Source organism: Onychomys torridus, chromosome 19 (assembly GCF_903995425.1).
Source record: "Onychomys torridus chromosome 19, mOncTor1.1, whole genome shotgun sequence".
Classification (NCBI taxonomy): Eukaryota; Metazoa; Chordata; class Mammalia; order Rodentia; family Cricetidae; genus Onychomys; species Onychomys torridus.
In genome coordinates, this window is record NC_050461.1 from 61,272,842 (window position 1) to 61,417,020 (window position 144,179).

At 39.3% G+C, this 144,179-nt stretch overlaps 2 protein-coding genes and 1 non-coding gene across 4 annotated transcripts in view; 2 read left to right on the forward strand and 1 right to left on the reverse strand.

Moving 5' to 3' along the window:
* Positions 1-19,018: 19,018 nt before the first annotated feature.
* Positions 19,019-97,933, forward strand: Chd1 (chromodomain helicase DNA binding protein 1). Its single transcript, XM_036168773.1, has 36 exons — positions 19,019-19,378; positions 21,082-21,283; positions 43,097-43,298; positions 44,330-44,449; positions 47,021-47,085; positions 49,669-49,818; positions 49,978-50,246; positions 50,645-50,870; positions 51,325-51,425; positions 51,770-51,948; positions 53,037-53,164; positions 54,845-55,061; positions 56,749-56,838; positions 58,378-58,568; positions 59,752-59,940; positions 62,466-62,628; positions 63,396-63,548; positions 67,339-67,410; positions 68,160-68,309; positions 69,802-69,950; positions 70,354-70,450; positions 70,541-70,636; positions 73,240-73,416; positions 76,586-76,746; positions 78,591-78,632; positions 79,536-79,666; positions 80,281-80,419; positions 80,587-80,737; positions 82,344-82,466; positions 83,302-83,430; positions 84,270-84,410; positions 87,977-88,155; positions 92,375-92,471; positions 93,355-93,406; positions 95,040-95,232; positions 96,437-97,933. The coding sequence occupies exons 2-36, from the start codon at positions 21,231-21,233 to the stop codon at positions 96,759-96,761; spliced, it is 5,100 nt and encodes a 1,699-aa protein (XP_036024666.1). The 5' UTR covers positions 19,019-19,378; positions 21,082-21,230; the 3' UTR covers positions 96,762-97,933.
* Positions 97,934-117,056: 19,123 nt separating this feature from the next.
* Positions 117,057-117,132, forward strand: Trnak-uuu. The gene has a single exon. It is a non-coding gene; the product is annotated as a tRNA-Lys (tRNA).
* Positions 117,133-126,984: 9,852 nt separating this feature from the next.
* Positions 126,985-144,179, reverse strand: part of Rgmb (repulsive guidance molecule BMP co-receptor b) — a 23,703-nt gene continuing 6,508 nt past the window's right edge. For both annotated transcript variants that reach the window (XM_036168909.1, XM_036168910.1), the window contains 2 exons: positions 140,207-140,715; positions 126,985-127,682 (listed from right to left, as the gene is read on the reverse strand). In XM_036168909.1, the coding sequence (XP_036024802.1) occupies positions 127,023-127,682; positions 140,207-140,715 (1,169 nt within the window). In that variant the 3' untranslated portion in view covers positions 126,985-127,022. The remainder of the gene's footprint in view (positions 127,683-140,206; positions 140,716-144,179) is intronic.

The window sequence follows — 144,179 nt, forward strand, 5'->3', positions numbered from 1 at the left end:
CTTTGGGAAGTCATTAGAATTAGAAAAGGTCATAAGGTCATTTGAATAGCACCTCCATGATTAGATTCTAGTGGCTTTATAAGAAGAAAGGCAGAGTCCCTTAGGGGACTCAGGCGCATTCCCTTCTTTTCTATGCTGCTTCAGGAAGAAGGCCACCATCAGATGTGGGCCCTGGGACTTCTATCACTGGGGGCTAAATTAACCTCCTTTATAAATTATCCTGCTTCAAATTTTTTTTTTATATAAATGAAGGTCAGATAGCCAGACACCCCTCTAACTTTGTTTCCTTCTCTGTCCACCCCACGTTCCTTAAATCTACTATATGCATTCTCTACATCTTGAATGCCAAACACAATAGCTCTACTTTTAAGTTGACAATGTTAAGCCAGTAACTTAAGATAATGAGTTTTAAAATGGATGTGACTAAAATTCCAGACATCATTAGGCCTTAAAACTCTTTTAACAGTTAAAAAAAAAAAAAAAAAAAAAAAAAAAATTAAGGGATCAGATTGGTTTGAAACATTTACAGTTAAAAACAGTAGCCCTTGCCTGTCTCTTCTCTGTGGTGATATTGTGTCCCCCAATACATTGTGCACCCTAGTAAACTTATCTGGGGTCAGAGAACAGAACAGCTGCTGTATTAGACATAGAGGCCAGAATATGGTGGCACACAGACATTTAATTATAGCATTCCAGTGGCAAAGATCCATTCAGATCTCTGTGAGTTCAAAGCCACACTGGAAACAGCCAGGAATGGTGGCACACACCTTTAATCACAGGAAGTGATGGCAGGAAGCAAAAAGTTATATAAGGCGTGAGGACCAGGAACTAAGTTTGTTAAGCTTTTAGGCTTTTAGCAGCAGTTCAGCTGAGATCCACTGGGATGAGGACACAGAACCTTCCAGTTTGAGAAAACGAGATCAGCTGAGGAATTGGCGAGGTGAGGTTGGCTGTGGCTTGTTCTGTTTCTCTGATCTTTCAGCATTCACCCCATATCTGGCTCCTGAGTTTTTTTATTAACAAGACCCTTTAAGAATTGTGCTGAGGCTGGGGATTTAGCTCAGTGGCAGAGCGCTTGCCTAACAAGCACAAGGCCCTGGGTTTGGTCCTCAGCTCTGAAAAAAAATTGTGCTACACTTCTCTTCCCACTTCCCAGGTACAAACACATTTTTAAAGTTGTGCTTCTTCTGCTAGAAACTTCCATTTTTCCAAATAATATATTCTAAAAGTTATTTCTTAATTTGCATTACTCTTGACTTTTTGTAAGTAGAGAAGGGTTGTTATTAACCAGGCTGCATCAGCCTGTAGCAATCTCAGTCCCTGGGTTAATGGTTGACAACCACACTGATTTTCGCAACTAGAACCACAGAGCCCACGCTATGCTTAGGACAGGCTTCCAATGGCAGCTCAGACTCCAGTCTTTGTTGTTTCTGGGTTCTTACCATCTCTGTGCTTATACTGCTGTTAGAGCAGCTCTCTAGTGAGGGCGGAAGAGATGTGGCAGTTCTTGGATTTACAAAGACACATAGGAGATCACAGGAGAGAGGCTCACGCTCTGCTATTTTTTCTTTTCCTTTAGTTCTTTTCTCTTTCTCCCTTTTTCTTCCTTTTCTTATTTTTCTTTTCTTTTTTCTTTTTCTCTTTCTCTTTCTTTCTTTCTTTCTTTCTTTCTTTCTTTCTTTCTTTCTTTCTTTCTTTCTTTCTTTCTTTCTTTCTTTGAGAGGAGTTCTCTCTATGTTGCTGTGGCTGTCCTAGAACTCACTCTGTAGACTGGCCTTAAATTCACAGAGATCTGCCTGCCTCTGCCTCCTGAGTGTTGAGATTAAAGGCATGTACCACCACCATCCTTTTTTTCTTTCTTTATCTTATTTTAAAGATTTTAATTTATTTTTATTTTATGTGTATGATTGTCTATATATGCATACAGTTATTACAGCGGCCAAAAGAGGATGTTGGATTCCCTGGAACTGGGGCTGTGATGTGGGTTCTGGGAACTGAAGCTGGGTTCTCTGCAAGAGAGGCAAGTGCTCTTAACTGAGCTCTCCAGCCTCTGACTTTATTATGTATTAACTTATTTAGAAACAGGGTCTTAACATTGTAGGCCCAGCTGGCCTAGAACTAGCTGGCCTCAGGATCATAGAGATTTGCCTGCCCCCCCCCCGACATCTTTGATCCCAGGGTCACACCCATCACAGCTCTCTTCATTTGAAACATAGTCTAAGTTGGCCCCAGTGGCTAGTGAAATTGAACTCCTGGTCCTCTTTCATCCACTAAGTACTACACTACAGACATGAGCCACCACACCCAGACCCCTCTCCCCTCCGATTCCTTTTCTGGATTTCTAAACAGATCTCTCATAGTTAGCAACTCCAAACTGGGTTATGAGTCCATCTGTTGACTGTCATCTATGGTATGGGCAATGTCATTAATTTGTTGCTGAAGACTACCTATAAATTTATTAGAGTAAACAGGGGTATGGATTACTCCAATTGATTTAGCTCAATCAATCTGGCCTCTTAAATCTGGCCTATATGACCTCTATGCTACAGAAGGAAGGAGGGTGGAGGTTGGATTAACACCAGTTTGTGCTGTGGACATTACATTCCACATGGGACTTCCATCCTACCTGTTCTACTACATACCATTTCTGCTGCCAGACTATATGATTTATCTTATAAAGATGATAGTGTCAGAAATAACAGATAGTGCTTATAGTATAACCATGAAAAAGACAATAAGAGGGTTATCATCATTCTGTGCTGTCTAAAATTTTATGCTTCACTTTTAGCTTTATTTCTTTAAAAAAAAATGTTGCAAACTGACATTTTTCTTGAAACAAGGTCTAACTGTGTGTCCCTGGCTGGGCTGGAACTCAATGCTGGGTTGGAGAGGGAGACCTTCCCCAGACAGAAGAGGACCATTCTCTGGTCAGGGATTGCTAGAACTTCCAAACCAGCAAAACTGACTCTAAAGATAATAATTGACTTTTGTAAATGTTCACAGGACTTGTTTCTCATGGAGCACACTCATGAATGAGGCAGTAGACAATAAACAAGGGAAACACAGTAACTGTAAATCATCATCATTAATATACAGAAAATAAATGGGATGGCTAGGGAAAGTAGTAGAGGACAGGATCTCTGAGGAAGGGACATCTGGTCTGAGACCCGAAGGAACACCAAAAGCTACACATGCCAAGATCGGAGAAAAGCATTGTAAGCACAGACAGAGCCAGAGCCAAAGCCAACAGAGGAAAACAAGAAACAGGAGTGTGTGGCAGGAAGACAGCCAACTGGCTGGAATATAGTGAGCTGAGGCAAAACCCAGGGGAGAGGACTGTGGAGTCAGACCAAGGTGAGGTCATACTAGCTCCTGTAAGAACCAGTGCAAGCCGGGTGGTGGTGGTGCACGCCTTTAATCCCAGCACTCGGGAGGCAGAGCCAGGCAGATCTCTGTGAGTTCAAGGCCAGCCTGGTCTACAAAGCAAGTTCCAGAAAAGGTGCAAAGCTACACAGAGAAACCTTGTCTTGGCCCCCCCCCCCCCCCACACACACAAAAGAACCAGTGCAAAGGATGTGAGAGTATCTTAGGGTGCTAGGCAGTGAAGCCACAGGAGTTGCTTGGAGTCTTTAAATACTCCTTTTAGGCTTATAGGTTGACAGTGGGATGGGAAATAAGGAAAAATAAAAAGCAGGCAGGATACTACTACCTTCCTGCTCTTTTAGACACTGTTTTTGCTACTGGACTCCACTATTTTTTAAGATTATCTTTTTATTTATTCTTTGTGTCTGTCACATCATGCATCTCTATTCCATTCATCTCCCTGTCCCTTTCTATCTACCCTTTGGCCTTGCAGCGCCCACACACAAATAGAATAAAATTTAAGAGAAAAAAAGAAAAAAAAGGAAAAAGGGAAAAAAATCTCATCATGGGAGCTGTGGTATCACACAGTGAGTCACTCAGTAAGCCCTCTTTGGACTACACTATCTTATGGCAATAGTTTTTATTAACTGATTTTTCTTTAAATTTGTTTTGGGGGTGGGTGTTTTGAGACAGGGTTTCTCTGTGTAGCTTTGCACCTTTCCTGGAACTCACTTGGCTGGCCTCGAACTCACAGAGATCACCTGGCTCTGCCTCCCAAGTGCTGGGATTAAAGGCGTGCGCCACCACCGCCTGGCTTTAAAATATATTTAATTTAAAAATTATATATATCTGTATATCAATTCCCCCGTCTCCTCCTTCCAGGTCCCCATGTCTTCCCCACCATCTCTCAAATTCACAGTCTCTTCTTTAATTATTATCACACACATATCCCAATAAACAAAGTTTTTACATTTTAAATTGGGTGTTGATTTGCCTATGAAGGTCATACATGATTAAACTTGGTCAAAGTTATTGCATTTCCCCCCATTCCTTTCAAATATATTTCTTTTATAATTTTATAGGTGTCAATAACCTTTGAAGATCATGTAACTTCAGCTCTCATTTTCTTCGGAAACTTTGTTTTTAGCTTATATGAAATAATAATTTTGCCCAATTTTTATTTATATTGCTCTAATTAAATGACCTTAACTAGTCAGGAAAAAAAGATGACCTACAATAACAAATGAAAGGAGAACATAAAATCAAATTGCTTAAAACATTGTTTTTTCATTTTTATTTATTTGGCTTAAAATTTTAAAATAATTTTTGCATTTTAGCTATTATACAAAATCTAAACATTTCAGATACTCAAAAATTTAAGATCTACAGACTACTAAAAATACAAAGAGAAAGGAGTCTCTAGCCAAGTCGACATTCCTTCAGCCTTAGCCTCCCAAGTGGTAGACCAGGCTTCCTAATGAACAAATAAGTAAGCCTGAGTGATGTCACACACAGTTAACTTGGAAGGCAGACGCTGGTAGAGCTCTGAGTTCAAGGTCAGACGGGTCTACATAGCAAGTTCTGGACAGCCAAGGCTACATAATGGAAAGATAATGTCTTAAAAAAAATAAAATAAAACCCGGTAGTGGTGGCACACACCTTTAATCCCAGCACTCAGGAGGCAGAGGTGAGAGGATCTCTGTGAGTTCAAGGCCAGCCTGGTCTATAGAGTGAGTTCAGCACAGCCAGGGCTATACAGAAAAACCCTGTCTCAAAAAAGAAAAGAAAACCAAACCAAACCAAACCAAACCAAACCAAACCAAACCAAACCAAAACCAAACCAACACACACACACACACACACACACACACACACACACACACACGCACACACACACACGCACACACACACACACACACACACACACACACACACACACACACGCTAATACAGCAACAACAAAACAATAAAGTAAACATTAATAATACTATAGTCAGTAGGTGGGCTCTCAGCCTCTCATCAGCCGGCCCTTGCTGCTCCCCAGCTTTCGGGTCTTCACAGGAACAAGCCCCCGCCTGCCGGCATCTTTTCAATTGTACTCCTTCCTACTTTTCCTCTGCCTTCCAGGAGGGTCTACTCCATCCCAGTCCAGTCCAGAGAAGCTCTCTGTCCACCCACTGGCACTTCCCTTTTAAATGTGTTTATCTTTGCTGTGAGATAACTCTTGTCTTTTTCTTATTAAAACTATCCCAATTTCTAGTCATATTTCCTTATTTATCTTTCTGCTGTTCTTCCTTCTCCATCAAAAGAGAATGTCATTTCCAAGCAAGAAAAAACTTTTTTTTTTTTTAACATTATTTTCCTAGTATCTAGTCTGAACATGGGTATATACAGGACATCCAGGAAGTGAATAAATATTATGTTCTATTGATAAACTATACATTCAACCAGCTCAGCTGGGTATAATGGTACACTATAGTTGGTTGCCTGCCACCCAGCTCACAAATGAATACATAGAGACTTCTCCTTCTTCTTTTTTTTTTCTTTTTTTAGACACGGTTTCTTTGTGTAGTTTTGGTTCTTGCCCTGGATCTCACTCTGTAGACCAGGCTGGCCTCAGACTCACAGAGATCTGCCTGCCTCTGCCTCTCGAGTGCTGGGATTAAAGGCGTGTGTCAAAACCGCCTGCATGGAGACTTATTCTTACTTATGAATACTCAGCCTTAGCTTGGCTTGTTTCTAGGCAGCTTTTCTAATTTAAGTTATCCCATTTCTTTTTAACTACATTTTACCTCTGGGCTTTTTATCTTTCTTTATTCTATATATCTTTCTTTCCTTCTTACTCTGGGGGTGGGTGGCTGGCCCCTGGTGTCCTCATCTCCTTTTCTCACTCCTTGCTCTTTTTTTTTTTCTAGATTTCTCCTCCTATTTATTCTCTCTGCCTGGCAGCCCCGCTTATCCCTCTCCTGCCTTTCTATTGGATGTTCAGCTCTTTATTAGACCAACCAGCTGTATTAGGCAGGCAAAGTAACACAGCTTTATAAAGACAAACACATGCAACTTAAAATATGACACATCTTTGTGTAATTAAACAAATATTCCACAGCATAAATAAATGTAACCCATCTTAAACTAACATTACATAAGAGTGCCCACCTAAAAATGCCATTATTTGAGAATCAGCAATATAAGGCCAGATTTGGCTACATAGAAAATTAAAGGGCACTTTGGGTTATGAAAGACCTTGTCTCAAAAAGCCAAATGGCTACTGTTTGTGTGTGTTGTTTTATTTTAATTAATTAACTAATTAATTAATTTCTTCATTGACAATCAGTTTCTGTCTGCCTGTCAGAGGCTCATCATTTGTGGTGGTTGTTGTTTCTTTTCTTTTCTTTTCTTTTTTTTTTTTAAAAGATTTATTTATTTATTATGTACACAGAAGAGGGCGCCAGATCTCCTTACAGATGGTTGTGAGACACCATGTGGTTGCTGGAAATTGAACTCAAGACCTCTAGAAGAGCAGTCAATGCTCTTAACCTCTGAGCCATCTCTCCAGCCCTGGTTGTTTTTTAAAACTACTCCAACAAGAACATAAACTGTTTCCAGCAGAAATGGAGTAGTGTGCAAATAAACTGCTGGAGTCTTCTAAGGCATGAGCTCATTGAACTACTTCTAAAAAAATTATTAGAAAATCTGGTTATGTTTGTGTGGTGGCATGAATGAGAATAGCCCAGATAGGCTTATATATGTAAATGCTTGGTCTCCAGTTTGCTGGAACTCTTTGGGAAGGATTAGGAGGTGTGGCCTTAAAGGAGGAGGTGTGTCATTAGGGGTAGGCTTTGAGGTTTCAAAAAAGCCCATGTCATGTCCAGTTAGCTCTCTTTCTGCCTTATTCTTCTGGATAAGAATGTAAGCTCCCAGCTCCTGCTCCAGCACCATGCCTTGTCTGCCTGCTGCCATGTTCCCTACCACAGTGACCATTCTAACCCTCTGGACCTGGGTGTCCTAGCACGCTTTTTCTTCCATAAGTTGCCTTGGTCGTGGTGTCTTGCCACAGCAATAGAACAATAACTAACACAGTTTGATTTGGATTCCCTTTCAGGGTCTTTCAGGGTTACTCCTGAAAACAGATATTGCAGATCCTCATCTGGTGGAAGGTATCACTTCTGTCTGTCTGGTGAAGAATCTTCTATATTGGAGGATGGATGGGCTCTGTAGGAGGAGATAGACTGTGGCCTGAAGACTTGGAGCTTTTATGGCACACAAGCGCTCTACTGTGGGGACTGCCTGCTCATCTCCTCTTAGAAGATTCCTTCTGTGTTTGACTAATGCTTATGACCATAGTGGATCAGGGTTTCACTGTGAGTTGTCAGTTCACAGGGACTTTTGTTTCCTAGCAACAGTTGGGCCCTCTCCTTCCACATTGTTCTCTGTTTTAGCCTCAAGTCAAGTAAGAGGATAATGGGCATGGCAGCTTGACCTTCAGTGATATCTTTATACACAATGGCATGGGCATTCTGGGCATGGTGAGTACCGGCAGTGAAGGAATCATCATACTTCTGTGAGGCAGACTCAGGGAGGGACAGCAGAAGAGGCTTTGGAAGGGCCTGAGGAAGTGGGGTACCTTACATCAGCAGCACCTTGGAGACTCTGCTTCTGCCTTGAGCACTCATTTGTCAAGGGCAATATTAGAAACAGTGTGACCAAACTTCTGTTACAATTCATCATTCCCATTCTCATTTCTTATGTGGTCTTACATTCTCAGATCACAGGTGATGGGCACAAAAGAGAGCTGATGACTGTCAAATTGATCAAATCTGGAGCAAATTTGGCAACTTGCTCTATGTGATGGTGTGGTGATATTTTGTTATCCTCTAATAACATTTGCCTGAAGATCAGAGGACAGAGGCAGCCACTAAACAAAGAGGTCAGGCAGTGGTGGCACACACCTTTAATCCTAGCACTCAGGAGGCAGAGATCCATTTGGATCTCTGGGAGTTCAAGGCCACACTGGGCTACATGAGATTGAATCAGTCTAGGAGAGAAACAGAGTTGGGCAGTGGTGACACACACCTTTAACCCCAGTATTTGGGAAGCATGCATGCCATCAATCCCAGCACTAGGAAGTTTGAGATAGGAAATGAAATGGCTGGGTGGAGAAAGGCATATAAGGCGTGAGGAGACAGGAACTGGATATCCTTTAGGCTGAGGACTCAGGATTTCAGTCAGGATTTGTGGAGTTGGCAGGTGAGAAGTGGCTGTGGCTTGTTCCTTTGTCTCTCTGATCTTTCAGCATTTACTCCAATATCTGGCTCCAGGTATTTATTAAAAGACCTTTTAGGATTCGTGCAACATGATGGCTACTCTTGGTTGTCAACTTGACTACATCTGGAATCAACTAAAGCCCAAGCAGTTGGGCACATCTATGAGGGATTTTAAAAAAAAAATCATTTGAGGTGGGAAGACCTACCCTAAATCTCGGCCACACCTTCTGGTGCAGCCTATATACAGGATGGGGAGGAAGGAATCTTTTGCTTTTTGCCTGCTTGCCCTCACTATCCCTGGCAAGTTCATTCCTTCCTGGTATTAGAGCCTATTTCTTCAGAACCCTGATATATACTGAAGAACAGCTGAGACGTTCAGCCTCACGGAATGAGTAACTATTGGATTCTTGGACTTTCTGTCAGGAGATAGCCACTGTTGCCCTAGCCAGACCACAGCTTGTAAGCTACTCTAATTATATATATGTATTTATTCTATCAGTTCTGTTTTCCTAGAGAACCCTGGTTAATACACTCTACTTCCACCTGGAAACCTTATTTAGAATGTATCTCTTTCCTAGGTGCATTTTGAAACTTAGTATGTAGTAACCTATACATTTGAAGTTCTAAAAATACTTGGCTTCTATAAAATCTGAGCTCTAAGCCACTTGGGGTAAAAAAAAAAATCGCTACTGAGTAACACACTAAATTCCCACCTTGTAATGGGAAGTCTGTATAACCCTTCCTTTCTCTTGATTTGACTAGTTACTTTCTCTGTGGTTTGTATCCGAATTTCCACTCACAGCCACTTAAGTACCGGGCTTTGCTGCTGCAACCAATAGAAATGCAGTTTGCTGAACCCAAGATGTGAAATTCTCTCTCTCTCTCTCTCTCTCTCTCTCTCTCTCTCTCTCTCTCTCTCTCTCTTTCTCTCTCTCTCTTTTTTGAGCTGAGGACTGAACCCAGGGCCTTGCACTTGCTAGACTTGCTAGGCAAGCGCTCTACCACTGAGCTAAATCCCCAACCTGTGAAATTCTCTTATAAGGATGAGTTATGAAATTCAAAAATGAGAGCAGACTAACTTCTCAAAGGATGGAGATCAGGAACTGGTGTAGCTATCATATTGTGTTTGATATGTGCTTCACGACAGAAGAGACTTTAGGAGTACGGCATGGCCTGTCCTGCTCTCTTCTTCCACATAGACCCCGATTCTCCATCTGCCACATGCTATCATGTAAGGCAGCCCTGACCCAAGTTTCTAGTTCAAATGATAACAACCTGACAAACATTTCTCAGTTCTGATTTTACATTCTCAGGACAACCTGTCTGAGCCAGATAGGACCAATCGTTCATCTAGCCAAAGTTAAAGTTTGGTCTTTTAGTTCATATGTTGTGGCTGAGGTTGAACTCCAAATATGTTTAGAATTTTCTTAGTGGAAGGGTGTTAATCAAGGCTAAAATCCCCAGTGAAAAGTTTTCCATTTGTCCAAGTCACTTACACCTCTTTGTTATAATCACAAAAATTCCCCAAGTAATCGACTTGTTGACTGTCATTTAACTAATAACAAGCAAAGCTTGGCTCTAAATCCAATATTTCTTTTCTCTAAATAATTCTTTAGACATACATATTTCCTGCATGTATCTAAGCATGTAAGACAGAAGACTTGAAGTATCTTAAAACTGGCTTTTATGTTTATTTTTTAAAATATAGGAAATAATCAGTTATACTTCAGGGAAGGCTTTTGACCAAGGCAACTTATAAAAGATAAGCATTTAGTTGGGGGCTTGCTTACAGTTTCAGAGGGTTAGTCCATGGTCATCATGGTGGGAAGCATGGTGGCAGGCATGGCATGGCACTGGAGCATTTGTTAAGGGGGAAAAAAGCAGCTGACACACTGTAGGATCTCCAGAAGCGCCTTTGTCTTCAAACTACTATATATCAGTACATTAACTCACACTACTATATGAGGCTCATCTGCCATGACAACCACAGATGTTCCCAGCGTTTTGTCACTTATCCCTTATGGGGATAAAATTTGCCTTCTAACTGCTGTTAAGAACAACTGTTTGAAGCCAGGCAGTAGTGCCACAGGCCTTTAATTCCAGCACTCAGGAGGCAGAGGCAGGTGGATCTCTGTGAGTTTGAGGCCAGCCTTTGCTCCAGAAAAGGCGCAAAGCTACACAGAGAAACACTGTCTCAAAAAACTCCAAAACAAAAACAAAACAAAAAAACACTGTTTAGGCTAGGCAGCTGTGGCCCACACCTTTAATCCCAGCGCGGGAGGCAGAGGCAGAGCCAGGCGGATCTCTGTGAGTTTGAAGACAGCCTGGTCTACAGAGCGAGCTTCAGGTCAGGCACAAAAACCACACAGAAACTCTGTCTTGAAAAAAAAAAAAAAGAGAAAAGAAAAGAGCCACTGTTTGTAAGTAGTATCCTGGACTCTCCCCACTGCATCTAAACACTAAGTTATTGGAGCCAGTGCTGTTGTTATGAGAGTGACATCAGTGTTTCTCAAGACTAATTAATGGCACTCACACTCACCCTGGGGAGCTTTAAAAGAATGCACTTGCAGAGAGTTGAGGGGAGAGCTCTACCTCAGAGCAGTGGAACAGACTCCTTTGAGTTTGAGGTAGGGCTTGGACAATTTATTGCAAAGCATTTCAGGTAGCTCTAAATTTTGGCACAATTAACAAATATCGTCTAAAAATACTAGTCTTTCTGGAAGTATATGTATTAGTGGGGGACTAGAAAGCTCACAGAAACTCTTACCAGTTAAGTGAGCATCTGTATTGGTTACTTGCCTACTGAGACAAAACACCATAACCAAGGCAACGTATAGAATAAAGTGGTTATCTCAGAGGGTTAGGGTCCGTGATGGCTCAGCAAGAGGGATGCAGCAGTTGGCTGGAGCTGCCTGACAGTCAGGAGGCAGAAGGTGAGAACTGGGGGTGGCATGGGCTTTGAGACTTAGAAGTCTACCTCCAGGGACACACCTCCTTCTACAGTACCTTCCCCCCTCCTAATGCTTCCTCAACAGCCACCAACTGGGGACCAAGTATTCAAATGCCCGAGACTCATGGAGGATATTTCTTTCAGATCACCATGCCACCCATATCCTGTAACAATAAACAATGCTAGTTGTTGCTCAGTTCCTTTTTTTTTTCCAGAGCTGAGGACCGAACCCAGGGCCTTGGGCTTGCTAGGCAAGTGCTCTACCATTGAGCTAAATCCCCAACCACTCAGTTCCTTATTTTAAAAACACAGGAAACATATTTGCTTTAATCAGACTTAAAATTCATATATTTACTTTCTCCAGTGATTGATATGTTTTAGTCTTTGCAGAAAATTCTTATATCCAACTCTTCTCTCATATATTCAACCTCATCTCAAAAGATTATTATCAGCTCGAAGTAGGAATGGTTGTGTGTGCTGTAATCCCAGCACTCAGTAGGCTAAGGCAGGAGATCATGAGTTTGAGGCCAGTCTGAGTTATAGGGTGAAAAACAAAGTTATTAAAGTAAGAAAGGAAGGGGCTGGAGAGATTGCACTGTGGTTAAGATACTGGCTGTTCTTCCAGAGGACCCAGGTTCAATTCCCAGCACCCACATGGCAGCTCACAACTGTCCATAACTGTCTTTGGAACACCTTAAGTTTTTTATCAAAGCAAATAAGTCAAAATCCTCAAAGACAAAAAAGAATACCTTCCAGGTTGAAGGGGTTGCTCAGGGGTTAAGAGCATTCACTCACTACTTTCTCTGATACAAGTTCAGTGCCCAGCATCCCTGTCAGATGGTTTGCAACTGTCTGTAACTTCAGTTCCAAGTTCACAACTGCAGCTCCTGAGTGCCATTCATGAGTATATACCACACGAAAACACATACATACTTAAAATAACAAGAAAGATACATTACCTCCCAATTAAAAGTCAAATCCTGTGAGGAATTTAGATTCATTCCATTTATTTATCATCTACCACATTCCATTTCAATCTATCTTATGGCCATATTGCTCAACAAAACAGTTCTTGTTGTGGTAACCGATGACCATCACGTCACTAAACCCAATGGACATTTTCCAGGCCTTGTTTCACGTGACTTCACAATGGCATTTGACATAGTTTCACTTGTCTTGTCGAGCATAACACCCCTGGGGCTCCAGCTCTTCTAGCTCATCTTCCGCTACCTAGGACTTAAGCTATTCTAAACTCGGTTTCACGGATACTCAGGAGTTTAATCTTTCCCTACACATCCACTCACCAGTTTCATATTTGGGAAGTGATGTAACCAGCTCTCTCAAGCTTCTGCTGCTGTGACCTCCCAGTAGTAATAGACTGTAACCTGGAATGGAGCTAATATAAATCCTTTCTGCCCTAAAGAGCTTGTCCCAGATCCATACTTCTATTTAGAAGCTGCTTTGATGACTCAAAGGCATCAAAAATTCAGTAAGTACTAAATCAAATGATCTCCCAACCTCCCTAACTACTCCAAATACATGAACACTCAAGTGAATGAATGCCACTACCATTCAGCTGTAAATACACGAGTAACTTCTTCCTCCTAACGTTCAGTCCAGCTCCAGGAACTGGATTCTACTGTTCCTCCAACTCATTCTCTCTACCTTTATTACACTACCCTGGTCCAATGCGCCAGTTTTAGTTTCTTTTATCTGCAAAAACCTCTAACTAATTTGGGAGTATCTTATCTACTTTGATGCATCCTAATCTTTGTTAGGGATTTATATCTACAGTACTGTTTTCAATTTGCCAGTCTTGTTAAGTCGCCATCAAGCTAAAATCCCTTTGATGGTTTCCTAATTTCCTGCACAATCCACTTAGTCCCTGAGTAGCCTTGCCTTTGTAGACCCTCTCGCTTAGCCGCTGTTTGCTCTCTCAGTATTATGTATTCTATGGTCCTTTATTCTGATGGCTAATCTTCACTGTCAATTTGAAACACTTTTGCTTGTGTCTATGATACATTTAGAAGGGAGGAAGGGAGGAAAACTTAACTCTGAATGTGGGCAGCACTGTTCCAGGACTAAGTAAAAACAAGAAAGCAAGCTAAGTACCAGTTCATCTCTCTCTCCTTCTGACAGTAGGAACCATGTGACCGTCACATGTCCGTCACTATGTCCTTCCCCACCATGACAGACACTGCATGCAGGATAAGCCTTTGCTTCTTTGTTTTGTTTTGTTTATGTTCTTTTGAGACAGGGTTTCTCTGTGTAGCTTTGTGCCTTTCCTGGATCTCACTCTGTAGACTAGGCTGGCCTCAAACTCACAAAGATCTGCCTACCTCTGCCTCTGCCTCCCGAGTGCTGGGATTAAAGGCTTGCGCCACCACTGCCTGGCAAGCCTTTGCTTCTTGAAGTCATCTTTGTTAGGTGATTTGTCAGAGCAACTGTCTCAGTCAGTGTTCTATTGCTGTGAACAGACACCATGATCAAGGCCACTCTTACAAAAGAGCCTTTAATTAGGGGCTTGCTTACAGTTTCAGATGTTTAGTCCATTGTCACAGCAGTGTGGGGTGGGGGTATGGCTGGAACATGGTAGCACTCATGGTGTTGGAGCAGTAGCTGAGAGTTACATCCTGATCTGCAGGTAGAGAGTGAGGTGTGGGAGTGGGAGGGAGGGGAAGGAAAGAGGGGGAGATTGTACCTGGTATCGGCTTTTTGAATCCTCAGTTTCACCCCCAGTGACACCTTTTCCAGCAAGGCCACACCTCCTAATCCTTGTAATCCTTTTAAACAGTTCCACACCTTGGTGACCAAGCATTCAAATATATGAGCCTACAGAGGCCATTATCATTTAAACCACCACAGCAAGAGAAAAGTAATGAATACATTTGAAGGTGTGGTGCTGATCTATTCCTCATTGAAATGCTTCTCAAACATCCTTGAAGGACACTTTTTTAAAAAAAATGAAGCCTGTTTTAAACAAATGAGTGTGATGATTTCTCTGGCCCAAGAATGTTTTCTCACATTTATCTACAAAGAATGTCTTCAGTGGCCTCTTTTGTCTAATTCATACTAATTCCTCAGTTCTCAGGTCACTACATTTTCTTTGGAGAGATTTCTTTTCTAACTAGCATTTATTACTCTCATAGGATTACGTTTCTTCTTATATTTATATTTCTCAGTTTTGAATTCAGTGTGGTTATTTCCTGTGTTAAACCCTAAACGTATCTGGTTTCGCTCTATGACAATTCCTTGTCCCTTAGCAGAATGTCTGAGTTTATAGAATGACTTAATGTGATGTAATGTGGAAAGTTTCCATATTCAAGGGTCTCATAATGTAGCACAGAAGCAGAGTGTGTGCTGGTCTGAATAAAAATGCTCCTGCAGGCTCACAGGGAATGGCACTATTGGGAGGTGTGGCCTTGTTGGAGTAAGTGTGTTACTGGGAAGTGGGCTTTCAGATTTCAGAAGCCGGAGTCAGGCCCAGTGTCTCTCTCCTCCTGCTGCCTGCCAGTCTGGATGTAGAACTCTCAGCTACCTCTCCAGCAACATGTCTGCCTGCACACTGCCATGCTTCTCACCATAAACATCTGTACTGTAAGCCAGCCCCAATTAAATGTTTTCCTTTATAAGAGTTGCCGTGTTTGCCAGGGTGGTAGCAGCATATGCCTTTAATCCAGCACTTGGAGGCTGAGGCAGGAGGATCTCTGTGAGTTCAAGGCCAGGCCTGGTTTACAGAGGGAGTTCCAGGATAGCCAGGGCTACACAGAGAAATCCTGTCTCAAAAAGTAAATAAATAAATAAACAAAAAATAAAAAACAAACAAAAAAAAAACTGAAAAGAAGGCATAGCAACCTTGGTGAATTAATCTGATAATTTAATTATCTTTTTTTTAACTGCATATACACATGTACATTTAATTTTGAAATCAGAGGAAGTTATATCTTTATATTTACTCAATGCCTATTAGATTTTATATCTAGTAGCCTCTTAGAATCATCTTTAAGAACTTTTCATTGCAATTTTATTGACATTAAGGGACTTCAAATTTAAAGAGGTAGAATCATGCAACTCTCAGGGGGCTGACGCAGGAGGGTCACTTGAGCCCAGGAACCAAAGTCATGCTTCTTAAGATAGGGAGACTGTCTCCTACAGGTACCCATGTCTTTAAAAAAAAAAAAAAAAAAAAGAATTCATCAGGTAGTAACAACAGCAGTTGTTGCCAAGTCTAATGATCTGAATTTGACCTCTAGAACCCAAATAATGAAAGGAAGGAACTGACTCCTTTAAGTTGTCCTCTGACCTACACATATATGTGCACTGTACCATATGCATGCACACACAAAAAATAAGCATAAGAAAACACTTTTTAAAAGAAAATAATTTATCAGTCAAAATCTCCAAATATAGTAACTAAGATGTCTGAACTGAGATGGCTATCAGAATGTACTAGAGAATTCTTCCAAACACTACATAGGTTGGAAATCACCCACAGTGGATGAAGTGAAATGTAGTGCCAGGCAATTGTTCTGAGGAAAGTGTTCTGCCCAATTCTGCAAACAGTAACTCTTATAAAATTATGACTAGAAAAGTAGAAAATGTGTCACATTTACTATGACTTAAAATTTTGCAAGCCTATCAAAGAACTTTATAAATTTACACATGACATTTGGAAAGTTCTTCCTGTTTGGCAAGGCACTCAGGTTGATGTCATAGGCTAAAACTGAAAACACCCTTAGTTGAAAGTGCATTTAACACGTGACCTACACAATACAATCACTCAGTAACACTGATACTTGAGTTTGTGTTGTCTGCCTTATTATCACCAAGTCTGATGAGGCCCTGTGAGTAAGCACTGTGTCTTATAGGGCATGTCTTTAGACCGAAAAACAAAACAAAACAAAAAGACCAAAATTCAAAAGTAGTTCTTACAGCATATGCCAATTCCACATGACCATAAAATAAAAAATACTAACTGCAACAATCTTAAATCAGACTCTATTTTAATATTAAGTAGGAGAAAGAATATATTTATTCCTATATTGGCAACCCCAAAGTTAGAAGAGAAAGAGCTACTGTTTTCTAACTGGGACATATTTTTACCATTCTGGAAGTGTTTCAGTATATCTATTTAAGAATACTGTTGGAGGTCATTTTCATGTCACTATGACCAGATCTCAGAGAAAACCAACTTATAGGAAGAAAGGTTTACTTTGGTTCATTGTTTTGAGGCCAGAGCCATGATATAGTTTTCTAAGGCACACCTCCAGTGACTCACTATTTCCACTGAGGCGTGCCCACCAGAGTTCCACAACATCCCGACAGTCCATCAAAATCTGCATCCATGCAGGGATGAGGTAGGTGCTTCAATCCTTTAATTTTCTCTGGAAATGACCTCATAGACATATCCAGTTCTATATTTTACACATCATCTCTTAGATATTTCTCAATCCAATCAAGTTGATAATTAAGAGTAACCATCACAGACATCCACTGGCAAGCTTTACTCCTAGAATGTATCAGAAATAAGGATTCACAAAATAATGTGTTCGAATCTGTAAATGTTATACTCACCCAAAGGACTATGAAGTGTTCCAAATGGAAACTGAAGAGTAGCAAAACAAGCGCAATCCCCTCAGGGTTGATGCTAATTTTCTGGAATTTCTGCTATTTACATGTTTAGATAATCCCTCTGAGGCTGTCATTTGGTGTACTAACAAGAGGTGCAATTGGTTGGGTTCAGTGTTTGCAGACCCCAGCCACCACACTAAGAACCTGAGTTACATCCCTTGAATTCACATGGTGGAAGGGGAGAACCAACTCCTGAAAGTTGTCTCTGACCTCTACTTGTGTCCTATGGCACACAGGCAAGCACTAACAAGAAGTAACATGTAAGAGACTGTTTATTAAAAAACAAAACAAAACAAAACAAACAAACTGGGAATTTAACCATGCAGCTAGCAAAAATCCAAAACACATTTTTGCATTAAACCTTGACCTTTAAGACCCAAACAGGCAAGATTGTTGCAAATTTTTATACATTGTATCTCTCTATAGTCTGAAGTCACTCTAAGACATTACAGAGCAATGAAGTGTATTGTTATTTTATTCAAAACATAAAGCTTCAAAGTTAAAAATTTTATTAGAAATGTCCCAAATAGCTTAAGAATTATTTGGAGAATATTATGGCAGCCAAACTCATTTCATATCAAAGGCGGGCGGGCCTTTACAGCAAATCTAACTTCAAGTAACAAATTAGGAAGTTTTAAAAATTAGCCCCACATGGTGGGTACAATGGTAATCTTACCAATACACAGAACAGCCTGGGTTGTATCCCTAATTTAGGCTGGCCTCGAACTCACAGAGACCCGCCTGCCTCTGCCTCCCAGGTGTTGGGATTAAAGGCGTGTGCCACTACCGCATGGTGATTGTATACTGTCTTAATTTTTTTTTTTTTAAATTTGCAGACGGGAAAAATGAAGTCAAAGAATTTTTATTTAAAAACAAGTTAGCAAACAGACAAAAATCCAAACACTTGCAAAAACAGCCTTGGTCTGGTGGCACATGCCTGTAATCCCAACACTTCGAAGGCAATAGGATTATCCTGAGGTCACCTTGGGCTACATAATAAGACGCTCTTTCAGAACTAGAAAAGCATAATAAAAACAAAATTAAAAACCATACATAGATTGCTACATCACCGTGCTCGAAGAGATCTTGCTTCCGCAACACCGAGGCCCGCGGATACATTATGACAAAAACCGTCAACAAAGTTGCAGCACCTCAGACCTGGACAGTTACAACGCCCCTCCTTGTTCCAATTCCGCACGACACCCTTGCACCCGCCCTCCAGGGAGGGACCTAGCCAGGCACTGCTGTAAAAGTTCTTTTATGAACTAGGCATGGGCCACCCACACTCGCATCCAGTAGCGTCACGGGAGGTCAACAGGCAGCACTCTATTTTCTCTCTTTCACTAGAGCCCCGCCCGGGAAGAGACTTAGCCGCAGGTCGCCCAGGCGAGTAACACAGCGGGAGGCGACAAGGTTGCCCAATCGCTGGGTTTCCAGGCTGCCCCGGTGACGCAGCAGCTCAGGCCGGACTCGGGGGCACACGGTGCGCGCTACCGACACCCACCGCAGGCCGTCGCCGGCCTCTGCCCCGGGTCCCTGCGCACCGGTGCGGTGACGGGAGCGCCCAGCTCCGGGAGCCCGCACCCGACGCCCCACGCCCCACGCCCCACGCGACCGCGGAGTTAGAGACCCGCGGCGGGCCGCGCCTCCCCACCCGAGCCCCGCGGCTTCCCCCGAGGGGCGCGCGCCGCCGCGCCGCCCCGCCCCGCCCCGCGCTCGCGCGTCGGCGGAAAGGCCGGGCGTGCGCGCCGCCGCCGCCGCCGCGCGCCGGGAAGGGGAGTGAGCCCAGGCGGTGACGTCGCTCGGGAGGCGGAGGCGACGGCGACCTCGGCGGCGCCGCGCGGCGGAGACGGTTGCGCTCGCTCGCTCGCGGTCTCGGCGTCATGGCGGCTGCCGGCGGCCGATAAGCGGCGGGGCGGGAGCGCGGACGGAGGAGGCGCCCTCGGTACTTCCCGCTCGGCCTCGGCGCCCGGAGATGAACTGATCGAGGGACCCGCTCCGCAGCCCCGCGCGTCTCCGCCCGCGGCCTCCCCTCCCCCTCGGCCGTCCGCGGTGCGGGTCCCGCGGCCTGGGCGTCCAGGATCGCGGCCACCCCCCACCCCCCACCCCGCGAGGGGCATCCTTCACCCGAGGCGCCGGGCCCGCGCCGCCCTCCGCCCTGCGCCCGCCGGTAAGGACGGGTCGGCGAGGCCGGCCGGGGAAGGCCGGGAGCCGGCGGGGCCCGCGAGGCCCGGCGCGGCGCGGCGCCGGGGGCGTGGGAGAGCGGCCCGGCGCATCCTCGGCGGCCTGGCGGCGCTGCCCCGGCGCGCGGCGGGGACCAGCACGTGGGAGCGCGGGGCGGCGGGGCGGGGTGGGGGGAGAGGGGGCGGCGGCCGGGCGAGCCCGGGAGGGCGCGCGGCGGGCTGCGGGAGCGGGAGGCGGGAAGGAGGCCGCGGCGCCCGGCTGCGGGGAGAGAAGGTGCTGCGGCCCCGCGCGGCGCCGCCCGGCAAACTTAGCCGGAGTCCGGCTACTGCCAGGCCGGGGAGGGAGGCTGCAGAGCCTGGGCGACTTTCCGGGGCTCTCATTGTTGAGGCGCGGGAGCGTCCGGAGTCCCGGCACTCCGGAGCAGAACTTAGGGCAAGACGCTGAGGCGGAGAAAGGAGGTGAGGCTGGAAAGGAAGTCCAGCGGACGGGGAAAGCCATCTTGAGGGGCGAGGGGAAGGTGAAAGGGAAAGAGTGCCCAGGCGAGTGAACTTTCTTAGCGCAGACTTTCCGGAGAGGCGGAGGAGGAGGTGGAGGACTTGGACACACGGTTTAATGGTAAAGCTTCTTCACCGGGGCTGGAATTAATAGTTAACGTTAGGAGTTACTGTTGAGTGCTGTGGGTTTTAGATAACCCGTTCTTGCAGAGGTCTGAAGCTCGAGCTCTGCAGGTTCGAAATCCTGATCCAGGTGCAGGGTCGGCCCCCGGCCGAGGTGGCAGCAGCCTGTTTGACCCCGTCTGTTCTGTGGCGTGGAAATAATCAGAGTTAAGTCTCTGCTGGAGTCAGAGGACAACTCTGCCTTTCCGTGTATGTCTTGGTACTTTCTGGCTGGGGAAGGATCTGACGTCTCCTTCCCCCGCTTCTTCCTCTCCCTCCCCTGCCAGAGATCTCCTTTGTTTATTCGTGGTTGGCTTGTAGGTGACTCGAGTGCTCTGGTGAAATCTTAAGAGGTGGAAATCTGTGTCTTGGTACCCCTTCCCCCCAATCGCTTGCCTTGAAAAGAAGATACAGTGTGTATTCTTTGTATTACCCTTTTATGTTTTTCAAGGCGTCTTAAGTACAACATTGGATACATTTTTCCCCCTTTCACTCATACCTGATAAGAACCTGTATTTTGGCGTTTGCGTTTTTGCTAAGATCGTGATACCTTTTACTACACTCTTTGCCACATGGGCATTTAAAAACTTTCTTTAGCTGCAGTATGAAGTTCTTGGTAATAGAATTAGAGCTTCATTAACAACCTTTATCCTCACTTCGTTTATTTGGCGAAGTTACCAAATAAAACCACATTTTCCTTTCTTTGCGTGTAATGTATATGTTACATGGTATCACTTTGTTTCAATAATCTATATAAATAGTTGTACACAGTAGCAATTAGCCTTGAAAAGTTTGTTGCCCTACAAATCTTTAAATTCCTTCTGTCAAAACAGCACTAGCAGTGGCAGGCTAAATTCTAGTAAGTAATTAAGAATGTGTTTAATAGATGCCTAGTTATTGTAAGTAAAAGGCTTCCGCATCTTTCTTGCTACTGCTGGTCCAATGGCCTAGGTACATTCCTGTGAGTTCTAAATCGGGCTTAGTACTTTTCCTACAGGGTATATTCTTAACTGCTAATGTATTTTCCCCCCAGGTGACTCAGAGAGGAGTCCCAGGAAATCTGTGAATGTTGAAGAAAATTCGTCTTTGAAATTTTGATATTGGAGGAAGTTGACATTTATATTCATCTTTTATTAAAGTGGGAAGATTTGTGTTTTATTTTAATACTACTTGATATTTACAATGAATGGACACAGTGATGAAGAAAGTGTTAGAAATGGCAGTGGAGAATCAAGGTAAGCAAGCACTTTAAATCAGTGTGTTACTTGAGACTCGAAAATGTGTTTGAGTGTTTTTTATAAACTTGTCTTACTAGGCAGAAGTTGGAAGGTCCTCCTATTGGCAGTTGTGTTGATGTTACAGGTGGTGTGTGTGTGTGTGTGTGTGTGTGTGTGTGTGTGTGTGTGTGTACCAGAAAACAACTGTAGTAGAAGACTTTGATCTATTTAAATTTATTGGAAGTTGATATGTTTTAAGTTAATTGGAGCTGAGACAGTAAAGACATATATTAATTGATTTGACTGTTAATGCAGTAAGGATTTCTGCACTCCATGTCTTTTTCTGGCATTTTATGTTTTACACCTGTGTTATCCAGTGTGGTAGCTGTAGCTACTAGCTACATGCAACTATTTAGATTACAAAATGTTCCAAATTCTGTTAGTCACACCAGACATTTCAGATGGTAAGTAAATGACATATGACCTGTGTCAACTTTGGACAGCACTAATAGGAACATTTCTACCACTGCAGAAAACTTTAGACAAGATTGACAAGAATTTAGTCTATTTTATTTGTATATTGGAATTTTAGAGTTTTTAACTCAGACCATATTATTTCTTAGAAGTAAAGTTTATGGAAATTAAGTGTTAAGCCATTTTAGTAATGTGTAAGACAATCTCTTTGCTCTTCTCTCGCTCTCTCTCTCTCTCCCTCTCTCTCTCTCTCTCTCTCAAGGCAGGGTCTTATAGCTCATGCTGGCCTCAACAAGAATGCCCATTCTTTTACCAAATGGAGCACTGAGATTATAGGCATATATCAATGTCATAGTCCAACACGATTACATTCTTTTTGGCCCCGTTCATTTTTAATAGTGTTCACATTACTGTTACAATCCATATATTTATATATACTTACATAGTAGATGTTGGAATCTGACTGTACAGTTAATCCCAACTATCAGTTACTCAATGTGAATTGAGGTAAATTACTCTGCTCTGATTTTTGCTCTTGTAAAACAGGAATTACACTATTTACTAAAAATTAAGACTTAGGTGAGATGCGGTGTATCAGCTTAACCTGGTTTCTGCTACAGTGGACATTGAGTATTTGCTTATTATTAGTCAGCTTTATGTTTTGTGTCAGGTAGGACACTTAACTGAAGTAATTACAGTGGCAGAGAAATGGGAGGGATGGTTTATGAGAAGAGAGTAACAAGAATAACATACAGAATCAAATACACAGCTATGGAAGAAACACTTTAGTTAAATCAAGTATGAATCTAGAAGTTTAAAACCTGGGTTGAACCATGCAGTGGTGGCACATACCTTTAATCCCAGCACTCGGGAGGCAAAGGCAAGTGGATCTCTGTAAGTTCAAGGCTAGCCTGGTCCATAGAGTGAGTTCCAGGATAGTCAAGGCTCCACAGAGAAACCCTGTCTTGAAAAACAAAAACAAAACAAACAAAAAACCTCAAAAACTGCGTTGAGGGTGGGTGAGAAGGCTCTGTAAAGACACTTGCTGCCAAAACTTGTTGACTTGAATTTGATCCCTGGGACCCACGTTATGGGAAGAGATAATTAGTTTTTTTTCCAAATTGTCTTCTTTACTTGCATGCCATGGCTTTCTGATGTCCATATATAAATAAATAAACATTTAAAACAAGCAAAACAAACAAAAAGAAAACCCACAAAAACCCAAACAAACAATCAAACAAAAAAAAAACACCAAAGCCTGAATTAATACCATCTTTGCGTGAAATTGCTGTTTTAGAATATCCCCAAGCCAGGTGGTGGTGGCGCACACCTTTAATCCCAGCATTTGGGAGGCAGAGGCAGGTGGATCTCTGAGTTCAAGGCTGGCCTGGACTACAGAGTGAGTTCCAGGAAAGACACCAAAACTACAGAAACCCTGTCTAGGAAAACTTAAAAAAAAAAAGAATATTCCCAAGTTAACATGGGAAGGATTGAAAGAATTCTATGAAAGTTGTAGGGATCAGTGTTATGGTGCACACCTTTTATCCCAGTCTTCGGAGACAGAAGCAGGTGGCTTTGTGAGTTCAAGGCCATCCTGATCTACATAGGAGGTCCAGGAGAGTCAGGACTACATCGGCCCTGCCTCAAAAAGCCAAGGGGAAAGTCAAAAGGTGGTGGTAAAGATACATGGAGTGTGGTGTAGAGGTTATAGAATCAGTGGGGTTGAAGTTAGGAGTGTGTGTGAGAAAGAGAGAGACAGATTTTTATTTTGAGACAGTTTGACTATGTACTCCTAGTTCACTTGATTCTCAGAGACAGGCTAGCTGTGCATTCACTGAGATCCTCCTGTCTTTGGCCTCCCTAGTGCTGGTATTAAAGGTGTATGCCATATTAGAGGGTATTTATGCCTCAGTTTTGAGTCATATATCTGTAGATACATTGTAGTAAGTGAATAGAAGAATTACATTGTTTAAGATTCATTCATTAGGAGCAAAGAAATGGTTAATAAGTAGCTGTACGGGGAGCAAACATAGGAACCAGGTTACTCACATAATAGGAAGTCAGACTCTTGACTGCTTATCTACTTGTTTAGCCAGGGGATCACCTGCTGGAACATTCTCAACCTATTCCAGTGTTTGCTACCATATCTAAAGCTAGGAGAAGTAATAAAGCCAATTTGGTAGTACAGGTGAAAACAAACAAAATCTTTGAAATTATCTAGTGATTTCCTTTCCAACTGGGCATAGGGCTGCACACCTATAATCCCAGGAAGTGGAGGCAAGAGGATCAGGAGTACACGGTTATATTCTTTCACAATTCATACTCATTTTAAGTGATTGCAAAGCTTATTTCTCTAATTATTCCGAGTCACTAATTCTGCCATACAGACTTAGGTGCTTCTGAGGAGCATTACTATACAAGTATCTGATTTTATGAGTGCTTTGGAATTTCTCAGAAATAGGAGGGGTTAGCTTTTTCTTTATCATGCCTTCCTCTTGCTGTTTTGTCTTTTATTTTCTCTGTACCCTGTCACTGATACTTCTACCCTTTCTCCCAAACGCTTTCATTGTAAGGCAGTACAAAGAAAAGGGATTGTGCCTTGGTAGCTGAGGAGGTAAACTTTACAGATAGGATTCTCTTGGAAAAAAGAACCAAAAGGTATCCCAACTGAAACTAGTAATTTAGGTCCACCTTTGAAGTTAGTATACATTGTAAACATTGAAGCAAATTGTGTGGGCTAAGAAATGTAAGATATGTTGTTCCACAGAATTTCATTTTTATTTTGTGGAAGCTTCTGAAATGAGGTTGCCATTTGCTATTTTGGGTTGGATTTAACTTTTTACAGAAAAAGAAATGTGGAGGTGAAGGGGTTGATTCCTGTATAGAGCAGTCTCTAATTATTGATGGAAAGAAAGGATTCTTGAGAAGTAGTTCCTTTGGCTATACTATAACTGATAGTTTTGAAACTTTCTTGCTTAGAAATGTACATTATCACTGAGGAGGGAATGTGGACACAGGCAAGAAGCTATCTGTAATTGATACTTGTTGGCAAAGAATAATTAGTTTTTTGCCAATAGAATCTTACTTGGTATATTAACTATACTTCTGGGTAGACTTCATCCCCATGGGTAGTTGGCAACACAAATTAATTCAGTGGTAATTTCATAGGGGAAACATTTTTTTTGCTTTTGCTTGTATATTATGGTTTCTGATTTGTGTTTTTGTGAGCTTTTTGTGTGTGTGTGTATCTTTTTTTTTTTTTTTTAGAGAGAGCATGGAGCTGAGTGGGCGGGGAGGATCTGGGAGGAGGAGAGGGGGAAAGCTGTATCAGAATAGATTGTATGAAGGTAATAGTTTTCATGACACATGCCTTATGATCCCAGCACTCAGGTGGCAGAGGCAGATTCTGTATTCAAGGCCATCCTGGTCTATACAGTGAGTTCTAGGCCAGCTAGGGTTAAAAAAATAAGTAAATAAAAGCAAAATTGCCATGTGTTTGTGTTTCTAGCAAGTCTTTATTTTGTTAGATGCAGACCAGGTTGCACCTGTCTAATAGTTAATGGTTTCATGTAACTGAAGCCATGCTCTCTAAAGATAGTGCTAGGAGGTTTCAAGACATCACTTCCACCTGTATGGACTCAAGGGTTGTGAACAGGTTCTTCAAACCATACTTAAACATTTTTAAAAGATTCCATTCACTTATTATTTTTGTAGTCTTGGACATTAAGCCCAAGGACTCATGTGTTAGACAAAATATTCTAAACACTCCCCAACCCCTTCCACATCTGAACCCCACAGATTTTCATCCTAAGGTTATTTTGAAGACTGATTTAGTTCAGTTTAAGGGCAAATATTTGAAACGTGATCATATTTGCTTAATTTTTGGATAACTGATAGTTGCTTGTTAGTTTTAACTTTTAGAAAGTTTGTTAGGTGGATTACTAATTTGATACCATAGTCTCTAAATCAGTGGTTCTCAACCTTCTTAATTCTATGACCCTTGAATACAGCTCCTCGTGCCATGGTGACCCCAACCATAAAGTTATTTTCCTTCACAACTGTAATTTTACCCGTTATGAACCGTCATGTAAACATCTGATATGTGACTTCTGTGAAATTGTCCTTTGACCTCCAAAGGGGCCATGACTCAAAAGGTTGCGAACCACTGCTCTAAATATATATTATGCTCTTGAATAATTCTTGAAGATTGGGAGATGTTGGTAATATGCTTTAATAGTCTGACCTAGTCTGTAGTTGTTAATGGAATTTAGTTGTCCTGAATCCTAGAATAAACTCTTTTGTATGTGTATGTGTATGTGCACATAATGTTCCAGGACACGGGATAGAACCTAGAACCTTGTACTGTGTATGTATATACTAGGCACATTTTCTTTTTCTTTTTTTTGGTTTTTCAAGACAGGGTTTCTCTGTAGTGTTGGAACCTGTCCTGGACTAGCTCTGTAGACCAGGCTGGCCTCAAACTCATAGAGATCCACCTGCCTCTGCCTCCTGAGTGCTGGGATTATAGGCATGCGCCACCACCGCCTGGCGCAAATTTTCTATACTGAGTTCAATCCCCAAACTAAAATCTTATTTTACTTTATTTTTAAACAATGTCAATAATGTTTAATATATTAACACACATTTTGAAGATTATTTTTACTTTATGTGTATGAGCATTTTGTCTGCCTGTATGTCTGGGGGCCAGAAGAGGTGTCAGCTCCTGGACCACAGTTACAGGTCATTGTTAGTTGCAGTGTAGGTGCTGAGAATTGAACCCAGGGCTTCTGGAAGAGCAGCCAGTGCTCTTATCCAGTGAACCATCTCTCCACCCTAATGCATATATTTTAAATATGTGTATAAACTTTATATTTATATAGAGGAGCCTTATGTGTTGTACTAAACTTCCTTGTTTCATAGAGAATTCTTTACCTTGTTTATCCTTGAAGAACCTTTTTAGGATCTCAGTGTTTAGTAGTGGTAGGTAGAGAAATAGGAATTAGGATCAATGGAGGTCTGATGAGTGAAAACCAACTTTCATGGTAATTGCTCTGAACTCTGATCATCATAATATATCTTTTTAATTGGCATGTGCACACAAACACACCTCAAAGATTAAAAAGAAAATCTCTAACTTATAAGTAGGATTTATGAAATTATAATTTCTTTTGGTTAAAACATGTAGCTCTGTAGTTGAGAGCTCATGTAGAATGCAGTCTGAGATTTGATTCCCAGCACTATAGAGACAGGTAGAGCCTTAAGGCTCAGTCTAATCTGTTAAACCAAATCAGAGCTAAAGGTACCCCTCCCTTTTTTCACTGCAGGAAGTCTAACCCAGGGCTTCGTACAAGTTAGGTAAGTGCTCTAGCACTGAGCCATCTCCCTGCACTCAAGATTGTTCTGCTGGATAACCCAGGTTGGCCTTAGCTTGGGATTATCTCTGCCTTTGCATCTCAAGAGCTTGACTGGATCATAAGTGTATTTGGTCAGTGTCTATCTGGAACAGATCAGTTTTTCCTGTTGGTGACCAGTTGAATATTGCTTGCTACACCATTTGTAAAAGATGGTCTTTTGTTGTTTGTCTTTGAAATTGGATTTTGTTTTGTAGCCTACACTCACTCAGATCACAGTATGGCTCAGGATGGCCTCAGACTCCTGAGTGTTGATTAGAAGCATTCAGTACAATACCTGCCTGACTTTGGACTCGTGTGTGGGTTAGGCTGGGTAGCCAGCCTTAGCCACCTTAATGCAAGGATTATATTAATGTGCATATACTTTATACACATAAAAATAGTTTTTTGCTGGGCAGTGGTGGTACCGGCCCTTAATCTTAGCACTCTGAAGGCAGAGGCAGGTAGGTCTCTGAGTTGGAGGCCAGCCTGGTCCACACAAATAAACACTGTTTTGAAAGAAAAACAAACAAAAACGACAACAAAAAAATCGTGGTTGTTTTTTTTTTTTTTTTTTTTTTTTTTACATTAAATCTGAATGCTTTTTGAAAAGCATTGTAAAAAATGCCGTTTTTTGGTCTTCATTCTACAATCACTTTTTTTTTTTTTCTAAAAGATTTATTTATTTATTATGTATACAGTATTCTGTCTGCATGTGTCCCTGCCGACCAGAAGAGAGCACCAGATCTCATTTCAGGTGGTTCTCAGCCACCATGTAGTTGCTGGGAATTGAACTCAGGACCTTTGGAAGAGCAGACAGTGCTCTTGACTGCTGAACCATCTCTCCAGCCCTACAATCACTTTTTAAAAAGTCAATTCAGGTTTGTGAATTAATGCTAACTGGAAAGTAATGCTAAGCCAAGGGCAGGAGAGATGGCTCAGTGGTTAAGAGCACTGGCTGCTCTTCCAGAGGACCCAGGTTCATTTCTCAGCACCCACATGGCAGCTCACAACTGTCTGTAACTCCAGTTCCAGGGGAATCTGATACTGTTACCCATGTACATAAAGTAAAATAATTTTATGTACTTTAAAATTTTATTTTTTACTTTTTCTCTATCTATCTGTCTGTCTGTCTATTTTATGCACTTTTCAGGAACACAGGAGATTGTACTTTCTTTGTCTTTTTTTTTTTCTTCTCATATCCTATACATGCTTTTGAAGCTAAGATGCCTGTTTGGAAAACTCAATACCCTTCGTACTAGCAGCTTTATTTTAGCAACAGGTTATTCTCTATTTGAGTGGAATTAACCCAGTTACAGTTTTCATAGAGTTCCTGAGGTTGTGGTAAATAGAAGTTACTATTAGCAGTACAATTATTAGCAGTACAATTCTTTTTGTTTTTTGTTTTTTTTTAGCTGAGTATCAAACCCAGGGCCTAGCGCTTGCCCTACACACTACCACTGAGCTAAATCCCAAACTGGTAGTACGATTCTTTTTCTTTCTTTTTTTCTATTCTTTCTTTCTTTTTTTTTTTTTTTTTTTTTTTGAGACATAGTTTCTCAGTGTAGCCCTGGCTGTCCTGGAACTTCTCTGTAGACCAGGCTGGCCTTGAACTCACAGAGATCTGCCTGCCTCTACCTCCCAAGTTCTTGGGTTATAGGTGTGTGCCACCACAGCCCACCTCTGGCATTATAATTTTTAACTGGTGAATTTTAAGAGAATATATGTGATGTTTGAGTGCAGTACTCTTCTGTAGCTAGGGTTTTTTCCTCCGGGTCCCTCCAAGCCCCGGAAGTCCCATAGCCCACTTATAAAATAAACATACATGGGCTGGAGAGATGGCTCAGAGGTTAAGAGCACTGACTGCTCTTCCAGAGGTCCTGAGTTCAATTCCCAGCAACCACATGGTGGCTCACAACCAACCATCTGTAATGAGATCTGGCGCCCTCTTCTGACCTGTAGTCATACATGCTGTATACAAAATAAACAAATCTTTAAAAACAAAACAAAACATACAGATGCTTATATTATTTAAACTGCTTGGCTTTTAGCTTAGGCCTACCACTGTCTAGCTCTTACTCTGATACTCAACCCATTTCTGTTAATCTATATGTCGACACGTGTTCCATGGCTTTACCTGCTGCCTCTACATGATATTCCCTGGACCGCAGGCTGGCATCTCCTCCTTCCGGCCTTCCTGTTCTCTCAATTCTCCTCTCTGCTAGTCCCACCTATACTTCCTGCCTGGCTACTGCCAATCAGTGTTTTATTTATCAATCAATTACCCACAGCACTGTTCTGTATGTAAGGGTAAGATAATGCACAGGCAGTGAACAGATGAAGTTGCTTCTTTGTTCCTGTGCTTAACTGGATCATATCTGTTGTAGTTCTATATTTAAAAATAAGTGTTTCTGTCAGAAAGAGATGGTTGAAAGATAAATTTTTCTTTAACTTTTTATTTTTTATTTTTGGTGTATGTGACAAGGTCTTGTTGCCCAGGCTGGCTTGGAGCTTTTGGGAGCTCCACCTCACAAGTTGGGGAGTGCTGGGATTAAAGGTGTGTTATCATGCCTGGCAGTAACTTTTTTTTTTTCTTGTTTTAAATGGAAACTTTTAAAATGTACAGAAAGAGAAATGTTAGAACTCAGTTGTGATTCTTCTGCTTGTAGCTTGTTGGGAATGTAGAGTTGGGTATCATCTTGGAGTCTTCATATTTTACCAGATTCCTGAGTGATTTGTTTATGTGTTAAATTCAAGGGTACATATATGTGTATGTATATAATGCATAAAATACAATGACCCTGTCTACATAAAGTCATTGAACCACTCAGTCATCCCTGCAGCTTTTTATTAATGAGGTTGTTATTTATATAGGTTCTATTTTCTGTGAATTTCTGAGGAACAGTGTCACAAGCCATGCCTCAAAGAGGCTAGGTAAATTTTATTTTGCTAGAAAGAGTTAATAGTGGCAAACAGTGTGATTGTTGATTTTTCTGACTGAACCAAGCAAAATGCACATAGGGGTGGAAATTTCAAAACACAGTCCCACAGAACTCCTTTGCTATGTACAGTGTTACAATTTCTGCTTTCTAGGTAGGAAAATAAGGATTATAAACAGTTTTAAAATACTTTAAAATTTTATTTGTGTGTGTGTGTGTGTGTGTGCTTGTATGCCACATTGTATGTATGACTAAGGAGGCCAGAATTAGGGTGTTAGGTCTCCAGATTCTGTGGAGATGGAGTTATAGACAGTTGTGAGCTACACGGCATGGGTGCTGGGAACTAAACTTGGGTCTCTTGTAAGAGACCCTCATTTCAGTTCCTATAACAGGTTTAACTATCAGTGCTTTAAAGCCATTAATATGAGGCCTGGGAGCTGATTCAGTGGATACATGCTTGCTTGCTACTTAACATTGGATGTGAGTTTGGATCCCAAACCCCACATAAAAAGCCACGCATGGGACATTTCTCTGTAATACCAGCATTGGGAGCTGGAGATCAGGACACCAATGGGTGTGTTACAATGAGAGGTCCTGACTCTGAAAGAATGTGGAGGGCTGGGAAGATGGCTGAGCAGGAGGGGGACTAACCTGAGCAGCAAACTTTGGTTTTGATTGAGGAAATACATGTATGCATAAACTGTACGTATTTTTGTTTGTAGTTATTTGCATATCTGTCCATTTAGGACTTTTTCTTTCTCTTTTGAGACTGGGTCTTGGAACTTGCTATGTAGACCACCAGGCTGGCCTCAGACTCACTGAGGTCTGTCTGCTTCTGCCTCCCAGAGAGCTCTTATTTTCTCTATTACATTTGCCCTGGCTTCCTTCTTCTTTCCTCTCTAGTTCATCTCTCAGGAATTTTAGCTGATTTTTAGACATACACAAGGTTTTTGTTCCTAGTAGAAACCCCTGCTCAGTAATTCTTAGTTGAGGAAGTAAACAAGTGAAATCGAATTAATTGTACCAAACCTTTAAAATAAATGTTTATGCCAGGTGGTGGTGGTACACACCTTTAATCCCAGCACTTGGGAGGCAGAGGCAGGCAGATCTCTGTGAGAGTTCCAGGAAAGACTCCAAAGCTACACAGAGAAACCCTGTCTTGAAAAACTAAAAAAAAAAAAAAAAAAAAAAAAAAAAGTTTGTGCACACAAAAAACAGTTAGGTATATTGGAGACCACCCGAGCACAGGCCTCAAATGCAAATCTTTTCACTGTCAGGTGGGCTGTGCTACTCTTGGATGTTATGAGTTCCCTTAGCATGGATACCTGCTCTTAATTTGTCCTGGCTAGTAAGACAGCTCTCTAAATTATCCAGTGGTGGGTACTGGTCATTTCCTTTCAGTAGGAAGGGGATGTGGGAAGTGATGGAGAAGAGGAGAGAAGATAAATACTTCATATTAGGGTGATAATGCAAAATATCACATTCCTTCTTTGACGTGTATAAGTATGGCTACTTATCAGGTGCATATCCTTTCTGTAATTCTGTGGAATGAGGGCTTTCTACCAGGTGTCTAAGAGCATGCTCCCTCTGTCAGTGAACCTAAGAACTACTAAGTTTTGTTTTTTGAAAGAAAAATAGGAAAATAGACCTATAAGAAAACAAAACAAAACAAAACAACTTTTGTTTTTGAGACTTGATCTCCTTTTGCAATTCAGGGTCACCTGGTTTTGTGGTCTTCCTCTGCAGCCTCTGAATCCCGAAACTGCTTGGCTGTACGAAAGCCTTTATGTGCAAAGGATGACAGCAAATAAATGATGTGTTTTAATTTTATTGAATAACTTAATAGAAACCATCGAATTGAGGCATGACTGGTAGTCTGATACAATGCTTAAATATGAGATGTGGCCACTCCTTAGTGCTGTTTAGGATGCTCGTCTCACACCTCTTCACCACCTTCATGGTCATCTTAAATCTACTCCAGAGTTTCTTATGAGATTTTTCTTTTTTTTCTGTTGGTTGGCAATCTAATAGCTGTCATTACTGTCTGTCCGTGTCTGTCTGTCTCTGTCTCTTTTTTTCCAAGACAGGGTGTCTTTCTCTGTGTAGCTTTGGCTGTCCTGGAACTCACTCTGTATACCAAGCTGGCCTCGAACTTACAACAGAGATCTGCCTGCCTCTGTGATCACTGGTCAGTGCTAACTGTTTTTAAAGAGGTCACTATTTTTTCATGTGCTAAAGATGAAATCTTTTTTTTTTTTATTTCAAAGGAATGATTTGAATGTAAAGTGTAGAGAAGGGTAATCATTCTGTCATGGTGGGCTGAACTAATGTGGACTTTGACTCTTGGGGTACTCCCCTTTAATATGTGAAATAAAATAGATCAAAGAAAAAATGTTGTATACTTGAACTTGAAAGAACTCAGGTGTGCCAGAAACACAGGGGAATGCAAAGCTGGAGCAGTAAAGACAGTGCTCTGAGCAAACCTGGCAGCCTGTAGTGAATAGCAAGCAGCTCACCTCCTCTCCTTGCTTGTGTCCTCCAAGAAGCCCTTGTGCTTCTCCTCACCCCTCCTTACAAACCCTTTCTCACCTGGCTCCTCCCCACCACTTCCTGTCAGCTAGTTACTACACAGCCTCCTGACCGCAGGTGAATTTTATTTACTCAAACATATCTTTGCATCATTAAACAAACGTTCCAGAGCATAAACAAAATAACACACCTTGAAATATCCTACAACATTTCCCCCTTTTTGTCTAAACCAAAAAAAAAGGTTTTAACTTTAACAGAATAAGACTGTACACAGTAAGAACAATTATCAAGTAAAGATTGTATTCACAATGTAATGAATTCCAGTTTATTTGTGTTGGCAGCTTAAAAGGAAATACTCCCCTATCTATCTTAATGACCTTAAAGTTTTATACCTAATTTACTCTCTATCATAACTAAGGAAAGCTGCAGCTGTAACTATCTAGTCTTCAACTCCATCAAAGGCCCCAGAAGGATAATATTTGAGTAAACAAAAGGTGCATTACAAACAACTTCCAAAACTCTAGAATGACAGACATCTGACTGCCTGGTCAGTCACCCAAAGTTCCTCTGCAATGTTGGGGCCTCCATCTTCAGCCCTCAGACCCAAAGTATCTGACAGACTTTTCTATGGAGCAGGAATTTTGGACTGTCATGTCTTGTTTTGACAAAGTTTGTCAGTCACTTTCCTGTGTGTCCTACAGAATATCTGGCAGACTCTTCTGTGAAGCAGGAATTTTGAAGGACTGTCCTGCCTTGTTTTGGCCAAGTTCAACAGTCTTTCCTGTGTGTCTTTCATGTCCAGAGTCTGCACAGTACATTGTCAGCAGTCAAAGGCAAGAATAGTTTCTTCGCCTAGTGGCTAACATTGCCACAATGAAAGCAAACTCCATAAGGAGTTTCTTGAAAGCCTTCTCCTGAAGTTAATTAATTAGTATTACCAGGAGCAGATGTATCTCATTTTCATTAAAAGCCCTAAGTTAACAAAACATTTTAGGTGTCATATTCTGTATGTCTTTGAAAGGTTTGAAGACCATCTGTCTGTCTGTCTGTCTGTCTATCTATCTATCTAATCTATCTAGAATATATCTGTATGATCTGGAAAGCATACCTAACATATCTACAAATTTGATTATTATAAATGATTAACCATTAACCTATATTTCCTGATTGTCCTATATAGTTTATAATAACAACTTTTCAAAAACTAGAAGTTTTACCTTACATTTTAAAATGAACTGCCTAGATACTATACCTTAAACAAGAGTAGAAACATGTGTACAGTATTTGGTAACAAAAACTATCTTAAATATGCATCAATATACAAAACCATTAAACAAGAGTAGAAACATATAGTGTAACAAAAATAACTAAGTTTTTATCAATATTATGTATTCCCCCAAATAACAAACATCCATAACTCACCAAATAACCAAAAACCATCCATACTTCCCAACTCTTAGGAATGTGGGTGTAGTTTTCTCTATACTTCTTCCTGCTGTCTATGGACGAAGTATATTTAGGGTCCCAGAGAGAAAATTGAGATAATGACTAAGTTCTGAGAAGACCAGCAGTAACCTTTGCTGATAGATATCACCTGTCAAGTCTCAGGAGGTCTTGCCTGATCAAAACTGATTCATATTAACCCTGAAGGAATCCACAGCCTCTCAGCTCCTGGGGGAACAAAACCCCAAAGCATTTTTGACTTTTATTTGACAAATACATTTTTTGACTTATTTTTTAAAGTTAAGGCATTCCTAAAATATCTAGATTGGTTCGATTTAGCAGTCCAGTTCACAGTTCCATGTGTCCTAGCAGCTGTCCTTTGCTTCTCAACAGTCAAAAAATTCAAAATCAACACATACAGGATCCCAACTATCTGTGTTTCCCATCTTACATTTTTTAAAAAATTTTTTTAATTACTTTTACTCTAAAGACCATTTTTGAACATTTTATTTCTATGACTGTCTATACCCTTTTTCTTTCTTTCTTAAGCCTACACACATTGTTAAACACAACCTGTTTAGAGGTTTTTCCATTTGGATCTCTTTTACTTCGTATCTCTAGGCTTTTTTGACCGTAGGAGCAAACCTTAGACCTATAAGGTAGACCTGGATTCTCCACACACTTGGCTGCCTCCGCCCGGTTCTCGGGTTGTGAAAGCCAAGCAGAAACTTGCGGCTGGTCAGAGGTTTGTCTGAGCAGGAACTGCAGTCAACCTTCCTCGAGCTCTAGATGCTGATGCTGGTGCTATGGCAGGTGTTTTTACTTGGTTTTTGCTCCTACTTCATGGACTGGCTGCTCAAGAGCTCACTGACCCGCAGAAACTCTTAAAGGAGCTCCTTCTCCCTTTCCCCAGCTTTCTTAAACTCTACGTGGAAATAAGGGCCCACGTTGGAACGCCATTTTGTTGTTGTTGTTGTTTTTTTTGCCTCTTTTGGGGGGCCCACCACCCAGCTCCCAAATAAATCATACATGGAGGCTTATTCTTAATTATGAATGCCTAGCCTTAACTTGGCTTAGTTTCTAGCCAGCTTTCTTTCAGTTAACCATTCTATCTTTTGCCTCTGAGCTTTTCCTGTTCTTTAACTTCTGTAAATCTCACTCTTACTCTGTGGCTTGCTGTGTAGCTGGAATGGCTGCCCCCTGAAGTCCTCCTCCTTCTCTAGCTGCTAGCTCTTAGATCCCTCTTCCCAGAGTTCTCCTTCTATTTATACTCTCTACCTGCCAGCCCCATCTATCCTTTCTCCTGCCTTGCTATTTGTCAGCTCTTTATTAGACCAACAGGTGTTTTACACAGGCACCGTAACAGAGCTTCACAAACAAATGCAACATAAACAAAAGTAGCACACCTTGAAATAATATTCTACGGCACTATAGGATATTTGGAGGGTCACAGAACCTTAGAATAAGACTGGATTTAGGTTAGAACTGAGAATTTGGCTGTATTAAAAATTAAAGGAAACAGAAAGGATTGTCTCCTATCAAAAGGGTCTAAGAAAACTTGTGTGTGCCTTCAAGAAATTTTGTTGTTGTTTTTGTAGAAGTAAAACATAGCATGAAAATATTTTTAAGTTTGTGGAAGTGTCATATCTTAAATTTTATCTTACTGAAAAAGTGTGAGAAAGAAGGACCTTAAGACCAACCAGACAACACAAGACATTTTCAGTTATTAGATGTTTGGGGAATTGATTCCTAAGGTAGAGTATCAGCATCATCCACAGTCAGTGTTATGTACATGTAGACATTATGATTGTATGGGAAGTGGACTCTGTAGCAGGAATATTAAAAGGTCTTATTAATAAGATCAAACCTGAGCCAGGTATTGGGGTGAATGCTGGAAGATCAGAGAAGCAGAACAAGCTACAGCTACCTCACCTTGCCAATTCCTCAGTTGATCCTGTTTCCTCAGACTGGAAGCCTCTGAGTCCTCATCCAGAATGAGTCTCAGCTGAACTGCTGCTCAAAAGCCTAAGAGCTTAACCAACTCTAGTTCCTGGTCCTCATGCCTTATATACCTTTCTGCTTCCTGCCATCACTTCCTGGGATTAAAGGCGTGAGCCACCATGATTGGCTGTTTCTAGTGTGGCCTTGAATTTACAGAGATCCGGATGGATCTCTGCCTCCCAGGTGATAGGATTAAAGGCTTGGGTGCCACCATTTTCTGGCCTCTATATCTACTGGCTGTTCTGTTCTCTGACCCTAGATAAATTTATTAGGGTGCACAATATTTTGGGGAACACAATATCACCACAGGACTCAGTGTATCAAAATTTTTTGATTATTCCAAAAAGTTATGGTTTTAATTAAATGACTTCGAGGAAGAGTAAAATGAAGTAATGTAGAGGCAAAGAGAATGAGAAGGTATGCAGAAGTTTAGACTTATATTATTGTAGAATAGGAAGGAAAGGGAATGTGGTATCAATAGTTCATTAACTCATAAAATATCCTGAGTCTGGGAGGTAGAATGCTAGAAAATGGAATGTATTTGCTAAGTCAACACTGTGCGACTGTGTGTTGTTGGCTTCTGTTAGTTGTTTGTGGAGTACTGAATGGAAAAGCCAGCTTGAAGTGCAGGCTGACTGGAGTAAGATTCTGGGGCAATAAGGTGGTGTTTAACTGCTTTCTAGGAAGGGTAAGAGCTTGCATCAAGACTGGCTAAAAGGTAGGGAAAGGAATGTGAATTCAAGGGCTGCAAAGCAGAGAGAAACTAATTTTAGATTAAGTGGGATAAATAGGGCACCAGAGTTCACATTTTAGGCTTTTCAGTCAAGCAGTAAACATAAGCCTTTAACACCATCAAAATAAGTTGTGGTCATAGCTTTGCCATGAGGTGTTTAGTAAGTATGAGATGGATCCAGGCGTCCACAGTTTAGATCTAGGGTGGACTGGCCATTTGATACAGGTTAGAATTTGAAAAAACATTTCTGTCAGGTAATTCATAGATATAGAATCATAACATTTTAGTTATTGAATTCATGAGAATTTAACCAGGAAGTATAGCTGCACAGAATTCTTTGACAAATTAATAATAAAGTAAAAATGATTTTAGTGTCTTAACAGAATGTTAATATTTTTCTGAGCACTCAAGCTGACAACATTGACTATGTCAGTACCTTAGGGGATGCTGGAAGAGAGTTGGTTTTTAAGTTATTGCAGACATGAATGCTAAGCATGTTTCTCTTTTCTGCTTTGGCTACAAACTTTAAAATTTTATTTATTTAAGATTTACTTTGGCTTTTATTTCTGAAAAATCATACTACTTTTTTTACAGTGAGATTTATTTTTAATTAACAAAGTAATAGAGTTTTTTAAAGTCATATTTTTTATACATTGTTTTTGCTGACTACACCTTGCTTCTACCTCCACCCATATAATATAGTTTCCATCTATTTTCATGTCACATGTATACTATTATACTTTTTTTCTCCCTCCCCGTTTCCTTAAGACCTTTTCCCTCTCTCATGGTTCCCTTTTTAGGTTCACAGTTTACTCTCATACCTACCCACATACATTTGTACATACAAAAATTAAAGTGTGTGGTATTTGTCTTTTTAGTCTGTGTTATTTGACAGTATAATTTCCAGTTCTATTTCCCTGCAGATGTCATTCTGTATGTATGCACCGTATCTATCCATTTGTAAGTTGATTAACATTTAGGCTACTTTCATTCATTACCATTGTTACTATAGTGCAGCAATGTGAATGTACAGGCTTCTTTGCGGACTAGAGCCTGGGCGTGGGATACCTGAGTTGTATAGTACTTTTAGTTTTGGACAGCTCTCTTTTCTAATTTCCACAGTAGCTTCACCTACATACTTTGAAGGGAAATCATAAAATCCCAAGTGTGAGCATTTCTTAGTTGAGTCGCCTACCATTGGGCGGTCTCCGGGGAAGAAAGCCTAACTTTCCTGCCGTCTTACGTTTATACTTCGCTCCGGGGACTTTGTGCTGTGGTGTCTGTCTGTCTAGTATACCTTTCTACGAATAAGGTCCTTGACCTAAGCCCTGTGCCTTAGCATGTTCAGGAATTTGGGTTTCTGTTTCATTTTGGTCAGTCAGCTCGGTCTTTGATCAGTACCCAGACTAAGATCAGACACGACAATTGGCTGTTGTTTCTCTTTTCTGCATTGGTGTGTGACAGCTCTGCCTTCTGTTAAGCTGTCCTTGAGGACTACACACCTTCACTTTATATATATTTCAGTGTGTGTTTGTCTGATGTGCGCTTACAACTAAGTTCAAGTTACTCATCCTTCAAATGATACATCTTAAATCTGCTCCTGTTAGTGTCATGACCTTTTTTATTTTTTAATTATTATTGTAGCATGTATTTATTTTATAAAGTAAGGTTTCATTTAAACTAGTGGTTCTCAACCTTCCTAATGCTGTGACCCTGTAATATGTTCCTCATATTGTGGTGATCCCCAGCCATAAATTATTTTTGTTGTTACTTCATAACTGTAATTTTACTACTTTGTTACGAATCATAATGTAAATATCTGTGTTTCCTGATAGTCTTAGATGACCCCTGTGAAAGGGTTAGTGACCCACATATTGAGAACTGCTGATTGATACATTTCTACACACGAGATAATGGGCTTTGCTCTTCTTTACCCCTCTGTCCCTCTTTCTTGTCCTTCCCAACTACCCATGCCTTTCCTCCTTGCATATCTCTGATTACTCACTTTTTACCCTCATGCCTTTGCAAAGACTGCCTGACTCACTGGTGTTAACTTTGTATCACACGTGAGTTTCCGATGCCTCCCAGAGGCCAGAATAGCGCACTCTGTGCCTTAGAGCTGGAGTTAGTGATGGTTGTGAGTCCTGCTGTGGATGGAATCTGAGCTCAGGTCCTCTAGAAAATATGTATATGCTCTAACTACTGGGCCACCACTCCAGCCCCAGTGAAAAGATGTTTTAAAGCTATATAAATATTGCCATATGTGGTGGCACACCTTATTCCCAGCATTTAGGAGGCAGAGGCAGGTGGATCTCTTTAGTTCAAGGCCAGCCTGGTTTACATAGTGAGTTCCAGGCCAGCCAGGACTACATACTGAGACCCTGTTTTAAAGAGTCTAAAGATACTGTGTGTGGCAGTGCACACCTTTAATCCCAGCACTTGAGTTTGAGACCATCCTGGTCTAAAACTATAGGACAGCTAGGACTGTTACCAGAGAAACCCTGTCTCGGAAACAAACCAAGTCTAAAGCTGTGTAAATACTCATCAGACTCTTCTGCCCTTAGTGCCCCCTAATAATTCTGATCTGTACTAGTATTTTCTGTGATGACTGTGATATGACTTTTCTTCTTTTTCCAAAATACTAATATTTTAATAGCAAGCTAATCTTTGCTAAAAATACATGACTTTCCAAAATAATGACTATACATAATTATTTATGCACGTTATATAAAATGTCAGATATATTTGGGAATATCAGACCAAAATTAGCATCAACTTAGTGATAAGATTTTGGAGTCCTGTGCAAAGTTTTCCAAATTCTGATAAAATACAGATGGTGGTTAGAGAAGGAAAAGAGCTTGTACATTTACAGAAAGGAATAGACATGAGGAAAGAGACTGAAAAATGAAGGAGTTGGATTAGTTATCCATGGGTATTTACCTTATTGCAACATATTTTAACAGTCAGCTTTGTGAGAATAACTAAATTATGAGTGACTGATTTAGTTATTATTAAAGTAAATGATTAAATTTAATTGGCTTTCATTATGTTGTAAATATCTATTCTGTACATCCCTATATACATGTCTGTTTACACATTCATGGTAGTATTAGATGGCAATATGTGTTATATTCTCCAGTGAATCTATAGATTTATTTATAAATGGGGTCTTTCACTGAATCTGTGCATCACTGAATTGACTAGAGTAGTCAGTCACTGCGATTAGGGATTGTCCCTGTTTAGTTCTCTCCGGTGAGGCAAACTCAGGACTCCATTGCTTGTCCTGTGATCATTTTAGTGGATGAGCCATCCTCCCAGCCGTGATGAATAATTTTAGTAGGAATTTGTGCTCATCTTTGCATTTACTATGAAAGGCAGCATGGCCTAGTAAGGGTTAAATTTAATTTTGCCTAATCCTTTCTGTTAATGAACGAACATCTCTGTATTAATGGTCCACATACTCAAAGAGATTAAAGCCAACGTTTGCTTATGTTCATCCTATTAAGTTTTTTCTTACACAACTATCACCTTGCTCTCAGGCTAGCCTACTTACAAGCCTTGTTCTAACTTTACAAATCCACAGCATATACATTCATTTTAGGGGTGGATATACTTTAGTTCTTAACAGCTAAATGCTTGAACAAGAATGGAGATTGTTTGGACTTAGGAGGATGATGCTGCCCATGAAGTGTTTCAGTTATCTGTTTGAGGAACCTGAGTTTGACACTGAGGTTGGCCCATATTAGTTATCCCAGTTCTGTGGAGAAATACGACTTTTCTAAACTACCACTCTGTTCATGTCAGACCCTCCCACTGTCAGAGCCAATCGGCAGGAACTTGAGTTCCTATTTTATTTACTGGACAATAATAATCTTAGTGCTAGTGATCAAAAGATCCTTAAGTCAAATTAGACCAGTGAAAGCCTCTTCATACCAGCTCTTATGTCTTTATTTTCTGTGCCCCTCCCCTCTAAATTTGTTTTAAAGTATTTTCTTTTTGACATATCCAGATTGTTTAGGGTTAGCTTTTACTTTCTGTGTCACAGTAGTACAATTTTCCATTTCTTAGGAGAGTTGCCATTTAGGTGTGCAGTAGTATTTAGGAATCAAGATCTGTGTGGAAGGCAATTATAAAATGTTAAAATCATAGTTTAGTTTTAACTGATCAAACTTTGTCTAAACTATTGGATTCCAGTTAATAATAATGCAATATGAAATCAAAACAAAAAGAAGTCTTTAAAAATAAAGACTGATTCTATTAAGTTGCTGGCCACACAGAATTACTTCATTTGACTTTAAGGCAGTTCTTTAACTATGGGGATTAGTTTTGAAAATGAAAAGAAGGCAAAGAAAATACATTAGTTATCATTAACAATAGTGTTATTCATCTGAAATTGATTAATAGGATGTGTATGTGTATATGTGCATGCATATATATCTTCCCCTGAGATAAAACAAGTTATTATTGTCATTTAGAATCAGGAAACTCAACTGAAATGATATAAAACCAAAGGCGTTAAAAGCCCTGTAAGTTTGAATTAGAGGTGCTAGCACAAATTAGTTTATTTCCCCTGAAGCTATACATGCTGTCGTCCATTCTGTTAAATATACAGTGACAAGTACATAGTTGTAGGCTTACCTCATGCTTGAATTCTACTTAATTTTTGATGAAATAACTCAGTTATAGCTTGAGGCAAGAAATATACAAAGGGAGCCTGATATGATACATTTTGCCCTATCAGAAAACAAGTCAGCTGCAATAATTTTGTTTGTATAATGTTCAAGTTAGGGTAAACATTTATACCATGAAATATTTACCATTTATGTTGAATCATTGAAAACATCTTTTTTTCCTTGCTTTTTGAAAAAAAAGTATATTATTGTCACCCTATTATATGCAGTTGGACACCAGAATTTATTTCTGCTAAAACTTTCCCCTTCTTTCCCATCTTGGGATATTCTTTATTCCACTAGAGAACAATTCAATAAGCTACTTTGGATTTTGATACCAAAGTTAAATACTTCCTAATAATAAGTATGCTCTATTACTGAAGCAGGAACAGGAATCTGTAATAGAGCCTCTGCCCTAAATTCCATCATTTTGGAGACAGTATATTAGGTCTCAAATCGTAACCAAGGATGTCACTGAACTTCTGCTTTGGCAAAAATAAGCACCCCAAAAGTAGCAATCTAAGACCTTCCATCTTCTTAATTTTTAACAGTACTTTGTATTACGTGTCCTTTACCGCACCTGGTCATGTTGAGATCAGCTCTTATAAACATATAAGCAGAGCACAGGAAATTGCTTATCGATACAGAGCTACCTCAAGGTAGAAGAAATTCAGTCCCTCCAGGCCTGATATATGAGTGGTTCTCAGTAAAGTTATTTGAATTAATGATTTTCTTATCTGGTGAATTAATAGAGAAATAAAATGGTCAGGAAAAAAAAAAAAAAAAACAACTTCTCTGATGGCATTGCTACAGTTTGTCTCCAGGGGTTCAAGTACAAGGACATTTCCTCCTTTTTATTAAAAAGACACTTAATGATATCTGGGGGCCTCAACTATATTTTGGGGAGGGAAATAATGGTAGGAAAGGTGGGGAATGGAGAGAAAAGAAGACAGCAATATTGGTGGAAACATCATTGAAACCATAACTCTCACTAGAGACAAAGTTTTGCTTTGTGTTTCTGGGAAAAAAATTCTACTACATTTTCAGAACAGATATATTTGTTAATTTTAGCATATATTTAATTTGTAGAAAAATCCATTTGGCAACTTGTATTACTCTGTTTTACAAATCTGGGGAAAGATAGCTTCTAGTGTAGGCTGTCAGTAAGTTGTGCCACCTGGTGGAATTCTTGAGAATTACCGAAGGCAGCCTCAGCCTCCCAAGTGCTGGAATTGCAGGCTTGCATTACAAAATTGCTGGAAATAATCTTGAAAAGAAGTAGGAACCAGAAATGGGCACATTTTCTACCCACTGCAGTAAGAATTCCCAACATGTTAATTTCTTTACATAGTTCCTAACTTAAACTGTTAGAGCTAGTCTCTTAAAGGGCTTTTGTACTATGACTTAAACATCTTGTCTTCCCAGTTTCTAGCCCAGGATCCTGTACTTGGTAGGCTTGGCACATTATATTTGAGGGAGATTATAATCTTACATGTATGTATGTATGTATGTATATCCATTACTATAAATTAACATTTCTCTTTGTATTTGGCCACAGATAATTGCAATGTTAAACTGTATGTCTGGCTTTCTGCTGAAAAAGTTAAATTCCTGTTGAATTTTGCTTCAAGTCTTTCATTTTTAAATTGTAGCCAGTCAGAAGATGACTCTGGGTCAGCATCAGGCTCTGGATCTGGCTCAAGTTCCGGCAGCAGCAGTGGTGGAAGTAGCAGCCAGTCTGGGAGCAGCGACTCTGATTCTGGGTCTGACTCAGGAAGTCAGTCAGAGTCTGAATCAGACACATCCCGAGACAACAAAGTCCACGGAAAACCACCAAAAGTTGACGGAGCCGAGGTAATTCAGTTTAAAGCAGGATTTTATTTTTTTATTGCTTTGGAAAAACATATGCAGTTGACATTACTTGTATTATAGTTTTTAGGAAAAAAATACATTTATTTTTCATGGATCAGAAGCTGTCGCCATATATCTTAACTAACAGGATTAAAAGAAGTAAATGGCTATAAAATACCTACATACACAAGGGAAACATTTTCTGCCTCTTTAAGACAGAATTTGAATTTTGTGACTGAGCTGTCATAGGCTGGGAGTCCAGCAGTACAGTACAGCCCTTGCCTAACGTACATGAAACTCAGAGTTAGTTTCTGGCACCACAAACACCAAATGATAGAATGGAATTTCTTGGGTAGAAGTAAATTACGACTGCTTGAGGTAGTCTTGTCAGGCTTGCGTGGTCTGCCCTCAAGGTCTACAGAAAGGGTGCTGATGGCTAATAATAGCAGGAGGACTTGACAGAACTGTTCACTGGAAGTTACTGGTAGGATAGACCAAGGTTGGAAATCAGCAGATTACTCACTGCAAGATAACTAAACTTGCCATACTTGATGGCAGTGCATGCTGCATCACTCAGAGTACCAGTATCTGGTGAACTAAGATGCTTGGGTCAAAAGTATAAAACATGTGCAGCTTTGTTAATGGAGAGCCGCCCCCCCACCCCATTGCCTTCCAAAAAGGGTCAGAGTGCATGCATGAGCAAAAACTGCTTAGTGACATGGTTTATATTTTGACCCTGGCTTTTCACCTTAACATAACACAGGAGAAAATAGGTAACCACACTGTGAATAGGAATATCACATTACCACTTTGTTTTGTAATATAATATTTGAAGCACCAAGAGCATGATGGTTATTACATACAAAATCCAACATGCCGTAAGTTTCACTTGAAACTCTGCATTATATTTCATTGTATTGTAGGGACTAGCATTTATATAATAAATGAGAATAATTTACTTTGAGGGGTGTAAATGTTAGAACTATAGTTTTTAACCACATTTCAGCTCTCCCTGGTTTATGTTTCTGGCACAGTTTTGGAAATCTAACCCTAGTATTCTGGCCGTTCAGAGATCTGCAGTGCTTAGTAAGAAGCAGCCACAACAGCAACAGCAGCAGCGCCCAGCTTCATCTAACAGCGGGTCGTCAGAAGAGGTGAGTTCATTGCTGACTCCTCACTAGATACGGTTGCTCTGAATGAACGGAGTCCCTGTGTTTACATACATGCATCAAGAGTCTTGGCATATAGACATCTTTTTCTTTTTCACCAATATTCCTACTTTCAAAGGTTAATAACAAACAGTTAGTGGAGAGTTTCTGTGCATTTGCTTATCACAGCCAAACAAATAAAATAGCTAGGTTTGGTGGTGCCTGCCTGCTGTGCCAGCTCTCAAGAGGCCGAAGCAAGATGGATTATAGATTAGGAGCTTGAGACCAACCTACCATACCTAGGAAAACATTCTTTCAGGATAGGAACTAGAAAAGCCAAAGGTGAAATTTCAACAAATATAAATTATTTGAAATAAATTTATTTCAAGAAATAAAATTAAATAGGCTGAATTGTCGTGATAGTGTGTGTCTATAATTTTAGAACTTGTGAGACTGAGGTACAAAGTTTGTGACATGGAGGCCTTTTCTCAGTGCCCCACCTCCAATATTTTGTGTCCATACGTAGAGGCACACATATTTCAGTGGATAAAGACATGCTAGTTTTGTACAGTGAGTCTGGACTTGTTACTTAGAATACTTGTGTGTTTTCTTGGTTTAGTTTCTGTTGTAATAAACACTGAGCAAGAGCAGCATGGGGAGAGAGGGTTTATCACACCTCACAGTCGTCATGAAAGGAAGTTAGGGCAGGAACCTGGAGGCAGGGATTGAAACAGGCTGTGGAAGAGTGCTGCTGCTTAGTGGCTTGCTCTTCAGGCTGACAGTTCAGCTACTATTTTTTTTATACCTCCTAGGACCTGCCATGGTGACACCACATGTGTCTAGGCTAGGCCCTCCCATATCAGTCCTTACTCAAGATGTTCCTCAGACTTGCATGTAGCAATCTGATGGAAGTGTTTTCTCAACTGAGGTTCCTCTTTCCAATTGACTCTAGCTTGTGTTAAGTTGGCAAAAAGTAACCAGCACACATGTGTACTCATTCTTCACATGGTACCTTAATCTGAAGTATTCCCAGTTGTCATGTGTTGTTGGAATTTATTAATATTTAGTCCATATACAATATAGTACTATAGACATATCCTACTATGGATTCCTTTACTCTCTGTCAGTGTACATATTGTATTTATTTGTGTATTCTAGTGTCAATATACTTAAAGGAATTTTATTTTATTTTATTTTTTTTTACAAGATTACTGGCATGCATGCCACTTATTTGGGCAAGATTTATTTTTTATTTATGTGTACATGTCTTAGTTAGGTTTCTGTTGCTGTGATAAAACACCAAGACCAAGGCAACCTATAGAAGGCTTATTTGGGGCTTACAGTTGCAGAGGGACAAGATCCCATCACCATTACAGTGGAGGAGCATGACAGTAAGCAGGCGTGGCACTGTGTGTGTCTGTGTCTGTCTGGGGATGCACAAAGAGGCTATGGAAGGTTGCCAGGTCTCCTTGTGCTGGAATTACAGGCGGGTGTGAACAACCTCATATGGCTGCTGGGAACCAAGCTCTGGTCATCTGCAAGAGCAGCCAGCACTCTCAACTTGTCTGTCCAGTTCCAGAATTTTTATTTTTAATTACTACATAGAAATTGTACATGTTTTGGGGGAGACACCATGACTACCAGTATCATACTATAGTACCTGGCCTTGTGCTTAGGGAAGCACTCTATCTATTATACCTCACTGCAGTCTGTCCTCTGACATTTCAGTGCATGTACACACTGTAGTAGACAAAGGTTCTTGGAATGCCTGTTACCTCACACATGCATTGTTTTTTTGCATTGGGAACCTTCAGAATCTTCTCTACTGGCTACTTTAAAATGATTAGTTGTCATGAACTGTAGCTATCCTGCGTAGCATCAGACTCTTATTCAGCCATACCCTGTACCCATTTAACCATCTTCTTTCTAGCCCTTGGTTGATCCTCGGCACTGAAAACCACTGTTTTCTTTTTTTACTTCTCTGGAAGCAGCTTTTTAGCTTTGACTATACATGAGAACATGCAGTATTTGTTTTTTGTATCTGAGACATTTCACTTAAGCTAATGCACTACACTTCCATGTATGTTGGCCACATAGGACTGCATTTCCTTACTTTGTATGGCCGAATAGTATTACCTTGTGTGTACATAACCAGTTGTTTCATTCGTTTATCAATGGATACATTTCATTTCATGTATTGGCTATTGAATTACCCCAAATTATTGAAATCTTATGAGAATAAAATTTAAAAGAATAAACATGTTTCTATGTGTTGACAAGAATACCTGGATGTTTCTACAAATACAGTTAAAAAAATACCAATTCAAGATGTTTTTGAATCTGTAATGTGCAACAGTAATTAATGATATCTACGTGTGAATTTTTACAAAATGCTGATGTTGTCATACTCAATTCCATTGTCTTAATTTGTAATAAGGATGCTTTTAACATGAAACAAAAAAGAGAAGGCTTAACAGGTATTGCTACAAAATGAATGTTAACTAGCATAGCAAGTGAAACTTTGCTAACTTGGTTAGATTCGACAGTGGTGACTGTCCCTGTCCTTGTTCTTTGTAGGACTCCTCTAGCAGCGAAGACTCAGAGGACTCCTCCAGTGAGGTCAAGAGGAAAAGGCATAACGAGTATGTATTGTATTCAGCTGATGGTTTTAATGCTGGGGAAATACTATCGTTTTGTATTTCTTCTTTTGTGAATTTCCTATCCAAAAGTCGTTTTTGAAGTTCTTAGTTCATGGTGTTTTCAAAGTTAATTTAAGCCACTGTTGTAACATTTGTCCTTTTATGACCAGCTGAGGTCTGTTTTATGCCAGCTCTTATCTGTTGTGACCTCTCCATCCCTATATATTTGTGAAGTAAAGATCAACTTTAAATGATATCAAAATATTGCTTTCCAGATATTTTTATAGCTTGGGAGAAAAGCATGTAAGATCGTAGGATAATTGATTGACTTGGTTGTTGTGTTAATTACTCATACAGTTCATCTACACATGAAGTTCACTTCTTCTGTAGAACTCATTTAGAAACTCATTATAACTTCCACAAAATCTGACCCAGAAAGCAGTAACAATACTTTTTCACTTTAGATCCATTTTTACTGGTTTGGTTTTTCATTCTGATGTTTTGACCGAGAATTTTCTATTTGTCTTGGGTATTCTGAATATTTACTTTGTTCTATGCATGTTTTGATTTATTATTTTTATCACAGGCTTTATATGTTTATCATCTTAAGATTCATACTTTTTAGTTTATGAAAATTCTGTTTTTGTATCTTTGGATATCTCTGTTTCTCTTTGACCTGTCTCATAGTGTGCCCATTACTAGGTGTGTTTTGGATAATCTAGTTCTACTCTATAAGCCTTACTATGTTATGTTTTGTCTTTGTCTTGATGTGTTGCATTGTGTCTAATTTCTTCAGATCGGTTTTATAGATTTGTATGATCAAACATAAGGCTATACACATGCCACAAAAGCACTGACAATTGAACTACCCTGTATTCTAGTTTCAGTGAAAACTCTATGTTGTATTTTCAACTATGGTGCTTCTGAGCTATTGAAATCTTCTTTCGAGCTGTTAATTTCTCAATTAGCGTAGACATGCACATATAATAAGAAACAAGTAATTTGATGTGTAGACTTGATTGGGTATAAAAATTAAAAATTACATTGAAAATTTTATTTGGAAGACTTTTTTCCATGTGTCCTACATAATACTCCTTTGAGTGTCCATGCTCTAAAAAGACCTCAAGATAAAAATAATTGGCTTCTTCTATGTGTTTTCATAATCTGTTAACTTCATCATAGTCACAGTTGATGTAGCATATATCAAGCAGTGGGACAAAAACATGACCTGACTTAGGATAGAGTGCAGGTTGTATATTGTTACCATATGCTTGTGGCTGGAAGTGTTTCAGGTTTTAGAATTTAGCAAATTTAAGGATATTTGCATATGCATTACCTCTTGGGTACCCGTAACCTTAGCTCCAAATCTCCAAAATCTCAAATCTGAAACTTTTCAAAAGTTTCAAGATTTTAGATTTTCATATTAGGGATACTCAAGTATAATAATGTAATATGTATTTTCATCTGAACTTTATATAATAATTGTAAAATATTAACATGTAGACCCAATATTTTTCTGTACATGTTGATTGAAAAGAAACTAAGTAGACTAAAACAGGGAAGATAAAGGTCATAAAGGTCATTATTCATTGAATGTTGGTTGAGTTGATACTGTTGGGAGTGATTTAGTGTCTGTTTTACATTCTTCTATAATTAAGTTTTTTTCTTACAGAACATGTACTTTTATTTAAAAATCAGTTTAGGGGTTGGAAAGATGGCTCAGCAATTAAGAGCACTGGCTGCTTTTACAGAGGACAGTGGTTTAGTTCCCAATACCCATCCACATGGTAGCTAACAACTATCTGTAATTCCAGACTCAGGGAATCTGAGACCCCATTCTGGCCTCTGTGGGCACCAGGAATCCAAGTGGTGTACAGACATACACACATGTGCACAAAACACCCGTACACAGAAAAGGATGTGATTTTTTTTTTTTTTTTCTAGCCCATAAGTTGTTTGTTGTGTTTTCAGTACACTACAATGCAGAGTCCTCTTCCAGAGAAGGGTCTTCCAGAGGCAGGAATCTGTCATCCAGATGTGCAGGTGCTCACTTGTTTACATGCTTGGTTGGAATCTTGCCCTTGGGCTGCTCAAAGTCCTGATTCCCCAATGTGTAGACAAAACAAAACACTGCCAGTGGCTGCACCACTGTGCAGTATGCACTTGATGAATGCAGCTCGGTGTGGCCGGGTCACCTAGACTTCATCAGCCACGCCACGCCACTTCTATACCAAAAGGATGTGGTTTTTAGAAATTACAGTCTTAAAAAAAAATGAGAGGGGTTGGTCAGAATCCCTTTTGTTTTTTAAAGAGCAGTGTAGCATACAAACCTGTAACTATTTGTTCATATAGTATTCTTTCATTTGAGGTTTAAATAATCAGTGAAACACCGTGGTATTATAGAGAAATATTTACGAAGTACTTCTCATTGTTATTCTGCTGACATTTAGTATTTTCAGTGTGGTTCAAAGCAGTAGTTTTCTTTATAGTCAATGGAATAATAGAATTTAGTTAGTTTTGATCATGCGTGTATTTTAGTAATGTAATTTACTTATTAATATCTAAATAAAAATATTTTATGTACAGTGAAGATTGGCAAATGTCTGGGTCAGGATCTCCATCTCAGTCTGGTTCAGATTCAGAATCTGAGGAAGAGAGAGATAAAAGTAGCTGTGATGAGACAGAATCTGACTATGAGCCAAAAAACAAAGTCAAAAGCAGAAAACCTCAAAGTAGGTGAGTATACTAGTCTGTGTTTTGAAGCTAAAAAAATCATCCTTTAGGGAAGGGTTTTTTTTTCTTTCTTTCTTTCTTTTTTTTGGGTATAGTTTCTTAAAAAAAATTTATGTCAGTGTTTCTGTAAACACTTGTTATTATTTCTCCTTCTCTCTCCAGATCTAAGTCAAAAAGTGGGAAAAAAATTCTTGGACAGAAAAAGAGGCAGATTGATTCATCTGAAGATGAGGATGATGAAGATTATGATAATGATAAACGAAGCTCTCGCCGCCAGGCCACAGTCAATGTGAGCTACAAGGAGGATGAGGACATGAAGACAGACTCCGATGACCTCCTGGAAGTCTGCGGAGAGGATGTTCCTCAGCCTGAGGAAGAGGAATTTGAAACAATAGAAAGGTTTATGGATTGCAGAGTTGGGAGAAGAGGAGGTATGTTTGCAAAAAAACATTGTATGGTTTGTTTATTCAAATATTTATCAGAGTAAAGGACAGTATTTCTTAAAGACTTTGCAGGTTTGAAAGCAAAGAAAGTGAATTTTCTTCTAGAACTCAGGTTGTTACCTTAGTAGCCAGGTTTCTGCCTGCAGAGCCGTCCATCATCACTGCCTCTTTCCTGTTTTGAAAGGGATTGAAGAGGGATTGAAGTAGATAGTTTTCACTTCAAAATTTTGAATGTCCTTTATTTATAAGTGACATTTTTCCATACTTTTTTGTATTTAATAGTTTGCTTATCTAATGCGTGGTTTTGTACACATACTCTTGAAACTTTATATTTGGAAGAAAATAACCCTGTAACCATATTACGTGGATTTTTGTTTTGTCTTTAGCTACTGGTGCTACGACAACCATTTATGCAGTTGAAGCAGATGGTGACCCAAATGCAGGATTTGAAAAAAACAAAGAGCCAGGAGACATACAGTATTTAATAAAATGGAAAGGATGGTCCCACATCCACAACACTTGGGAGACAGAAGAAACTCTCAAGCAGCAGAATGTTAGAGGGATGAAAAAATTGGATAATTATAAGAAAAAAGATCAGGAAACAAAACGATGGTAAAAAAATGCCTTTTTTTTTTCTAGTAGTTGAAGATTACAGTTAACTAAGCTTTTTGGTATTAAGAAATACATAACTAAGAATAAAATGGTAGCCTCAAATATTTATAGTCTATATTACCTCTCTTATGGTGAAATTCATGTCTGAACTTTCGTAAGAATCACAGACTGTTTTGTACTCCCAGAAATTTGTAAATTTAAAAATTCATGATGTTGGTCTGGGTGTATAGCTTACTATTAGAATGCTTGCCTAGAATGTGCAAGGCCTGGGTTCAGTCTCTAATTTGCCAAAGAGAAGGAAAAATTACTAGTAATGTTTATAGTTTCTTCATTGTTCAGACTTGGTTTACTCCATTAATGGGTACAATGGGAGCTTGTCTAAGAGATAATTATCAGTGCGATAAAGTTATTTAGAGGAACATCTGAAGTCTGTTGTTGCCTTAAAATTTTTCAGGCTGAAAAATGCTTCTCCAGAAGATGTGGAATATTATAATTGTCAGCAAGAACTTACAGATGATCTACACAAACAGTATCAGATAGTGGAGCGTATAATTGGTTAGTAGTAAATAAATTTGATAAACCGTTATCTGTTTGGTGTTTTTTTGAGAGGGGTCCCATTATGTTGCCAGGGATGATCTCCATCTCAGAATCCTTGTACCTCAGCTTCCTGAGTCTCTGGGATTGCAAGTGTATACTCCCAAGGCTGCCTTCAGACTTTTTATCTTGCTTGAAGTCATGTAAGCAAACATCAGAAGTTTACTGTTTACACATAAAATAGAGTAGCTTGGTTTTATCAAGATAAAATATTGTAATGTAGATGATCTGTTTTCACTTGTGTAGCCTTTCTTGGGTATTCCTCTCATGTAATTAATAAAATGAATGCCTGATTCATCTCACAGCTCATTCCAATCAGAAGTCAGCGGCTGGTCTTCCTGATTATTACTGCAAATGGCAGGGGCTTCCGTACTCAGAGTGCAGCTGGGAGGACGGGGCTCTCATTTCCAAAAAGTTTCAGACATGCATCGATGAGTACTTTAGCAGGAATCAGTCAAAAACGACTCCTTTTAAAGACTGCAAAGTGAGTACGGCATTTTAAATTAATGCAAATGTGTTAAGTTATAAGCCTTTATAGAGACTTGAATCCTGATGTCAGATAGGCTGAAAGAGTACTTAGTTGGGTATGCCTTTTAGAGAAACAGATTCCTCTAGTGGCACTATGTTTAAAATATGGCAGATTGGTGGTAATGATGATGGTGTGGGGAAACTGAATAGAGGACATATCCCTTGAAGTTGGAAGTGTATGTTGTGTTAAAAGCAGCAGATATTGTTGCTGAAAGTAAGAGCAGAGTCATAACATACTCATGAGAAGCTAGGACTACCTTCCCCAGCAGTTTTGAAACTTAAGTAGTTTACATAAAAATATTAGTGTTAGTTTTAAAGTCTGGATACTACTCACTTTATTACATTGGAGCAATGGTTATGAATGAATTTGTGTTTCCTTCCTTATGAATGAAGTACTTGACCTGTGTATACTGTTGGGAACTGACTGAATTTCCTTAGTAATTTTTTTTGTTTAAAAAAAGACAAAACATTTTACTCTACATTCTTGCTGGAATCATAGAAAGTAGCCATGTACAAATGCATCATCAGATACATATGTATCTCTGGGAGATGTGGAATATTATTACCAGCAAGAACTTAGAGGTGATCTACAGAAACAGTATCAGATAGTGAGTGTATAATTGGTTAGTAGTAAATAATTTTGATGAAACTTAACTATTTTTGAGCTAGGATTCTATTATCTTGCCCATGCTATTGTAGAGCTCAGGATCCTCATGCCTCATGTTTTTAGAAATAGTCTTCTCTGTCTTATCTATTGAGTTGGGGGATTATGGGTGTATACCATTGGACTTGACTTCTCAGACATTTTGAATCAGAGAACTGTGAAATGAATGATTTGAAATAAATGTTAATTTTTATGGTGAAAGATAGGCTAAAGGAGGGTTGGGGATTTAGCTCAGTGGTAGAGCGCTTGCCTAGCAAGCACAAGGCCCTGGGTTCGATCCTCAGCTCAAAAAAAAAAAAAAAGATAGCTAAAGGACATACATTGTTTTTGATGATTGTATATTAAGTAATTCTACATATTGATATTTATTCTGATCAAAGGTATTGAAACAAAGACCAAGATTTGTAGCTCTGAAGAAGCAACCATCCTACATTGGAGGACATGAGGGTTTAGAGTTGAGAGACTATCAGTTGAATGGTTTAAATTGGCTTGCTCACTCTTGGTGCAAGTAAGTGTCTTCTGAGTTATTTACATACATTAAAAGAATGAGACTTCCCTATCCTCACAGGTTACTAAGTCCTTTCTTTAAATGTTAAACCAATTATCAGTTTTCTCTAATGACTACTTAGGGGAATCAGATTTCCACAAGCTGAAACACTGTAGCAAAAATGTTTGCTTGAGGTTTGGTGTGTAGGGAGCAGCACAGGTCTGGTTTGGGGTCTGCGGCAGCATCATAGGAACATGATTTCACTTCATTGTGTTCATGAAGGCATGTCAGACTTAGTCTTTCAGTGGAGCCGGTGAACTGATGACAACCAAAATTCTCAGTGGAAAGTGTTTTGAGAGTTTTTAGGATCTTTTCACATCCTTTAGATTCACAGCCCTGACTCCAGGATGTTAATGGTTTCTTGACGGCGAGACTCAGAGCTAAGTTTATTACAGTCCCTTAGATTGGCTGCATAGACAGTGCCCTAAAAATTGGTCAGAGAGGTAAGAGGTTTACAATATATTGCCCTGATTGTTGATAAGTTACTTTCTTTTTAAAATTTTCAGTCTGCTCAAGGATGTGCTTTAGTTTTTGTTGTTGTTGTTGTTTTTCTGTTGGTTTTGAGGCAGGGTCTCATATGGTCCAGCTGACCTCAAACCCACTCTGCAGCCAAGGATGACCTTGGCTGATACTCCCCTTTCACCTCAGGTGCTAGGATTATAGGTGTACACCACCATGCCTACCTAGGGTAGAGATGGTTTCTGCACAGTATCATCATGCTTCCTTCACAAGGTACAGAGAGCTGCAGCTGGTAAAGGCAGGGGATGCCAGGTCCCTTACTGCTGTCTCATTGTCTGTCCATAGTGTACATAATGAGGAAGGACATGGATGGGATTAATGGTAACACCAGACAAGCTATAGGTGTAAGAATAGATTTTATAAATACATAATTTAGGGATGATTTCTGTTAATAAAGTTTGAGTTTAACTTATTTGATGATTACAATTTTTAAATGTTTTTATTCAACTGGAAAAATTGTTTATGTTGCCATCCATGCTATTCCTGCAATATTTCTCTGTTCCCTAGTTTTTTCTAATAACCACTCAGTCTTCCACCTTTCCCTGCTCCCTGTGGTCCCTATTCTTGAGTCCACAACTTTTTTGTGTGTGGTTTTTTGAGACAGGGTTTCTCTGTAGCTTTGGAGGCTGTCCTAGAACTCACTTTGTAGACCAGGCTGGCCTCGAACTCACGGAGATCCACCTGCCTCTGCCTCCTGAGTGCTGGGATTACAGGCGTGCGCCACCATGGCCCGGCTGAGTCCACAACTTTTTAGGTTGTAGTTTAGCTAAATTTTTTCACTTTTTTTCTTCCTAGATACTTTTTACTTGCTAACATATCTATGGTCTACTACTGGTAGATGAATTGCAATATTGGCTTTGTAATTAACGAAGAATAATAATATTTAATATTAAAACAAAATCTAGCCTTATATGTTAGTTATTCATTTTATGTTTCCTGTAATGTTACTGACACATGTATTAATATATATTGCTGATAAAATTAGTATATTGCATAAAACGCCTCTTAGAGTTTCAGTCTACACAACTTCATGTAGAGGGGGGCATATGGTATGAAAACAGTTCTTCATGAATTTAGATCCTTATTTATTGCATACACGGGTTTTTGTTTTTAACTTTGCAGAGGAAATAGTTGCATACTTGCTGATGAGATGGGCCTTGGGAAAACAATACAGACGATTTCGTTCCTGAACTACTTGTTTCATGAACATCAACTGTATGGACCTTTTCTGTTAGTTGTACCACTCTCCACGCTCACTTCCTGGCAAAGGGAGATTCAGACGTGGGCATCACAGATGAATGCGGTGGTTTATTTAGGTGACATTAACAGCAGAAACATGGTAAGCTGTTTTTCTATAAATTTAGAAGGGTAGACAAATTTATCTTAGTGTAAATGTTTTATCTTTTTTGTTTTATCTCCATACTTTCAATTCTAACATGTAATTAGCAACAAATAAGTGCCTACCACATGCTTAATTGGTTATAATAAAAATAAGGGTTGGTAGAGTGCTTGCCTAGGAAGTGCAAGGCCCTGGGTTCAATCCTCAGTTCAAAAAAAAAAAAAAACAAAGTTGTGGGGCTAGTGAGGTGAGTCAGTGGGTAAAGGTGACTGCCACCAAGCCTGATAACCTGAGTTTGATTCCTGGCACTCACAGGGGAAAAGGAGAAAGCTGACTCCCTTAAATTGTCCTCTGACCACTTGCTGCATACATACAGATATACAAAAACACAATAAATAAATATAATAAATTTGAAAATCATACCTGGTTCAAGTATAGTTGGATATATATATATATGTTATATGTGCTATATGTATATATATATGATATATATGTATGTTTACATGTATGCTATATATATAAACAAACACACACACACACACACACACACACACACACACACACACACACACACAAATACCCCTATACCTTTTTTTTGCCCAGGCTAGCTTTGAATTTAGAATCCTTTTGTCTCAGCTTCTCGTGAACTAGCATTATAGACATGTGCCACACACACATATCCAAGCACAATCACACATGGACATATTATGAATATATATGGATTATATTTTTCTTTTGTTGAAAATTTCAAATATTCATGAATAGTTTGCAGAGTGTAGTGAATATTCATATATACCCCTCTCAAGGTTTACCATTTTAACTGGTTGCTTATCTGTTTTCCATCTGTACTTCTATATATTATTCTCTTTGCAGTTATGTGAGGTAAACCTTAGATGCTATATTTCATCCATAAATGTTACTTGTAGTTGGTTGTTTTTTACTCTTTGCTCTTTGACTCTTTTGAGGAGGGGGGCGCCACTCAGCTCCAAATAAATTACACACAGAGACTTTTTCTTACTTATAAATGCCCAGCCTTAGCTTGGCTTGTTTCTAGCCAGCTTTTCTTAAATTATCCTGTCTATCTTTTGCCTCTGGGCGTTTACCTTCCTCTATTTCTGTATACCTTTCTATACTTCTTATTCCGTGGCTTGCTGTGTAGCTGGGTGGCTAGCCCCTGGAGTCCTCCTCCTTATCCTGCTCTGTATCTTTTCTTCCTAGATTTCTCCTCCTATTTTGTCTCTGTCTGCCAGCTCTGCCGATCCTCACTATTGGCTGTTCAGCTCTTTATTAGACCATCAGGTGTTTTAGACAGGCAAAGTAACACAGCTTTACAGAATTAAACAAATGTAACATAAAAGAATGCAACACACCTTTGCATCATTAGAACAAGTATTCTACAGCATAAACAAATGTAATACATCTTAAAATATTTCACAACAGTTACTAAGTTTCTCCAAATGTGGGGAACTTTACTTTAGTGAAAGGAATGTAAAAAAATTAGGTTTGCTCCCTTCTTTTAATAAAAGGTTTTAGTTCAGCATACCTAATGTTGGATTTTATAAAGAGTTGCTAACTTTTATCTTTTTGTGTGTATATTTTAAATGATTTTAATTCATTTTAGATATTTAAGTAGAAATATAATTTACTTGGTGGCTCTCTTATATTTGTCCTTAAAATTTCATAATAGATAAGAACTCATGAATGGATGCATCCCCAGACCAAACGGTTAAAATTTAATATACTTTTAACAACTTATGAAATTTTATTGAAGGATAAGGTATGTATTACTTATGTTAGTGTTTTCTGTTTAGTGTCAGTTTTTCTGTATCATGTGTTGTCAGAATGAAAGGATATTTAAGTCATAGAATAAGTCTGCAAACTGTAACCTTGGGGATTCTAATTTTTAAATGGCCATTGAGCTGAGAATGAATTTTATATTTTAAGAAGATTTTAGAGGAGTTCCTTAAAGGGTTGTATTGAAATGATGTAACCACGCACATTGGTCTTCAAAGTCTAAAATATTTCTTATGTCTTATTTTTAGAAAAAGTTTATCAATTCTTACTTAGGTGGAATTTGTTAGTGTAGTTTCATTTCTGTGACTTTGTACTGTGATAAAACACTGACCAATGACAATGTCCATTACCTTATGTCATCACAGTCATCCTAAAGGAAATCAGGGCAGAAGTTCATGCAGAGACGCTTGGGTGAAAGCATGGCAAAGTCCATTTGCTGGCTTGCTCTCAAGTTCATACACAGCGCAGGATCACCTACCTAGAGATGGTGCCACCTATGGTGGCCTGAGCACTCCTGTAGTAATTAGCAGCCAAGGCAAGCCAATAGGCCAGTCTGATCCAAACACTTCCTCAGATGACTCTAGATTGTATCATGTTAATCAGGACATTACCTAACAGTGTTAGTAAAACTTACATCAAATCTTTATAACTGTTGTCTCATTTAATTCTTGCCTGTTTGTATTTGCTATTTCTACTTTATTGAAAAGTCAGTTCTCAAAGAGTATCACGAACTTGTCTAAACACAGCTTTTAATAGCAGAATCAGGCTTGTCTCTGTTTCAAGTCTCAAGAGACCTAAATTCATGTATTAGAAAGCTGCTGTTTATAGAAGTCATATGATTAATTACACTCACTGGACCATGACACTGTTTGAAGTTGGCATTTATAGAGACCTTTGTTGGACTTAGGCTAAAAATTGTGAATAAAATTTGAGGTGATAGTATCAGCTTCCTTCCTTTTTGCTCATGTACAAGCTAATACAGACTGATAGTCTCCGTTTTCTATTGGTTAAGTTAGTCATGAGGAAATTTTATTTTGAATGGTAAGTTACTTGATCTGAGGATTATAGTTAAGTCTTGAAACATTCATTCATTCATCCATCCATCCATTCATTTAGGTTTTTTAAGAGACGGTTTCTCTTGTATAGCCCTGGCTGTCCTGGAACTCACTCAGAGATCCGCCTGCCTCTGCCTCCTGAGTGCTAAGATTAAAGACATGTTCTACAACACAACAGAAATATTTAAATGATAATTTCTAATTTTATTTATGCACTTTCTTATTTATTTTTTGGTTTTTTCGAGACAGGCTTTCTCTGTGTAACAGCCCTGTCTGTCCTGGAACTCTGTAGACCAGGCTGGCCTCAACCTCACAGGTTGGATTAAAGGCGTGTGTCACCACAGCCAGGTTTAGTTTCTAATTTTAATTTGCCTTGTTTAGTAATCTTGAGTTCAAATCAAATGAGAAAGTTAAGTTTGAATTCTTATTTCTCTAAATATATTAACTATTCTTTTGTTCATTTTAAGGCATTCCTTGGTGGTCTAAATTGGGCATTTATAGGTGTTGATGAAGCACATCGATTAAAAAATGATGATTCCCTTCTGTATAAAACTTTAATTGATTTTAAATCTAATCATCGCCTCCTTATCACTGGAACTCCTCTACAAAACTCCCTGAAAGAGCTCTGGTCATTGCTACATTTCATTATGCCAGAAAAGTAAGACAACCTGGGATATACATAGTTTTATATGCTTAGATTCAGTTGGGAAAAAATTTAGGTCATCAGGTTAATGATTTAAATGATGATGGGTCACAGATCATTAAAATTGAAAAAAAATGGGGTGGAATAATTTTTGGACTTGTAATTTGAATTTTTAAATTCTTAGACATAAATTGCAGTGTATACACTAAAAAGATGTTATGTGTTTGAGTGTTTTGTCTGTATATATATATGTGTGTGTGTGTGTGTGTGTATGTGTGTGTGTGTGTATACATATATATATGTGTGTGTGTATACACACACACACACACACACATATATATATATATGTATACCATGTGCATTCAGTGCCCAAGGAAGCCAGAAGAGGGCTTGATTTTTTTCCTGGAAGTAGAGTTACAGAACTGGAATGAGCTGCCATTTGGGCTCTGGGAATGGAACCCAGTTCCCATGAAGAACCAGCAAATTCTCTGACCTGCCGTGTCATCTCTTTAGCCCAATTAACTTTTAATTGAGTTTGCACATGTGCAAAATATACCTTGCTTGGAAAACTAGAATAATACTATTCTTTATATTTAATAATATCAGTTACACCCACAGAGTGTGCTGGGAATCTTACTTTGTAAATGAAAACTGGACCAGAAAAGGTTAAATAACTTGTCACAGGTCACATACACATTCTTTTCTCAGTATGTCTTGAACTTTACATGGTATTTTTGAGAAATATTTTAGTGACAACTATTTGTGTCCTTGAATTTAATTCAAGAATAGTAATTACAACTTTATTCATATGTATGTATATATGAATATATATGTAAGATATAAATTATTTATTCATTTCATCTTTTTGGTGGAATTCTGCAAGATGAGCCTCATACATCACACATGCTGTGGAAGCAGTCTATATGAGCTTTATCTCCAGCCCTTGTTTTGCTTTTTGTTTTGAGCTAGGGACTCCCTAAGTTGCTCAGGCTAGCCTTGAAGGCACTCTGTATCTCAGGTTGGATCATACATACTCACTCATATCTGCATATGTATACATACATACTCACATAAATATTTATATTTGTGTGTGCATATATAGAGGGACTTCTTGGGTGGGAAACTTTTAGAGGTGACTAATTTTAGCTCTAATACACAATTTTGCTAATTTTCAGTACCTGTTCTTTAAACTTTTTAGGTTCTCTTCTTGGGAAGATTTTGAAGAAGAACATGGCAAAGGCAGAGAATATGGTTATGCAAGCCTCCACAAGGAGCTTGAGCCATTTCTGTTACGCAGAGTTAAGAAAGATGTGGAAAAATCTCTTCCGGCCAAAGTTGAGCAGATTTTAAGAATGGAAATGAGCGCTTTACAGAAACAATATTACAAGTAAGCTGAATACAGAACATTTAATTCAGAGTCACCTGTCTTTGTCCTTATGGTGTCCCACTCCCTCACAGCCAGGGTCTTAGGGTAGTAGCAACTCAGACAATTTCAGAATAATTAGAATAATGGTTAATTAGTAGGTAGCTTTAATGCTGGGTCCAAGATTAAAACATTGTCTTAGAAGATTTATTTTTATGTATCTGAGTCTTTGCTTGCATGTATGTATGTGTATCATTTACATCTTGGGGCCTACAGAGGCCAGAGTAGGTGCATAGGGTGCTCTGGAACTTGAGTCACAGAGAGTTGTGAAGTGCTGTGTGGGTACTGGGAACTGAACTCAGGTCCTCTGCAAGGGCAGCAAGTGTTCTTAACCACTGAGCCGTCTCTCCAGCCCCCAGGTTGTGTTTTTAACACATCATGGTGTGCTTTCTCAGGTTGCATACTTTTTTACCTTTCAACAAGCCCAGTGTGTTCAGTAATTGAGACAATGGACAGAAATGAGACAAAATTTTAACCTCTCTGTTTTGAAGAACATGAACAAGTCATGTTTTGTGTAAGTTCTTTGTCAAATTTATTTAGTGACTTTTCAAAGAATAAAAACAAAAATATGTCCTAACATCTATTCAAATATTTAATTGTACAAGGAAGTATTGCGACTATTGGGAATCTTTAACAGTTAAAATTTTTATGGTGAGAATTTGTATATATCATGCCCTTAAAAGTGGCTTTATTGAAGGTGTTATGGTGCACACTGATCAGACGTGGGAGGTTATCAGAGTCAGATTGATATTGCATGTCCATCCAGGTACGTAGAGAGTCCCAGGCAAGCCTGGGCTATTGCGCATGACCTATATTGAGAAGTACTCCCAGGTACCTACAACTTAGTTTGAGTTAATTAGCACTCTGGTTTCTTCTGTTTCTCCAATTACTTGTTCTTTTCACACATGTCAGAGGTAGGTTTTTTTAGCCATATTTTTTTATGTCTCTAATAATTTTTTAAAATAGTATTACCCCACTTGAAAATTTTAAAAGTTTTTGATGTCAGTGTTCAATCAGATTTTCCTGTGTTACTTCAGACTGTAAATTGTGCTTCATTCAGAAATGAATATTATCTTTCTGTGGCAGTTCAGTGCTGCATTTGTGGGCTCTCCTTCCTCTCTCTCTCTCTCTTTTTTTTCCCCCTTAAATTCCTTTGATTGAGGAAAACAGGTTTCTGGGTAAGCTTTTGTACAGTGTGGATTTAGCATAGTATATACTTCTGGAATGTTTAAAAATATTTCCTTTATTTCCTGTAGAGGTGCTTGTTTAGATTTGGGTGTTTGTTTATGGAGGGAATACTTTGTAATGGAAAAGGTAATATTCTTATTAAGTATTGTTTGTGGTTGTTGTTGTGTTTGGAAAAAATGGGAAAATTTAAAAAGTGAATTTGTAGAAGTTAAAAGGAGAAAGATATATAACCCCTGTAATTCTTTCAGTACCCATTGTTTATTATAAACTTATTCATCTTCTGGGTAGTTTCTTGTTATTATAGTAATAAAATATGGTTGTAAATTTTATATGTGCCTCCTGCTGGGGTGGTGGTGTGGTGGTGAAGACAGTTCTATCAGATGCCTGAATTAGCCTTGAACCTAGGTGAAAGATTGCCACAAATTTCTGTAAAAAGTTTTAGAGTATCTTAGCCGGGTGGTGGCGACGCACGCCTTTAATCCCAGCACTCAGGAGACAGAGGCAGGTGGATCTCTGTGAGTTCGAGGCCAGCCTGGGCTACCCAGTGAGTTCCAGGAAAGGCGCAAAGCTACACAGAGAAACCCTGTCTCGAAAAACAAAACAAAACAAAAAAAAGTTTTAGAGTATCTTCTCCAGAAAAGCACAGGGGAACTTGTAAATATAGTAAAGTAAGTTTTGAGCCTTTAAGACCTCTTACAGAATCAAGCTTTGCACATGGACTCTTCTTTGCTTCATAAGTTCAGGCAAATGCTGAGTAACCAGTAGAAAAGAAAGATAATAAAAGAATATCTAGATATTTAGGGGCTTGAAGTCTCTTTGAAAGCTAAATTTACAAGAAAGGAAGTTAATAATAGGTAACTAAAGTAGGTTTTGGTGAGCATTGTATGTAGTTTGAAGTATTTCCCCCTAAGTTGCATGTGCATTACATAATTACCATTTAGAGAGGGCAGTATGACAAAATGAAAAGATGTAGTTCTAAAAACTTGTCAGATGAAATGAAATTTGTAAGAAGATTGATACAGTGGACCATTCACTGCTCCAGAAAACTCAAGAAAAAAGAATTAATGTGTTTACTATGTAAAGCCTTTGTGTGTAGTTTATGGATCAGACAAGTTATGTGTTTTTTTGTTTTGTTTTGTTTTGTTTTTTAAGTCTTTTACATGAGGTTCAGTCCATCCTGTATCTAATCACGGGCGTCAGAATGGTGAAGTTTTGATTTGGTTCTAGTGTTGTTTTTTAAGCTTTCAGAATTTGTCTCGGTGATCTGCTGAACATTGTTTGTGTGACTTTTGTTTTTGAAGATGGATTTTAACTAGGAATTACAAAGCCCTCAGCAAAGGTTCCAAGGGCAGTACCTCAGGCTTTTTGAACATTATGATGGAGCTAAAGAAATGTTGTAACCATTGCTACCTCATTAAACCACCAGATAATAACGAGTTCTATAATAAACAGGAGGCCTTGCAAGTAAGAATTTTTAACTATTACTTTTGGTAAAGCAGAATTCTAAGAATATTTATTTCAGTTTTAGCTTAAAATGGCACAGTGATTTAATGTATTCATCAGAAGTTCTCTTTGACTAATGTTTCTTTTAAATAATAGTCTTGGTTATTTTTATATTTATGAAAGCTTTAAAGTTATGCTTTCTAAGCATAGTCTTCCAAGCCAGTGGGTTGTAGTGATTTATCAGACAAAAATCATTTAGTATGTCCTGGACTGATGTGGCTAAGTAGGACTGCAGATGGTACTCTAAAGGAGGGCTCATCTCCATAGATCCTACCCATCCATGACTGTTGGAAGACGTTTGTAATTCACAATAGTGCATTGAGGGGTGAGAATCCTTGAATTAAAAAGAATATGTTTGCTTGCTCTTTAAAGTATTGTTTGTTTAATTGCTTCTTTTTTTTTTTTTAATGTATGCTTGTTTTGTTAATATTTGGAGAAATAGTGAAGTGCCAGCAAATAGAACAAGGCAGTACCATTTTCCTGCTGAACAATAAAAGTGTAGTGCTGCATGGCTAGGTTGGTTTTAATTATGTAATAGAGTAAAATGGGAAAAGTCCTAGAAATTTTTGAGAGCTAAACTAAGTTTCTCTTCAGCATTTTGAAAAACTTAAGTTCTCAATTGGAAATAATTGGAGGAACTACATTATTAAGTACATGGTTAGGTGGAGCACTATACTGTTTATTTCTTTATCACATGTTGTAATAGTTTTAATTTATTGTTTCTTTAGCACTTAATCCGTAGTAGCGGAAAATTAATTCTTCTAGACAAGCTGTTAATTCGCCTAAGAGAAAGAGGCAACCGAGTACTCATTTTTTCTCAGATGGTGCGGATGTTAGATATACTTGCAGAATATTTGAAGTATCGTCAATTCCCCTTTCAAGTAAGCATTTCATTGTCTTTAAGTTTTGTCATGTTCTTGAGCTTATTTTGTAGAATTACTTTGGAGATTATTTTGCATATAAATTATATTTCTCTTAAACATATCTACTTTGCCACTGTTCTTTAAGAGTTTCATTTTTTTCACTAATTTTTATTTTAATTCTGTCTTATGTTGTATATTGTTAAAAGCTGGACTGAGGCAGTGTTTCTAGGTTAAGAAGCTTTGTGAATTAACATGAAGTCTGAGGAAGGAGAAGCCATCCTTGGATACACTGCCAGGATGGTGCAGGTTCTGATGATCTGTGTACTTGTGGTTAGTCTGATCCATAGTTTGCTGAATAAAACTAGAGAAGGGATCAGATCAAAGTAGGCTTACATCCTGTATGTCTGCTTAGAATTCATGTTGACATTTATTCAGTGGAATTAAAGCCTACATTGATGAGTGTTTTAATATTACAGTCAGGTCCTGTTTTCAGTACTTTATCTCTAATGATTTCATCAATTGTGTTTGAATGTGTGCTCAGGGGTGCTCTCATGGAGGCCAGATTCATTTCTTCTTCCACATTCATGTGGGCTTCAGTGGTTGGACTCAGGCCCCAGGCTTGCTTTGCAAACACCTGTACCTACCAAGTCATCTTACTACTTGGAATAGTACCACTAATATAGCAGATGTTCAGTATACACAGCTACTAAGTGGTATATATTTAATGTAGGCAGAAGAATCAAATGGTAACATGTACACAGTCTATGTGCTGTTGAAGCTTATGCTGTGGTATGTTACCAATTTTAAAGTGGAAATACTACATCTGTTATGTGTTGTGAAAGACAGTTACTGGGAGATATTAGTGCATAAAAAAAGTAGTAATTTAAGGGGAACAACAGTACCACCATTTGTAATTAAACAACTGTTTCGTGCTGTACCAAGTGGGAAAATGTACAGAAATTCATCTAAAAGCTCCTCCAGTCCTCTGCCCAGATTTCCTCTCATTCCTAGATTACTTCCCAGATGGAAATTTTGTTTTTGTTTTTGTTTGTTTTGTTTGTTTGTTTTTTTTGAGATAAGGTTTCTTTGTGTAGTTTTGGTGTCTGTCCTGGATCACAGAGATCTGCCTGCCTCTGCCTCCTGAGTGCTGGGATTTAAAGGCATGTGCCACCACTGCCTGGCTGGAAATATTTTTTAATTTTTTAAGCCATGTCAAAATAAATGATACATAAGCGTTCTAAGTTTTACAAATTGTAATTTTTATTTTAATAGAAAAGAAATGTGATTCTTATTTCAGGTTTGGATCTCTTCATTTGGGAGAAGGTTTAGACCACTTCTCACAAAACCACTGAGAATCAGTTCCTGAAATGTTTTTCTGGGGGCTGGAGAGATAGAAAAACAGAAGCCAATGAGGACACCTCCTGCTCTTTCAGAGGACCCAAGTTCAGTTCTTAGTACTCATTTTGGGTGGTTCACAATAAGTTGTATCTCCAGCCTTGTGGGATTCCACACCCTCTCTGCCTCTGAGGGAATTTCCTGCATGTATACATATACATAGTAAAAAGTAAAAGTGAAACAGTTTTTAAGAGTTAAAGTTACATTTATAATATAAAAACATTAGTAAAGTTCTCATAATCCTCTTGTTCTGTATTCAGGCTTGCCTTGCACTCACTGTGTGGTCGTGAATGACATTGCTTGTGTCTCCCTCAAGCACTAGGCATGTGCAGTCATGCTTGTTTTATGTGGTGCTGTGGAATGAACCCAGGGCCTTGTGCGTGCTAGCTACATGACCACCATGCTTTCTACTTTTTTTCTTTGGCCTTGAGCAAGATCCTCCCACTTCAGCATCCTAAGATGCTCCAGTGGTCCCAGGCATCTTCAAAAATCAGTGCTGGGGGCTGGAGAGTGCTCAACAGTTCAGAGCACTTGCTGCTCCCGGAAGACCTGAGTTGGTGCTAGCACACAGACAAGCGACTCCTCACCACAGGAAGCCCCCACTGATTTAGCATCTTCTGGCACACAGACCTACACACTCACACACAACTAAAAATAAAAGTAATCTTTAAAAATTGTAGCTTTAACATACATTATCTTTTCATTTTCCAAGAAAGTCTAACATCAGGAAAGTGCTGAGGTCTGGGAACAAAAAGGCAGTGCTACAGGGCTCAGTGCCAGGAGGTGGGAAAGTAGAATCTGAGTGCTCAGTAGCTTTGGTAACAAATGGAAGGAAGCAGATAGTAAGTTGTCAGTGTGAGAAGCAGAGACTATAGGAGTGGAGGAATGGAATATATGTAAAATTAAATATGGTTGAAAACTCTGTTTTGAAAGGACCTGTTTTGCTGGGCATGTTATTGCACACCTTTAATTTCAGTACTAGGGAGGCAGAGGCAGTCAGATAGATGTGAGTTTAAGGTCAGCCAGGGACAAACAAACAAGCAAACAAAACACCAAACTTCTTCTTACCTCTACTCTGTTTGAAACTTAACTAAGTCATACCCTAGATTTCAGTTTGATTGGTTTTTGTTTAACAGATTAAACCCTCAAAAAGTAAAGCTTATCAAGCAACCAAAAAATGTACTGCTACTGTGTTTGCGCTTTGTGACACTGGGGTCAAAGTCAGTGTCTTGTACATACTAGGAAAGTGCACTTCCACAGAGCCACACTCCCAGAAACCTAAAACATTTTTGTATGTATTTTGTATTATAATATCTTAACAAATTTTTGTCTTTACTGTCATAGATAGTCTTAATTTTTTGTTGTTGGTTTTGTTGCTGGTTTACTTGGTTATTCATCTTGATTTTAAGGAGAATTTCTTTAGACTCCCCCCTAACTCCATTCCCCCCAGCTGAGGACTGAACCCAGGGCTTTCTCTGCTACTGAGCTAATTCTCCAACCCAGCTTTTCATTTCTTAAGCAGTCATTATCTCTGAATAATGTTTTACATTTGTGCCAATCCTTAGAGCTATTTTTTTCCTGACAGTACTGAAAATTATAATGGTCCAACAATGATTGTAACACTGGTTATGAGTAAATTTCAGCATATTAATTTTTTTCTTGTTATCAATGGAGAGTTAGTACCAAAATGATTATTACATGTTATCAGCGGTTAAAAAGGTAAATGCCAGCAAAGCAGAGCTTGGCATCTTGCTTCCCAAAATGGTACTTAATGTGCCACTTGTAAGCATGGCTCATGGGCAGCAGCAGATGGAGCTCAGATGATAAAGTGCTCGCCATACACTTGTGAGGCTCTGCACTTACTCTTCAGTGTTGCAAAAACAGAAAAGAAAATGGATGGATTGGAGTAGCAAGTTAGTTCTAGTGTACGACCAATGGGTACTTAGGTAACAACCCCCTTCCCCATGCCAGGGATTGACCCAGAAGCCTCATATGCATTAGACAAATGCTCTCTGCTATGAAGTCACACCCAAGCTCAGTAGTAGCTGATGTTTAGTAAATGCTTCACTGACTGCTGTGCTGTGTTCTCTCTGGCCCTGCTGTGCTGCCAAAGAAACAGGGAAGGGGGAATTGAATCACTTGCCTGAGCTGAAGAAGCCACTCCTGGAGGCTGCCTGACCAGATTCCACCAGGCCTGTGAAACTGGAGCACTTGTCAGAATTAGCTAGATAGTGTTTGCTGAACTCTAGCTGTAGGGTTTCTGGTTCAGAAGATCTGGGTTGGGATCTGTAACTACAATTTCTTTGTTCTCAGGTGGTTCTAATGCTCTACCTAGTAAGCACACTGGACTTAGTGATTTTAGTTGTTTAACATTTGACTGGTTTATGAAGTATTTTAATTTGTTTTGTTCTAGAGATTAGATGGATCAATAAAAGGGGAGCTGAGGAAACAAGCTCTAGATCATTTTAATGCTGAGGGATCAGAGGTATGAATGCTTTTAAAATTATACATTTTGTTTTAATTATTTTATTTTGCTTAGTCATCATATGTCCTTTATTTAAATTTTTATTTTGTGTGCATTGGTGTTTTGCCATGGGTGTCAGATCTTCAGGAACTGGAATTACAGACAGTTGTGAGCTGCCATGTGGGGCTGGGAATCGAACCTGGTTCCTCTGCTTCTAACCACTGAACCATCTCTCCAGTCCATGTCCTTTGTTTTTGAAAGAGTTGGTGCTGGCCTGCTTTCACTAGTTTTTAAGTTTGTAGTTTATGCTAAATCTGACCTGTCACTAATATTTTAACATAGTTAATTTACTTCAGTAAAAATTAGCCTTCTATCATTAGAATTTGTTATGTGACTTGTATTTTTTAAGAAAAAAATTACTCCTATTTTAACCTCTCCTGTTTGTTGGAAGTAATAAGCACTATGTTGAATTTTGTGTTTGTTATTATTACATGGGTTTGTGTTTTGAAATCTTGTTGGCTGATCCTCATAAAGGTTTACACATCAGTTACTATCATTGTTGTTGTTGTTTACACTGTTGGAGATCAATCCCAGGGCCTTGTGCTGCTAGGCAAGTGCTCTACCACCTGAGCATTAGTGCTGCCTTTCAGTTTAGTAGTGTCATTGGTAAAACACTTTCAATTCAGAAAATCAGTTGTAAAGTTACTTTGAGTCTGATATTGATAACGCTTAAAAGATCTAAAATTTCGTATATTTAAAATTTCTTGTAGGATTTCTGCTTTTTGCTTTCTACAAGAGCTGGGGGTTTAGGCATTAACCTAGCCTCTGCTGACACTGTTGTTATATTTGATTCTGATTGGAATCCGCAAAATGATCTTCAGGCTCAAGCAAGAGCTCATCGAATTGGGCAGAAGAAACAGGTATTTTAATTTGTTATTTGACTGTTTTGAGTATTTTTCTTTTTCAAAACTTCTGTGTAGATTTGACTAAGGCAATGGGAAGATCATTGAGACCCAGTCATGTAGCTTTTGATGAGCTGCAGGAAACCCAGAGTCTGATAGAACTGAGAGAACTTTATGTCAGGGTCTGCATTCTGTTTAGATTGTAACTAGAATGAATGTGACCTATTCAGTATAAAAATTTAGTTTGTTGGCTTGCTTATTAACCTTTGATGGTTCAAGTAGTAGGTATACAAGGTTCTCCACACTCAATTGCCAGCCCCAGTAGACAGATTCTGTATAGCCATCTGCTGTTGCTTGAACAGAACAAGGTGGTCCTAATTCTTTGACCAGGATGAATTTATCCAAGCATCAGCCTTGTTGATTTGGTTAAAGCTTGTTCATAGTGGAACTTCTTTCAGGGAGTAGTTCACACAGCTTTATCATCTATGTAGTGTTCTAGAATGCACTTAAATATATAATAAAACTTAAATATATAAATATATATTTATAATACAAAACATTATAATCAAAGAAGCCGTATAAAGACAGTTGTTTTTTTTTTTTTCCCACTTGATAAATCATAATTTAAAAACAAATCACTCCTGGGGGGTAGAGAAATGGCTCTGTGGTTAAGAGCACTGGCTGCTCTTCCAGAGGAACCTGGAGAACAGAGTACTAGAACAGAGACACACAGCACCTTCAAGAACACAGTGATCAGTTTACAGCTGAGGTGGAGTTTGATGAGACAACAGCAGATCACAGGAAAGTCAAGTCACTTGAATATGCTTGTGTGGGAGCTAAGTGATGGGAAGCACCCTGACTCACCCACGGCAGTGTGGACAGAAGGAGGTGTGACCTCACTGAACTGCTTCTCTGACAACCAGACTACCCAACTCAGTACCACGTTGTCTAACCCCCCCCCCCCCCACGCCCACACACACTTTGTACAAAAACACCAGTTGGGAGTATGGAGTCAAGTGGCACCAGCCTGGATCCAGTTCCCATTGTGTGTATGGTTTGTTTTTTAAAACTATTTAAAGGTCAGTAAAGCAGAGCTAAGGCCAAAAAAAAAAAGGTTTGAAGGAAGGATGCATTCAAATAGTTTTTTTTTATTATTTCATGTGCACTCATGTTTTGCCTGCACACATGTCTGTGTGAAGGTGTCAGATACCCTGAAACTGGAGTTATAGGTAGTTATGAGCTGCCATGTGGGTGCTGGGAATTGAACCCAGGTCCTCTAGAAGAGCAACTGGTGTTAACTGCTGAACCATCTCTCCTGGTCCTCAAATAGTTTTATAAATGGCAGAACTTTAGCTTTAGACATGACACAGTGTTAGAAAATGTAAAATTTTTGGTTTACATTTGAGAATTTGGAAATTAGTAGAGGATGAACTATCTATTTACTGCCATTGGGGCATCGAGTCAGAGAAAGGTCCTTTGACTGTCGCTGCTTCCCATGCTTGCTCTATAGGTGAATATATATCGTCTAGTTACAAAGGGATCAGTTGAAGAAGATATTCTTGAAAGGGCCAAAAAGAAGATGGTTCTAGATCATCTTGTGATTCAAAGGATGGACACCACTGGGAAGACAGTACTGCACACGGGTTCTGCTCCATCCAGGTAGGCACTTTACTACAGAGAAGCCATGTTAGGAGTCACCCTAAACTCATGTTTTCTGACTATATCACTGTGAGTAGATTACAGTGTCATGTATTTAGTGCGGTTAATTTATATTACACTTATACAATTTTATACTTACTTTTATATTACACTTATACAATTTTATACTTACTTTTTAAAGATGTTTAGACTGATTTGTGTTAGAGGCATACATACAGACACCTGGCTTTACCATTGCAGATTGATGATCCAGAGGCATTCTCCTAATTTCTGTGTCTCAAGTTTCTTAGTTTTAAAATAACTTTACCCATGTGACTTCCTCATCACTTACAAAAATGACTATTCTGAATATGCTCTGAAAATATTGCTGTTAAGATGGAGTTTTGTTTTTTCCTGTTTTCAGTTCTACCCCCTTCAATAAAGAGGAGTTATCAGCCATTTTAAAATTTGGTGCTGAGGAGCTTTTTAAGGAGCCTGAAGGAGAAGAGCAAGAGCCCCAGGTTAACAACAGTTGTATCAGAATATGTGCTGTCTGTTAGATAAGGGAAAGACTCCAGTTCATTTACAATAAATATTCTCTTTTAATACAGGAAATGGATATAGATGAAATCTTGAAGAGAGCTGAAACTCATGAAAATGAGCCAGGTCCCCTGACTGTAGGGGATGAGCTGCTTTCCCAGTTCAAGGTAGGTCTTTCTTTCTCTTCTTCATCACTGCTGATTGCTATGGGGTTGAGTTAATATTTTGATATCTTTAAACAGAACTAACAAGATAGTTTTTATGTTAATACAAAAGTTTGTGCTCAAACTGTCAGCACTTGATGAGGCCAAGTTGTTTATGGATGATGAAATTCATTGTGTGAGATGGGTTCCTAATTCAGAGCCAGAATTATGCTCAGCAGATTGCATGTTCCCACATATTTAAGATAATACATGAATGAATGTGATTTTTATTCAGGTTTTCATGACTGAAGGCTCTCAGCTGATTTTTTGTTGTTGTTGTTGTTGTTGTTGGAGCTTGTCCTGGAACTCACTCTGTAGACCAGGCTGGCCTTGAACTTCTCAGCTGATTTTTTTAGATAGTATTTTTTTGTTTTTGTTTTTGTTTTGTTTTTCGAGACGGGGTTTCTCTGTGTAGCTTTGCGCCTTTCCTGGAACTCACTTTGGAGACCAGGCTGGCCTCAGACTCACAGAGATCCGCCTGCTTCTGTCTCCCGAGTGCTGGGATTGAAGGCTTGCGCCACCACCACCCGGCAACAGTATTTTATTTGTTGAAAATTTTATGCATTTATGCAGTGTGTTTGATCATATTGTATTGCTAAAACTCAAATCTCCCTGAGTGCCCTCGCTGCCTCCTTCACACCTTGCATTTTTACTGGAGCATATCTCAACAAAAATTAATTGAAAAATTATCAAAACTAAGAACACTGCAGCAAATCAGACAGAGTAAGTAACTGTCGTATCACTTGTAAATGCCCCTGGCTTGCTGAGGGCTGACAAATCACCTGACTTCAGGGAGGAAGTTGATCAGTGTTCAGTTTGTTATTGTTGTTGTTTTTAAAGAAGTTCCTTGGGGTTGGGGATTTAGCTCAGTGGTAGAATACTCGCCTAGCAAGCACAAGGCCCTGGGTTTGGTCTTCAGCTCTGGGGGGGAAAAAAAAAAAAGTTCCTTGCTCAAGCGCAAAACCAGAAATGACAAACAGATTCCCCTGCATCTTAGCCAGTCTCTGAGTGGGAGTTCTTAGGAATCAGCTGGCATTTGTTCATTCAGCAGGTACTAATTGTAGTATCTGAATACCAGGGACTAAGAAGTCAGTCACTCAATACTTTGGAGGATAGAGGATGGATGTACTGGGGGTGGGGCAATAAAGTGGAAGACAAAATGAAATAAAAGGTTTTGAAACTGAGCTGGCAGTGGTGGCTCACACCTTTAATCCCAGCACTCAGGAGGCAGAGCCAGGCGGATCTCCATGAGTTTGAGGCCAGCTTGGACTACGGAGTGAGTTCCAGGAAAGGCACAAAGCTACACAGAGAAACCCTGTCTCGAAAAAACAAACAAACAAACAACAACAACAAAAAGATTTCGAAACTGTCACTCTGGACTTGATCTTACAAATTGATTTTTCTGTAATTACATTCCTCTATTTGCCTTTGGTTAACTGCTTGTGGGGGAGAGGCAAAAAAGGGGGAAAACTCACAGCTCAATAATAACTGGAATAAAAGCAGATGATTTATATACCAGTGAATTGTACTCTTATATGGCTACCTACCTATTAAAGCTGCCTATTTGTTTTATTTATTTGATTTAATTGTTTTGGATTTTTTGTTGTTGTTTTTTGAGGTAAGGACTTACAGAGTGCATGCGTTCTTGTCTGGAACTTACCTTCTGACAACAACTTTTTCAGTACTTTGATTACATATATGTACTGGCATGCCTGAGCACATTTTAATATTGGATAATAAATACCTTCAGGCTCTTCATCTGTATGAATAGTAGGCATACGTTTTCTTATCTTCATGCAGTTATGTGTGAGTTTTCATATATTAGCTTTGATGAATGTTGGCAGAATATCTTCTTAGAACTTTAAATGTTTAAATTATCCTCACAAAAGTTAGTTTCTATCCATTACTTTAGAAATGGGCTGGAAGCAAAGGTCTAGAAACCTCGTTATTTACCTAATGCTTTAGGAATCTGTCAGCTACTCTTCATGTTCTGTTTTTATGAAAGGGGAGGGTCATTCTTTGGCACTTAGTAGTTCATAGACTAGTCTCAGGATTCCTTCAGAAGATCATACAGCATCTGACTAATATACATCACTGTTTTCTTGTTATTCTGTTAACTACTAATTTGTTGTCTGCCCTGAGTTCTGTTATTAATTACTAGTAATGCTGAATAACAGCACAGAGAATCATTGCAGGAAGGAGGAGTCACAGAGGTCAGTTGGTTTGGTTTGATCTACTTTGCTCTAATGAAGAAATAACTAGATAATTAGCAGTGATAGTTTAATTTATTGTCATTGTCTTGAGATAGTTAGGTTTTTTGTTTTGTTGTTCAGATAGTGGGGAGGGGGTTTGAGCTTGGCCTCAAACACTTGGCATTAATGGTTCTTGTACTTCATCTGCGGATCCTAGTGAGGGTCGATCACGCCAGGTGCAGTGGTGGTGGCTTGATACTTCGGTTTTAGCTCTGTCTTCTGGCATTGTGTTTCTCATTTAAAAGAATAAATATGTGACTTAGGGTTAAATATTGTCTGTTATACTTACTCTGTTAAAATTCTGGAATTTATCAGGTTGCCAACTTTTCAAATATGGATGAAGATGACATTGAATTGGAACCTGAAAGAAATTCAAAGAACTGGGAGGAAATCATTCCAGAAGATCAAAGAAGACGCCTAGAGGAGGAAGAAAGACAAAAGGAACTTGAAGAAATTTATATGCTCCCAAGAATGAGAAACTGTGCAAAGCAGGTGACTTTGTAGTTTAGAATATTGTTATAATGTCAGTATCACATATTTATAGTGAAATGCTCTTTTTCTTTGGTTTATGAACAGTAATGGTTCATAATTTTGTTTCTCTCTCTCCCTCTCTCTCTCTCTCTTTCTGGAGACAGGGTTTCTCTGTGTAGTTTTGCACCTTTCCTGGAACTCACTCTGTAGACCATGCTGGCCTCAAACTCACAGAGATCCGCCTGCCTGTGTCTCCCGAGTGCTGGGATTAAAGGAGTGCGCCACCACTGCCTGGCAATTTTGTTTCTCTTAATGTCTTTGATAATTTGCCTTATAAAATGAGTTGGAAAGTGTTTCCTTCTATTTTGGCAAATTATTTAGATCTGGGATTTTTTTTTTTTTTTTTTTTTAATTAAATGATGGGATTATTGTCAGGGAAAATATCTGGGCCTGTGATTTTTGTTGTTGGAAGATTTTATCTGACTTCCATTTCTTTTATGGATAGGAACTGTTATGAGATCTTTCTTATTGAGTGAGTTTGATAGTTTCTTCGGAGGAATTTGCCCTTTTTCTCCATGTTGTTGAATTTGTAGGTATGAACTTAGCAACATTCCCTGTTATTTTTATGTCTTTAAGGTATTTAGTCATGAATGCTCTTTCATTCCTAATGTTGGTAACTTTTTCTTGATCATTCTAGGTACAGATTAATGAGCTTTATTTTTCACTGAACTAGTTTTTTGTTTCACTATTTTATGTTCTGTATCATTTCTTTTGATTTTAATTTGTTTTTTTTTTAACTTTAGAAACTAATTTGAGATTATTCTTCACTATTACATCTAGTGCTATAATTTTCTTTTAAACACAGCCTTTTTTGAATCTTCCAAATTTGATCATCTGTTGGTGTTTCCCTTTGTTCACAATACTGTATTATTTCTCACTTTGGCTTCTTTGATTCATAATTTAATTGGGAGATTTTCCCAGAATGTTTTTTAATATCTTTAGGAAAAGAAAAACACCCAGTACTATGTTTCTTTTTTCTTTCATTGGGATAATACATTTTAAGATTGTCTTGATTGCTTAGTGTTTCGGCATTTTACTACATTTTGAATAAGTGAGAAACTTCTGTTCCTTGTTGTTCACCCAAGGATAGAATCGAGTCAGTAAGAGTAAAGTGTCTTGAGGCTTGCTACCCATCCTGGAAAAGTCGACTCCTGCCTTTCCTTAGGCTTACTCTGAAAGTCAGTTTCACAGTCCTTCACCCTGCTGGTCTTTATTAAATGCCCAGCATAGGTGTTGGGATTTTGCTGCAGCCCTTGCACACAGGTGTCCTGTGTTCTTGTGTTTGCTAATTCTCATCTTTAGTAAATTGCAGCTGGCTTTGTTCTCGTACCTGCCTTTATAGTCCTCGATTTCCACCACCTGTGTCCTCACAAATGAGCCATGGTTCAAATTTCTTCTGTTCTTGGAAATACTTTGATTTAGATGTTGAAGTTGTTCTGGGACTTAGTTTTGCTGTATGTTTAAAGTTGTATCTTTATAAATTAGGTTTTCAGTTTGGGTGGAAACAGTGTCCCTACCAACCTCTTACACAACAGGCAGAAGTAAGATTACTATAAGTGGTATTTCATATTTGTGCTTGTTTCTGCAGACTCCAAAGTGACATTTTTTAAAATAGTGAACAGGAAGCATAGCAAGACATTAGTTCTTTTGAAAGGGTAAGATGAAATTAGCCTTTAGCACATAAGGCTTTGGAAAACCTCCAGAGACACAGTTTATGTTTTGGCATATTCCTTTAAACATAAAATGTTACAAATAGGTATTCATGTGCTCTGTGTGTGGGTTTTTTTTTTTTCCCGTTGAAAATATTTGATCAGCTCATTTAGAAAAGCAATGGAGGATGATATTTAGATGGAAAAAACTTAAAAGGGAGAAGAATCTGTCTCCCCAGATATATCCTTAACAATGCTGCTGTAACATGCATCACCGCAGTATTTCAAATTGCCCTTACTTGGCAAATGAGCTTGGATTCATGCAAATTTTGAACTTCTTTTCTTCCCTTTACAATGCACATTTGAGTAGCTTCTCAGCATTCCATCCTGTGGATTACTGTCTACTTCCTCTTTAGTAAATGCCTGAATTCCTTTATTGTTCCTTATGTAAAAAATTTTACTGGTCAATTTCCTTCATATTTCTGAAGAAAAATGCCTAGAAGTGATGTGTTTGGATCAGCAGAATGATGACTTTTGATGTTTATGATAGAATATTGACAAATTATCCTGTTTTAAATGAACAGCAGACATACAAGAATTGTACCCATTTCTAGCATTGCAGATTATTGTTTATTTAGTGTTTATACACTAAATAACAAGTAGATACATTTAAGAAGAAATTACATTCCATTATTTTTCTTTTAAGTATAATTGAGCTCATAGAATTTTGTAACTGCTTGCCAATTAATAGCCATTATCATATTTTTTCAGAAAGCTGGTTATTTTCTTGTTGCTTTATAAGAATGCCTTAGACACTGAATTCCGTGACCCTTCATCATCACGTGTCATACAATTCTCTGTTTGATTACAGTTCTTGGCTTTGAATATATTCCATATGTGGATTAATTGTTTTAAATTTTTCAACATTAAATTTTTTAAAATTTATTTTTTACATTCATGATATTATGTCCTGATACTACTGTCCATTTGTGGGTTTTTTCCCATCACACAAAACAGAAATTCTATACTTAGGAAATCATTGCTCTATATTCCTTTCTTTCTGTCTCTATGAATTTGTATATTCTATGTATTTCATGTAATACAATTCTATAGTATTTGTCCTTTTTTTTTAAATGTAAAAACATTTTATGAAAAACTGCAGGTGAAATAATACTCAGATAGCCTGAACATAAAAACAGGTTATAATTTAAAAGTCCAGGGTTATTTTAAACAGTAAAATACTTTCTCTGTAGAAAATAGTATACATGATAACATTTCCCAAAAAGCCCTTTTAAGCCAAATGATAGCTGAATTATTCATATAAATATTGATTAGATTCTGGGATACAGAAGAAATTAGTATATGTGCTGTCAAAGCAAGCACTGTTTTTCAAGTTTTTAAGTTTTGTTCACTGTGTTTGTCCATAAGATACAAGACTTCTTTACTCTCTATTTGGGGATATTCATGTTTTTGTTTTCCAGATAAGTTTCAATGGAAGTGAAGGGAGGCGGAGCAGAAGCAGACGGTACTCTGGGTCTGATAGTGATTCAATCTCAGAAAGGAAACGGCCGAAGAAACGTGGGAGACCACGCACCATCCCTCGGGAGAATATTAAAGGATTTAGTGATGCAGAAATTAGGCGGTAAGAGGACATAAGACCATTTTGTTAACTTGATGTTTTTAGAGCATGAAACTACATATAAAAACAAGATTAAAGAGTTATAGATGGTAAAAATAAATATTTGGGAGTTCTGCTTTTACATACTGATTATAACTTTGAAAAAAAGGTGTAACTTCTAATGTTTGCATGTTATTTATTGTTACACCACTTGAATATTAAAATTGTTTCCTCTTACTGTGGTTTACAATGATCCATTTGAAGAAAAAAAATTTTATTTTAGCACAGTTCATACTACATTTATGTTTCCCAGCATTGCTAAATTTGCAGGTGATTAATTTAGCTCTGTATTTTTCTTGTTTAACTTTGAAAGTAGCCATGCATTTCTGGGGCTGGAAGGAACTCAGCAGTAATACTCAGGCTTTACCTGTCTAAGAACCTGGGTTGCATCCTCAGCGCCACAAAACAAAACAAATACAAACAAACAAAAAACAAAAAGAAAAGAAAGAGGAAACATAACAAACAAAAATGCTGTCGCTGATATGGGCAAGTAAAAACGGAAGTCAATTCAGGCTGGCTGTGAGGATTAGCCTGCCTCTGTTCAGAGGACACTTGTCTGCACATGCCTTCAAGGGAAGTGAGAACAGCTTACTTAGCTCATGGAGTAGCTTCACCTGTAAAGTTTGATAAAAGCTTGTTCATTTTTGTGTTTTAGAAGTTTGTTTCTTTCAAGTTATTTTTAACTCTTTTCCTTTAAATCATAGACCTGACAAAGTCCTTCCTCATTGTTCCTACAAGAAAACTAAATGCATTGTTAGTTTTCGTTAAGGGAACTTTTATGACCATCTGATTTGCTGGACTTTCTGTCTTTAGTTGAAGAAGCATTTCATCTTCTACTTTCTGGATGTTTCCCTCATCTCTCAACCACTTAAGTTGCTTTGTTGTGACATAATTTTTTGTTTTCCATTGTTGGTATAAGGATCACCTGAATTAACCCTTTGAGTAAATCTTGATCAGCTTTAGGAGTGTGATGAGGCATAGTGGTTGGTGAGCACTCTGGAGACACTCCACTTGCGGTAGCTTTGAACCTTTTTTTTTTGTCTTATGAAAATAATAAAGTAATTTCTAAAATAAAAATTAGCTTCTATTGTTTTATTTATATTGCTATCTTAGCTGCTTCTTGGGTGTTACAATGTTTTATTTGGTATAACTTAATGTCCTAAAAATTTATAGCTTAGTTTCTACATTTCTTTCTTTCTTTCTTTTTTTTAAATCAGGGAACAGTCTTTTAAGTTTTTACCACAACGTGTTTTGGTTTGGTTTGATTTGGTTTTTATTTTTTTGACACAGGGTCTCAAGCTTCCCTTGAACTCCTTATCCCCATGCCTCCACCTCCCGAGTGCTAGTGCTGTAGAAGGGCAGGCACTACCATGCCTGACTCAAGTAGTTTCTATTTTTATATGCGTTGTGAATACAGAGGGGTGTGTGTGTCTGTGTCTGTGGTTATTGTTTTTATTTTTTACAGTGCAGGGAATCAAATCCAGGGTCTTTGTACATTCTCGGCTAGCTCTATACCAATGAGCTACATCCCCAGTCCACTTAAATATATATATATATATATATATATATATATATATATATATATACACACATACATACACACACACACACACACATATACATATATATACATACATATATATGTATGTATATATATATAAAACACACACACATATATATGCACCCACACACGCATATATATATATACACATATATACACATACACACACACATATATATACATACATATACATATATAAATATTTTTTTATAAAACACATTTGAACCAAACATTTATTTTCTGTTAGGTTTATCAAGAGCTATAAGAAATTTGGTGGCCCTCTGGAAAGGTAAATACATTTGTCATTCTCACAAGGTTATGAAATGTTTAATATATTGGCATGTTTATTTGCTTAGTTGCCATTCAGTTTAGCTACTTGATTGAATTTGCTTTAATGAGAATTTTTAAAAAATTGGTAGAGACCAAGGTGCAGGTTAATTATTAAATATGTTTGTATGACTTTGAGTCTCCAGAATTTTCTTTTCTTTAAATAAATGTCTGCAAAATACACCTTTATTTGTAATTTGGCAACTGTAATGAATTTTACTTTATCTTATTTTCTTTTTCCTTAACTACTTAAGAAAGTACAGATTTACTACAGAGGGACTAAGTTACTGACCTAACCTGACTTTTGTATTTTGTAGTAGTAAACTCTCTGAATACAGAGCATCAAAGACTCAAATTAGTTTGTTCATTTCTTTCTCATAAAAATTCACAAAATAGAGATAAATTCTATTTTATTTCGAGCTGGATTGCTTAAAATGCGACAATATTTGCATGGTTATTTTAGGTGATGGAAATAGTGTTGAATGTTAATCTTTATCAGTTCAGTTAATTGACAATACAAATTTCTGGACCTTTTCATTTATAATTTTCATAAAATTTTACCAATCCTTTTTCTATCAGATCTTAAGATTTTTTCATGGTTGGTGTATACAATCTCCAGGAGCCTACCATTGTTCTGTAATGAGTTGTTCACCATTATTAATGCTCATGAACATGTAATGAATTAGTTCTCTGCTAAGTTGTTCCAGTTTTCTGTCTTCTGTACCTGTTATATGAACTGGAATTTAAAGGGTAGACAATAGAGTAATACTTAGAATTTGAAATAAAATAAGCTTAGGCTTGTTTTATTTTAATTGTATCATTTCATTTAGCATATTTACCTGGAAATTGTATCATCTTAATACAGATTAGATGCAATTGCTCGAGATGCTGAATTGGTCGACAAGTCAGAAACAGACCTCAGAAGACTAGGAGAATTGGTGCATAATGGTTGTGTTAAAGCTTTAAAGGACAGTTCTTCGGGAACAGAGCGAACAGGTAGATCCCCTCAGTTAACCTGCTCGTCAGTCTCGGAAGATACTGAGCCATTCTTAGCGATCGGAAGTTCAGAGTGGGGAGGAGAGTGGGAGTTTGATGGCAGTGAGTCTGTGCTTTAGTCTCTGATGTGGTGTTCTCTTGGAACGTAATTTCAGGAATTACTGTTATGCTGTCTTGAGTACGTGAGTGGATGAAGAGAATTTAAATATCCACAGGCGGCATTAGTTTGGAACATGCATAGTTACTTCATTATGCTTATTTTCTCTTTCATCTACCTAACGGAAAGTATCTACATAAGATTTAGTTATCTGATGCACTGGAGAAATCATTGTGAAATTCTTGTCTAGGGGCTGCTGGTGTTAACCTATCTCTTGCACTTACTGACACAGTCTCATGAGGGACTTTCTGTGAATTCATACATACTGGTCTAGTTAGTAGTATGAATAGTTAAATTGATAAGATTTTATTTTTAGCAAAAAAAGTAGTACATATTAACATAAGTAATAGTGTATGCTGTTTTGTTTTGTGAATTACATAATTATATATAGACATGTGTAGATATCCATATAGATATATGTATAGATATGTTTTTCTATACTCTTGTTTAAAATAAGGTGGCAGACTTGGAAAAGTGAAGGGGCCAACATTCCGAATATCGGGAGTACAAGTGAATGCAAAGCTTGTCATTGCTCATGAAGATGAATTGATACCTTTGCATAAATCCATTCCTTCAGATCCAGAGGAAAGGAAGCAGTGAGTGACCCGCCTTACAGATCTGTTACTCAGTAATTGTGTTATGAACATAGGTTACATTTTTGTAACATTGACTCTTTTTCAATGAAAAGTTTTAGTTACTTAAATATAAAAATTTATATTTTAGGGAGTTACTAAGTTGCGGTCATTTCTTCCTTTAATGTTAGATATACAATCCCATGCCATACAAAGGCAGCTCACTTTGATATAGACTGGGGCAGAGAAGATGACTCCAATTTGTTAATTGGCATCTATGAGTATGGCTATGGAAGCTGGGAAATGATTAAAATGGATCCTGACCTCAGTTTAACACACAAGGTACTTAAGTATTTATTCTTTTACTCTGTTGATTATTAATATTGGCCTTGAGTTATTTTAATTTCTTAAAATTATTTTGAAAATAAGATTAATTGAGAATAAGGAAATAAAGGTTCTAATTATGTGATTTCTACGTTACAGCTTGGTTCTAATGAAATAATTGAATTTAAATTTGAAGATTTTGCTTTTATTTCTGAATTATGTTTTTGTTATTAAGACAGGTATAATTTTCCTCCACATTACTTGGTTAAAATTTTTCCATTATTAAAGGAAACAAAAAGGAACCTTAAAGTCTTAAAATGCCTTTTTTTTAAAAGTTAATAATTTTAAGTAATGCTCTCACTATGTCGGAACCCTGATTCTCCCGTCATGGTCCCTTGAATTCTGGGATCATCATGTCTTAGAAAATCATATATTTTAAGGAAATATCAACTAATGTTAGTAATTTGGGTGATTTATTTTGTTGTACTAGGTAACACCTTTTCCTTCCGCCCTCCCTCTTCCCTCCCTCCCTTTCTCTTCCTTTTCTTTCTATTCTTGTCTTCATAAAATGGAAATGTTGGAAACATTTCTTTGTGCAGTCTTTTTCCAGCTTATATGTATATGTGTTTGTGGGAGCATGTGTGCGTGTTTGTGGAGATCAGAGAGCAACCTGGGTGTCATCCTCAGAAAGTTCATCTGGGTCCTTCTAGACAGTTTTCTCATTGTCCTGAAGTTAGGTTAGACTGGCTGGCCAGTTAGCCCCAGGTACCCTCCCATCTCTTCCTCTTCAGTGCTCAGGGCACACATCATACATTTTCCTTTTGTAGCATGAGAGCATTTGTTGCTTTGGTTTGTTTGTTTGGACTTTGTGTGTGTTTTGAGGCTGGGTGCGTGCGTGCAGTGTGATGACACAGGTTCTCACTAGCCTGTTCTTCCAGTCTGGCCTTGAGCTTGTGATCATCTTTCTCCTGAATGCTGGGATTTCATGTGTTTGCCATTACAATGGCTAAACTGAGAGGTTTCTTCTTAGGTATACTTACAGAATTTATTTCCAAGAAACAGATGGTAGCGAATACTGGTAATAACCCTAGTGCTCAGAGACAGGAGAGTTGCCACAAGTTTGAGGCCAGCCAAGGCTAAATAAGTAAGACTGGATCTCAATAAAGAAGAGAAGAATGTCTGGGCAGTGGTGGCACACACCTTGAATTCCAGCATTTAGGAGGCAGAGGCATGTGGATCTCTCTTGAGTTTGAGGCCAGCCTGGTCCATAAAGCAGGTTCCAAGACAGCCAGGACTACACAGAGAAATGCTGTCTTAGAAAAACAACAACCAGAGAGAGAGAGAGAGAGAGAGAGAGAAGAATGAATTTGTTTCCAAGGAAATTAAATCTGTTTATGATACAGGTTTAAAAACTATATTTTGTAGCCAGACGCAGTACTGTTATTACTACCCAGCGTTCTGCCCTCTTGTAGTCTACTACAAACTTTATTCTTCCAATAATATTATGAATATTAAAAACTTTAGTGTGTGAGATATATTTATATTTATTAAATTGTATTTTTTTTTCAGTAAAATTATCATGTTATTTACAAAAGACAGCCTGAAAAATGCTTTGCTCTTTCAGATTCTTCCAGATGATCCTGATAAAAAACCACAAGCAAAACAGTTACAGACACGTGCAGACTACCTCATCAAATTACTTAGCAGAGATCTTGCAAAAAAAGAGGCTCAGAGACTCTCTGGTGCAGTAAGTTAAAAATGTGGATGTTTAAAATCAGTTTTACTCTTTGAGACTTATTTGACCATGCTAGATGTTTGTAGTTAATATTAAGAACTACATTGTTCTTTAATAGTTTTATTTGGTTATGACAGTAGAGGGAATGCTTTTTGAGAGGCCAGGCCTATATATTATTTCAAAGTATTATAAAGTTGAATGGAGAGTGTCAAGGGTTGTAGATTTTATTAGGCATTCAAAAAAGATTTTTAAAAAGACTTTATAAAAATGTATTTCATTGTATGTGTGTGAATATTTTTCGTGCATATTTGTTTGTACTATGTGTGTTGCCTGGTGCACATGGAGTCCAAAGGAGGGTATCAGATTCCTGGAACTGGAGATAATGCATGGTTGTAAGCTACCATGTGAGTTCTGTCCTTTGCAAGAGCAGCAAATGCTCTTAACCATTTAGTTATCTCTACAGGCCCAAGAGTGGTTGATTCCTCACTCCCGAATCTTCTCAAACCTTTTAAAGTTTGCCTGTAATCATGATGTCAACAACTACCTGTGTGGTATCAAAAAATACTTCTAACACTCTCCTGGTACCACTGAATTTAGTTGTAGGTGATAATCTTGAGAGTGAAAACTTCACTTCTGTTTCTCTCTTTGAGGGAATAATTACAGTGGTTAGTACCTTTGACTTTAATATACTTGGTGTAATAAGTTGTGTTTCCTCTATTGACTCTAAACTTGGTGCAGCTCATTACCTACATGCTCAGTATTATGTGTCTAAGCTTCATAATAGTTTTTTGATGTTTTTAAAACAGGAAATCAGTGACATTGATTAAATACAAATAATTACTTTTAGGGAGGTTCAAAGAGGAGAAAAACAAGAACTAAAAAGAATAAAGCAGTGAAGTCCATAAAAATAAAAGAAGAAATAAAGAGTGACTCATCTCCTCTGCCTTCAGAGAAGTCTGACGAAGATGATGATAAAGTAGGTACACTTTTGCAACAGCAGCTGTTAGTGTGGAAGGAAAGTTGAACTTTAAAAATGGAATTTTTCCATTTTTTGGTGGTTTATAATGTAGATTTATTTATAAATCATAGCTGCAATAGATACATGGGTGAGACAGATCAAAGGCCGTTTCCTTTCAAACTCTTGCCAATTAAATGAGCCATCTCTTTTAATTTTATTCTGAACTTGAATGCGATTGGCTTACTTTAGAGGAAGGTAAATATTGCATGTATCATTAGTAAAAGGATTCTTAGTTATATTTTTCAGAACCCACATACATGTGGAAAGAGTTAAAAGGAAGGTAAAAGATAAAGAGGATACGGAAGATAGGGAAATAATTTAAAGGAAAAGAAAACAAAGAAGCTATGTAGAAAGAAAAAGACATAAAGAAAAGGTATGCAAATCATAGTATAAAACTCAGAAAGTAAAAAGTTGTATATTTACATCTTGGAAGATAATAGCATTAGCCCGAACTATTTTCAGTAACTGAGTTCTTCAGAAGTTTATTTGGTGTTTAGTTGAGGGTAGCAATTGGTTTAAACACTATGCCTTCTTTACAAGATCACATTACTAGGAGACATTTATTCTTTGTTGTTGATGTTTAGCAAATTAGCAAGGAAATTTTATTGGCAAACCTAGCAATAGTAAAGTGGGCCATGTTCAAGGGCTAAGAGATCTCCAATGAAGCTGGGCGAAAGTGAAATAGATGACTATTCACTGAAAATAAGTACTTGTAGAAGAAAACAAGAGTAATTATTCTGAAAGAGCTAATCATGTTGTCTTCATGGTTGGGCTTTTGTTTTGTTCTCTTTTTCCAGTTGAATGAATCCAAGCCTGAAAGTAAAGACCGGTCTAAAAAGTCTGTGGTGTCAGATGCTCCGGTTCATATCACTGCCAGTGGGGAGCCAGTTCCCATAGCTGAGGAGTCTGAGGAGCTGGATCAGAAGACATTCAGTATTGTAAGCTCCAGAGCTTCTCATGAGAACTGTTCAGTCTCATGAGAGGAGCTGAAAAAACTCAGGCAGCTTTTATATTGAGGATTTTAAACTTTTCAGTTCCTGATCCAGTACTAGTGTGCAAAGGTTGTTCTTACTAAATTCAGCCTTCTGTAGAACAGTTAAAAAAAATTACTGTAGATCAATAAAGACTTAAAATTCCACTTATAAAGGAAATTAAGATGAAATAATGGAGAAGTGCCCCTAGTGATACAACAAGAAGGTGTGAAATTTCCAAAGTTTAAACTAAGAATAGAAAATGTGTTGTTACAGGCTGCCAAGAAGGAAATAGTATAAATATACAAATAGTTTTACTGTGTACAAATGCATACCTTGTTCATGTGTCTCCTCTTGGAGAGTTCTAGAATTTGGAGCTTTTCCTAGTTGGAGTCATTAGCTTCTTTTAGTTCCTTGTTGTTAGACTTGAATTTCATCTTAAGTCAGTTGTATCACTGTTAACCAGTTGCAACACTTGAGACACTCACTTCAACAGCAACTGTGTTCATGTTTAACGTACTGTTTCATCGTGGTGCCCAACTCTGGCTTTTGTCCCTGTGTTTAGACTCCAAAGTATGAAATAATAAGTGCTTATTCATTATCTGATTATGAGATGTGCTCTAATATAGGTTCAATCATTTTTTTCACGTTCTTTTTTTTTGAGCTGAGGACCGAACCCAGGGCCTTGCGCTTGCTAGGCAAGCGCCCTACCGCTGAGCTAAATCTCCAACCCTCATGTTCTTTTAAATATAATGGGTTGTACTAGTTTTTGTAGGCTTCCATTTTCTTTGCGTAAACATATGTGCTATGTCTGGACTGTGTCTTCTTTGGGTTTATGAACTCTGGGATTCCTTTTCTTTTTCAGGATAGCCTTTTTGCTTGTGACCTAGATCTAATTTCCTTGTCCATTTTTAAAATTGATTGCCTTTAACTATTCTACCTTGGATGAGAATGGTGGAGGGGAGATAGTGTGTTGTGTTTTGAGGCAGAAACATTGAATTCTTTACTTGAACTTCTTCCCCTATTCTATCTGCTTCTTTACTGAGTAAGGGGAGATCATACCTCTAACTTTCCTCACATGTCTTCTGATTTTCATGGAATTGTTAAAATAGAACGTTTCCTACTATGCCCAATGCATGAATTTCTTTATTCTTTTGTATATCCTAGAGAAAAAGAATGTAGTAACTTTAAGCATATATTCTTGAGCCAAACGTCCACTGGATTTTACTAGCAAGCAAGTTGTGTTGACTCTACTTCAGAAAGTCTTAGCTACTATAGCATTAGGTCATAGCTAGCTATGTCTTGTGTCCTTCAGAGGCTTTTACTGCTGTGGTCTTCTCCATCCTACACCATACTATTTCCATATGGAAATTTGTGCTCTAGATAGTCCCCACAGTAGTTACAATGCTAAGGAAGGCAAATCACATCCTGGCACCTCTGTACATAGAGTTCTCAAAGTTTTTTCCATCTCTTTCAGGATTAAAAATTCCTCTCAAACTTGTAAAAGGCTTAGTGCCTGGTTAGTTCTTACCGTCTGCCACCTCGCACATGGTTCCAGTCAACTAACCCTGTTGTCAGAAATGCTTTCAGTATCTTCACAAACATCACTGTTTTCTAAGCTCTGATTATGTAGAAGGCTCCCTGGTTTCTCTTTTTTTGTCATCACTATGTTTCTTACCATCTGTCTTATCATAGTCTTGATTCCATAAAGTCACTATCTGTTTTGTTTACTTCTCTGTTTTCCAGGTTTATTTATAACCCTAAGAAAACAGTGTATATACACTGTGTACATATTTTATCTCTTTAAATTTAAAATTTTATATTTCTTGTGTGAGTATATTAATGTGTGTGTGTGTCAGTGCTGATACCTGCAGCAGGATATACACACATGGAAGTCAGAGGACAACTTTTGAGCCTTGATTCTCCTGCTGTGGGTTCTGGGAATCAAATTCAGGTCGCCAGGCTTGATCAGTAAGTGCTCAGTGACTCATGTCTCCAGTCCACTTGGGTTTTTGAGGCATGGTCTCACCTGTTGCTCAGGTTGACCCTGAACTCATGCTCCTGCCGTAGCCTCTGAAGTACTGGGATACTAATTTTGAAAATCACCATACCTGCCTGGCTTACAAAGTTTTTAGTAGTAGTTGGCAGAGAGCAACTATGAATAAAACTAAAATTGGGTAGGAAATAAAGGATTCTTTCACATAGCCCCAGACCCCCTTTTTTTTCCAGTGTGGTTGGCTTTTTAAAATTTTTTGTTTCGTTTATTTTTTGAGGAAGTATGTCATGTAGCTCAGGCCGGCCTCAAATATAGCCAAGGAAGATCTAGAATTTGTGATCCTCCTGTCTCTGCCTCCTGAGTTCTTAGATTATAGGCACAGACCACCACACCCAGTATTATATCTGCTGCAGATCTAGCCCAATCCCTCATGCATTCTAGACATGCATTCTACTGACTGAGCTACAGACCTGTCTTCATGGGTGGGGCTGTGTGTGTCTTGTACACAGTCTGGCCATTTGTGTAGCTCAGGACGTCCTTCAATTCAGGTCCTCCTGCCTTCTCTTGTTGCAGGACTGTAATTTTTCAGTTGAAAAAACTAAAATTCATAGATTTGATTTCAAATTATCCCTGACAAATAATGGAGAACTGTCTACCAACTTCTACCAATAGGTAGTAAAACAGAGTGAATTATTCATGAATAAATATTCAACTAAGTAGATAATTCATAATGGCCCTTTCAGGGCAAAAGTACAAACATTTTTTTTTTTTAAACCAAGTAGCATTATGTTCGTTAAATATATTATCTGATGCAGACTTAGCTATATATTCTACTAAACCAATTTCCTTGTCATCAATATAAACTTAAATTTGTACTTAACAGTCATTTTCATAAATTTATCTAAACTCTTGGGCTTTTTTTAGTGTTACTTCAGTAAAACTGAGTCAGAAAATTTGGATGTCATTTTATAATTGTGTAAGGTATTTATTCAGAAAAGTGGTTTCTGTTGGCCATGCCATATTCTCCAGTCATTTGTAGAAGTCATTTGTAGCCACAGTGTTCTGCCCTAAAGGTTTTAAAGAATAGATGATTTATACCAGTTCCTTAATTCATTTTAATATTTTTTTTTGCTTGCTTGTTGGTTTTTTGCTAGTTTGCTAGTGAGCTCATTATGTGGAGCCCTCTTTAACACTTCCCGTCTATTATAACGTATGCAGCCTGGAATGTACTTGTTCTACTTGTAGTCACTGATGTTGAATACTCCTTAGAATGGTACACTGTAGTATTAAAAGTGGCCAAAGCTCTATAAAATCAAAGGCTTTACTTCCACAAAAGCTGGTCTCAGGTGATAACAGAGAGCATCCTTTGCCTGGAGAAATGCCAAAGAAGAAAACGCCGAATGTATAGAATGTTTGAGGTGATGTGTAATTGCTTATTTTGAAACTAGGCAATGCTGTGTTCATTCATGTAAATATCATGAACAATACAGTTTACTTGAATTGGGTTTTTAATACATGTATTTCTGTTGTTTTCAAGTGTAAAGAAAGAATGAGGCCAGTGAAAGCAGCTTTGAAACAACTTGATAGGCCTGAGAAAGGCCTTTCGGAAAGAGAGCAACTAGAACATACTAGACAGTGTTTAATCAAGATCGGAGACCATATCACAGAATGTCTGAAGGAGTATTCTAATCCTGAGCAAATTAAGCAGTGGAGAAAGTAAGTGGGGCACCTTGGGGAGATTTTGAATTTATGATTTTAAGTGTAACTGTGTTTCTTCACTTATTTTTCTGCTTCCAAACATGAAGTGAGAAACAGTGCTTAGAGAGGAGTAAATGTGAATGGTTTTATTTTTGTGTATGTCTGTGTGTGTATGTAGTTGCCTATGAAAGCCAGAAGAGAGTTTTTCATCTCCTTGATCTGGAATTGTAGGTGACTGTGCGCTGCCTGACATGGATGCTGGGACTGACCCCAGCTCTTCTAGAAGAGTAGCACGTGTTTTTAACCTCTGAGCTGTCTTTCAACACCTGGTTTCAATTTTTTCTTTTATAGTTTTTTGTTCATGAGTATTTAATTTTGCTTCGTAAGCTTCAGGTGGCATCTCTGCCTTTAGAAAATAGTGAGAAGTAAAAAGTAATTTCACTAAAGTTCAGATTACATTCTACTTTAAAATGTGTTTATATTCACAAAATGAAATCAGCAGTTAATCTTTATGCTATAGACCCGCTTTTTTTTTTTTTTTTTTTTTTTAAAGATAGATTTATTTATTTTGTACACAGAAGAGGGCACCAGATCTCATTACAGATGGTTGTGAGCCACCATGTGGTTGCTGGGAATTGAACTCAGGACCTCTGGAAGAGCAGTCAGTGCTCTTAACCTCTGAGCCATCTCTCCAGCCCCGTAGACTCACGTATTAACAGTGCAAAATACAAACCTATTTTTCTTTTTAGGACTAGTAGAAACAGGCGATTTAAAAATGATAAATGTGATCAGGTGTGATTTTCATTGGTCAGCCATTTTAAAGATTATTAGGTGTGGATGTGTTCAGTCAGTCTCCTAGACAAGTTAGGAAAGAGAACAGGTGCCTTTGAGTGACACTGGCCCGTTAACCTACTGATTTCTTCACTCTGTATTCATTTCAGCTACACATCAAAGCAAAGTTAGCGACGCTTGTGCCAAGTGACGGTGATTAAAATTCTAAAGTGTTCTATGCTTGTGCCCATGTCTTCTTACACTCATGGAGGACCCATTTGAAAAAGAAATTAGGAGGTTAAATAAAGCATTTGTGTTAAAAAAAAAAATTGAGCTGTCACATTTAGAGAAACAACTCACCTATTGCAGTGATCACAGAGTTTGCCATGAATGGTTCAGTCTTCATCTTGGCTAACTTTGGTTTTTATAACCATACACAATAAAAGCTAATTTTTCAATTATTGTATACTTTGATTATATTGCAAGCAATGAGAAACAACCCTGAAGTTCTGTATTCATAATGTCTGGCTTAATTTTTCCCTTGTGGATGGAATAGATAGAAAGTAATTCCCTTTTCTATAGGGATAGTTTTTAAGACAACCATCTCCATGGATGATGTGTGATACCACAATTGTACTGAATGCTGGATGATGCACTATTATTTCTCTATATAGGCATACCTGCAATAACATTTAATTTATAACTTGGGCTCAGTAAATGATGAATTTCCCTTCTCTTCTTTATTTATGTTCCTGGCTATTTGTTCCTCCCTCACGGTGTGGTTGTACAAATTCTCTTAAAGGCAAAAGGGGAAACAGACCCCCCACATAGCTAGTAGCCTAGCAAATGAAAAGACTTTTGCTCTAATCGTAGTGCTTTCTTGGAGAAAAGTTTTTCTTTTTTAAAAACAAAAGTTGAGCCTAGCAAGATCACTCGGTGGGTAAAGGTGCCTTCTGCCAACCCTGTTGACTGCATTCAATCCCCAGGAGGTATCCACATGATGGGGAAGTAGAGAGCTGCCACATGTGCTCTGCAGCATACATGCCCACACACATGCACATAGAACATGGACAAAATAAATAAAAGTATTTATAAAATAATAAAATGCAGAAGAAGGAATAGTTTACATTTAGACCTATCATTGGGCATGAGGTCCTGGATTTCATAGCTAGCACCGTTGAAACAGAAATCATAAAGAAATGATAAAATAAAACAGCCGGCCTCCTGACAACTCGAGCATAGCTAATGAGTTTTCAAAGTGAAGGAAGACAAGAGACTGCATTAAAAGTTGATGGCAGAGACCGGAGCCCTGGTTGTGGAGCCAGCGGCGAGACATGTCTGCACAGCGCCCTAGCTGCCTGCTTTACTGCTTTAGCTAGTGCTCCCTGTTTCTCTGTTTTTGTTCCATGCGTCTTAAAAACAACTAAAGTGAAATGCTGTTTTATTTAAAGGCCACTGTGATACACTGAGGACCCAAAGGATTTTGTTTGTTTGCCATTTTCATATGTCTCAAATGCTTACCCTTTATACAACAATATCTTGTAAGAAATCTGAAGTTAGGGCTGGGACATGTTTTCATGCATAAAGAATTTTTATTCCGAGCATGAGGACCTGAGTTTGCATCTCCAGAACCCACAGAAAAGCCAGGTGGGTGTGACAGCCCTCTGGAAATCCAGAGACCACAGTGCATGTGTTGTGGAGGTCAGGAATCCCAAGAGCACTTGTTAGCTAGGTGAGGTATGACCTTGTTCAGTTTGTGATTGAGGAAGACACAGCATGTGTCCGTGCTACGTATACACATGTACTCACATACATGTGAACATAATCACACACTACATACCAGCACACAAAATATTTGAAGTACTACCAATATTTTACAAGGGGAAAAAAATAAGGGGAAAGTCTTTGTAGGTCCGCACTGGGTATGGCAAAGGAAGCACCCTGCACTGGAACTGCTTGAATGTGTGGTGCTTGTTCTAGGTCTTTGTGAGTCCTGATGGTAGTCCCAACTCCGCTCTGGCACTTTGCCCAGGATGAGAAATTGTTCAAGTGACGTATGATCAGGAATTTGGTTTTTAGCTAGAGTTTTCTAAAAGCAAAATGTATTTTATAGAAAATTTAATTATTAACCAAAAGACAATTTACTAATAAATACCCTACCTCTTATTGTTGTAACTGCAGACTGTGCACATGTTAAAGCTAGTCTATAATTTAAAAGCTAGGTGAGTTTTCTGTTTCTGTAGATTTCAGGTATCATTCAATTTGTTATTTCAACCAAGTTTATTTTCAGATTATATTTTAAGGTAAATATAACTACTGTCTTATGATAACAGGTTTAATTTGGAAGGATATTTGATAATTTGGACCTGTATTATGTATAATATGATTTTATTATATATACATATATATATATGTATATATATGTGTGTGTGTGTATATATATACATATACATACATACATATACATATATATATATATATATATATATATATATATATATATATATATATATATATATATATATATATATATATATATAAAACCACTATTAATGTCTACCTTTGTATGGGAAAAAGCCTAGACACTAGATGTACTGTGGTGTACTGCAGATTCATATTCCCTGTTTATTATTATTATTATTATTATTACTTTTCTTTTTTCTTTTTTCTTTTTTTTTTTCTTTTGAGACAGGGTTTCTCTGTGTAGCTTTGGAGCCTTTCCTGGATCTCTCACTCTGTAGACCAGGCTGACCTTGAACTCACTGAGATTCGCCTGGCTCTGCCTCCCGAGTGCTGGGATTAAAGGCGTGCAGCACTACCTCCTGGCTCCCGTTTATTATTCTTATGGCCATTATGTTCCATTAAAAGTGAAAATTATTGTAATGTGTTATTTAGGACCCTTCTTTATAAACTTAATCTGTTATCTGCTATTGTTCTTACTCAACTATTAACATATCTGATATTACACACATAATCTATATTACAGAATGAATCTCCGACTGCTTGCTTAGTTTTATATATATGGTACATTTCAAATTAGGATAAAACACCAGATTTCATCCTACAAAAATGAAGGGATTCGAAAGAGAAATAAAACCATTTATGTGATTGGAGACTTATGTGTGCATGAAATTTTGAAAAGTGAACATGAAGATTAATTTCGTTATTTTATTACTTAAAAATTATTTTGTGCTTTCTTTGTGTATGTACATGTGCATGCCACAGCACATTTAGGAACTTCTTGAGAGACTTGGTTCTCTCCACCATGGAAGTCCTGGGTTTGAACTCAGGTGTCAGGCTCAGCATCCTGTACCTTTACCTGCTGAGCTACCTTACTGGTCTCTGATAATTAATTTCTTTAGTATGGACTTTGTTCCATCGAGGGCTATGGCTAAGAGGGTGTAAGAGGTTCTATGATAAAACTAAATATTTTTTACCAGGTTAATTTGCCTTTTTTTTCTTCTAGAAACCTGTGGATTTTTGTATCTAAGTTTACTGAGTTTGATGCAAGAAAGCTGCATAAATTATATAAGCATGCTATTAAAAAACGACAAGAATCTCAGGTAATTGGTATATAATACTTTATTCTTTAAAGTATGCCATTAAGACTATACACATTCTTTATTATCCAGTAACATGGAAAATTCAGTTAAGAAAATGTAGAAGTAATGAATAAATCTACAAATACCACTAGAGCACTGTACCTGGCACAAACAAGTCCATAGCATAAGCTTAAATTAATAGACAAGGAAACAGGATATTAAATTGGCCTTGTGAGAAGTAATTATGAAAGGAACATAATATTCATGTGGAAGAGAAACTACACAGCATTATCTAGAATAATCACAGCCAAACAATGTGAAACCTCAGCTACAGTACAGAGAGCACACCCTATCTGTGACGTTGTCACTGACAGTGTATACTTTGTATTTCATTAGAAATCTTCAGACAAACTCAATAAAATTACTGAACAACACTCATCAAAAACGTCAAGGTTATAAAAGAAAAGACTGCCTTAGAGACATGATGACTGATTGAAATGTGGGTTTCAGATTGGCTTCTGGAGCAGAGGACATAGGATAGTGTGTCATGTCATGGTTAGCTACTTTTGCTATGTCACATGTGGATGACATCAGCAGATGGGTTGTACACGTAAGAGACTGTCACATCTTCTTCAGCTTCTCTGTCAAGTCTAAAATTATTTCAAAATCAGTTTTTAAAAACGTGGAGCAAAGTTTTTTGCTTTAAAGAGAACTGTAAGTTTTATATTTATGTATTCTGTGTATGTATAGTATGTATACATATATAGTATATATAGTATGCATACCTATTCAACATCAGAATTTTCTTAAAGATACCCAACCTAAACCTACCACTGCACATACTGTCCTATAAGAGTATTTTAAGCTACTTGAATGTGTCTGATACGTGTTTGTTTTATTTCAGCAAAACAGTGACCAGAATAGCAACATTACTACTCACGTGATTAGAAATCCAGGTAAACCTTTAATATTTCCTTCTCTGCTTGCTTTCTTTCTTTCTTTCTTTCTTTCTTTCTTTCTTTCTTTCTTTCTTTCTTTCTTTCTTCCTTCTTTCCTTCCTTCCTTCCTTCCTTCCTTCCTTCCTTCTTTCCTTCCTTCCTTCCTTCCTTCCTTCCTTGCTTTCTGCTTTCTTGCTTTCTCCCTCCCTCCCTCCCTCCCTCCCTCCCTTCCTTTTCCTTTTAGTGTGCATGTATGTTTCATTTTGATTTTTTTTTTTTTTTTTTAGTTTGTGTAGACTTGTGTGTGTTTGTAGGTGTGTGTGTGTGTGTGTGTGTGTGTGTGTGTGTGTGTGTGTGTGTGTAGGTATGTGTGCCTATGGGAGCACAGAGGCCAGAGAGGGGTTTGAATGTCCTCCCCTGTAACTTTCTACCTGTTCCTCAGAGGAAGGGTCTGTGAACCTGAGCCCACAATTTTCAGCCTGCAATCCAGCAAATATTAGTAATCCTCTTCTGTTTGCTTCCTTAGAGTTTGGTCAGGCTTGCTATGTGTGCGTTAGGATCTGAACGAAGGGCCTCATAATTGTGCAATAAACATTTTAATTTATAAGATGTCCAGATTCCTTACTTTTGTTCTTTAAACCAAATTATTTTTTTAAAAGTTGTTATTCTTGTTCAAAGTACTTTTATATTGAGAAAATGCTGTAATTTTAATCCATTGTATTATTTAAATCATTTAAAACAATGTTTTAGTTATTTCTTCTAAAAACAAGCCTTTAAGCCAGTTATTGTAGGACCATTGTTTAAAAAAAAATGCTTATTCTGTTAGTCACAAAATTTAGTCTGAGACAAATATGTGCCTCAATAGTTTCCAGTTGTGATTTTTATAAAAAAATATTTTTAATTGAAAGAGAATTGCACCACTCTCCCTCCCTTTCCCTCCTTTAATCTGCCTCCCCTCTCCCCCGCCATGCTTTCCCACTCTCATGTTGATAGCCTCTTTTTCTTTGTGTGTGTGTGTGTGTGTGTGTGTGTGTGTGTGTGTCCTGCTGAGCCTGTTTTTGTTGTTTGTTTGTACATGGTTTCAGGGCTGACCATTCTGCACTGGACAACCAATAAGAGGCTCATCACTGGGAGAGGCTAGAAAATCTCCCTTGAGCCATCTCTGGTTGCCTGTAGTTCTTTGTCTAGGGATGAGACCTCATAAAATTTCTTCTCCCATATTAGTAAGTCCATTGATATTGCCATTGTTCTGGGCATATTTCTGCAGTTGTTTCTAGGAGAGACTTGTGTTACCACAGACTTGCCAGTGCTCTGGCTCCTCCACCTCTTCTTCTGCAATGCTCTCTCAACCATAGATGCAGGCACTGTGATCTAGCTGTACCCATGATCCATGGATTCCTTCATAGTGTCCACTAGGGTTTTCTGTTATGGTTTCCATCTGCTGTAAAGAGGCTTTGGTGAGGGTTCATAGCTACACTTGCTGCACAACCCTTTAAAAGCTTTAGTTCTATGTTTATAAACCATTTTGTAAATGCTTTAGCTACCAGTATTTCAGAATTGATTTTGTTTTGGCAGGAGTTATTGTTAATTTAATTTTAAGTATTTGTAGCACATTTTAAAATCCATTAATGGAGTTTCACTTTTCTAATAGATGTGGAAAGGTTGAAAGAGAACACAAATCATGATGATGGCAGCAGGGACAGTTATTCTTCTGATAGACACTCATCTCAGTACCATGATCATCATAAAGACCGCCACCAGGGAGAGTCCAGGAAAAGACCTTACTCTTCATTCAGCAATGGCAAAGACCATCGGGAATGGGATCACTACAAGCAAGACAGCAGGTAAACTGCAAAGCAACTTCTACCCATCCTCCTCCTTTTAATTATATTTGCTGCATTTAGGATAGACCTATTCCATTTTCATGAGAGCATATCAAATCTTATTTGCTTATAAATTAAACATTTACAGTTTTTCTCTAAAATGATTTTTGAAGTATTAAGTTGGCATCAGAATATGTGGTGAGATCTGAAGTTTTGTCATTTTAAGGAGTGCAGTGTGTTACAGCTGCATTGGCAGCGGGTTGGCGCAAGTACAGGCTTCCTATGGAGAGATTTCTGCATTAGATATTGAAATCCTGTGAGGCAAAATATAATTTAACTGCAAACTATACTTTATTCCTTTATTGTTTAAAGAGTCTCCTTCATGATCTGTGATCATTGCTAAAATTTAAATTCAGAAAACCGAAAACTAAAAGTAAAGGTCAGAGAGAAATAAGAGGGCTCGCTTAGTGTGTACGGCCACAGCCATCACAACACGAGCACATTAATTGTGGAAAGGCTCTCCACTAGGGACATACATCAAGAAGAAAAGCTATCTGTAGCTGCATATGCCAGGAATGTCACAAACTTCTGGAGGAAGTGGTTTATCACAAGAATCTTTGGTCAGCAGGAGCATTTTTATCTAAAAAGGCAAATGTGTTAGAGATTTCTCATGGGGTTAATTTCTTCATATACGTGTTGACTTATTACATAACTAGTTAATGAGAACATGTTCAGTGGACATCTCAAACTCATGAAAAGTTTCCTATATGAATTTTTTAGACTACATTTTGGTATTTTAATTTTTTTTCTCCTAGAAGCTTGTAAAGGGCTTCAGTTTTGAGGGGCTTCTGTGTAGCTGTGGTTATTTCAGTACATCTCAGACACTGAGGTGCACTGACATAAATGATTCATCGGTGAAATTAAAATGCTTCTAGGGTGCTCTGTATGGTTCTGTATGGTCTTGTGAACCAGCATGTTCATGGGCATTTCTAGTGAGTGGTTTGTTTCTAAGTAGGGATTTCTAGTGACTCCTAAAGCTACTTTATGAGGTGGCCCTGTCGTGCAGTGGAGAAGTGATTCTAAGCTACTTTTATGAAGTTTGATTAAACACTGAACTTCTACACAATTAAAATATGTTTTAAAGTATTTATAATTTTGTGTATGGTTTTGTCTGGGAACTTTAACTTATTAATTTGACTAAAAGGCTGAATTTCTCTTTGATTAGGTACTATGACAGAGAGAAACACAGAAAACTGGATGACCACAGGAGTCGTGATCACAGGTCAAGTTTGGAAGGAAGCTTGAAGGACAGGTGTCATTCTGACCATCGACCTCACTCGGACCATCGATCAAGTTCTGAGTATACACATCATAAATCTTCCAGGGATTATCGGTTTCTCTCTGATTGGCAAATGGACCACCGAGCTGCTAGCACTGGCCCTCGGTCACCTTTAGATCAGAGATCTCCTTATGGTTCCAGGTCTCCATTTGAACATTCAGCTGAACACAAGAGTACACCTGAGCACACCTGGAGTAGCCGGAAAACATAACAGAAGCTGATAATTTGTCTGTCTGGACTTTGGTTTTAGCCATAGATCATAAACCAACACAGTGATTGCCTTACATGACTTGAAAGATGCAACAGCTCTTCTGTCAGTATTGTTACTTCTTTCCAGGACGCAAGGTCTGTTATCCCCACAGAAGAGAAAATATTTTTATATTTAAGGATTATGCTGCACTGTACTGCAAATGCTGCAGTACTTTTTTTTTTTTTTTCTTTTTTTAAAGAAATGGAAAATGTTTACTATAACAGGGACCTCAACACTGCCCTCCGTATTAGGCTGAATAAAACTGTTTTTATGTCAGTGATTTTTGACTGACTCCATTTAAATTATGTTTGTATATGAACTTGACTCTGACCTGTGATCATGTTTCAGGAAGGAATGAAAGAGAGTTCTTTTCTTAATAAAGAAAAAACACTCAAGGACTTTGTTCACTTTCCAAAGCTACTTGTTTACATTGTACCCTGCGACCACCTTGCCGCTTCCCATCACAAGCTTGAATATTTAAATCATGTACTTATGTCTGTAATATAGCCGGGAATTTCCTGTTTGTGATTATTATTATGCCTTTTTACAGAAGAAGATGGCTGTAAATTATTGTAAATGTATTAAATGAGCTTTCCTTCCTTGCCCTTCTCAGGCTGTTTTTGACTGTTCCTTTCCCTACCAACTCAGGCCTTCTTAAAAAAAAAAAATCAGTGTAATAACACTTTTTAATGATTTGTCTTGATAGAATCATTGTTTAGAATGTAAAAATGGGGAAAGGGGCCACTTCTTTCTTTAGTCCTCTTTTTATATTGAATATTTTTATTAGATACATGTTTTACCCCTCCTTTTGAAAGTCAATATTATGTTTGTAGTTTTACAGAAGAACTGGTGAGGGTAATATGTGAATCATAAACTCATGCTCTGGGAACTTTTTTCAGATGCATTTGGTTTAAAAGGGTAGGTGTATAAACACTTCCAGAATTCAAAATGGCCAAAAGTTATTGTAAATCCATTTGTTTTCCCTTTTCATGTGGGCAATAATGTCAAATGTGCTATGCAGCCAGGTTAACATTTAGATGAATTTGATTAACTTTTTAATATAAACTGTTACAGTGCACACTGATTGTATATAAAAAACCTTATATATGACAAATTAAATTTAAGAAAAAGGATATGTGGGCTCCTGTAGTTTTCTGCTCCATTCTTGTTCCCTCAAGTATTTTATCTTTTGTTTTTGGGTTTTTTTGTTTTTGTTTTTTTTTTTTGTGTGTGTGTGTGTTAAGTAACAGCTGCCAGAAAAAAAGGTATCTTGGTAAACAATTGGAAATTGATAATATGATAATATCTACAACTATCTGTTTTGAAGACTCTGAATCTTTGTATGAAGTACAATAGGTCATAGAAGTCTGATGGGTGCCTTATTTAATCACATTTTTTTTTTCTTATATTCAGTGGGAATTTTGGATGTATGCTGTGTAACTAATTAGAATATTTACTCCTGGACATGTCTCCATGGATTAGCTGTTGGGGCAATCCAAAGTTGGTCTGTGGATTTGTATTTTTGTATTTTCTTTTTATATAGTTAATTCTAAAATTTATACAAAATGAACTTTTTAAAAAGCAGTTATATCTTTGGCATAAAGTTATCCTTAAGCAAAATGTTTTTTTATCTTTGATATGTGAGGTAATGTGTTGGGAAGTAACTCAATTTTTAAACATCTAGTTATAATTAAAGATAAAAATGATGATAGAACCCAGTGCTGGCACAAAATTTTTAAAATTTTCACTTTCTCCACATTTAATGTAAATGATCATTTTATTCCTGAAGAACATTTCCCATAAACCTTAATATTAACACAACAAATAGCTCAGGGTCAGCACTAGATTCCTTTGTGGCTAGGTCATTTGCTTAAAAGACTGTTGTACAAATTTTGTAGAAAAATAATGCATTTTTGGAGAATGGGTTTGTTTTTTTTTTTTAACAGTTTGACATTTGAGTTAACTAGCTGAATTGAATGAAAATCTAAAACTGTATGTAACATTTATTGAGTCTGTTAATTATTTGTAAAAAGCCAGCAATTACATAGTAAAGGAGCAAGCCATAAAGTACTGAGATGCAATGAATAACACCAATACATAGATATAACAGGGACATTATAAAAATGCTTATTTTTTTTGTCTTTTACATGCTCACTCTGCTTCTCTATTTTTATCCATTTGTTTAATTTTTTTAAGGATGAAAGATTATGCATAGCATTGTACCAATTAACTTTCCATTTTAATAACAAACAATAAAAATTCTTGTGAAAAGCAATGGCTTGTCTGCTTATAAAGAAAACCCTCTGTTTAGGGTGTAAGAGTTAGTCTTCAGACTGGAGACTAGTGAGAGACCAGAACAGCTTCAGCCATTCCAGAGTTGTGTAAAACAAGAGCCTCTGCAATTTGTACAAGGTAGTCTGTTAACCGTGTGATCATTTCAGTTACTGTTTTTGCAACTCACAGTGAAAGGGTTGAGTGGACTTTGTGGTAAGATTATTCGAGAATATTCACCAGCCTTCTATGGTTTTTGTTTTTGTTTTGTAACTGTTTTTCTGCACCTGGAACTCACTGTGCGTGCAGCACAGGCCAGCCTTAAAGAAGCCGTCCCACTGAAATGGCATGGTATTTTTTTTTCTTAGTTTTATTTAATTATTTTTTAGATTATAATATATCATTTCTCCTTTCCCTCCTCTATACCCCTTCTTGCTTTCTTTCACATTCATAGTCTTTCCCCCCATTAGTTGTTATATGAACGTGTGTGTGTGTGTGTGTGTGTGTGTGTGTGTGTGTGTGTGTGTGTGAGCCTGCTCAGTCTGTATAATGTTAACTTGTATGCATGTTTTCAGGGCTGATCATTTGGTATTGGACAGCCCAATTGGTGCTCTTCCCTGGGAAAGACCATTTCTCCCACTCTCAGCTTCCCTTAGTTGCCTGTAATGCTTTAGGTATGGATGGTTGAGGCCTGGTGTGTGTTCCCCATCTACATTGGTATACCTGTTGTTGTTGAGTTCATGTTTAGACAGTTTTATCTGCACCAAAATAACTTTTTGAAAGTTACCTTTGGATCATAAGTAACTTGTTATATCCAACAGTTTTAAAGGGGCAGGGAGGGGGCTGTGGCTTGGGATAACTAACCATTGTGTTGAAAGTTGTTTTTAAGATTTACCAGCTTCATCTACATATGAAAGTACCTCGGTTAAAATTTCTAAAAGTTAATTACTTAGCAATTAATTTGGTTCATTACTTAGAAAACATGTTTTAGATGTTTCTGAATTGATAGGTAAAACATTAAAAACTCGACATCTTTTCTGTTTGCTGTGGTCCTGTATGTAAGATTTGTGTGGGCGGAGAGTTAGAGGGGATGTGAGTGGACACTTCAGCAGTGTGAGCATCTGGAGATACTTGTTGGGTTAAAAGTTTTAGAATGTTCAGTTATAGGTGTTTGGAAGAAAACAATTTCCATTGCAATTATATTTTCTCCTGTGAATAACTTTTGTAAAAACTTAATGCTTGTTTTTTAAGTTAAACCCAAGTCCAGCTATAAATTCTCTTGGGTACTTCCCATGCTGGGTCATTTATCTATAAGGCCATCTTGAGCTATAGCAAAAAGGGAGGAACAAATTGCCAGATGAAATATTTTAAACTCTATTATTTACTCTTGTTAAATCTTTTTTTTTTTTCAATATGAGGAGTTTTAGTTTTTGCTGACATACAGTGAGGCAAAATAAAATCGGCACCATGCAGAATTCTAAAATACACACATTTTTAGCAGATACACAGCATTCTGTGCGCATTATAGTCTATATAAGGAAGTGAAAAAAACCATGCAAACTACCAAACTTTTTCAATATTAGTTTACACGCAGAATAAAACCAAGTAGCTGTTCGACTTTTCATGAATTTGTTGCAAAAATAGATAGTACTAACAATTTGACCTTAAAATTTTTTTCATGGTTGGTTGAACACTGAATTTCATTTTCAGTTTTTCTGAGACCAGGCTTCCGAACATGTGCTAATCTGTTGTTGAGGCCCCTGTTTTGCCCTGCTCACTTATATTTATGTCCTTATGCCCAGAGCACACTATGTAGGCAGTAAGCTCCCAAATTTACAAATATTAGTCCTATGTATTTTTTTTTAGAATGATTCTGATTCTTTAAATTTCTTTGCTTCCACATTTATTTTATAGCCAGTTCACTAATTTCTATTAAAAGTATGCTGAGATTTTAGTGGAGATCCCATTTGGGAATAGTCTCAAAGTATTGAGACTTCCAATTCATGAACATAGGATAGATCTCCACTATTTAAGATTGTCTTTCAGGTTGGGGATTTAGCTCAATGGTAGAGCACTTACCTAGCAAGCGCAAGGCCCAGGGTTCGATCCTCAGCTCAAAAAAAAAAGAGATTGTCTTTCATTGGTGTGCTACCAATCTTTTGTGTATGTTGCTAGACATACACAATTGTAATTTTTAGGATTTTATAAAACTTGTTTTTATGACTATGTGATCTTTGACCTTGGTATATAGCAATTTTTTGCTTTTTCTTCCTTGGGGAGGGGGCAGTTAGGGTGGGACCAGGTCTTACTATGTAGCCCTAGTTTGCTTGGAACTCATGTGTCTCATTCTGTTTCCCAAGTGTTGGAGTTAAAGGCATGTGCCACAGCTGTTCCAGGTTCTTTGAAGATTTCCATATCCCTGTTTTTTAAAAAATGTTTATTTGTATCATCACAATCTTAACACCTTTTATTTTTTTTACTTATTAAGTACTCTGTAGGCTTTCTAGTGTTCCTAAGAGTAGATACCTGTCTTATCCCTGGGTAGAATTAATTCCATTTTAAATTACTGTTTACAGTATTAGCCATTGGGTTAGTTGTTTATACTCTTGCAATTTTAGAAAAGATGTGTTTTATTATTATTTGTACTAGGGGCCTCTTGAGTAACAGAACTTGTAGACTGACTGGATCTCTCTTTATTAGAACGACTTACAAGCTGTGGTCCAGCTATTCCAACAATGACTGGCTATGAACAGAAAGTTTAAGAATCCAGTGGTTGCTCAGTCCACGGGATTGGATGTCTCAGCTGGTCTTTAGTATTTGTCACAGTCCTGAAGAAGTAAGCTTTAATGCCAGTGAAGGAATGGACTGGCTATGGAAGCAAGAACAAGCAGGCAAAGAACAAAAGCTTCCTTCTTCCATGTCCTTAGGAATGCTTCCAGCAGAAGGGGTGGCCCAGATTGGAGGTGGGTTTTCCCAGTTCAAGGTCTGGATTAAAGGTGTCTTCATACAGCATACATGCAGTTTAGAAGTGGATCTTCCTACTTCAAATTAAACAAAAATCCCTCACAGGCTATGCCCTCTATTTTGGGGATTTAGTTAATTACAGATGTAGTCAAGATGACAACCAAGAATAGCCATCATTATTATTATTATTATTATTATTATTATTATTATTATTATTATTATTATTTTGGTTTTTCCAGACAAGGTTTCTCTGTGTAGCCCTGGCTATCCTGGAACTTGCTCTGTAGTCTAGGCTGGCCTTGAATTCAGAGATTCTCCTGCCTCTGCTTCCTGAGTGCTGGTATTAAAGGCGCGCGCTACAACGCCCTGACAAAACCCCATAAACTAATTTGTGAAGTATTGGTGAAATTATTAAGGCCACTCTACGTAGTTAAAAGGGAGGTTTATTTTGTGGGGTAACTTACAAATGAAAGGATAGGTTGTAGGGTCTGGGAAAGGTATGGCGCAGTCTGGCGGTGTTCTCTGGAGAACTCTGCTCGCTCGGTCTACCTCCAGCGTCCAGGGTCCCAGAACCAAGTGAGCCTCTCCTCTCGATTCTGGGTCTTAGCTTCCTCCCTCAGCCCCGTCTTGTGGGCGTGACCATTACCGAAGCCTCAATGGGGGTTGGAACTTCCAGGCCAAGGCTGGGATGGCTACCCATTACAGTGAAGTTAGATGACTTTGGAGTCATGGGATCCCATTGACCTTGCCACACTGTTTTCCTGTACTGTCTTGATCTCATAATACTTGCTTTTTTTTTTTCAGAGAAATGACCAGCTTTATGATGTACTGGCATCTACTGGTGATGTTGAACCATCTCAAATGGGTAATTTGTGCTGTACCCAAATATACATTGTCTTTCCTATGAATACTTGCCTGCAGTACTGGTGTGCATGCAAGATAGCTGCTATTCACATAAGCCTGTAAGTGTTCATTCTGATGCAACTGACTGTCCCTATCAGCTTTATGCATGCTTCTGCCAAGCCTCCAGTCTGCAGCTCGTGTAGTGTAGCTCCTCTAAAAGTTCAGTCACTCTCTGGAATTCATTGCTTGGTGATCTCTGCTGTCGTGAGTCACAAAAATAATTAGGATTCTCTAGTTTTCTATTGTTTTTCTTAGGATAAGAGGTGCATTCTTCTGAAAGTTACCTGTGTTTTAAGAAGCAAAACATTAGTGAGTTGTCCTTTTGTTTTTCTTTGTCAACTTTATCCAGAAACACTACTTATAGTAAAATACATATACTGCATTATAATGTGTGCTTGGCGAGCTCTGAGTGCTATCCTGCTATAATAATGATGCAGAATATTCCCATCTCTCTGAAAGTTCCCATTGTGCCCCTTCTCTAATAATCCTCATTCAGAATCTGTGGTGCAGGAAACCACACACTGGTCTGCCTTAAGGTACAACAGCATATATTTGTATTTGCCAGGATTTGAATTTGAATGGCCAGTAGTTGAGGTCATGTCGTGCGTACTCATTTGGTCTGACTTTGCCCCACTCAGAGTTTTTGAGATTTCTTTATGCCATGTGTGTCAGTAGTTCATTGCTTCCAGTTTTTTTGCTTGTTTGTCTTTTGTTTTTAATTGCTGGAGGTGGAACAGATTCTCGGGCACATAGCCCATGTTGGCCTCTGACTCACTTTGTTTCTGAGGTTGGCCTTGAACTCCTGATCTTCCTGCCTCCATTCCCCAAGTGCTTGGACAAAGCACATGTGTTGTCATGCCAACTCCTTTGTCCCCTCTAACTGCCTCATGGTGCTCTGTTTGTGGGTACGCTCCTCACCTAATGAAGAGGTTGCTTTGTTTTTAGTTAGTAGGAATAACATTTCTATGAGTTTTCCTTTGAAAATTGTTTTATATATGTTATTAGCTTGGCCATATGGCAAGAACATTGAATTTTTTAATTTTAATTTTGTTATTTGATGATTTCAAACACATATATACTCTTATTACTCTCCTCCACACATTCTGTTATCTCTCTCCTATTTCTGTTAACCCCACCTCAGCCTATGAGTCCTTTTCACAGATTTATGACTTTGGATTTTTTTTGTGACCTCTTTAGTTTAACTCAACCATCTGTGTGACCATTGTATTGGAACTTGGTATTGGAGCTTTAAATAAGGATAGACATATACTGAGGCATTTCTCAGTGTGTGTGTGTGTGTGTGTGTGTGTGTGTGTGTGAGAGAGAGAGAGAGAGAGAGAGAGAGAGAGAGAGAGAGAGAGAGGGAAGGAGGGAAGGAGGGGTAAGAACACTCAACCCCTTCTCATTCGGCACACTAGAACTTTCTGCCCTCACTCAGTGTGACGTGGTCCCCACTGGCCGTCTACCACTGCCTCTTCTCCCCATTACTCTCCCTAGCTTTGCAGAGCCAACACTCGTTCTATATAAACTAACCCTTTTGATCCACGAACAAGTGAGATACGGTGCTTGGATCTGCCTCTCTTATCTCAACATACGCCTCCTTTCCATCAATGTCATAAACGATATTTCATTCTTTTATGAGTGAATAGTATTCCGTCATTTAGATTTATATGTACCACTTCCCCACCATCCCCCTCTCAGCTCTCCATTTCTGAATTTCTGTTTTGTGATTATTGTGAGTAAGTGCTGCAGTGAACTTGGGCATGTGAATCCTCTTTAACATATGATTTTCTCCCCTGTTACTATAACCAGCCGCTGGAATATCTGGATCATGTGGTAGTTCCAGTTTTTTTGGAGGAAGTCTCATATGCTTTTCCTAAATGACTAAATGAATTTATATTTTTATCAGGAGTGTATTGCGGTACTACTTTCTCCACATGCTCTCCAGCACTTTGACCCTGGCTATTCTGACTGAGGTAACCTGATAGCTCATTGAGGTTTTGACTTGTATTTCTCTTCAATGTGAACATTTTCTATACACTTATTGGTCATTTATATATTTTTGAAGATAAATGTCTGGTGCCCTCCTCTGGCCTTACAAAAAAAAAATTAATTAGGGGACTAGAGAGGTGGCTCAGTGGTTAAGAGCACTTCCTGCTCTGGCAATGGACCCAGGTTTGGTTCCCAGCATCCACGTGGCAGCTAACAACCATCTGTAACTCTAGCTCCAGGGGATCCAGTAGGCATAAAATTGCTTTTTATGGTTTGGTGAAGTGTTTTGTGCTTTTATTTTGGGTTTTACTTTTATGTCATTGTTCCATACATATACATACATATATACATACATGTGTGTGTGTATGTATGTATGTATGTATGTATGTATGTATGTATGTATATATATATATTGACTACATATGTGTGTCCTTGGGTATAATGTCTTACCTGTTGTGATGGCTATTCTTGGTTGTCAACTTGACTCCATCTGGAATTAAACCCAAGCAGCTGGGTACAGCTGTGAAGGATTTTCTTCTTTTTCTTTTTTTTCCTTTTTTTCTTTTTTTTTGGTTTTTCAAGTCAGGGTTTCTCTGTGTAGCTTTGCACCTTCCCTGGATCTCGCTTTGTAGACCAGGCTGGCCTCAAACTCACAAAGATCTGCCTGGCTCTGCTTCCTAGTGCTGGGATTAAAGGCGTGCGCCACCACCGCCGTGCGGCTGATCTTCTTAATTGAGTCATTTGAAATGAGAAGACCCACTTTGAATTCAGATCTTTTGAGGTGGGAAGATGCCCCTTAATCTGGGCCACACCTATGTAAAGGACATAGAAGAAGGGAGCTTGCTCTTTGCTTGCTTGCCCTTGCTCTTGATGGCAAGTCCATTCCTTCACTGGCATTACAGCCTGCTTCTTTGGAATTCTGGCATATACTGAAGACTAGTTGAGACATCCAGCCTCATGGAATAAACAACTAATGAATTCCTGGACCTTCCATTGGTAGACAGCCGTTGTTGGACTAGCTGGACCACAGCCTGTAAACCATTCTAATAAACCCCAATAGTGAGGTTCTCATCCAGTGAGAGATCCTTTCTCCAAGGAGTAAGTAGAAAAGCAATAGAGGAGGATATCTAGTGCCCTGCTCTGGCCCCCCAATGGATCTGAAATTATTGGAAGAAAGCCCCTTTTCAGTTTGCTCTTAGTACAGGGAAGTGATGAAGAATTGCATCATGAGAGTTATGGCCCCACAGTGTATGAGGCACTGAAGGTGAGGGTTAAACCAGCTAGTGGCAGTCTCAAGATAATTTCAAACATACAAATCAAAAGATTATGCCTTTCAGGATCAGAAAATTGCTTGTTTCAATCACATGATAAAACAAATTAGTGTACCTGGTGAATGTCTCATAAGTTCTGAAAAGTTGTTTTTTTAAGATGGATTCATTTTTGTAGCAAGCTTCTCAGACTATCTCTGGGTCACCAGCCCCCAAATAATGACATGAAGACTTCTCATTAATTATGAAAGCCTGGCCTTTAGCTTAGACTGCTGATTCTCTCCTGCCTAGTTATTAACCATTCACACTGACACATCTTCACACAGTGTAAAGAAATATTCCACAACACACTTTTGTCTGTGCCCTAGCTACTTTTCTATTGTCATGAAGGGACACTATGGCCAAGGCAACTTACAGAAGAAAGAATTTATTTGGGCCTTACAGTTTCAGAGGTTATATAACCATCAATGCAAGGAGCATGGCAGCAGGCAAGCATGGTGCTAGAGGAAGAGCTGAGAGTTTGCGTCTTGATCCACAGGTGAGAGGCAGAGAGCACACTGGGAATGGAGTCTTGAAACTTCAAAGCCTGCCTCCAGTGACACACCTCCTCCAACACGGTCACACCTTCTAATCCTTCCCAAATGGTTTCACAAAGTGAAACCTTATTCCAAGTATTCAAGCATGAGCCTATGGGGCAGTTGTTACTCAATCCACCACAATCTTCATGTATGTTTCTGCTCCATGTACATGCACAGTGCCCATGGAGGTTAGAAGTCATTGAATTCACTGGAACTGGGGTTATGGATGGTTTATGAGCCACCATGTGGGTGTTGGGAACTGTACCTACAAGTACAGCACTTGTACAATAAGTGCTCTTAACTACCAAGCCATCTCCCTAGCCCCTGAACAGAAATTCTTAATGATAGTCAAACCCTTAATTTTTTTCTTTGCCTTATGGGTAAAACATTTGCATTTTAATTAAGTCCCTTCTTGATACATAAGTCATAAACTCTTTCTCTGTATTATTGTTTTTATATTAATTCATTTCAAATGAATTAATGTTCATTTTTTAAAAGCTAGATTATAGGTTTATTTCCTTGACTGGATTTCTTTGTTTATTTGATCTATACAAAACTTATGATAATGAATGCCTCTATTGTAATGGGACACTTGTAACACACTTATTTCAATGTCAGCACACTTAGGCAACTATAATCTATAATCCATCTAAGAAGAAACCTGCACAACATTTGGGTTGGTTCTTGAACAGACTAGACAATACATAAAGTTTTGTCATCACAGTGGACCTGCACAGCTAGCAGAGAAAGGACAGGTACAGTAGGCTGTGTTGACTGCATGTTTCCTCCTGGGAGCTCTTGCTCCCCAACCTTGGTCGTTAAATGCTGAACATCTTCAAAAGGGCATGGGCATGAGTAGAGAGAAGCAGGGTACACAGTGAGTCACCTTGAGGGCTTGGCTGTATTTCTTTCCCTTGTATTTTGTGAGATTGCACGGGAGTTTTCTAAAGTATTCTTCCATTCTGGAAGGTTTGCTCAGTTTTTTTTTTTTTCTAGCCATCAAGTAATTCCCAGGAGACCCTTTTTACATAATAGCTTTTTGTTTTAAGTGATCAACTGTGCAAAACTACTAAGGTGTTCCGAATAAGGACAGAGAAGTTTTCACTGGATTTGCAATCAGACAACTAACTGTAGATCCTAACAGGAAAGTTTCAGTGAAATGGAAAGAAAATGCAAGTGAACCCAGGTGCATATTCACTGAGAAAATACGAAGTGCGGTTAGGTTACATCAACTTCTCCAGGAAGTCAGTACCGCAAGCCACAGAAGCAGGTCCACAGCTGTAAGGGTGTGGAGGCCTGGTGTGGAGGTGCTTCTGGTCCCAGCTGCTTAGGGTGCCTCCAAAGCAAGCTCAAACAACTTGGACTGTCATGTCCTCAGGGGAGGTTTTTGTTTTTTTCTCTTTGAGGGGAGTTGTTTTTAACAGAAGTAACTATTTGATGTGTCCTACTGTTGAAAGGATCCAGTAGATAAAACAGTCTTGTTGATCAGGATGGGGGCAGATGCATTGTTCTCATGGTCCACCGAGTTGAAAATATTCAGAATATTTCTTCTCTGTATCCAGAGTTTATAAAATTTTCTATTTATTTAAGTGCAACAAAAGGAAATAAAAATTTCCCCCAAATACTATGCACCAGATATGTTCCTGACCATTTTAACCACTAGGAGGCAGTATGCACCTATTTATTAAATTAACTGCAGCTCTCACAGGTGTTTGCAAAAATATTTCATTAAGACATCCTGAAATTAAAATTCTCTAAAAGAGTTTACTGTGATAGTATTGTGTTCTCCAAAATATTGTGCATCCTAATAAACTTATCTGGGGTCAGAGAACAGAACAGCCACAATATTAAACAAGAATATAGGCAGTGGTAGCTCACACCTTTAATGCCAGCACTCGGGAGGCAGAGCCAGGCGGATCTCTGTGAGTTCAAGGCCACATTGGAAACAGCCAGGCATGGTGACACATGCCTTTAATTCCAGGGAGTGATGGCAGGAAGCAGAAAGATATATAAGGCGTGAAGACCAGAAACTAGAACCATTTGGCTGGTTAAGCTTTTAGGCTTTGGAGCTGAAACCCATTTGGATAAAGACACAGAGGATTCCAGTCTGAGGAAACAGGATCAGCTGACAAATTGGTGAGGTGAGGAAGCTGTGGCTTGTTCTTCTCTGATCTTCCAGCATTCACCCCAACACCTGGCTCATGTTCTATTTTATTAATAAGTATCTTTAAGATTCCTGCTCCAAGTTTACATTCACTTATATGATTTTCTAAGTACAGACTTAAATATGTTTTGTTATAACAAAACATGATTTCTGGTACATTTTAAATGTTGACATTTTAAAATAAATATCTTTTCCACATAGTGAAAGAAATCTATGTATCATAGTGATTTGATACCCATCAACCATCTCTTTAAACATTGTATGGCAAAGTGCAGGGAATGAGGACACTCAGGAACGTGTGCCCCTTTATATGATACCCTTCCCACTACAGCTTTTCCTGTCCAAAATTCTCAGAAATTGACTTAAATTTTCCTTTATTTGGCATTCCTTAGCTCTCTTCCTCCTATGTTATTTTAGCTTAGTTTTAGTTACTAGTTAATATTCACAGCCAGAATTGTTGCTTTAGATGAAAAACAGGAACAAAACCTTCTCTCCCATTGTCTATCACTTGGTTCTTTGATCCTGGAGATTTCTTGGGCTAGTTTTTCAATTTTCCAGTGAGTTATTTAATTTCAATATTAGATATTTTCAATTTACAAAAGCTCCTTATTTGTTTTCAGGATTGGAACCCAACTTCTTGGCCAGGAAATATACTTTATGTTGTGAAGGTCTAGACTTGATTTTACATGCTCCATTTTAGGGAAAGGGCCACCATCTCAGACCACCTGCTGTACTCAGTTCCAGAAAGGACCTCAGGAATGTGCCATGACAACTTGAACGGATACAGAGCAGTATCCTCCTGCAGACGTCTTGTCTGTGGTTTATGGCCCTTGAAGATATCTAGATAATCCTGCTGAGCAGTCCAGATAATACTGTTCAGTGGGTTGTGGCTCCCCACAGAAAGTCTAACCCAATGATTTCAAATGTGGTTTCGTGCCCAAAGTCTAGACCAATAGTTTAAAAAAAAAAAAATCACTTTGCCCCATATCCCTTCTACCCAATCCCAAGTTGCCAATTTCCAGCTTGTGGTCTTTCCCTATAAACTCTCTACACCTGGGTTCATGGCTGCTGCCACATTTCCTTCCATCTGCCATGTGGTGGCCCAGGTTGAACCTGAATAAAAGGACCCTTATGTGCTTGCATTGGAAACCGGCTCCTTAGTGGTCTCTGGGGGTTTTGAGAAATGGGTACAACATTGTCATTATTTTTCCTTTTGCATTCTCTCAGGTGTAGGTATGGAATGAGGTGGGGTTGCTCATCCCACTTGCAGGGCGGTACTTTGCAAAAGACAGGGGCTTTGCCAAGGAGTTTCAGTGTAATCTTGCTGTGGTGGCTTAAAAGAAAATGGACCCAAAGGGAGTGGCACTATTAGGAGGTGTGGCCTTGATGGAGGAAGTGTGTCACTGTGGGGGTGGGCTTTGAGGTCTCTTTTGCTTAAACTTTCCCCAATGTGACTGTCAGTCGACTTCCTGTTGCCTCCACGATGTGGCACTCTCAGCTCCAGCACCACGTCTGCCCGCACGCCGCCATGCTCCTACCATGACGATAATGGACTGAACCTGTGAAACTGTAAATGAGCCACCCCAATGAAATGCCTTCTTTATATGAGCTGCCATGGTCATGGCGTCTCTTCACAGCAATAGAAACCTTAACTAAGACCCTTGCTCTGAACTTTATTGTGGTAATTGTCACGAGAAAACCTTTTTTCCAAAGTTGTAATGTCTTTAAGTATGTAAAAATAAACTGCTTGGGTCAGACTCCAGAAGTTTGAACCTGCCTGGCTCACTAAGTCATGCTGAGCTGGGTTTCCCTCTTGGCTCTCACAGTTCATTTCTCTTTGAGCAGCAGAGTTTGTAGACCCTCACAACTGATGACCCAGATGTTTTTACAGGGCATCTCAAAGTCCTCAAGAATCAGAAATGCACTTTAAAATCACTTGATAGTGGACGTTGTGGAATACATCAGTAGTACCAATGCAGAAGGTTTGCTGAATCATTCCTTCCCAAAGGGGATGTCACTTTAAGATTCAGGAGGGAAAGGAAGTTATCTGTAAAGTCTCTTAAAGTGAACAGAACTCATGTCTCAGGAAACTGTAAAGCTAGAATGACGAGGCCCCTCCCCGAGGTTATAAGCATTTACAATGCTTGAGAGAGAAATCTGGGACAAGCAGAGCTGTCTACACATTGAGCAGGGGGCTGTGGGGATGCAGCCTTTGCGAGTCCACACCAGCGATGCAGTGGGATTTTAGTGTGCACCTGTGTAAGTAATTCCTCAGCTGTGCTACTGTCAGTAATCCCAGTAAACTCACTGTTTCTCTGGCTAGACTTGGGTAGAATTGTTTTTTTTTTTTTTTTTTTTGGTCTGTTGTTAGTGCCTCTCTGGGGTGAACAGATGTTTGTTCATGGCATCCCAGAAAAGTTATGCAGTCCTGGCTACATGGTAAGACCGAATCTCAAAAACATAAAAACAAGTGAATATCACTTGAATGATTTTTCTTTTTTATTGTTGCTTACTATGTTAACTGAGGATGATCTTGAGTCCTGACCCTCTTGCCTCTTCAGGGATTATAGATATGCACCACCACATCCACTGCTGTCATTTAAATTTAAGCTAACACGTATACACATAGGCATGCAATGTACAAATACACTCGTATGTTTTACCTGCTGGGAAATGGAAATATTCATATAAATGAATTTTCTATGAACTCTATTTAACAATTAATTGCAGATTGTGAGATTTTACTTAGATTAAGAGTTATATATAATATGGTTTCTATGTTCCCTAAATGTGCATGCTGGAGGTTCAGTCTCCAGTGTGATGGAGGTACAAGACTTTGAAGAGGTGCCTGGGTCCTGGGCTGAAGCCTTTGGAAGGGGTCAGTGAAATCCCAATAGCAGTATGTTAATTGTGTAATAACAGGTTGTTATAAACAAGTCTGGAATCTCCTTTACTCTTTTGCACACATATTTTCGTCTACATGTACCTGCTTGCTCTATTGTTTTTCCATCATGCCTGGAGCAGCATGAAGTTCTTCCTAGAAGCCAAGATTATGCAGACCCTGTATGTTGGACGTCTAGCCTCCAGAACTGTGAGCTACACAATCTACTTTTCCCTATAAATTACTCAGAATCAGGAATTTTGTTATAACACTAGAAAATAGACTAAAATAATATGATTGCTAATCTCTTACCGTCTCAAATATAAATTCAGAATAGGTGGGAAGAATTAGACAAAAAGTGTATGAATAAAATGCAGTAGGCAAAATAATTGCCATGAATTCCTTCATGTTAGTGAAGTGGGTCATCATCTTGGCTTTGAGTTTTATAAAACAAAGTCAATACAGGGGAAAAAAAATCAATATTTGATTCATAATGTCAACAACAGGTGACTAGTTCTTATATTAATATGAGAAAATTCATCCTCAGGTTCTAGTATCTATTATTTTTATTGATTTACACAGTTAATATGAGCAATGAAATTTACTGGGTTGTGTCTCATTGCTTTCTTAAATATCTTCTCATCATGTCATAACCATCCCATTGAGGGAAAAATGGGGCTACGGTGGGCCTGCAGAGGGTGAAAACTGTGGTCAGTTATCCTACATCTTTATTGCCTGCCTTTGACTCAGAGTAACTTTGAGACTGCCATGAGGAATAAACAGACAATTTCTCTTTCAGGCCTCAGTGATCCAAAATTAAACAAAGACAGAGGATGAGAGTGAAGTGTGTAGCACATGGGCAGCACCCACATAAACAGCTGGGCATGTTGTCATGCATGTATAGCCCTGGCACTGGGGTAGGGGTGGAGTAGGTAGACCCTGGACTAGGGACAGCCAGCCAAGATGGATTGGTGAGCTCCAGTTTCAGTAAAAGTCTCTGTCTCAAAAAAGTATAAGGTGGAGAACAACTTAAGAAGGCATTAGTCTCTGGCCTGTGCATGCACACAAGCACATGTGCACACAGACCTTCATGAACATATACCAACAAGAAAGAAAGCTACATGGCACCAGAGAAACAACACCTGAAGTTGTCCTCTGGCCTCTACATTCAGATGTATGTACTCACATACACGTGAACACATACATGTACACACACATACTCAGATGAAAGATTTCATTAGTGGTTCCAATAACTTATCATTTCCTTCTTATTATCAGATGCATTCTAGATAACCAAACTTGTCAGGCAATTGATCTTGAGGCAAATGCCATATTAATCTACACTTGATGCAATATTGTACCGTGTTACATGTCAAACAGAAAGCTTCCTGGCACAATATCTCATGAGAAAGAGATTTCAGAACTACTGCTGGGAAATTTATCTTGTTTTACATAATAGGCCAGCTCTGTGAAAGCTTCAGATGAGGAAGGCCAGCTAAACCAGATTGTAGAGATGAGTCATTCAAAGGTAGGAGATGGAGACATTGAAGACCCAGGGCTAGAATGTCCTAGATCTCTATCTGAAACACCACATTCCTGCCTTCAGCAGCAGCCTGGATTACAGCCAACGTTTCTCTTATCATTTTCGTAGTCCATGGGTGGAGTAAAAAGAGCACTTTTTCCTTTCTTTGTCTCTGAAACTTGGCACATCACCTCAAATGTTCATTTAGTAATTTCATTTTTAGCCTAAACATATCTAAACACCTGGGGATAGTTGGGAAGTAGGTGTGGGCAAGGATAACAGAGGTCATTGTTGTTTGAAGTTGATATAACTTAGTGACCTTGAGAAGGCGAATAAAATTCTCAAGTGAACAAATGTATAATCAATAAAGAAAACGTTGTTATTCTGTTATCAAGCACAAATACATTGACTGTATTTTTAGGAGCTAGGGGGTTCAGTTCAATGGGAGAACATTCACCTAGTGTGCAGGGTACCCTGGGTTTGATCCCCAGTGCTTTTAAAACGTAGAAAGTTTGGTCCACACTCCACCTATTGGATAGAGGCAGATCAAAATGGAAACTTCTGTTTTATTGGTAATTGCTTTAAATTTTCTTTCCATACCTCTATTGCTTTGGTCCCTATTAATTTTCCCTCAAAGATCTAAGTGCATCACATCTCTGTGGGGCTAGGGGAGGCTTCAAAATAGGCAACCCTTGCGCTGCCCATTGGCTTCTCCAGTTTACTTTCAAAACAACATAATCCGATGATAAAGAAGTTGTTTAAACTGAGGTCAGAAATATCCCAAAAAAGCAACTGTCTTCACTGAGCCACAGGAGCTCTTGGCCCATATACAGTGCATGTTCACAATTGATTCCAGTGTCCACCAATGATTTAATCTCCAGTTACAGTTTCTGTAATTATATCATTTAGGAAAGCATAGGAGTAGCTTACCCATACTGACAAAAAGTAGCAAGATTCCCACTGGTGACACCAGCTATGGAAAGGAATTGGAACTTTGCTTATGTGATAAGAATTATGGGATATGCTTCTCTCCACTGAACCAAAAGGCAAAGCAGGAGGAAATTCTTGTCAGCAAAAATTTGCAACTGAGTGCTTCTAACATGCCTTCCTCTCATCTTGCTATATGAGAAGCTGTTATTACCCTAATCTAGGATGTTCAAGGTCTCCGTGTCACTAAATGTTCTTTTCAATAAGACTAAAATACACAGAAATGTTTTTAAGCATTGGGAAAATATTTTAATATTCTAAGACCTCCTAGTGGGCTAACAGTTTCCCAAAGTTAGATCATGTTGGTTACAAAATGTACTCATTCTCCTTTTTTGTTTGAAAACAAGTTAAAATTATATATTTATTTTTATTTCATGTATACAAGTGTTTGCCTGCATATATATATGCATGCCTGGTGCCTATGGTGGACAGAAAAGGGAATTGAATCCCCTGGTACTGTGGTTACAGATGATTGGGAACCACCATGTGGATGCTGGAAACTGAACCCAAGGCCTCTCTAAGGGCAATATATGTTTTTAAATCATTGAACTGTCTCTCCAGCCATCTCATGCTTCTGTTTTGAATGTGGAGCACTGGGGATACAATAGTGAAAAAAATAAAGTAGCGTTGTGGTACTCTGAGTGTAATTGGTCCCCATAAGCTCATGGGGAGTGGCATTATTAGGAGGTGTGGCTTTGTTGGAGTAGCTATGGCCTTGTTGGAGGAAGTGTGTCACTGTGGGGGCAGGCTTTGAGGTCTCCTATGCTCAAGATACCACTCAGTATCTGAGTTTATTTTCTGTTGCCTGCAAGATGTGGGACTCTCAGCTACTTCTTTAGCACCATGTCTGCCTGCATGCTGCCATACTCCCTGCCATGATGATAATGGACTGAACCTGTGAAACTGTAAGCCAGCTACCTCAAATAAATGTTTTTTCTTCATAAGAGTTGCCATGGTCATGGTGTCTCTTTACAGCAATGGAAACCCTAACTAAGATAAGTGTCTCTTCAAACAAATGGTATTCACAGGCTAGTTTTTGTTAAATTGGATAGAAATGATGTAATGTCCTGAGATAAGTGTTGGATTTACCATCAATGAAGTCCTGTGCAGCTTTGAGGAAGACTGGGGCAGCAGGGAAGGAAGAAAGGACAGATACGTGGTCAGAAAAGCTTGGATTGGTGGACAGCACACTCTGACGGAGACACAGCAACCTGGAAAGTCAATGCATTTGTTCTCCATAGTTGAAGGAGGAGATGGGTCTCTGTAGGTGAGCAGTCTCAGGTTGCAGTCACCTGTGAGGAGGAAGCTGTGGTTGATACTTTCTGCAAACAGTTGCCAAACATACTTGAACCAAGGGAAGGCCTTGCCATTTACCTGAGTCTGACCCAGGGAAGGCCTAGACATTCCCACAGGTCTGAGGTGTTCAAGTTCTTGACATGGCCATGATCATGTCATGAATGCTCATCCATTCAGGGTGCACTCACTTCCTACACTCTGTTAAATGCTGAACTGTTTCTGAATGAATGAAGGTAAAAAATCATTATACTCAAGTCTAATTCTGTACCTGTGCAATGTATTTAGGTAGCTATTTGACGGTGTGTAGTGGGTAGCTGTTGCAGCTTTGATCTGGAAGTACTACCCCTGGTGAGGCTTCTGGTAACTGTGACCTATGACCTAGCCCTGGGACAGGGTGAAAACGGGAGCCCTTAAGAACGGAGATCTGGACGTGCTCACTCGCTTGGTTCCTTGTGATCCTAGATGCTGGATGGTAGACCAAGCAGAGTCTTCCAGAGAACACCGCTGGACACCTCTCCTGGATCCTGTAACCAACCCCTTTACTGGCTGTAAGTTACCCCAAAATAAACCTCCTTTTTAAACTACATGGAGTCGCCTTAATAAATCCCCCAGTAAAGGTGTGGAGACACAGCCACTGTCACTGAGAGTAATCCTGAAGAAGAGATATTTTTCTGCCTTTTGTTAGAGGTTGCTAATTCCAGGATGTAATGTCCTGAGATGTGTTAGACATCTATACGTAGTGTCTTATCTGAATATTAAAGATCTGTTTCTGTGATACAGAGGGTGCAAAGGTGTGCTGGGTACAGGTCAAGCCAGAATATATACTTGTATTACCATTTGTGAGAGGTCTTTTTCCAACTGAGATATTCCCTTATTTAGAATAAGAAATTACAGATAGAATGACTTTTTTTTTTTAAGATTTGTGATGATTTAGCGTATCTAAAAGTTTAGTACTAGGTTAAAATAATATGAGACGAGACATGGCAGGAAACAATGACTTTTCTACCTGCATCTTGTGGTATTTTTGAGGATACCCCAAAATACCTGTAATCTTATGTTCACTGCAGTGTGGCAGTGATACCTCTCCTCCCTCTTATTAAGAGGTGAGGTTTGCTGTGTATGTCCTTGAATTTGGACAGCCCTATAGGTACTTTGGCTAGCGGAAGAGAATGAAGTAAAAATGTGTTAGTTCTTGGGGAGTGGTCATTAACTGTGTTCCTTACCTTTACTAGGTTATTAGGAAACTGTCTGCTCTATGATTACTTTTGCTATGCTCTCTGAAGAACATGCTATGAAAAACCAAAGTCACACAGAAAAATTTTTTGTGTCAACTTGACACAAGCCAAAGTCATGTTGGAAGAGGGAACTTTTGTTGAGAAAATACCCCCACTAGATTGGCCTATGGGCAAGAGTGTGGGGCACTTTCTAGGGACCGAATAGCTCAGTCGGTAGAGCATCAAACTTTTAATCTGAGGGCCCAGGGTTCAAGACCCTGTTCGGGTGCCAGATGTAGAATACCCAGGGTTCCCAAGGATTTTGCTGTGTCCAGTGTGGGATATCTGAGGGGAAAAAAAAAAATCTACATGCACCATGCTCCTATGTCTGTTAACTTTATTCCTCTAAGACAAAATTCTATCAATTCAGCTATGGCTCCACCAGGCATTCAGGGCAGGAACAACTCCAGACATACCAAGCTCTCTATCCATCTACTCTATTTCTCTGGGATGAAATCCTGTCTCCATAACTGCAGTTCTGTCCAGTTTCCTACCTCATAGTCCTGCTATTGACTAGCATCTATGCTTAGCCTCATCTTCATCCTCTGTGTTCTCTTTCTCCATCTCTGCTGCTCTCTACTCCTGGCACTCAGAAAACTCTACCTAAGATCTGTTCACCCTCTATGGAACCTCTGTCTTCCTCTCTTCTCTCTCGCTGTGCTGTTCTGTCCATTTTTCACAGAAAATGGGGTGGGGAGAGGAGAGTTAGTAACCTAGGAGTTCAGCATGTCTGGAAATATTTGGGCACGCAAGAATTTCATAGTAGAAGACAGCTGGAATATTAAAGGCTGGATAGCACCAAATAGTCATAATAAATGGCTTGCCTCTTGACAGACCCTTGGCCATCAAAGTTCAGCTTTAATACACAACTGAATCTTATGATATATTCTTCTGGCCTGCAAGACCAGCCCACTGGGAGCAGTGCCCATTATCCTGGATAGAGAACAAGCTAGTAAGCAGTGTTCCTCCATGGCCTCTGCTTCAGTTCCCCATAGCATGAAACTTAGAAGGGCTTAATTAATAAGAGCAAACCTGGAGCCAGGTATTGGGGTGAATGCTGGAAGATCACAGAAGCAGAACAAGCCACAGCCACCTCACCTTGCTAATTCCTCAGCTGATCCTGTTTCCTTAGACTGGAAGCCTCTGGGTCCTCATCCAAATGGATCTCAGCTGAACTGTTGCTCAAAAGCCTGAAAGCTTAACCAGGCTACAGTTCCTGGTCCTCACACCTTATATACCTTTCTGCTTTCTACCATCACTCCCTGGGATTAAAGGTTCACTTTCTGGGATTAAAGGCGTAGTCACCATGCTTGGCTGTATCCTTGAACTCACAGAGATCCAGTTGGATCTCTGCCTCTGGAATGCTAGGATTAAAGGTGTGTGCTACCACTGCCTAACCTCTATGTTTAATATTGTGGCTGTTCTGTTTTCTGACCCCAGATAAGTTTATTAGGGTGCACATTATTTTGGGGAACACCATGCCACCACAGTTCCACAGGTTCCTGCCTGCAGTTGCTGCCCTGACTTCCCTCCGTGATGGACTATGTGTAGGAGCTGTAAGGTGAAATAAACCCTTTCTTCCCCAAGTTGCTTTTGGTCATGGTGCTTTATCTTATCAACAGAACCCCTGACTAATGCCAGTGGGTATTTGCTGATCTTTGAGACGATATAACTTCCACTGGTTGTGAGCCATCTGAATGAACCATCTTGGATGTCTGGCTCAGCTGAGGCTCACAGTCATTGACTCCCTACTTCTGCATGATTCTCCCCCCCCCCCCAACCCCCACCCCAGAAACAGGCATTCAGCTGAGCCATCCAGGGCACAGACTATGAAGGTAAGCATTTTGTTTTATTAAAATTATTGCTAGATATAAAGATGAATTACCCTTGGTATATAAAATATTACCCAATGAAAAACATTTCAAAATTGAGCACTGAGAACAGAAATAATATTTATTTTTCTTACTATAAGCTCCTCTAGGAAAGGAAATGAGGGTATTTAACATTGGGTCCTCAGTATTCAGCTGTACTCAATAAATGCTTGTTAAATATGTGACTGTTCTCTTCCTTGTTATACTCAACCCTATTTTCTTATTCATTGATATCCTTATTTGGCTATGGTTAGCTATTTTATAAATTGAATTAATTATCTTCCCCTGTGATTGCTGAAGAGCATGGTTCTGATGAAAAAGTTCCAGCACATTTTTTTTTTAAAGTGATTAGTAACCCTGATACTCACATAAGGCTTTAGCAGTATTGTGAATATATAGGCCTCTAGAGATAGTGTTAAACACATAAGACAAGCTGGTCTTTGGTTTTCAGTTTTATTTTAACTATTCCTTTCCTTTTTGGAGATCACAGTATAATTACACAATCGCCCTTCCTTCTTCTCCCTTCAAACCTGGCTCAGGGATGGATGACTGTAGAAGAGGAGCCATTATGATTGTAAGAGCCAAAGGATCCAGGAGGGGATATGAAATTGTGTCTCTTAGGAATGTCAGAAGCTACAGCCATACAGTCTCACCAACATGACTGCATAAACATGAGATAAACAAGGATGAGAATGGTACACATGCTAATGTGGATGGGGGTGTTGGTGTCGGGGAGCCTAGGAACCGTCAACCCCCCACAGGCAACCAAGGAATGCTGAGTAAGGAGAATTAGTCTTCTCCAGGGGAAAATATATCAATTGGTTATGAAATACTAAATGGTCAGCCCTGAAAACATACATATAAGTAGTGTTATACAGATTGACCAGGTTTAGATTTTGGCCCCCACTGATTTAGAAAACAGGATGATGATGTTCTTTTATTTATTTTGACAGGGTCTCATGTAGCTGGACTTGAGCAGGCCATGTAGCCTGATCCTCATGCCTCTGCCTCTCTTGGAATCCGGGATTACAATCATACACTACCACACCTACTTTATGTCATGTTGGGACAGCTTTGTGCATGAGAGGCAAGTGCTCTATCAACTGAGCTATATCCTCAGCCCTTAAATTCATGTTAAAAATAATAGTTAAAAAAGTATCTCTGATGAGTAAGACTATAGGAAGAATGCTTACTTTTCTATGACAAAATTCTTAAAAATTCTAGATGAAGCCAGGAGAATGCCTCTGCATGATATGATGTTTTACATAATTTACACTGAACTGAGGGTGGTCTTATTCTACAAAGAGTATCCACAAGACAGAAAATCAACTGCAGAATGGGAGAAGAAAGAGCATGCAGAGTCTTAGCAGCAGTGACATCCTAACAGCTCCCAGGCTTGATTTCCTGTCTTTCAGGTTTTGTCTTCTTGCCCTCAGGTTGCATGAGTTACTTCTACAACAGGGCAGTAGGTTTCTACTCTCTACCCCGAGGCTGGAGACAATAGTTCATAGTCATAGTGGACTTACTGAAACCAAAGAATCTTGCCTAGTTATTAGACTCACCAATGCCCAGGAGATATGTAATCATTTCTAAAGGAAAACATTTAAACAGACAACAGGCGGTTCATTCATAACTCTGATCTTGGAAATCTGAGCAGTCCCTGCATTTTGGCATCTCTATTCATTATATTCATTAATTGTTTACAGGTTTTATCAATTATGTCTCCACTACCCTCCTGTCCAGCCACCTTCTAATCTCTTCCCATTTATGAGTTTTTAGTCTTTTCAATATTTTATTTTCTCATTTGTTGTGTATTTCTTGAATGTATGTGTGCAACTTCTCATAACTCCTCCCCTCTCACCCTCACATTTGAAAAAAATTTCTTTTTTTTTGGTTTCCCTATATAAGTCTTGGCTGTCCTGGAACTCACTCTGTAGACAAGGCTAGCCTTGAACTCAGAGATCTACCTGCCTCTGCCTTCTGAGTGCTGGGATTAAAGGCATAGGCCATTACTGCCTGGCTGAAAAATGTATTTTAAAGATTTACTTTTTTTTTTTTTTACGTGTATGTGTTTATCTATATGAGGATATGTTATTTTTCTGTCTGTTTAGTGGCTGCACTTGAATCTACTGATATTTTAATTACCATCTGTGGCCAGTGGCCCCCTTAGTTAGTATCCCCACCCCCATTCCTTGCCACCCAGGCTGCTGCCTGGTGGGACTTCTGGTCCCACTGACACCAAATATAGTATTTAACTAAGTCTCTATCATTCTATTTACCAGTAAAGACTCAGAAGTCAGATGTTGGGGTGAAAACCTGCTTGCTCAGAGAGGTTGAGAAGCAACCAGCTGACCTTCCCTTTTGATGGGAGACCCAGCAAGAGAGCATCTCTCCAGCTGTTCCAAACCAAAAAGACTGAGAAACTCCAAGTCCCTCCTGACACCTTCCTGTTCATCTCTCTAGCCATCTTCCTGGCTCCTCTTTACTCTCTATGACTAATTCCTGTCAACTAGTTGCTGGCTCCGCCCCCGATCCAAGGTTGATTTTATTAATATAGTTTCAGTTTCACAGTGCAATCAAATATCCCACAACAGGGATATGCCATTTGTGTGTGGGTGCCCATGGGAACCAGAAGAGGGTGTCGATCCCCTGGACTACAATTATAGGCAATTGTTACCTGGCTAGTGGGTGCCGGGGACTGAACTCAGGTCCTCTGGAAGAGCAACAAGCATTCTGAACTGCTGAGCCATCTTTTCAGCTCCTGAAAGAGATAGTAAATCCAGAGGGAAACAACTTTGCTTGACAAAACCTGTCTAAATCTCTCGGCCTTTTCTGTTTCCACTCTGAGAAGATGAATATAGCAAGAATCCCAGGGAGTCTGCATAAGGGGTATAATGATTTATAGTTTTATCAGTTAGAACTTTCTTATGTAGACAAAGGGGGGACATTTAGTGGATACCTGTTCTACCTATGACCTTGAAGTACCAGCCCCTGGGGCCTGGCCTCGGGGCTACCCTTAAGACCTGAGAGACCATACCCTTAAGACATGCTCACTCTGTCCCTCATTGGCTTGGATGGTACAGACTCACTCAGGTGGCAGAATAGGCGGGACAGGACCTCAGCCTTCTAGGACCCTGCGAAGGTTTGCCTATTGTTTAGTGAGTTGTCCTTTCCAATTTATCTCCTCATAAATTCATTATACCCCTTAAGCAGACTCCCTTGGATTTCTCGTTATAGATGAAAATATTATCACTGGCCTAGTTTGTACAACTAGAAGGTTCCAGGTCTAAGAATCAGTTTTGCTTTGAGTGTGAGACACTAACTACATCTCTTGCCATGCAATCTAAGGAAAACACTTGACAAAGTCCTTGCTCAATTACATGCTTTTCCACTGGGGCTCTGATGTGCTGGTCACATCATGGCCCTTTCCACCTTCAGACCATTCCCAGTCCCTGAAGACTGATCCAGGGCAAATGGTTGCTCAAAAGCTAGTGTTACTGTCTTGGGGTTTTAGTAAATGTGTGTTGACAGTCTGGGAGCAGATGCCGTGAGGAGGAAGGTTCTAGGTGTGTCTGCCTTTTGATTTGGTGTCAGGTGCTTTCCTGGAAGCTGTGACATAAATTTGTCTCCTTCCTGGATGTCCACATTTTCTTCAGAACTTTGGCCCAGTCCTAAATTCTTGAATCTTCATGGGGACTTAAAACTAAAGGTAGTTTTATGGATAACTCGGTGGCCTGCCAGTTCCCTAAGGTGAACACATAAACGGTCCATCTCAGGTGCAGTTTAAGCAGGGTATAGGCTGGTGTTTGGCACTACACTAAGTAATTTAGATGAAGTAGCAAATTTACTCGTCACAGGGAATGTTTGAGGTGTGGTATTAGACTCTTATTAGAAACACGAGAAAATGGAAGTCTAAGCATGGACAATGAGAAAAGAAAGTGGATTTAACCTTAACACTTGGCAGTTCTCACACTCCATAATCTTGACCATGGTGGTATGCTGCCTCCTAAGCAGACTATATAAAAGGGACCATTAATGGCCCTGCAGCGCAAAGCAACCAGAAAGCATTTTCACTAAACATTGAGCTCACCAATTCATCGAGTCTGGTTGGCCAGTTCAGAGATCCTCCTGGCCTCACTTCCTTGGAACTGAAATCATTAGCATGTGCCACTGCATCTGGATCTGCACCCAGATCCTCACGATTGTGTGGCAAACACTTGACTATCTTCTCAGACCTTGAAATAGCCCTAGTTGTAAAGATTGCTTATTTATGGCAGGTGCATTTTTACTTTGCCAATACATTTGTGGTTTAGTCTTGTCTATTTGATCTGGTTACAGAACACTTTAAAAAAATTTGTAGTTTTCATTTCTGAATTATAAAAAATGGACCATCGATGCATCACCCATTTAGAAAAAAATGTTAGGGGTTGGAGATGGCTCAGCCAATAAAGGCTCACAACTATAAAGACAAGACCCTTCAATTAGGAAATATTGGCCTGTTTTTATTTTCTTCTGATGGCAGTTTGACAGACCTGCATTAATATGTCTGGTTAACAATCAGTTTGCTCAGTTGATTGGACATCATTCTAATGAAAATAAGAGTGAAATCTGGTTGTGTGCAGTGTGCCTTCTGGCCCTAGCTGCCAGTCTCTGTCAATGTGCAAGCCATTCACAAGAGAGGAGACACAAACATCACCACTCCAAACACGTTGACAGCACAAAGGTGGGGGACATTGGTATTATTTAGTTAACAATATGAAACACCTTACTAGAGGGTCTCTGGGAAGAAGAACAGTGAATTAAAAAAAAGTACTGAATTAATTTCCCTTTAGAAGACATACAGAAAATAGCAGTAGAAACAGAATTTTGAACTTCGTTTTGTTTACCTTCTTGGGAGTGGAGAGGTGTTTGACTCACACAGAAACAGACATTTGGTTACAGGGACACAAGGTAAGTCTGTAGGGATCCAAGACTGTCTTACTCTTTCCCACTAAAGGCAATAAAATATCATCTGTACTTTAAAAAAAAATAAATTAAGTCAGGCAACAGGATTCTTGGATTTTGAAATGGAAATCTCTGGTCTCTGGAAAGCTGGAGGTCAGATGTGAATGAAATGTCAAAGTACAGACTTGTTACACACATGACATCTAGTCAGCACCCAGGAACTGTATCCCTGGTTTCTGTAGCTCACATGATGCATTTGACAGAAGGTTCCCCATTTATGTGTTCTGAACTGCTATAGAGAAATGTTTCTATTCAAGAATTGTGAGCCCCACACCCCAGGTTTACTCCGTTTAGGAGGCCACCTGATGAGAGCAGGTGCTTTCCTGAGCCTGTTTCTTTTCCAAACTCTTCTACCCTCTATTTCTTTAACATAAATAACTTATAACATATGACATCCCCTTTAAGAACACCCAGGCAGTGAGGGTTTTCAAGGTCAAAAACCAGTCCTACCTCCCACATCTTTCCATCGTGGTAAGTTGCTGCATTCCAGTAGGCCTTCAAAAGACCCAGAGTGCAGTGTCCTCAAGGGGCAGAGCTACTCATTAAAGACAGAACTTTAGAACCAGCGGCCAGTCTCACAGACACTGCTTTATTTATAATTGCTTCAAGGTTATAAAGGAAAAACTACAGAAGCTTAGTCAAATAAGCTAGGGGACAAGCAGCACATCTTGTCAAAAAAAACGATTAGGATTTTATTAAGTCCCTTACTCCTTTTCTTCTGCAGAGGTTCCTCAGCTCTTCCAGCAGGTGTCACCATAATCACAGAACAAACATTCGACAGTATGGTCTGCAACTTTATTTTTCTAGCATAATAATTTAAAGTATTTACACACTGCACACTCACTGTTTTTACACAGACACTTACTCATATACCTATGAACCACATCTACAGGTTTCTCTGTAAAGACTCGATACAATGTGGGGGTTTCCAAGCATGGTCAAGAGGGCAAAAAGTATTTTTGAGTCTTCTCTAAAAGAGCCACATGGCTCTGTGAAAATCAGTGTTTTGGCCCAAGTTTTAAGCTCCTCTCCCAGGAGACCTGAGAAGAGCGATAGCCTATTCATATGCTGGCATGGTCTGAAATTCTTCTGGCTAAGGACCTCACAAAACAAGTGTAAGCAGTATGTTCCTTGGAAACCCCAAAGAAGCCTGGCCATTCTCTACAGAAATATTTTATTTCTAAGTTATCTGTGGGGACTGTAAAGGTCGTATAGGGACACTGATTATGAGGGAGAACCCACCACCACACTATATAACTAATGCTACTGATGTAGTCCATCTCATGGGTACTCTTCCCGCTAAACAAGCAAACTTTCTTTTCCAAACTGTGAGTAGAGGTGGTAGTTCTGTTCTTCCCCCAAAGGATAAAGGTGTATCAATCACACACTCTAAAGCCAGACACTGCAGAAACTTCTATTTTTACTTTACCTTTATACTATTAGCACAAAAATAGTGGTTAAAAGTGTCCAACATTTTTCCTTCCTTGTTCTACTCAATCACAAGTTACTAGCTAGTGATAGCTTCTACACTTGGCACATGGCTCCACAGATGAACACAAGTGGCCATGCTTCAGAGCTCAGGGTTGGCTGGTTCTCATCCAGCTTTCTTAAAAGGCCCTTCTTTTACAGGGTTAGATCACAGCTCTCTGGAGTTCAGTCTTTAAGGATGCCTTTATAACTTCCCCCAAGGTAAGGGTTTGCCACCTCTAGATGAACACACAATCCCACCCTGTCATGATATCACTTCTCTAAGAAATACAACTTCACAAAATGATACCCTTTTCTGCTGCCAGCCTGAGTCTGTCAGTGCCATGGCCAATAGGACATGGCAAAAGGCATCACCTTGGCCTAAATAACTACAGTATTTAAAGTTCGTATCTTTTGCCTTTATTAATGTAAACCTTAAATATTGAAACACCAAATCATATTACTTCTTGGAACCAAACACTCACATTTAGATATAACAATACAAATCTATCTATTTAGGAGTTAACTCTGCTACTCTCACATCGCTTTGTTAATTCCCTTTTATTGTTGGTACCAACAATGGGGTGGGAGAGACAAGGAGAGACTTTACCTTATGGGGATTTCACTAAGTGACAGGAACAACTGCCTAATATTCAACTATAGGTGTTAAGATGGAAGAGAGCTGAAAAGACAGATAGGATTTGGGCAGTGCAATGCCTAGTTATGAACATCAGGACTCAACAGCATCCACAGGCAAGTGCGTACACTAATACACACCAAGGAAGATTTTCTGTTCTGAAGGCCCTACATCTGGACCTCAATATCATAGGAAGACTTAACAGCCAGAGTTTGGAATCCTCAGGTGAGGTGAAGACTTTGGGGTGGAGCCAGAGAGCACGGTTAGGATTCCAAGCAGCCAAGGAAGAGAAAGTTAAGAACATGATTTCTACAAATTGCAGAGAGGCAGAGCAAGGCACGAACTCTACTGAGTTGATGATTTTGTTTTGCTAAAGAAGGGGGAACTACAATTTAAACATGGATGGGGACTTGCTCAGGTGTAGCAAGATGCCTGGGATCTACCTGAAATGGCCACCACCAAACTCAACAAACAGCAGCTGCAGAAGGGTTAACCTCATGGGCCACATGTGCTCAAATGTCACAGTCAGAGTAACAAGGACTGAGTTGTAGCAATACTGTCCCCATGTTCTGAAAAAATGAGTTAGAAATGGGGCTCCTAAGTGAGATCCGAGTATTAAGAATCAAAAGTACTTACAAGGGAGCAGACAACTTTCCTCTCAAATTGACACTTCAAAGGAAGGGAGACAGCTCCATCAGGAACTGTGTACCTTGGCAAATCAGTAGCAACGGGAAGTGCAGAAAGAACACCCAGAGTAGCTACAAACTGGTCACCTTCAAATGGATTGCTGCGGTGTCTGTGTATATGCACTATACATATTAGCCAGGTACACACATAAATATTTAATATATAAAAAATAAAGTGCTTTCTAAGAGGTCCCTAGGTAGGGACATTATAAAACATTTCACAAAACTGCAAAACAAAATTGATACAATCAAAAAACACTACAACCAACATATGTGAAAACAGCCAAACACATAATGTACAATCTGGTGTTCTAGGACAAACATCTGTCATATACATGGTATATACATATATACTCTTTCACTCAATATATTATGACAATATATATTTAAAATTTTGTTATAGACAAAGAAAATAACCCAGGAAGAAAACAAACAAAAACCAAAAGAGAAACAACCCCTACAAAAACACAATAAGGATCAAGCATGTGAGTCCAAGACCAATAGCCAAGTCACTGCCGCCTCCACTGCTGTTGCTGGGGAAAATATGCCAGCGTTCCTTCCTGGGGTGCAGTGCCTCCACATCCTCCAAGGCACTGTGGGCTGCAGCAGTGAAGTTGGCATCACCAGTGGTGAGCAGGTCAAAGACACAAGACTGGAAATAGATGTCCTTCACTGGCATCTTCTCATGGCATTGGGTGCTGGCAGCTTCCAGTGTGTAGCCAGGCCAGGCCTGCACTGAGGTGGTGTGTGGCAGGCTGTGCCCCAGGATGGCAGACATCTGGCCCTGTCCATCATCAATGCATTCACTCAAGGGGCAGCCATTCACACACAGCTGCAGGTCCTGGCTCTCTTCATAGGACATGGCCAAGTCTTCAGGCATTCGAATGGCGAGGGTCAGGTAGCGACCCAGCTGTCGCACAAACACTGTGGTGCCTATGTAGCGGGCATGCATCTCTACATAGCGGCCACTCTCCCTCTCCACGATGTGAAGGCTCTTAATGTCACCATCCCCCCCACTGGTGGTGCCATCCACAAAGGCAGCTGGTAGGTCATCTGTCACAGCTTGGTATACTTTCTGATCTGTGCACTCATGGTGTGCTTTGAAGATAATGGTGACCTGCGGGATGGAAGATGTACAGGTTAATACAGCTGGAGGGGGGCTGGACAGTAATACTCCATAGTACTAGGGAACTCTCCCTACCACTGCGTTGCAGCAGAGGCTCCAAATGCAATGCAAAAGCTGTTACTTAGCTTTCCTGAACAGTCCATTTTTATTGATAATTTTTATTTGTCTCCTAAAAATTACCCAGGCATGGCATAGCTGGGGTGGGGGTGGAGGTTCCTTTTTAAGATACCCAGAAGCTTTGAGGGACTTAATTAACAAAATATCTTTAGAGCCTTGCCTCTAAAGAGATCCTTCATTGGACTATCTCCATTTCACATGACTCATCACTATAAACTTATTATAAATACTGAGAGATGAAACAGGGGCTTTGGGGGACATTGCAACAACTACCAATCATGTGCCTCTTGAGAGATTTCTTTAAGTCTCTTAATCAAATGTTTCACATCACTGGTTAATCCCTGTGACAGGGAATTATTTGGCAAGCATATAGCTCTCAAGCACTGGCAGAGATAACATGCCTGAGTAACAGAAGATGTTTTCCCCCAACAGCACCAGGGGCCTTTGACTCCTCACATCTTTTCCCAGTTAGTTCTCAATTTTCTAAATGAAGCAAGCAGTTCAGGGAGAAAAAAACCTATCTACTGCTAATACAAAACCTTCCTTCTGTAAGACCATTTCCTTCCTTGCAGAATCCTTTCATTATAACAGTTATAAAACCACTGAAACAAATGAACCTGCCCCATTTTCGCAGCTAACATGTGCTGAGAGAGGGTAACTAGGAAGGGACAGGGGTTCTGTGTGCCCCCAAAGCATGAACACTTCCCCAGCACCATCAGAAGGAGTATCTGAGATTTGGCTGATTGCCTGTCAGTTACGTGGTAACAGTTTTGGTTTTTTGTTTTGCTTTTTAGTAAAAAAACTAAATGAAGAATTGAGTGATTTGAGTCAAGAAGGCAGACAGACAAGCCATACATTCTCTAAGTCATTCTGACGGCAAGAACCTCTAAGCTCCTGCAAGAGAACTAGTCAAAACAATGGACCCTTGTTAGAAAGGCCAGAACTACCCCCCAAATTCTCACTACCACCCTCAAGCTTATGTCTGAAGTTCCCCCATCCAGCTAGCATTTGCTTACACTATTTAATTCCGCACGTTCCCACTGGCGTTAACTTGACTGGAATTTTCCAGTCATTTCATTTTACTTCAGCCAGTTACAAAGCCAGATCCGCGCCAGCTGCCCTGAGCAACCGGTTAAGTTCACATCCGTGTTTGCAGCTGCAACCGAAAGCCAGACAATGTGCTGTGGAAACCCTGGGCTTTCTCTCCTAATTACCCAGAGCCACAATTTGATTTCACTACCAGCCCTTCTCACATTTCAACACCTTCTTAACAACCCAGAGAAGGTGACCAGAAAGAGATGACTTCAGGAACCTTCCACTGGGAGGGGTTCTGAGGTGGATATCTAAGGAGACTATAAAATAGATTTATTTGGTGGCTCTAAAGTCAGTTTGACAAGTCCCCGTTTAAGACATGCTGGGATCGCTAGGAAGTGAAAAAGATTAATTCAAGTAAATTCTGCACCCGAAAACACGGGAGGAAGACTAGAAAGCACTGAAGGTTAACAATACAGACGGCTAAAATAAGAGCCAATAATACTGTTTTACAGTCATGATCCTTGTTCTCAACTGAAACACATCCAAAGACAGACGATTTAACAACTCAATAATGTGTCTTTCTAGTCTAACAAACTTCAAGTTTAAGCCCACTTGGCACTGCATGCAAGAACTGTGAACATTTTCACATTATGAAGAGTGAAAAGGAATTTTTGTTGGGGCAACAAAGCAGACATATTCAATTGCAAACAAGTTACCAAAAAAGACAACGGGGGTCAGCATTAAGATGAGTGGAATAGTTTCATGTTTAACCAAGTCTGGTTTTTTCAGTAGGCACAGCAATTCTAACCCTGCAACTCAGAACTCGTTTACATACCTCACACACTTTCCTTTGCAACAAGGCACGTGGAAAACTAGCATTCTCTAGGATCTATACCTACTAAGTATTGTTCTCCACCTCATGGATTTTTGTTTACTCATTTTGCTTGAAGTTGATTTTCTCTTTGATAAAATTATCATATTTCTCACTTGGGAACGTGTGTAGACTATCTACTGAACCAACATGCTGAGGTGAGACAATTCTAAAGCGTGAGTAACAGCTCCTGAGGCCTCTGGAGTTTAAATATGTATGGAGCAGGCATCTAGATATGTAATCACTGCAATGTAGAAAAACTCTGGGTAACAGTTTCACATGACTTGAGTTTTGTAATGCAATGTCACTCCTTGGGACAATTACAACACAAGCTCTCAACAAGCGACCACTCAGCCATGAACAGCATGAAATCCATTTCAGACCGTCTACCTTTTCAGAAAAGCAAACTCATTCATCCGTAATAATTCTTCAAAAATACACAAAATTTCATTGGAATTTTTGCAAATTCCAAATTTTAAAAAATTTCCATTTAGCAGCCATCAAGAGCCTAAAATGGATATTCTAATCTGTACAGAGGTTTTCACTCTGCATTTAAAAATCGTAAAACACTGGCTATGCAGCTTGCTTCCCTCCACTAACTGATCCATATGCAGTAATAACTCAATTTGGCACATCTGTTCAATGCCACATCATTTATTATTGATGGGTGGCATTTCTGTGCATTTAAAACATCAATGTCTTTTGTTAAACCTCCCCCATCTAGTCCTTCTCAATCCCACCCTGGACAAACTACTCTAGCTCTCCTCATTCATTTTTAATCTCACTCCTGAGATCTCAACCCCCCACAGGTCTATGAGGAGGAGGAAGACCGCAGCTACAACAGGTCAACCTTTGCACATGTGAAAGGCAACAAGAACTTAAGGTTTGTTGTAAAATCAAGAGCAGTGGTTCTCAACCTTCCTAATGCTGCAACCCTTTAATAAATACAGTTCCTCATGTTGTGGTGACCCCCAACCATAACATTATTTTGTTGCTACTTCCTAACTGCAATTTTGCTACTGTTATGAATCATAATATAAATACCTGTGTTTCCCTGTGCAAGGGTCATTTGATCACTGAAGGGGTCATTATACACAGGTTGAGAACCACTGACTAAGAGGCATCTGCCTGCTTCTCCTTCCCACCAGCAAGAAAACGAAATATATGAAATGAAATTGAACAAGTCCATGAGGAAAATCCAGGTCCTGCCTTACTCGGGTACAGAAAAATCTTGCTAAGGCAGAACAGCCTGTAAAACACTACACACGGATTTTAAAATACAGCTCCCCAAAGGCTTTGCAGTCAGTTATCTGTAGAGACTGCAGCTCCGTATACATTGTGGAAGAAACATTTACCAGTGTGCAGTCAGGTCACTGAGCACTGCAAGTGCAAAGAACTTTCTGGAACGGATCCTCAACAAGAGAACCAGACTTTCAGAGCTCATCATGAGACTGGAAATGAAAGCGAAGCAAAGGAAAGGGCTTGAAAGGCAATTTGATTTGTATCTGGTTAAAATTCTGCCCATGTACAAGGAAGTTAAAATAAATTTTACTCATATAATTAGCTGATGTGTTCACATTGTCAAATTGTGTGGGTGTGGTTATGATGAAAAAACAGTAGACCCTCAAGGACACCAGGGCTGGGCTCAGAGCCCCTTTCACAGGTAGGTGTGATACAGCCCAGACACTCAGTCCTCCAGACGGAATAACAAGACCATTCCAACAACAGCACACGCTTCCACCACAATGGCTTTGTCTCCATCCCTAACACACCCAAATTCTACTCTGGAGGGCCAGGTTTTCTGAATGTTGAAAAGCTGGCCGAGGAAGCTCTGAAACACACTTCACTTCATCTCCAGGGCCACCAGAGTGTTAACTTTCTGTCTGAACAATTTCATACAAAACCTAGACATGATTTTATATGTAGTATATTACATGATGGGCTGGGGATACATGCTGTCACCGACAATTTTCCCAAAAGCATCAGGGAGATGATCTGTTTGGAAGCTGTAAACTTAATAAATTGGGAAGCAATTTTACAATCACTATTTAGCTTACATCAAATATTACAAGAAGTGCAAAATGTTAAATGATTTTATTGGACTAGGACAATGTACTAACAGTTAAGACAGCACACTTACAAGGTGAGCAGCATTTAAAAAATCTTACCCTAGACTCCTTTTAGGGTTTAGATGAGACTAATAAACACACTGCCTTCAAAACAGATATCAAGTATGTAAGCTGCTCTACCCACAAGTTTGCTTCTACAAAGTTCTGCATTCAGAGTATTTACAGGATGCAGAGAATTGGAATGGCCCATGCTTAGTCTTCAGTGTTGTTCTAGGTAATGAACACAGCAAGAACAGGGGCTGTTTTGGCTGTTGAAGGGGTACTTGGCAGCGGATAGAGAATTAAGAAGCCAAACCAGAGGGGAAGGACACCCACGGCTGAAGGCTGCGAGGGTGGTCCAGAGAAGCACTCGGCCCAAATGGCTGGAAAAAGCACGGAGAATGAAAGCAATCTGGCCCTGGGATAACACAGAAAGGGACGGGCACAGAAATGCCAACTTTCAAAAACCAGTTTCTACATAATTAAAAAAAGGAAGGCGGGAAGCATAATAGGCCCAGAGACGGGGAAGTTAGCCAACCTCCTTCTACACACCAGTGTAAAGCCATGCTGAGCATAAGGAGGCAAGCCCTCCAGGCCTGTACACCTCAGCAACTCCAAAACCTCTAAAACTCTGGATTCAGATTTTGCATGTCTCCTTCAGTTAGGGTTCAGATTTTGTAGTGTGAGAAGGCAACTATCACCATGCTTTTTAGATGAGGAAGTAAATGCCTGAAGTACTATAGACGTAAGCTGCCACTGTGATTCAGATCTGAGGCCGACAGGATTTCAAAAGTGGAAAGTGGTGGGGGCAGCGGCAGATCTGCCACAGCAAGTCCTGGTTTCCAGGGGCATTCCCTCTGGATAAAGTAGTGGGCAGGGCTACAGACCCTTCCAGAGCTCGGGGTAATGGTTCCACTGCTGATTCCTAAACTGATGGAGAAGAGGAAGCCACAGCCTCTCTGGCTACTTCTTAGCATTAGGAAGGGGAGAAGAAGCTTCAACTTCTTCACAGTACACACAGATCTTGCCAGCTCTACATTCAATTTCATGTTCTCAAAGTTACAAAAAAAGAAAAGAATCAAGATGGTCAGAATTGGTGACCACATGTTTTAAAAAGCCAGTAACTGGCCAAAAATATCCTTCTGCCTGGGCAGAAAAAGGGGAAGACATCTGTACCTGCCAAGTGTCTGTAGGTCCAGATTGAACCCCAATCCATTTCAGGAACACTTGCACAAGAGATGGGAAATTCATGTTTAAATGCTGTGGTACCCACTCCATCTACAGTGAAGAAGACACTGAGTGCCAATATGAATGAAGCCTAACAGAACCAGCTGAACCCCAACCCCACCCCTACTCCCACCCCAGGTACTGAAATAATCAGCTAAGTTGGAGCAGAAAGAGCTCCCATTCTCTAGCAAACTTATTTCACTTGAGTTCTAGCTAGGATCCAACACATAGATTTACTCCAGGTTTGTCTAGTTAAAATAAAATCCTTCTGAGGTGTGTTAGCTCTTGTTCCTTACCACTCACAGACAGGCTGAGCACTTTGTTAAGTCACCCCACCCACAAGAACACAAAATCCAAACACTGGAAGAGCAAGTTTTACTGCAGTCAAAACAAATAACGACAAAATGGGAAAGGGAGCATTTTTCATTGATGTGCACTGTAGGTAACTCTCTCAGGCCGCATTCCACAGAAGCAGAAAGTGTCTGGCTAGCATTAACTGAAGCCAGCAACAACAACAAGAAAAAGAGCACCAACCTTCAACGCTTCCTTCTTACCCCTTCCCCTCAAAGAAAACTGAACAGGGCAGAGAGACGTTGGAAAGGTGGCAGAGAGACAAGTTCTGACTCTCAGCTGTGCATCTGACTTTTGGCTTCCTGCCGCTTGCTGTCTTAAACTACGGAGGAGTGTGGATGCGTTTTGAAGCACCAGAGGCCTACACGGCCCAAGGAATCCTGCCTGGTTAGACAAGCCCTGGGTTATTTCACTTACCAAGGGGGGTTTTTGGAAGGTCTCCTCCTTCCAAGGACATCTGGGATTCAGGGAATCGGCAGTGTCAGGAGGATTACAAGATGGTAAAGAATTTTTTACCCAGGGTGTTTTAAGACATGTGGAAAAAACAAAGGGTACTTTATCTGAGGAGCATAAAGAATGACCAAGGAGCCTGCCAATCTTACAAAATGCTTTTACAGTGCAAATCGATCATCCAGTGAAGATCCCCCTTTCTCTCCCAACATGCACTTAGAAATCTTTCTACCTCCAGGCAATTTACTGAAACTACACCATACAGTAGTTCCTGGGCCTAACGTTTTATAATCCAGTACAAACAACAGCCTTGCAGGAAATTGAAAAAGACAACACACCCAGTCCCACCCAGGAGCAGAGCTCATTTCTTCTAAAACCCATTCTTTAACAGTTCAGTGCCATTTCTGAAATAAATTCAGGAATGACAGGACTTCATGAGGGTTTTAAAAATGAGATGGGACCCTGAAAAATTAAGACTGGTGACTGTGGACATGCAGATGCAGGTGAGGGGCACATTGACTGTGGGAGGTGGGAAGCCAAATCCCATTAGCAGGCAAGGCAGGAGCAGCATGCCTTGGGTGTAGCCTGTGACACACTTTCACATCATCTGTTCTCTCTGTATTACTTCCTGACACCTGTGTCATCTTGCTAACTAATGTCTCTGGGAACCAATGCATTCTACCAAGAAGCTCTGAAGATGTCGGGTCTACACACAAATCCCATACTTTCCCACGACTGTACTTTTAGGTATATGCCCAGCTAAATGCAGAGGCTACATTCATCCCTACATCTCTGACATAGTTTTTTTTTTTTTTTTTAATGCAGAAGCACCAAATTTATGACATTTAACCAGAAATTACTACACCAAGGGAGATATAACGATAAACTTCATTCCTATCTGTTCCCAGTATGACCCCAACACCGACCACTCTTAGAACTTTGTAGCATCTTTGTAGTTAAGAAGGATCATAAGGAACAAATCTCAAAGAAATGGCTGGAATTATCTACATTACATATATAAAATCCCAATGAACATAAATCTCAGATTTTAAGGATTAGATGCTTCTCTAGACAATATACCCTTGCCACTATTGCTACCATCACAAGCAGGAACAGGGTCCATACATCTAAACACAATTCAACCAAAGGGAAGGAAGAATATCTTCATTGATAAAAATAAAAGATTACTATTGTGTAGCTCACAGGTATCCACAGTTGCTAAAACAAAGCACTATAAAAACCTGGCTGCAAGAAAAAAAAAATGTACTAGGCATGAGGTCAGGAGAGGACAGGTTTCCAAACCTTGATCCACAGATGCACTTAAAATAACAGCCGAAAGTCTTTGCAATGCGGACATGCCCAGCTCCAGCTCCAAGTCTATCTAGACAACAGATAATGACAGAGTGACTTACATGTTCACTGCTGCTGTGCAAGTGTTTGAAGGGTGATCAGAAACAAGTGACCAAACATGCTCTAGTGCTTATAAGGACTGGTGGATTCCATCCGAATATACAGGGAAGGAGGACACTAACCAAAAAGGAAGGAAATCAAGCTGTCTCCTGGTCCGGTGGAAGCTCTCAGAACTCCAAGAAAGGAGTCACAGAATTTGAAACTTAAGAGGTGTTCTGGAACATAAAATGATACACACAAACAACCCCGACGGGCTTGGCATCCTGTTATACTTCGGATAGGCACTGGGTGCTACCCAAAGGGCAACAGGAGATGGTGGCCACTCTCAGCTGGCCACGACAAGTCATCTGGGTTGGGCAAGCTGACTATAGCAAACCCTTTTTCTCACTCAAGGAGGGAGACCAGGACGTGTGGTTCCCAATTTTCCCTACTTCTATTTTGTTTTCATGAGATTTATGTATTGTATAGGAAAGGCAATATGGTGGGAAAAATATGATTTTACATAAAAATTACAGGGAACGTAAAGCACAAAGATACTTGTGAAAGTCATGATTAAAAATACAGCCATTGCTAGGTAGGTAACCTGAAAGCTTTAAAACAAAGTATTTTGAAAAGTTATGGAGAACGTACTTGAGACTGGCTTTTAATTTTTAAAAACTACATTTTTTCTATGTGTTACGTGTTTGTATGTGTGGGAGCTCGTGTGGCCGTCAAAGCACAGTCTGTAGAGTCTGTTCTCCCTACCACGTGAGTTCCAGGAATGAACTTCAGGCGGTAAGGCCTTGCCTCAGGTGCTTTGCCAGCGGGGCCATTCCGCTAGCCGGGGATTGATGATTTAGACACTGCTTACTTTCTCCTTCATTGTTTTGTAGGGCTGAGGAGGTGACTCGGTTACTCTGCTCATGTTAGGCAGCCCTCTCCACTCATCTGTACCACGGTCTCAGCAACTTTAACACATCAAAGGACCAAGACCTTTGCTCTTCAGCCACCTTTTGTGATCATGCATTTAAATATCCTCTCTGAGGACCTTTATTTAAAAACACATCCCAGTAACTGCACGAGTGCACTCTGAAAGTGCCGAAGAAAATGTACAAGCAAAGGCACTAAGCCAGCCTCCCTCCCAGGCCGGTGACCTGGCCCCTTTGGAACAAGTGAGGTACAGGACAGCTACTGCCATATGCTTCTCGGGAGCCAACAGGGTGGGACTCCGTCCTCCCCAGTAGGAAAACTGCTTTTCCCCTGTGTCCCTAACGCTGCCAGTTCTAACACTGCCCCCTCATTTCACTTTCAGAGTCTGCATGCCTACATGTGCCTCTCACAGCCAAAGGTGGGGAAGATGGTATCTGAGATGAGGTGAGGTGTGTAGGTGTGCCAGAAACTCTTGCAGCCCCAGGGTGGAGAGATGAAAAACTTGCCCTAGCTTCTCACCTTCAGTGAGATATCTACCTGGCAAGCTGGCCTACGAGTACAGACTTTTCCAGAGAGGAAGAGAATGGCGGGTGAAGGGTATATACAAAAACATGGAGGTCCTGAGAAAGCATGCTTGTGCGCCCTGTGACCACGTCCTTCTTTCCCACGTGGAGGGGAGGGCCAGTGTGTGGAGAGAACAATGGATGAGGAGATAAATCACAGTACAGGCCCATCTGTCCTAACTCACTCACTGCTCATACATGGGAAATAAATGCCCCTTGAGTCCAGTGACTTCATCTGGCTTTATTCTGTTTAGGTATCCTTTGGTGACAGGTGGGAGGTACTTTTGGAAGGGAGACCTCAACTATGCTAAGCTTGCAGGAGGCTGGCTCAAGAAGTCAGGCTCCCAGAGCCCAGCTGTCTTAGTGACCTTACTGAGAAAAATACCCAGAATCTAGCATTTCTCTTCAGCAGTGAAATGCATGGGTGTTTCTGTACCACAGCTGGACTTCCACATCAGTTAGTCTTTATGTACAGCGGCCCACAGCACACAGGTCTTTGGAAACACCTGGCCACACAAGCAAGGTTCAGTATCAGCAATGTACAGCGCCGAGTTAGCTGATGCTGGTCTAGGTAAATCCAGAAATTCTCAGTAAGAAAACGAAGTACACCTCCCAAAGACTTGATGGATTTATAACAGGATAACACTGGGGGAGGAGTGGAAAGCTGGGATGACCTACCTGGAGGGTCACCTCCCCAGAAAGTTACACCTTGTCTCTAGGCGCCCCTCTTGTAGACTCTTTTCTTTGCCTCTTTTTGGTTTACCTGAGGTAAGCACCTTGTTCACAGGCTTCCATCATCCTGGTACCCTGTCTTGCCTGAGCTCAAAGCAACTAGGACTGAAACCCAAAACCACATTCTTCCTTTCAATTGTCTCCTCTTAGGTATTTGTCAACAGAGATAAAGAGGTGAGAAGGCTGATTAACACCAGGTAAAATCCACACACACAAAAAAAACCTTTCCAAAAATAGTTTTTTTAAAGAGAAAATATAGTAAAATAGAATTTGAAAAAAATCCAGATTTTATTTAGAATGAATTTTGTAAGGACATTGTGCCTCACTTTTTTTTTTTTTTTTAAATATTGGTTTTTCGTGGGAGGGTTTCTCTGTGTAATAGCCCTAGCTGTCCTCAAACTCAGAGATCAGCCTGCCTCTGCCTCCTGAGTGCTGGGATTAAAGGTGTGAGCCATCACACCTAGCAACTATTTTTACTTTTATTAATGGTTAAAGTCCTTAAAGGTAAGATTGTGTAGCAATGTTAGGCCTTTGCCGATTTCAGCAACACATATCATATAGGTCTTGAGACAGGCCATCAAAAACAGCCTTTCAGATTCTTGGGTACCCAGAGAACACAAACAAGAAAATAAGAGAGCGCAGTGACTGCTGGGGATGGAAGACCTTAGAGTAACTTGCTGAACGGCATTGCCACCAGATGAGGCAAAACACTAATGTGCAATTGAGAAACCACACTCTACTGTCCTCTTGAACCTCAGAGGACCACTTTTTTCTCCATTTTGAAAGAACAAAATCGTTGGTTTTTACCAGTTGGAGAAAACAGACCTCGTGTGTGTGTGTGTGTGTGTGTGTGTGTGTGTGTGTGTGTGTGTGTGTTTTATTAATTTGCTAAAGTGCACTGTAAATTGTTCTAAATATATATATTACTAATAGTTTAATTTGACCAAGAGTCTTCCAAATCCTTAACTCTGAACAATGAATAACTTTCCCATTCCCAATGTAATGCCTCATCAAATCCTCATGGAATCTTCAGTTATCCAGTAACCATTCCCAGGTTTGAGGTGTCTGATGACTGTTGTAATCCTGGATTTTTGGCAATGGTCTACCTTACAACTTCACAATCATTTATTTCACACACACACACACACACACACACACACACACACACATACACACACACACACCCCCCTTGAGTTCATGGGTATCATGAGCATGCAGATACATGCAAGTGCCTTCAGAATCCAGAAGAGGATCAGATCAAGGAACCAGTCACAGATGGTTTTGAGCTGCCAAGCTGGTGCTGATAACCAACCCTCTACAAGAGTAGTAGGTGTTCTTAACTGCTGAGCCATATCACTAGCCCCATAATTATGTATCTTTATAACCTAACTTTTACCAAATACATATTCTGAGATCCACGTAAGAAAAGTTATCTACAAACAAAGAAGAGCCAGGGAAAGAAACGTTTATTTCGAGATGCAGAATTTGCCAAGGCGAAAGGCAAGCCTAAGATTTTACTGGGTTGACGTATAAACATTTCGGAGATCCCCTAAATGTCTGCTCCAGTGCCCCAGTCTTCTTTGCTCAAGAGCAATGGCTTCTATTTTTAGATTTGTGACCCTCCTGGGTGTCTCCAGATATCTCCTGAGGTGCTGTAAAATTCCCTTCACAAAATGCCAAGTAAAATAATTTAAACTCACTTAAAAATATACCTCACATTTGAAGGCAAGGGAAGGGATCAAATGAACAGTCAAAAGACTTCAAAAGACTGATCCTTGTCAATTATATTTAGTCTATGACAACTAAGGAACAGATTAATAAATACAGGAAATTAAAGCAAGATGAGACTGTCAATTTGTGGGGTTTGTAGCTGGTGAAGACAGGGAAGGAGGTGCTGTAGTTGGGACACTAGGAGAAACTCCTTTATTTACTAAGTTACGTTACTTAGCACAGACTGGTAATTGGAAACCCACTTGACACTCCTGCCTTGTACTAAGACACTGGTGCCTTGCAGTTGGCACCAAAGGTCTCTATATGACCATTTTCTTCAAAATAAACATAGAGCACAGACACTGGACCAAGGTAAACGTAACTTAATTTTGCCAACTTTCCCCTCAGCTTCTGGTTTAAACTGTTACTATGAGGGTGTGAGATTACATGGGGGTTATACAGCACTGTTCTGCCACAGCCAATCCTTAACTTCCTTGGTTACCAAAAGGTTAGTAACTAAAGCACCACTGTGGGTTTGCCCCTGGGAAGCCTGGCTTACCGCCATTACATTGACTATAGTTTCTAAACCTCCAATAAAGAATGCTTCCTGATGGGCCACTGCCCCAGGCTTCACAGCTTTCTTTATTCAGAACACCCACTTTACTCATTTGATAAATATGACTGTGGATTTTTTTTTGAGAAGAGTCACACACACATAAGCACTCACAAGACAGCATTAGAGAAGGCACATGTTTTTCTCATTAAACAGGCCTGCCTTTTCTCCCTGGAGAACTTGATTTCACTGTTTATGTTTTATTCTTCATATCACTGACTATTTAAGTTTAGACCCACATTTTGCAAAAAATCCTTATGAAGTAATTGCAAACATTTCCCAAGCCCGTTAATAACTTCCCAAGAAGATATACAAACGGTCTCTCTAAACTAGGCCTTTATAGCACGCTCCTTAAGTTGTTTGAAGGACCAAGTGTCTGAAAGCCGTGAGCAGAAAGAGAGACAAAGAATTATACTTGCCTTGTTAGTAGCGGTTGCACTGGATCCAAGGACCACAGGAACATTCGTCACTTGAACCGAAAGGTAATTATTGTCTATGAGTGGCCAGGCCCCTTCCACTTTGCATGTCTGGAAGTGATCCTTGAAAGTTCTAAGGTGAGGGTCTCCAAACAAGCCGCAGAAAAGGTAATTGGGAGGGCTCTGGTCCCCTCCTCTGTGTTCTCTGACTCCCCCGTGGCTGTGGTAGTTACAAGGGTCATGGGCCACTTCTGGGTTGGTAGAAGATGTGGGTCCATCCTTCGAACAGTTCCTTTGGCTCATGAGGTCACTGATACCTAACACCGCAGAATGGTACACCAGGTTGCCACGGCAGGCTTTTGAAGTTTGCTGGGTGCAGCCGGCATAGGCACGGAGTGCCTTGCAAAACTCTGAGTCAAAGCCATCAGAGGCAGAGTTCAGGTGTGAAGTGAGGGACACGAAGTCTGTGGTACATCTCTGGATCCGACATTGAGCCGGCTGTTGGCAATCACCTACGGAAAAGAAGACAGGACCAAGCAAATAAATGCTTCATCACTTCTGAGCATCATAAGAAGATGCCATTCTCCCCGGGATTGTCTGTTCTATCTCAGACTCCTATTTAAGGTTGTATCACATGAGGAGTTATCACATCTCTCATATAAAGCCACTGGGAGAAAAACTGGATACGGTTAACTGAAACTTTAAAGCTTGGGCTTTGGTAACCGAACACAAGTCTAGTCTAGGAATGTCTCCAGGTTAAAATTGCAAATGAAATATTGTTTCCTGTTTGCTATTTATTTACAGATTTTGACAGAGTCCTTTGCTCCAAAGCAAAGCCAAAGACATGTTTTGACTTTTAAAGCTGTGTGAGTTATTTGCGTTGGAGAGCACTGGAGAGATACACTATGCACAGAGCTATGATTAAAGCTTACACACCTGAAGAAGGGATAAAATTCTAAATTATAGTTATAGCATGTTTAAAGTATATTTACCTGATATTTGTATGGCTATAGGGCATGAAAATCAAGGGCAAAAAAATCCAATAATAAGTCAATCTATCTTTCCTGAGGTACATTACTAACAAACTACATCCATAGTCTCAATGCCCTCGCTTCTATAAAAATCTAAGCACTCTGCTAAAAAAAATGTGATTCACTTGTCCATGATCCAATTTTAGTTCTCCCAACACATCTGTCACACAGATCTCAAACAAACCACAAAACACACACACACACACACACACACAAACTAAGAGTATGCAACATCAAAACTATATTTCAAAACATGAATCAGAGAGCTATAAAGCCAAGAATTCCCAGTGTGTGTGTGAACATACACACATCATTTTCCCTTTTCAAGTTAAAGTTAAAATGAAAACTCAAGGATTAATGTCTCACATCAAAGAAATTTCCAAATTATCTTTTTTGTCACCTCTCATACAACAATTCACGAAACTTCTCAAAGCAACAAGAGAAAAGGACAAAAATAACAAAAACACTAGGTCAGTCATGTGCACCAATTGATTTTATATTGTTTCAAAAAGTGAGAATAGATTTACTAAAAGAAACATTGCTCATGTATCTTAAGTCGTGTAAAATGAACTGTAGCATGTATTTGTTACTTGAAATTCCTTAGAGGTGTTTAATCTATGGAAGAAGTCTTACTGATTTCTCCACATTTTAGCAACTTGCTCTTCTGAAAAATGAGGAAGTTGTTATAGCAGCTTTGTGGGCTTTTCCAGGCATAAAATATCTCACATTTTGTATTGGGGGGTGTCGACATGACTGGGTCATTCATTGATTTTGGCTAGTTTGTGTGTGTTTATTTACCCCAGGCTGACCTTGAACTTGCAATCTTTCTGCATCAGCTTCCAGAATGTTGTTGGGATACAGGTGTATGCCACTATGCCTAATTAAAATCAGTGGGTTATTTTTAAATATATAATTATTTCAATATGTGGATACAGTAAACCTCAGGATACTGATACCTAAAACTTCATCTGATAAAAGACATCATGTAGTAGTAATCCCTATATTGATTTAGATAGGTAATTTAGAACGGATGCTTTCAAGTTTTAATTAAATGGTAAACTGTTTTTGGCTTTAGCTGTAGAGAAGTGTGGGAGATAACAATCTGTCATGGCTGGAAATTTCAAAGGCTGGGAGAAGGACAAGCATTAATTGAGTCTTCATTTCCACTTTTACCAGAAGAAAGGAGATTAAAATTATCTTACTATTTCAGAGCTATGGACTTATAGCAACCACCAGAGCACTTCAAAAAACAAAACAAAATAATCATCTTCATGTGTTTGGTCCATTTAAGGCCTGCTCAGTGTAACACTGACCAAGCAAGTTAAATGCACAGGATTCCTTTCTCCCAAACAGATTTATTTACTTTGAACTACTTTTCCTGAACAACAAGACAAAACAACAAAAGCAATAAAAAATTTCACTCTTCCAGAAGCCTTCAAGCCATTTATCAAGGGAAAGGCATACTCAAGGCGTTGCTTTGTCCTAGTGGGATTGTACACAACTAACTGGTGTGAAGACCATTCTCCTTTACATTCCTAACTAAGACAGTAATCACTGATAGCTGAAAACCACAAACAGTGGGGTGACAATTATACCACTCTTCTTTTAAGACCAGATACAGTGCTCGAAGTAAAAACAGGGCCAAGATCACTCACTAATGAACAGCTCCTGGACTAGACACAATGACAGCACCAGAACTTTCCGCTAAACTTGTGGGGCCTATTTGTTCTTTTTATGGTCTATAAAATCCATCCGAGCATACAGTTACTTATAATTATTTCAAATAGTCATAAAATATCAAAAGTAAGAAAAGCATGGAGAAAAGCACAGAATGTAAGTGCTGAAGAGAGAGAAGGCACAGCACTTACTCCCAGTGGGTTCCTTTCTTTGTCCACAGTCCCTCATTTGTTCCATTTTTTTATGGTAGGAAGGTGCTGACTGCTTTGAGAAATTACATACAAAGCAGCTCTTTGGCTCTGGATAAGGGTCCTAACAACCCTTGGGAGGAGGGCTAACTGAAGAGAAAATACTTAGAGGGTAGCATTTTCAGCTCCATTGCAGGCTCCTGTATAATGACTAATTTGCAGCATACACCCAGAAATATCCAGGCTTCATGAATTTATAATGACAATGCACACTTTGCCTGTTAGAAGCGGTAAAGTAAGCCTCCTGTCAAAATGCCAAGACAATGCAGAGCAGAAACACGCTCCAGGAATGTAGCCAAGGAGGCCATGAAGTGTATGAGTAAGCAAGAACTCCCATATCTGATATCCACTCAGGAACTGCAAAGGTCTTAAGATAAAATAAAACATATATGAGAATAAAAATAAATGCCATTTTCCAAGGGCAGAATTCAAAAGATGCCCTAACAAAGAAAAATTTTCTATTTTGGGGTCAGATCATCTACAATTGGTGCGACGTGGTGTATTTTCATGCCAGTTACTGTAAAGTGCTAAAGGATCCGTGGTCTAAAGCTTTCATCATTTTTTAATGAATCAGATATAAAAGACTGACCATGCAAGACAGCTTCCTTCACGCCAGGAATCTGCAGGAGTCGCCGGTTTATAATAAAGGAAATGAGATAAGAAGCTGATTTGAGTGAACTGTAGAGCCATATGGAGCACCGAGGCAAATGATATGGACCCAGACGTAAAGCATATGGTAGTCCATCTGCAAGAAGCACTTGCTAGGTTCCCTGGTCTGGAAAGGACCCCCCCACCCCCCCTCCCCCAGCATTTCAACAGCACCGGTCTGTCTTCAAAGAGATATCTCAAAAGGAACTCCACTCCAACAAGTTCACAGTAATGAGAGCCTTGCAAGCCCTTTGGGTCCAATCTAAGGTGAGCATATATTGAGTTTCTGAAAGGAACCTCATGTTCCAAATTCCTTAACCAAAGCACCTTAATTTTGGAAACTTTTAGTCCAGTTTCTTAGGATTTTCACAG

Coding starts and splice junctions, on each gene's coding strand:
- Chd1 (XM_036168773.1), top strand. CDS start 21,231: ATGAATGGACACAGTGATGAAGAAAGTGTTAGAAATGGCAGTGGAGAA. Junction 49,819..49,977: donor AGCAGAAAACCTCAAAGTAG/GTGAGTATACTA, acceptor TTCTCTCTCCAG/ATCTAAGTCAAAAAGTGGGA. Junction 88,156..92,374: donor CAAATTAAGCAGTGGAGAAA/GTAAGTGGGGCA, acceptor TTTTTCTTCTAG/AAACCTGTGGATTTTTGTAT.